The 142,091-nt window shown below is 40.5% G+C and overlaps 9 protein-coding genes across 15 annotated transcripts; 6 read left to right on the top strand and 3 right to left on the bottom strand.

Moving 5' to 3' along the window:
• The first annotated feature begins 1,599 nt into the window (after window positions 1–1,599).
• LOC121943140 (arrestin domain-containing protein 3-like) lies at window positions 1,600–5,952 on the top strand. Its single transcript, XM_042486574.1, has 6 exons — window positions 1,600–1,926; window positions 2,349–2,406; window positions 2,507–2,654; window positions 3,179–3,275; window positions 3,532–3,788; window positions 4,073–5,952. The coding sequence occupies exons 1-6, from the start codon at window positions 1,677–1,679 to the stop codon at window positions 4,511–4,513; spliced, it is 1,251 nt and encodes a 416-aa protein (XP_042342508.1). The 5' UTR covers window positions 1,600–1,676; the 3' UTR covers window positions 4,514–5,952.
• Window positions 5,953–14,632: 8,680 nt separating this feature from the next.
• On the top strand, window positions 14,633–19,032 carry LOC121942884. The gene is made up of 6 exons (XM_042486179.1): window positions 14,633–14,700; window positions 15,687–16,090; window positions 16,227–16,383; window positions 17,567–17,692; window positions 18,072–18,162; window positions 18,834–19,032. Exons 1-6 carry the CDS (start codon window positions 14,649–14,651, stop codon window positions 19,030–19,032), a joined length of 1,029 nt encoding a protein of 342 aa, XP_042342113.1. The 5' UTR covers window positions 14,633–14,648.
• Window positions 19,033–27,884: 8,852 nt separating this feature from the next.
• LOC121943144 (aquaporin-3-like) lies at window positions 27,885–34,047 on the bottom strand. The gene is made up of 6 exons (XM_042486578.1): window positions 33,840–34,047; window positions 30,144–30,270; window positions 29,809–29,946; window positions 29,565–29,680; window positions 29,226–29,443; window positions 27,885–29,095 (listed from the first exon to the last, which is right to left on the bottom strand). The coding sequence occupies exons 1-6, from the start codon at window positions 33,945–33,947 to the stop codon at window positions 28,894–28,896; spliced, it is 909 nt and encodes a 302-aa protein (XP_042342512.1). The 5' UTR covers window positions 33,948–34,047; the 3' UTR covers window positions 27,885–28,893.
• Window positions 34,048–43,315: 9,268 nt separating this feature from the next.
• On the bottom strand, window positions 43,316–60,334 carry LOC121943128 (nucleolar protein 6-like). Its single transcript, XM_042486548.1, has 26 exons — window positions 59,993–60,334; window positions 58,677–58,886; window positions 58,471–58,587; window positions 58,054–58,233; window positions 57,732–57,900; window positions 57,298–57,432; window positions 56,977–57,140; window positions 56,746–56,866; window positions 56,569–56,627; window positions 56,374–56,475; window positions 56,159–56,274; window positions 55,631–55,808; window positions 55,261–55,383; window positions 54,886–55,034; window positions 51,712–51,787; window positions 51,117–51,257; window positions 50,789–50,906; window positions 50,419–50,573; window positions 50,083–50,246; window positions 49,652–49,804; window positions 49,431–49,528; window positions 49,152–49,276; window positions 45,785–45,874; window positions 45,458–45,658; window positions 43,846–43,947; window positions 43,316–43,685 (listed from the first exon to the last, which is right to left on the bottom strand). Exons 1-26 carry the CDS (start codon window positions 60,029–60,031, stop codon window positions 43,536–43,538), a joined length of 3,435 nt encoding a protein of 1,144 aa, XP_042342482.1. The 5' UTR covers window positions 60,032–60,334; the 3' UTR covers window positions 43,316–43,535.
• LOC121943149 (cocaine- and amphetamine-regulated transcript protein-like) lies at window positions 48,331–49,036 on the top strand. Its single transcript, XM_042486583.1, has 3 exons — window positions 48,331–48,533; window positions 48,639–48,722; window positions 48,851–49,036. The coding sequence occupies exons 1-3, from the start codon at window positions 48,387–48,389 to the stop codon at window positions 48,956–48,958; spliced, it is 339 nt and encodes a 112-aa protein (XP_042342517.1). The 5' UTR covers window positions 48,331–48,386; the 3' UTR covers window positions 48,959–49,036.
• On the top strand, window positions 51,799–54,362 carry LOC121943134 (E3 SUMO-protein ligase ZBED1-like). The gene is made up of 2 exons (XM_042486562.1): window positions 51,799–53,518; window positions 53,645–54,362. Exons 1-2 carry the CDS (start codon window positions 52,019–52,021, stop codon window positions 54,191–54,193), a joined length of 2,049 nt encoding a protein of 682 aa, XP_042342496.1. The 5' UTR covers window positions 51,799–52,018; the 3' UTR covers window positions 54,194–54,362.
• Window positions 60,335–61,547: 1,213 nt separating the features above from the next.
• LOC121943138 lies at window positions 61,548–64,541 on the bottom strand. Of its 3 annotated transcripts, none has more exons than XM_042486569.1 (4): window positions 64,479–64,541; window positions 62,989–63,237; window positions 62,603–62,809; window positions 61,548–62,508 (listed from the first exon to the last, which is right to left on the bottom strand). In XM_042486569.1, the coding sequence occupies exons 2-4, from the start codon at window positions 63,211–63,213 to the stop codon at window positions 61,672–61,674; spliced, it is 1,269 nt and encodes a 422-aa protein (XP_042342503.1). In that variant the 5' UTR covers window positions 63,214–63,237; window positions 64,479–64,541; the 3' UTR covers window positions 61,548–61,671. The 3 variants fall into 3 exon arrangements, with proteins under 3 accessions (XP_042342503.1, XP_042342505.1, XP_042342506.1); XM_042486571.1 differs by lacking the exon at window positions 64,479–64,541 and adding an exon at window positions 63,869–63,886; XM_042486572.1 differs by lacking the exon at window positions 64,479–64,541 and adding an exon at window positions 63,869–63,886 and having other exon boundaries at window positions 61,548–62,505.
• Window positions 63,963–68,770, top strand: LOC121943143 (WD repeat-containing protein 54-like). The gene is made up of 10 exons (XM_042486577.1): window positions 63,963–63,986; window positions 64,334–64,608; window positions 65,246–65,308; window positions 65,502–65,568; window positions 66,830–66,886; window positions 66,971–67,098; window positions 67,344–67,444; window positions 67,738–67,900; window positions 68,130–68,204; window positions 68,312–68,770. Exons 2-10 carry the CDS (start codon window positions 64,384–64,386, stop codon window positions 68,441–68,443), a joined length of 1,011 nt encoding a protein of 336 aa, XP_042342511.1. The 5' UTR covers window positions 63,963–63,986; window positions 64,334–64,383; the 3' UTR covers window positions 68,444–68,770.
• Window positions 68,771–83,299: 14,529 nt separating this feature from the next.
• On the top strand, window positions 83,300–130,962 carry LOC121943130 (rho-related BTB domain-containing protein 2-like). Of its 5 annotated transcripts, XM_042486553.1 has the most exons (13): window positions 83,300–83,393; window positions 83,692–83,987; window positions 84,058–84,196; window positions 111,373–111,574; window positions 111,903–112,006; window positions 116,725–116,910; window positions 117,457–118,276; window positions 118,983–119,202; window positions 120,236–120,354; window positions 124,204–124,354; window positions 124,492–124,580; window positions 124,822–124,927; window positions 125,489–130,962. In XM_042486553.1, the coding sequence occupies exons 4-13, from the start codon at window positions 111,383–111,385 to the stop codon at window positions 125,665–125,667; spliced, it is 2,166 nt and encodes a 721-aa protein (XP_042342487.1). In that variant the 5' UTR covers window positions 83,300–83,393; window positions 83,692–83,987; window positions 84,058–84,196; window positions 111,373–111,382; the 3' UTR covers window positions 125,668–130,962. The 5 variants fall into 5 exon arrangements, with proteins under 5 accessions (XP_042342487.1, XP_042342486.1, XP_042342488.1 ...); XM_042486552.1 differs by lacking the exon at window positions 83,692–83,987; XM_042486554.1 differs by having other exon boundaries at window positions 83,300–83,987; window positions 84,058–84,179.
• The last annotated feature ends 11,129 nt before the right edge of the window (window positions 130,963–142,091 follow it).

The following is a 142,091-nucleotide window of genomic DNA, read 5'->3' as shown; positions in this document are numbered from 1 at the left end:
GTAACTTAAAAACTGAGACCTTACTTGACTTTCTTGGTTACAGATATAAGCCTGTGGACTGATTTATACAATGGTTGTGATGTTTATGCACACTGCCCAGTGCCTTCACTTGGCACTGAACACACTTGGCCTCATTATTCACACACGTATTTCCTTTGGTGTCTGCCAGCAGGTGAAAGCCAACTTCAGATTCAAACTAGTTTTGGAACAAACTTTGTCCACTTGGCGTTTTCACCTCATTGTATTTGTGTTTTTTCTGTGCTGTGTCTGCCATTTTTGTAGCTTTTCTCTTGGATGCATGCTTACAATCTGGCACCTAGGGGCCAGATGCATAAAAATCTGTGTAGATTCACGACTAAAACTGTGTGAACACACAAAGGCAAAAGTGTGCATCCGCATTTTTTTCATCAGATTTATAAAGACGTGTCTACGCCTGATTCTGTATTATTAATCTCAGTCATTGTGGTGCTGGGCGCATGAGCATGAGCCTTATTTCCACACCAACAGCTCACCATAAATAGGTATCTAAACACCCTTAAACATACATTTGTATATTGACACATGTGCACCTCCACCATTCAAATACAGATACACACTTCAGTGGGTCATAAGTGATGAATTAGAGGTGTTATTTTTGTATGAATCAATATGTTATTTTCAATCTCTCTGTGAAACATTCAGTTTAAACTATTTGTTAGAACTATTTAATTCTGTTTTCATTCCTAGCACTAGGCAAATAATTTTAACCACCCAATATCCTCCATTTTATCAAAGACATATTTGTATCTTTCTTTTGTCTTTATAGAAAATTATTTAATTTTCAACTGTAAAATGGCCTAATAATTGGTACATTGTGTATGCATATTCATGAGATACTGTTAGATAATCATCTTAAATTGTGTAAACCTAAATAATCTGTTGTGCATTATGCTGTTGTGATACCTGGATTGCTTAAATAAATGTTAATCTGCCAAACATGTAACATTTTGGGAGGTTTTCTTGTGGTCTCGTTTTACAGGGTGCACTGGACTTGACTTAATTGATGCACACAGATGAAGAAGAAGCAGGTTCCATTTGAAAGCAATTATTCCCTTTCTCTTCTGTAAGGTGCAGTTAAGTGGTTTCCCATCAACAACTTAATAAAGGTATAAACACAAATTAAATTATACTAGTCTCTTGATTCAGAAATCAATAAATATTTCTGAATATAAATCAGTACATTAGTACATCCCTATTCAATTAGATCGTAATAATATCAGAATTAAGTAGCAATATTAGATGTAGGTCTACAGCTACCCAAGCAAAGTAAACATGACTTAAACCACTCACTCAAGGCACTCAGAAACAATGGACAGTTAATCTGCTCAAAAGAGGTGGAGACAGTCTATGAACACGGGATAGTCAATGCATCCTACACAAGTAGCACACCTTTGCCTGCCTCAAAGCTATGATTTACTCCAGGCTCTCTGTTTTCTTTGGTCCCCTGTGCTCCCCGCCCCAACAGTTCACGTGACCTCGACTGACGGATTTCTTTAGAAAGAGGCAAACAACATTCACGAGCCAACCCACACCCACTTCCGGGAAGCGTCAGATGGCAATTTTCGTAACAATTCAGGCGATGACTCTGTGAGCCGCGTAGCAACAAGTGGGAGAAACATAGTTTATATACATCTAAAATGTCTCCGATAAAGGAGTTAAAAATCGTTTATGAATTTCTAAACGAGGATGGCAGTTTTTCAGAAGGAGATCCTATCGCAGGCACAGTCAGTTTTACTTTGACAGAAGACACAGAGGTGAAGGGGCTGCTCGTGAAAGCCAAGGGGGAGGCGCGCGTGCACTGGTCAGAGGGTACTGGAGAGAGAAGAAGATCGTATCATGCGTCCAGGAGATACTTCAAAGTCAAAGAGTACTTGATTCCAGAGACTGGTATGGCGAATAAATGTGTTGGACTTTATGTGCACGTGAGCACATAGATGTGGACATAATAGATGTTAGAGTAATGGACGTTAGTTTTACAGGATGGTTGCATAACACATGCACAGTAAAGCCTACTCCGAAAGTTTATAGCAATGTACACTTTGTCCAAATCCAATTTCTTTAGAGACACTGTTTAAAAAAATAAAAATCTGACAATAGTTTTTCCCTAGTTTTGAAAATGACAAATAAGTGCACTTTAAATACATCATGAACAAATTTTATTTATTTGTATGCCAGCCTATATAGTACATTTTGATCCATATTTTATCTCCAAACACCTTCTGAACTGCACTTTTACAAATGTTGTTTTGATAAAAGTAAATTGCCATTTGAGTCAGAGCATTAAGTGTAATGATCTCACTTATTTGCAGGCACTCAACTTCCCAAAGGAGTGCATCGCTTTAAGTTCAGGCTTCAAATCCCCCAGGGGTAAGTGGTAATCTTTAGCATCTAGCATTAGTTCTGTATTAATTCTGTATAGTTGTTTTCTTTCACAAATGAATGCATTTGTGGAATGGTTGTCTTACAGCAACATGCCATCATCGTTCAAGGGGATACATGGAAATATTCACTACTTGCTTGTAGCAAAGATGTCAAGGAGCTGGCGGTGGCCTGCTAAAGTACAACAAGAGCTTAAATTTGTTTCTAAGTCCATTTCCTACCCTGGCAAAGTAATGGTAAGTGGAATACTTTACACTGAAACCCTTAATGAATTGAATACACACTACACTTTCCAAATAAACTGAAATATTTGAAAGTCACGTGACTAAAGAGCCAGTTAGATCAAACTGAAAGAAAAGAATAAGAGTGATCGTGGGAAAGGCAGTCATAAAGAGTTAAGTGTGAAAACAAACTATGTACCTGAACATAGTCTAATGAAGTCTGCCATAGAGGAAATTCTAACACAACAGTTGTGCACTATGCGTAAATGTAACATGAAGGAGGCAGGCAGCAGGACCCTTTGTAACTGGAAATACCATACGATATTACATGGAATAAGTTGAGCAAACAGAATCATTCGGTTGTTTGGATAAACGGGATAAAGAATGGATTATGCCAAAAGGAGTCAAGAAAGGGCATACAGTTTTTCTCAATCCTATATTCAACCATTAAGATGACAGTATTTCCTTCTTGTATTTCAGCCATATGAGACATTGAATTAAAATGAAATAATGTTTGTGTGCATGAATTTTTTTTCTAGTGTCCCCAGTCTGGTTCAGTGGAAAAAGAGTTGGGGGTTTTCCATAAAGGAAAGGTCCAAATGTCTGCTACCCTGAACACTAAGTTCTGCTCTCCAGGTAAAGTCACAGGAACACAACCAAGTGTTGATGTGGACACAAAATGTTTGTAGCATTGTGTCATTACTCAGTCAACTTCCATTGTTCAGGTATTAATGTTAGCATGATTATCATATCTCAAAACAAGTTTAAGCTAGTTTCAGTATACGCACAGGCTTTAGTAAAACACATACATAGAGTCAGTAATGTGTGTTTAATTATTGTGTGGTAACATTCTTTCAACCCCCCCCCCCATGTTATTATCTATTTTTGATAGGTGACACTTTGTCTGCTGTTGCCAAAATCAGCAACAACTCCACCAAAAACATGAAGCCTAAATTCAGTATAGAGCAGAGAATTGCGTACCATGCCCAAGCTCGCTCCAAACACAGTGTCGAAAGTCTGTGGAAATCGGTTGGTGAGACTATCACGGGGAACTCAGAGGAAAATGTGTCCTGCCAAGTGCAAGTTCCTGCCAATATCATCTACACTGTTCAAAATTGTGACATCATCTCAGTTGAACATTACCTTAAGGTATGTAACAATGTAATTGTGATCTGACATCAACTCAGAAAGTAATTAGCAAATAATGAAGTATTTGTAGCACAGGCAGTTCTTGGCTCGTATCACACGCTTCAATGATCATAAACAATATAACAGTGTCTTATAAAATTACAGTATGAAGTGCTGTATAAATAGTGAATAACAATGATCAATCAGACTGCACCATCAAGGTAATTAACAGCTGCAATTATCATTTGCTTCAAACATCTTCGATGGTGACAGAGTTTACATTTGTACATGTTCATGTTCTCCAGGTGTATTTGGACATCAGTTTTGCCTTTGACCCAGAGGTGGTGTTTCCACTGGTCATCGTTCCTCCCGGCTTTGCTGCACTTCAGCCTGGGGAGGCTATGGGGCCTTATCCAGCTGGGGCTGCTGGGGCCCCAAGTTACAGCGACTTCCCTCCCCCTGCCTTCCCTGTTGGACCTTATCCTGCACCAGCAGGTTCAGGTGCTTATGGAAACCCAGCACTATATCCCACTCTGCCTGCAAACATGACAAGTGGCTATAATAATCCATGGCCACAACAGGCCGCTCCATACGGGTTTCCAACTGCAGCTTCATCTACAGCGCAGCATCAAACCCCGACTGCTCCACCTCTGTTTCAACAGGCAGATGCACCTCCATCTTACGCATCCATTTTCCCCCCTGCTCAGGACACCTTCAGTACAACAGGGTCAGATAAAAAAAGCTGAACTTTACAGAGAAGACAAATAACCATGACTTATACATGATACAGACAGATCATGTTTGGTACGTAAAGTTTGTGTTCTGATGTCAAACCAAAATAACTGCAGTGGTGAAAATAGACTGAGGGTTTTGCTAGCATATTATCCCAAGCTTAATCGCTTCATATTGTTGTTCTCTCACCTCCAGCTTCATGCATCCTGAACACACGATTCAATTTTTAACGCCTGTATGGTGTTGAAAGCAGCAACCAAACACTTGACATTATGTATAGCAAATGATTAATTTAAACAGTTTCAGTGGGCACATAAAAAACATTTCAAAAAATATTTTCTAAGACTGAAATTATGGATATGGAATACTAAACTGTTTAAGAGTAAATGTATTAAATAGTCTTTCAGATGAGAATTCCCCAAATTATGCAAAAGAACATTTTTGTTTACTAGTTTGCTTCTTTGAGCAAGCTTTAAGTCGTCTAAGTCTTTCAGTTTGAATAATCTACCCAGCCTGGCTACTCACTGCTCATTGCTGTAGGTATGCTGTGCTACAGGGTTAGCAACTAAACGAGTCCATTATTGCGCAACAGCCCCCTTGTTCTTTGACTCAGGGGTTTTCAGCTGTGCTACTGGGTTAGCTGCTGATGAGAGGCTGTCAGAGAGACTCTGAGTTGGAAGTAAACCTTGTGCACAATTGCACATGCACCATACAGAAGCAGGAATTTGTCTTCACTTTTGCTTGTGAATCCAGTTAACTCCATCCTCTTAATTAGCCCAAAACAGGTGCTGCTATGTTTGTTCTTGACTGTTTTGTTTGTCTTCTGACCTGTACATATGTACATTAGGTTACATATTTTATTAATTAATTTATTTTATGTATTTTATGTATATTTTATGCATTCTAGTATCCTTTTCATTTTGGCTACTGCTAGCAGTGCTAATTAGGCCCACTTAAGACCAAATGAGTGTCTGCAGTGTTAGCTTCCATCTGTATAGAGCCTTTGCTTAATATAACTCCATTCAATACGTCTCTGCTCTGCCATTTGTAAACTTGTATTGTTTTAATTCACATTTATTCTGCAAGTTTGGTTAGTTATAATAGTATATATTGTATTCATAGCCAGTCGTCATGGAATCAGTTGTAGGTTAAATAGCTTTAAATATCTTAACTGTTAATTGCTGCCTAGCTGTCAGCTGTTCCCTTCAGGGGATTATTCAATATTGGTGGCTGGCACCATTGTGGCCTCATGATTTCACCTTATGGAAGTGCTGTTCATAGCAGTGCATGCCATTCAGACTCACAATGACTGATTTAATGGTTTGTGTTATTATTATTATTATTATTATCATGTGTGTTATGGTTTTTATTCCTCTCTTATCAGAAAATGTATGTAAACAACAACAGTTACTCCGGTACACCCTGTCAGTAAATAAAGTTTTTTAACTGAAAATATTGTGGGACTACTTTGTGATTTAACCAGTCACTCGAGTGGTGGTTAGTTATTTTTCCATAAGTTTTTCAGAGGAGCCACAGTCAGCAAATCACTTTATTTTACAAAGCATACAGTTTTCAGTGGCTTCGGTGACTGCAATCATATCCACAAATGATTTATAACTGCACTGAATCTCAAACACAGAAGGATGTCAGATGTGCGATGAAGATTCCTCTTGACCTAATGCAAACAAACCAGAAATGTGACATCATCTCAGTGGAGTACCACTTAAAGGTGCGCATGAGCCCAAGCAACAGCGACAAGCAACATTATTTTATCCTGCATCCCCACACTCAGGCAGTTATGGATACCCAGGAGCCTAAAAGTATTCAGCACCACCACCTGTTTACCCATCCACTGGTGTGTGCTGGTCCCATTATCTGCTTTTGGCAAATCTGATGCAAAACACTAGAATGTATAGTTAATGACAAAATGAGTTTGTTAATTATGATGCAAAATACTAACACTTATATGGGCTATAAAAGCAATAGATTATTTATAAAAGCATTTAACAAAGTGACCAATTAAACATTTCTTAACATTTTCCAGTCTGTTGAGTTTAACAGGAGACAACTACTTCTGTCCATTTTATTGAACAATACTTTGCATATCTTATTTGTTATACTTATAAACTGCTGGTGTTTTCTCTGACTTGTTGATTTTAATAGGGTACCAAGTTTTTGTCAACCTACTACTACTACTACTTATTTACTTTTGTCCTTATAAATAAATGACTTAAAATTTCATTCATACCAGCAAAAAATCCAATTACATTAATAAATTAATTCATTCATGCATTGTCCGTAATCGCTTGTCCTCGTAAGGGTCGTGGGGGGCTGGAGCCTATCCCAGCTGTCATTGGGCGAGAGGTGGGGTACACCCTGGACAGGTCGCCAGACTTTCGCAGGGCTGACACATATAATCAGACAACAGTCACACTCACATGCCCCCCCTACGGCAATTTAGAGTCACCAATTAACCTGACATGCATGTCTTTGGACTTTGGGAGGAAGACCCCGGAGACTCCACATTAATAAATAATCATCTTAAATTGTGTAAAACCGAATAGCCTGTTGCACATTATGCTTTTGTAATATCTGAATTGTTTAAATAAATGTTGAATTGCCTCACATGAAACAATAGTGATGGTTCTCTCGCAGTCTCTGGGCAGAGCCACACCCAGCTGTAGGAGGCAGCTGACAGTTATCCTTCGTGCCGTGCAGCCACAAGTGGAAGAAACAGAGCACTGACAACACAGCTAAAATGTCTCCGATTAAGGACTTAAACCTCGTTTATGAATTTCTCAATGAAGAGGGCACTTTTTCTGAAGGAGATACCATCGCAGGCACAGTCAGCTTTACACTGACAGAAGACACAGAATTGAAAGGGCTTTTCGTGAAAGCCAAAGGGGACACGAACGTGAGCTGGACACGAGGCAGCGGAGATAACAAGAAATCATACAGCGCACACAGGAGATACTTCAAAGACAAAAAGTACCTGGTACCGGAGACTGGTATGGTGAATACATGTGTCGGAGTATGATTTACTTGCTCACTTGACCACTTGGACATAATGTTATTTTAGATAATGAGACATGTAGCCTGTTTTTAATAGGAGAAGCATAACAAAAGTTATTGCAAAAATCGAAATTACTACAGATTTAAAAAAATATATATATATCTGTATAATTTCACTTTTCACTTATACAGATACTGTATGTCCATGATTTATAGTTGCACAGGATAACTGTAATACAGACGCAATGTGCAGCATTTTTACTTTAATATATAGAAATATATAGTAAGTGAAAATTATAGCACGGCAGAACATTGCACAGGAATTTTACAACGATTAAATATAATGGTTATGTATGTATATATGCAAACATATTACTAATAAATAGTAAATATATATATAACCAGATTAAAAAACATAGTGAAAAGCAGTTAGCATGTTATAAGTGATGGCAGATGGAGACTGAGACAACACCAACATCAAAACTGTTTCCTTCAGTTTTTAAAACCACGACAACCACACCCCTGAAGTGCATCACAAATGAGTGTTATCTACTTGTATGTCATAGCTACATTATAGTCTGCAAGTTATGCTTCCTAGAACCATAAGAGTCTCAAAATCTCACTGACCCCATAGCACACAGTAAACCTACATGAATCAAGATCAGTAAATAGAGTCTTCTTCATTTGTAAAGTCTCTACAGAAAGTGTTAATCATCTCACATCTTTTGCAGGAACTCAACTTTCCGAAGGAATCCATCGCTTTAAATTCAGGCTTCAAATCCCACAGGGGTGAGTAGCAATTTCTAGCATCTAACATTTTATCCTATGTTGCCATCTTTTGATTTTATAAATAACTGCATATTTGGACTGGTTATATTTTACAGGGATATGCCATCATCCTTCAAGGGGATTCATGGAAGAACTGTCTATGTGCTTGAAGCAAAGATGTCCAGGAGCTGGCGGTGGCCTACCAAAGTACAACAGGAGTTCAGATTTGTTTCAAAGTCCCTTTCACACATTGGGCAGGTCATGGTATGTGGGTTACTACAATAAAAACATGTTATGAATTTCATACATTTTAATGAAAAATATTTTGGATAACAAGATACTAGACTTAAGCGTCAGGTGGCTTAAATTGAAATAAAAATTAAAGGGTTTAGCGGAAAGGCAGCAATAAAGAGTTAAGTGTGAAAACAATTTTATACAGAATGTGTCTGAACAATGATTAGTGAAGTCTGGCATGGAGAAATTTCAAACATAACGGCGATTTACTATACTTAAATAGTCTGTAAAATGGAGGAGGCAGGCAAAAGGATCTTCTGTAATCTGAGATATTATATTATGAAAATTGCAACATGTTGAGAAACAGAAGAAACCACAAACCAGTTGTTTGAATAAACAGGAAATGGATTGGGTTCCGCTAAAAGGAGTGGCGCTGGGAGTGAGGAGAGTGGTGCGGTGTATTGATTCCTTTGATTGTATGGCCCATTAGAGAAGACAGAGAGCATACAGTGCTGCTCATCATCATCTTAAAGCTAGCAAGATGCCAGTATTTCTTCTGAAGTTTGAATTTCAGCTGTATGAGGCACTGAGTTGATATGAAATGTTTGTTTTTATGATCTGTTCTAGTGTCCCCAGTCTGGTTCAGTGGAAAAAGAGATGGGGGTTTTCTCCAAAGGACAAGTTCAAATGTCTGCTACTGTTAACACAAAGGTGTGCTCTCCAGGTAAAGTCAGTCTTACAAGGAACACAACCAAGTGTCGATGTAAGACATAAAATACTATGTATTGTCAGTATATACTAGATACTGTACAGCTTTGTAGATTGTATATATGCATATGCTTTATTGACAAGTTTGCAAAACCTTCTTACTGTGAATATGTGTTAAATATATCTTTGTGTGTGGTGACATTTTTCCAGAAAAAAAGGGTGCATATTAAGATGTTATGATTTGTTTTTGATAGGTGACACTTTATCTGTTGTTGCCAAAATCTGCAACTCCTCTTCCAAAAAAATGAAGCCCAAATTCAGTTTACAGCAGAAAACAGTGTACCGTGCCAGTGGTTCCACTAACCCCAGTGAAAAAAGTCTTTGCAAAATGGTTGGGGAGACTATCGCCGTGAATTCAGAGGAAACTGTGTCCTGCCAACTGGAGATTCCTGATGATGTCACCCACAGTCTCCATAATTGTGAATTAATCTCAGTTGAACATTTCCTCAAGGTAAGTAGCAATGAAATAGTGATGTTACATCAACTCAGTAAGATTTTTGTTTGCAACTATTGGCATTTAAGAAGTTGTAACAGATGATTCTTTTGATAGATCACATGCTTCAATGATCATGAACAACATAACAGCACCAAAGCTTATAAAACTAAAGTATAACATGATGTATACACATATAATACCAGAAATAATCATGTTTATCAGACTGCATGGTTACAGAAAGCAACACTGAGTAGCTTTTCCACCTAAAGATAGCAGCTTTGAAGTCGATCTAATAGTAACTAACTTACATTTGGGACAATGGTCTCTTTTACATTCCCACACAGCACCCTGGGAACCTGCTTTCAGCAGTATATAACTTGGCCACAGAGCTGTGGTTTTCTTGCGAAGTGTGTGTGGTTCAACAGTACTTCTTCAAACACCAGCTGCCAGCTAAAAAGAAACCAGTTCGCTCTTTTTGCTATCTCTGTACATGTCGATTTACAAGTAAGCCTTGTTAGTTTAAAACCTTACAAACCTATCTCAGCTAGCATGTAATAAATTACCCTCCTCAATTTGGCCATTAAGCCACAGCTTATAAACACAATGGCAACAGTTAATTTAAATACACCCCTACTCCACATGCAAACAGGGCTGTAGATGCTAGAACATGCTAGTTATATTTGCTTAAAATCTAGCAATATTCCTGTACCTTGCCAGTCGACATCGCTCTTTGGCCTCTCACAAATGCAAGTTGCCTATTAAGGGGAAGGCATACCAGCACTATGTGTATTTTATAATAGTGGTGTTGCCCTTCAGTGGGCGCCAAAGTGCACCGAAGAAACTTGCTACATGATGTGGTTTTAGTAGTTCCATAAATGGCAGTTTGTTTTAAATCCTCTCTGTGTCCAGGTCTGCTGTTTAAGGTTATATATTTTCCTGATTAGTTGCACACATGCTTCACTATCCTTCCTTCCCTAGTGTAGTCTGTTTGTTCCCTTCTCTCACTACCAGTTCATCTTTCCTCCTTCAGTGAGTGTTCCAACCTTAAGTCCTTTTTTAATAGTGTTTATCAGACTATTCTTTTATTTCTTGACTGAGACCTTGCCTTAAGTTTTTAGATACTTTTGCCTGTGTTTGGACTGCTTTTCTGTCTGACGAACCTTTCCTGTAAGTAAAGACTTTTTATTCAAAACACTCTTGTATTAAGTCCTTTGACTAATGGTACCAGTGTCTTTGACACTCTGATGAAGACAGATTTTACTTCTTCATTTGTTTGTGTTTCCCAGGTGTATTTGGACATCAGTTTTGCTACTGACCCAGAGGTGGTGTTCCCACTGGTCATCGTTCCTCCTAGCTTTGTCCCCCCTCAGCCTGGGGAGGCTGTGGGGCCTTACTGTGCTGCAGGGGCCCCAATTAACAATGACTTCCCTCCCCCTGCCTTCCCTATGTGACCTTATCCTGTGTCCTCAGGTTTAGGCGCTTATGCTGTAGCATAAGGTGGTTACGATGAGCACCAATGCATGCTATTATGACAATGCCAGTAACTAGTTAGTACTTCTCACTCAGCTTACAGACACGCTCAGCATGTCAGAGTGTTGTACCGTCTATATTCACGCGTCTGTGCTCATTAATACCCAGCACTAGATCCAACTCAATACGCAAACATAAGACGGATAAATAGAGTTCTGTATTAATCCTGGTGGGAAATTTTACTGTTGTAGCAGTATTGAAGAAAAGATAAAAGCAACATAATATAGCCTACAACACTTAGCAACAATTATTATGGACCCATAACATGAATAACAAGTTTTACTGTACATAAAAAATGGCTGTGATAACCTGTGGCCACATCAGGCTGCTTCATATGCTTTTCCACTGCAGCTTTGTGCAGCTTTAAACCCAGATACTGCTCCATCTCTGCTTCAACAATAGTATTTGTAAAACATTTGGTGTTACAAATGTGTAACTGTGCTCTATATTTGTACTACTGTTTAACATTTTTACAGTTATGCTCTGGATAAAAATGACCTGTCTTATTAATTTCACTGTAAGTGAGAACATTTTCAGGTTTTATTAAACTTTTTTTTCATTTGGTTCCTTGCTTTTATTGCAGATGTTTATTTAATAATTGCAATGCCCTTTAACTGAACTATTTTTTTTCTATAAGCAAGCTTTAAGTTGCTCAAGGTGCAAACCAAAGGGTATGGTTGTCAGTTGTTCTTAAATGTTTTACAGAGAGCAAGTTACTTAAAGCATTGCATGCAAAAAGGGAACTGTGTTTAATATTACTGAAATAAAACTAAATTATGTTAGAAAATACAGTTTGCATAATGCTACGTCCACTGAATGTTTATTTTGATCAAAGCCTTTCACATGCTTTGTGTTGCATCATGATACTGAAAAACATCATGTGACCATGCAGGCCCCAAAAGCTGTCCCATTCCTCACAGTAACGATTGGACAATCCTATTCAGCTCAGAACACTGTTTTCTTCTTATAACAGATTTATGCTCTTTAAATCTAATTGGTAGTCCATGGAGTTGTGGCACAGGTTGTCAACACATTTTCTTGCCTGCATACCACAGGGATAAACAGAGTAATAAAAGACAGTAAAAGAAAACAGTAAACAAATGAGAGTAGAAGTAGCAATGGGAATGAGTGGAAGCATTCAAAGCAAGTTACTCTTAACATTTAAGGGACTGATTAAATCACTGAAGCATAACAGAACATGTCTACGGAAATCCACACTTGGGTAGTTACGCATGCCCTAAGGCACACATGTCCAAACTCTGGCCTAGGGGGCAATCATGGCACCTCGGACAGATTTGAAACGACCCTCAGCTTGTTGTTCAAAATGTCCTACATGTGGCTCCGCACATTATTGGCCAATAAAGCCAGATCATTTTAAAATTTTTCCTCAGGATGGCAGGATAATCGCGCTGTTAGTCGATGTCTATCCGGTAGGAACCACGCAGGCAGAACTAATGTGTTTTCATCAACAACACACAGACAACGCACAAGCAAACGAATGGTAACCTAACAGCATATATTTTCTGCTAGGTAGCAGCCATGGCCACAGCAGAGTAGGGGTATTTAAGCAATATGCCGAAGATAATCACAGCTGTGATTAAATAGAGTAGAGTACAACAGCGCTCCCTCTCTGTGATATTGCTTTTATACAGCGGCTCAACAAGTGTCATTTAGTAGTAAACAGTAATACGACAACAGATTATGATTTGTTTACTCAGTTAATTATTTTTTGGCTCCGCCGACACAAATACTTCCGCTCCCGCTTAAAGTGACAGCTGTTGCCTAGCAACACAAAACTTTTTCCTGCAAATTAGCTTGGAACTCAGTTAGGTCTACATGTTATGCGCAGGGCAGCTGCGTAGTATCATGTACATTTATCTGTGTGTTTCCAGTGAAACAGAGTCATTTAACTGTAGTAGACTGTTGTATGTGTGTTTCTCTTGACTTACTGCAGTGTCCGCCTTTCGAACTCGCGCTGACAGACACTTCCTGAGGAAATTGTGGCCCCTGTCGCCAGTGAACGGAGAGGGCAGGTGAGGGAGGTCTTGCCAGGCCAGTGTCTGTCTAACATCCCGTGTCCATTTTGAAAGGCTCATCATCTCCGCGCCACACTTTTACAACTTAATTGTGCAGTCTTGAAGCACCGCGCGCCGTTAGCCAGCTAGCTATACTGCGGCAGCTAAGCTAGAAACAATAGTGAGGGTAAGGGCCGCTCCACAGGTCCACAGAAAAGCCTTCTCAGCGGCTTGTTTAAGTACACCGCCAACACCAATGTAACCGAGCGTACTGGTTTCGCCTAACTGGATAACTAATAAAACAATAAACGGGACGAAAGAACCTGTAGCAGCCCCATCTGCAACTGCTGCCATTTTGTTTCACTTAACCAAAACTCCCGCACAACAAGCCCCGAAAAGAGTGGAAGTTTTCCCCATTACTTTTTTCCTGCCATACGGCAACTCCAGAGGGACACACTATAGGCCTCCAGAGCGTTAACGTAGGCCCAATTAACGGTTAAGAACAACCGTAAAGCGGAGTGATACATAAAGAGTTAGAAGTCTCAGTGCTATTGTACTGTAAATCAGCACTCTGGAATACCACTCCACCAATTGCTTGATGGGAACTAACTGTTGGTTAAACGAAAATACAAATACACTTTAGTAGGCTTATCACAACTTAATGTTTTTATGATAGTGTTTTTGAGAATCAATAAAGTTTAAACTGCTGACTTCCAGACAGCAGGCATATGTTGTCAGTCATATGACTGCCATTCCACCATAAGACACAATAGGCTAGGCCTTGCATGTTACAGGGGCTGCAATAAATGCAGATCCTGCTGTTCTGGTTGCAGTAAAAACAAGATAAACTTTTTTTACTCAAATTTTTATAAATATGGTGGAGTGGGCTTTAAGCCAGTTTTTCTTAAAATTAAATTAAAATGGGCTTCCACAATACATCACCTTCCTTGTAGTATTGAAATATGTCTTGATATATTGAATCGTAACCTGTGTGGTCTAATGTATCATATCGCTAGATTTTTGCCAATAAAGAGCCCTACAGCAAAAAAAAGTCTTCAGTTGGCAGCGAATTCTTCTTCACTGAAAGGTGAAACTGTTGTGTTTGTCTCATTTGTATTTTTTTAAGTAACCCGCATGATGCTCGAAGCAGCTGACCCCTAAAATATTTTCATTTTATCTTATCCAGACCCCATTCAAAAAGTTTGGACATGCCTGCCCTTAAGAGTTATGGGGAGGAATGTATGGGTCCTCCATTCATCTATCCAGCTCAGTGATGGATGCAAAGAGGGAGGTTGCAAGAAGTTTTGTTCCCACCCACTTGCACTTGCCTCTGTTGCTGAATAGATGTTTTGTCACAGGAGACTGTCTGTGCCTGTCATCGCCATCATGGGAATAAGACTGCCGTGTGTTTATTTTCTTGTCTTCGTCATTTTACAAGGTAAAAAAGTTATATTTGTTTGAGTTAGTGAGCAGACATAACTGCACTTTGTCACGCAGTCGATCGTTTGATTTCCAAATGGCTCAAATTGAGAACACGGTGATTTAAAGGCAAAGAAAACGGATACCAACGTTAACTTTTTCCACGTTTTCTGCGTTAGCTGTAACTTAACAAATTGTTGCGATAGACAGCTATTCTTCGTATCTCAAAGTTAGTGCAAAGACACTTTCCAAGTCTAAGCTAGCGTTAGGTAACTAGCGTTACACTGTTGACGCTAATTTAAGTTAAATAACACATTTAACTCGTTTTACCTAACTTTAACTTATGTCCCCTTAATTGTTTAACCAAAATAGTGTAGTTAGCTAACGTTATCTGCTGAAAGCGGAGTTTACGCTAACGTTACATAAACAGCGTAAATTACGTTGAGAAAAATGTGTTAAGAGATAGAAAAAAGGCGTCTTTTTCTGTGTCAGTTGTATGCCGAATAGAGCTAAGTATTACAAGACACCAACTTTTTAAACCATTGAGATAATATTTTGAAACACATGTTTGCCAGGAACAATTAAATATTAAATTGCCATCTCTTTAATGGGATTTGGGTTTACATGCTCTTCTTTTGGGATGATTTTCTCATTGCCTTTAGTTCACACTCGTTTAGTATTTGACAGCTGGCATTTTACATAGCCTACTTGATAAATTACCTCCGTGTTTTTTTGCCAGTCAACATCCCTAAGGTGACTTCCCTGGTTTGCAGAATATAACATCACATACATTTTGCCAAATGATAATATACATTAAACTCTGATCTTCTGACTTGCATGATTTTCTTCCCCCAAATTTACAAAAAAATTACAAAATAGTAATTGAAATAATTTTACAACTTTTGACTTAGCTCCCTCCCCAAATAACAGCAAATAATATATATATTTATGATTAAGAGTTAAAACTCAAGCTTGGACTATGCCTTTTTTCTGTCTCCATCACAGAGGTGCCTGGCATTAAGATTCAGAACAAGCTGCTGGGTAAATGTCTGCAGGCACAGGAAGGAACTACAGGAGGAAGAGTATCTCTGGGTGAATGCAGACCATATTCAGCTTTCCAAGAATGGCATTGGCTATCACACAGCCAGGCTCTGAGAAATCACCATACTGGGGAGTGTTTAACTGCACCAGGAGAGCAGTATGAAGGTGTCCACCTGCAGCCCTGCCTCTTTCGAGCTGAAAGTGATGAGACTGATGCTGAAGTGGCAGTGGTAAATATGGGCAGAGATACAGGCAGCCAGGTATGGTCCTGTTCCAAGAGAGGTCACCTGACTTTAGTAGGGAGGGGTCTGCACCTGAGTGCCACTCAAGAATCCACTTTGATCTTCCTTTCAAGGGAACATAAGCAGGTAAGAATATTTTAGAAAGGGAACAGGAAAGGTCCTTAATCAATTAAGTTCAAAACTATCTAAACATGAGGGAGGAAATGAATTTTGTAGACCTAGTAAGAGTTAGTCTATACCTTATCTTGTGTTTCTTTGCAAGCCTGGCAGCAGGTGGCGGACACTTGACAACCAGACACTGTGCAATGGGAGAGACAACAAACACAACCACCACCAACCTCACCACAATCTGGGGAAGTCGTTGGAACGTGGAATTTTTCCAAGTGCCATCTCTAATACACACAAACAGTCTGTACCACGTAAGGACCTAAAAGTACCTCACAAGCAGTAGTTAATGCTGTCTTCCTACAGTGTGTCTTATTAAAGAAAAATACACTTCCTTAAAAAGGCAGACAGTGACTTTGCCAGTTTAACGCCCCACAAATTTACAAATTTACAAATTTACTGGCAATTCCATATGTAAATACCTGACATCACTGCTGGCCATTTTTCAGTCATATCATGAGTTTTGAGATAATATGCTGACATTCCAGACAGCTAGTGGTGTCAGGTCATGCCACTGCAATATAAATGTTTATTTGCAGAAAATGCATCATGTTATTCTTTATTATTTATTCTAATATTACTGTAGATTATTTGGAGAGAAAAAAAAGTAGATTATTGCTTTATAGTACTGCCTTTTGCAAGCACTTGCCATTTTCGAAACTCTTCTGGGTGGTAGTCATGGAACAGGCCCATGGATCTAAACATTGACATAAAAAAAAAACATTACTTTGACAAGCTATGGTGTCAGAAAATCAAACTAAGAACATGATCAAGTGAGCATTGCCATCATAAAACAAATAAATTAGGTCATCTCTCTTTCATTGAAAAGGTTGCTATTCAGCAGCTGATCTTTTTTGAGTGCACTGATAAGAAGCTTTTACAGGATGTCACTCTTCCCATTCATTGTAATGGTTAACCTTGGTCAGCCACATTTCAGAGCCTTTATAATATGAATTTTGGACAATGATTGGGATTAAAATTAAATGTGTGCAAAGTATAGCCTGAGGGCTGAAACATGTAAAAGTAGGGAAAAAACCACATATTGTTAGCTCATTAGGATAGTTTTTGTGTTTCAAAAGTCCATAAGCTATATTTAATATTTGCTGGATCTTGATGTATTCTGCTGTGGGCTGCAGATTGTATTACAACATGCCTGCTTTTAGCCTGGTGATCCAATTTAGTCAAGTGCAGTTTCTAATCAATATTTTCCACATCCTGGAATGCAGCCAGCTACTCCATGAAACAGCATCATCACAATACTGATTCATGTTGTCTTTACACGGGGCTGGGCCTGCATGAAGTGATTTCTGTCTCACTGCTAGAGATGGACAAAAACAACTATTGTTTCCTTTATCAAAAGAGAGAAGAAATTAAACCTATGATCAGTTTTGGTCATAGTTCAGTTGTTGTTAACATGTTTCTTTTTTTCTCCCACAGCCTTCCCAGTTGAAGGTATAATGACCATCAATGTCACAGAAACATACACTGGAATGGATGGGCCTCTTTCCTTCCTGAACACCACCTCTGCAGACCCCACCATGGTTTTCTTCAGTATGGACTATGGTATGTTTGGTCAACTATCATCGCATTGAATGTATCCTTTATACGTCCAGTTTTATCAGTGGAAGTGTTTGACACCACAATACTTCATGTAGACTAACATCGATGCAGTGCGCAAATCTCCCTTATTCAGTATAGATGTAGTTAGTTTTCCACCACTAGGTGGAGATGGATGATTGTAAAACTGAGCAAAGTTTATGGTGGGTGTGTTGCAATGTTTGCAAAGGAGTTTCAGTGGGCTTTTATTTTCAGCTTCAGAGTCTGACAGAAATACAAATGCTTGAACAAGAATTGTAACTTAGAAAGAGGTAAATATGAGTTCAAATGCGGGTTGTCTAAAAAGAATCATGTGTTGCTTGTGTGTGTGTGCATGTGTATAAAGGGATGGGCTGGAAGATAACCATGCTTGTGCTGAGCTCTTTGGCCCTGGTCCTGGGGACTGTGATTCTTATTCTCCAAGTGTACTCCAATAGGTTAGTGATACACACACACACACACACACATACACACAAAATACACTACAGTACATATTTTGTTTATTTGGATTTACTATGGAAAAGATAAGTGGATTAATCAAGCAGGTGACCAACATAACATAAATATATTTGCATTTTGCTCATAAAATAATCATTTATATGTTAAAATACACGAAATTTTATTAGTAACAGCTTCTGTAAAACTAGTATTTGCTATTTCTGTCTGTTTGTCATTGTAAATTAGTGACATTGAGATTTTTGTCTGAAAAAAAGCAATCTTAAGACATCACTTTAGTCTCTGATAATGTAAGATGGGCATTTGACAACATTTTGCATTTCAGAGTAGTTCATTAATTTAAACACAAGAATGTGAATTAAAGCAGACAGTGGACAAGTGCATACTGAAAAGACAACAAGTCTACCTAACCTGATTTGTATACGTTGGAGACCCACATCCATTAACCACAGCCAATAGAAATCTGTTTAAATCAACAACAACAACAACAAGTTATTTAACCTTCATTAAAAAAAAAAAAAAAAAAAAAAAGCTGGATGAAGAGACAGTGCGATGTCACCAAACCATATTAGAGGAGAAGACTTCAAAAAGCTATGGTACAAAACAAAATGTAGTAACTTTTCCACCCACTTTTTCTCTCTTGCTTTGTCAGAAGGAAGAAGGTGGTGTGTGTGCTGAAGTCGTACACACCGAGGCCAGAGGTGAGTGTTCCTGGGTCCCCGGTGCCCAGCGAAAGGGCCCCGCTGACAGAGCATGCCATGCGCCTCCCACACTCCTCCCCAACTTTACAGCGAGGAGAAATCCTCATTCAGTGGAAAGATGGCACTGTTACTCCACTGTACGAGGCCTGAAGGTTGTACTGTTAAAGTATGTTTGGACATGGGTGTGTTTGTGCAAACACACATGGTTTCCTGTGCTGAGCTATGCATGTACGTTATCTTCTGAATATCTTCTGAAAGGGAGAAAAAAAAAAAGAAAAACAGAAGCGAAATAAGGTGAAGTTTCTGTTGTCTGTTTCAGGCAGTTGGTGCCAAAATGACATTAAGCAAACTGTTGGTGTACTGAATTGTGAGTTCATGGATCAATAACGGAGTAAGTTTTCAAAAAAATATTGAGTCCAGTTGACTTCTGGTATTTGAGGTTTTGGGTTGGCTTGATAGATGAAAGGACTGTAAAATGAATGTTTAAGTATTCAGCCATTGTTTGTAGGCTTACTTTAAGTACAATTCAAGGGCTTAACAAAGTAACCAATGGCTTAGGACTTCAGTTGAATAAAAGACTTACCTTAGTTTGCCTAGGCCTAAACTATATGGAGATATGATTATCTTATCCCAGTTTGATGTCAGACATTGTTTTGTTTTGCTCAGGTGTCCCTTTACATATTTTGATTTTGAAGAACTTAAAAGGTCGGCAGTTTTTTGACACAGTGTTTATCTGTCATTTAACATTGTGCCTAATAATATATCCAGACACACCTTGGCTCTTTAGGCTCACACCCTTGATATTGGGATTAATAGTGGGACTGTACTGAATAGTTTGAGGCTTTAGTCATAACATTGCAAAGAGATTCAAAAATAAGACACGCACATCCCGTAGTGGGTGATGGATCCAAGATAAACCAAAATGTGAAAAGATAGAGGTCTGCACACTGGGGAGCTCCCCTCAAAGGATTTTATTCTGCAAAATAAGTAATGTTTCGAGTCAAAACACTTTTCCTCCATAAATCTGAGGATGAGCGTTTTGGCTCCTTTAAGGGGAGCTTTTTTTGCATGGCTTTTAATTCTGTTTGCAGATAAAGATTAGGCTACACTAATAATATTAGTATTATACTATTTGTTAAATTAGAGTTCAGTTGTGGCTGCGTAACATTGTTTCGGACTCATGTGATCCAGATATCTCCAGTAAGTCCAGAGCATTGTCAAGTACAAAAGTTAAAACAATCACCAACTCTAGTGTGGTCGAAAATAAACCCTTATTCACTGAGTTATTATGTAAATTGTGCTGTTTTCCTCTGCAGTCTCTCTGCCATTGCAGCTCATTACAATCCTGTAAAGTCGGCTGTCTGTCAGCTCAGCTGCCTGTTCCACCAGCAGAGACTGACCTCTGGGTTGTGCTGCATTTTTTATGTCATTGAAAACCAAACTAGTTGGATAAGTCAATAACCTGGTATACATAATACCGTGATATCGCCCAAGCCTGCGTAGGACCTTTCACTTTTGGAGCCTCTCACTCTTAAAAGGTCTCTGTGAAATTTGTATAACATTGTTGAAAGTGACCAAACAAGTTTTTGATTTGAGATTGTTTTGTCAAATATAATTGACTTTTTGCATTTGTATGTGGCAATCTAATAGACCACTAACATACTGTAAATGTGTTAGTTTTTTAACAAAAAAGTATTTTTATACTGTGAACTAGATAATAAATCTGAATATACATACAAGTTACTTGCACTGTTTTTATGACTACATAGTGACATGTTGTATTATTCAAAGTTTCTTCAACCCTTTTTCATAGTTTAAAGTTGTCCCGAGTTAGGGAGAAATGTAATGGTTGCTGACAAAAGCACCATTTATACTTCAGACACTTTGCACTTAACAGATATGTTAAGTTGATGATGATGATGGTGATGAGGCTTTCAGGGAACATGGCATTCCCTGTGGCATGGAAACTTCCCAGCAGGAGGAGTCTGTTTACAACAGAAAACCAAAGGCTGTTTTACTGTTTTTTGGGAGAGGCCTGGGTGTTGTTGGGTAGGTTCATTTAATCTCTCCGTCATTTTAACAATAATGAGCAGATCTGTGTTTGGACAAAACATTGCCAGAAGGAAAAAACGTTAGCGTCGTACATGTAAACCTGCGGCTTTGTCAGAAGTACATTTGAGACCAGTACCTTTGCCTCTGTTATGTGTGCTCTCAATGGACATTTTTGTACATTGGTCCTAGAGCTGACACCCCGTCTCCTCTGCTGGTAGTGTTTATACTAATGAGAGGGCACTAAGTTTAATGGACAGCGCAGCACCCTGAAAATGACATGGCATCCCACACCCTTCCAAACCACATCCACATGCCTGAAGAAAAAACCCCAGGATATTTTATTTCGTTATTTTTGCTTTTGCAAAGGAATTATTGAGATTTCACAGTTATTGAAGAAAAAAAATGCGATGATCTGCAAACATTTTTCAACACATAGTATATATTCAATTGAATACAGTCTAAAGACAAGATATTTGATGTTCAAACAGATACACTTTTTTGTTTGTTTTTTTTGTAAATATACACATGTATACACAGGTTCCAAAAAAGCTGTGACAAGGACATGTTTAGCACTGTGGTGTATCACATTTTCTTTAGAGCTGCCACACAGACATGCAGTCCTTATTTGGTTTTCCTTTATGTTTTGGCTCTGCACTCCATTACATTGAATATGAGATAAATCTATGCCTATGATTGTGAAGTACTGATTTTAGCATTACTATAACTGAGTGTTGAGTGTTTACATACATATTGGGTGAACAGTGTATGAACTATAACCCTATTGTTATCCTCTTCCACTGCACTGGAAAATACAGTGCTTATTCAACGTGATACCCTTAAAGCTGAAAGTCAGCACTTTGACCTTGTCAATAGTTGGGTTTCCCTTCAAATGTAGTGAAATTTTAAACACATTTCAGAAAATTGGCAAAAGAGAATGTGAATTCTTGTACTTTTCAATCTATTGCTGTTATGTAAGTATTGGGAGTTGGTTCTTCGACATTAGAAAAGGTGGGGCTAATTCTTCAGTCAAGTGCTACTGCAGAAGAAGGTGCAACAGGATTAGAAGAGGAACAGGAAAACAATGGATGTATAATAACAAAGACCACACATAACAATGGAAAAAGGGAGTTTTCAACAACTAATATTACAGCTGTGTGCTGTCATGTGCTTATGACAGAGTTTGTAATGGCCTATAAAGTGACGATATGTCATGATTGTGCATCATCATTCATTGAATCTGTGTCTATTGCACAAGTTGGATTTAACTTCAATTGATACACCATGTTTTCTATCTGCCAAATGGTTTTTTTTGCAAAATGTTGTTGTTTCCACACAGGTTTTATGTTTTAGGATTGTCCATCCATTTGTTGGTACATCCGTTTGTCTATATGTCCGTACATCCATACTTCTATGTGTCTATGTGGGTACATATGTACATATACGTCCATAGGTCCTATTTTCATGAAGGACTAAAGACTGCCGTTAGGGAATTTCTTAAAATTTGGCACAAACATGTACTTGGACACAAAAATGAACTGATTAGAATTTGGTGATTGAAGGTTAAAGGTCAATGTCACTGTGACCTCACAAATCATGTATTTGACCATAACTCAAGAATTCATATGCTAATTATGGCAAAATTCACAGAAATGTCTTATATCATATATATTGATAAAATGCTGACATTTTATATTGAATAGGTCAAAAGTCAGCTTCACCATGACAATGTTCAGCAAAACAGTTTTCTGGCAATTACCCAACATCATAACTCATAAATAGGAGGCGAGACATTTCGTCAGATACTGAATTGTTGACAAATCTTGGGTGCCCGCTTTGAAACTGTGCTGACCATATAGATTTACTTGACTGGTGTGTGGAGGCACACACAATAGTTTGTAATTCTATGTCATTCTAGTTTTATGTGGAAATGAAAAATTTGCATAAAAAAAGTAGTTGAAAACACACCCAATCTTTCATTTGAAATCCAGTGCGCTGGAGCCAAGACAAAAGTAAATGTGTCATTGTCCAAATACTGAGAGGCTGCACTTTATGTGCACAGACGTGTCTTCCTGCAGGTGAGGCAGAGGAGGGTGGGAGTGACACTTGTATGAATAAGAGGTGTGTGTGAGAGCACTTGCTCAGCACTCTCAACAGCTGGCAGGTCCCATATCTGGTTTCACAATCTCCCTAAAATGGTTTCTTTACATCAGTCAATTTGTAAAACCATTATAATCACCTTTTCTTTAAAAAAAAAAAAAGAAGATGTTTGTACTTGTTCCTGTTTTTTGTTATGTTTTACTTATGAGGTGATCTCCTTATTGTTTTGGGACCTATAGAAAGTGGAAAAACTCTAGTGTATAGTCCTGTTAGGAGAACACAGTTTCTCAGAGCATGGACACTTAAAGTAACCACAGTTATTGTGGTGCTCATCCCTAAACATCACAGTTATACCACATGAAACAGTCCTTGGATGAAGCAGAATTCATGGGGCCTCCTTGACCTTCACATGACCTTTCGAAAAAGTAGATTTGTTTTTCTATTTAAATGTCTATCAGCTAGTGAGCGACAGTAAAAATCCTGTTGCATTGTGAAGTGGTGTGGGTGACATTTTAGCATGAGACTGGGATGAAAGGGAAAAGACAAGAGGAAGGAACAGAGGCAACAACAAACAGATGTGTTCTAAGGACCAAAGCTTTATAAGCATCCTCTATTTCCTCCTTAGCAATGAACAATGGATACTCTCCAATTTAATCCAAATTCCACAAAGAGACATGCTAACATCTTGTTAGCATGTGTCTGTTATTTTTGTTAAAACTGTCTTCATCACAGCCATTGACTGATACTCACTGTTTTCAATGTTGTCACTTTTTATTTTTTATTTTTCTTTAAATGTAACCAGTTGCTGTCTGACTGCAACTGACTCAGTGAATGTGACAAGGAAGCAGTCCATACAACAGATTTAGTAAAAGAAATTCAATTTTTTTTTTAATTAAGACATACAAAAAGAACAAACCAACCAAACCAAAATCACAATGCAGAGTGGATGTCTGCTGGAGAAAGGGAGAGAACGAGTCAACACCTGGGCTTATAGCCGGGAAGGCCCAGGTGAGCGTAATATTGCTAACGAGCTGTTTCCAGGCTGCCTGATGAGGCTGGCCTCCAACAGCCTCCAAGACTGTTGGAGGGGCGTAACAATAAGAAGAAAAAGCAAAGTCTGCACATTAGATTAGTGCGTTTCTTTTCATTTCTAAGATCTAGACTGAGTTGTGAACAGGCTTTGTTTTGAAGTGAAAGCAGTGGGCGAATGCCTCTTTTCTACATATGGAAAGGTTTGCAGAGTTGCTTGTGGCTGAAATATGCCTGCCTGATCTGACCCTGGCAGCAGTTGCATAATGCATTCAAGAATTATTGCAGCTTATATCAAGTACTGAAAATGTGATTAATATTGATACATTTTTGTGTGCTTCATTGGACCAAAGTTCACAAAACCATTTTTGTACCATCTTCAAAGCAAGTATGGTATGGAGGATTTATTCACTGCCCTACAGGTTGTAGTTTACTGTAAATCTGGCTATCATAGTCACTCTGTTGAATTTTCCAAGAGTGATAGTAACTGGATAGGAATCCCCGAGTTCTTCAAAATCGGTGTATTAAACGTGTTGATGTAGCTGTGTCTTTTTTGGAATTCCTGCTGCTTCACAGTAAAAACTGCTGTTATCACACATGGCCTGCATATGGTACCAACTCTCCCCTTAGGTGTTTCATACTATGTTTAACAAAACAGGCCATTAGTGTCCCAGCCTGAACCAGACACTCCATACAGCCGTATGAGATACATTTTATTGCTCTGTAAAATATACAGAAAAAGTTGTTTGAACTTATCAGGGCAATTTGCTGCTTAAACAAAATCTTATTTCATTCTTTTTTATAACAGACATTGTAATAAAAAGTTAAAGACTGCTGGTGTTTCCCACATATCCATCGACTTGTTTTTCCTGTGAAAGTGTGTTATACAACCCTAAAATATAGCCAGGCCCAAAAGCTTTGATGAGACTCTGGCATGAGCAACCAGGCCTTGGGGATATAATGGAGATTTTACAGGTATACCCGGGACCAGATCCCGTGAAAAGGAATATTCCTGGTATGTGAGTTACTATATTGAGGGTATAACACAGGTTTAGCATGAAAGCATTCTGTTTTGGGAAGGAGGGGTCTTTTCTTTATAGCATGCCTTGAAGGGATCCAGGCATGCTTCTTACTGCAAGATGTTATGTTAGAAGCTTTTGTGCTTTGCATCTGTGATTCCTATGAATTTTCGTGTCTTTGTTTTTGTGGTTAACCAGAGGACCTGCTGAAACAAGCAGCGCTTTCCTGTGTCATGGCTAGTTACACCTGGTTGGCTTATTTCTGGCAAATTTTTGGCAACATTTGACATCTACAGAAATTTCTTCACCAGTAACTGCTATGCAGTAGAAATAATCGGTATGCAAATCCCATTTTGTGTGGCTAATAAGACTTTATAAATATGGCAAAGACTAGCTGCAACATCTGGAGCCAGGTGAATCTGATGGACTTAAATATGATAATTCAAGAACATAAGGGGCAGAAAATTTGCTGCAACAATATCTCACTTATGAAGCCATAATACATCAGCCCTGATCTATAGAATTCCTTTAGAGCCTCGGGCAGCATACTGTATCTTTCAAGGCAGCTCAAGATAGAAAACACATGTCCCCATAAGGCTTTGGAGTGCTGCTTGGATCAGACCTTAACTGGCAGTTTTGCATGTTTTAGTCCATTAACTGCAGATTGTGTGTACCTTACATTACTACTGACAAGCTTCCAAAGGGCATCAAGGCATTTTGTTAATTTCATTACAATGGCTTTTAGTTTCACTGCCATCACCTTGCACAAACTTGAAACTCTTATTTCATTGCGTATTGTGAGGAATGGTTTCAAATAGTCTTATGTGTTAAAAGATGCTTTGGTGTTATCAGATGACAGAAATCTGGCCTTTATTACATCATGATGAATATAATGATGTTCTGCTGCTGACTTGCTTAAAGTTGCATTAGAGGAGTCATACCACTCTCTTATCTGTGCATTATGGAGCTAGTCAGCATTCAATTAGCTTAGCCTAACATAAAGACTGGAAGCAGGGGTAAGTAGATGGCTGACTTTCTTCAGATTTTGAAAATACACCAACACGTCAGCAAGAAATATCTACAGCGCGTAGCCCTCCTTTTGCCTCCTGGCTCCACCTCCATACTTAACGCACAGACAAGAGTGTGTCGCATCTCATCTAACTTAAACAAGAGCAGTTACGTGTATTCCCCAAAACATCAATATATTTTGTTTAATGTGGCAGCATTTATAAACGCATCACATAATTTAGCTGCAGACATGATGTGGGTCTGTTTAGATGTTGGTGTGGTCCTTTCTGTCTGGGCTGCATTGCATGTTACATCTTTCATTCTCCAGTGCTGCCAGCTGCCAACCTACATATAAAGTATCAAGTTGCTCACATAATAAGATGACTAATTCCAAATTTGGACTTAAAGGAACATACAAGTAAACTGCAAACTAAAACCTGCAACAACATTTTTTAGCCACTTGGGGGCAGCGGAACCAAGCTGTGAATACAACATTGACATATTATCACCTTTGTTGGCAATTTGGAGTCATGCTTTGGCGACATAGCAAATCTAACTCTAATGGTCACTCTCCTTCTAGTTCTATTTTTGGTGTCCACCTATTCCTGAGAAAAACATCTGGCTATTTAGTTACTAAATGGTGTACTTTGTTCACCAGCTTGTTGCTTACTTTATCTGCTGTGTCATGCTGGGCAGATAGTTAGACAATTTTTTGAGCAACAATTTTGCTTGTATTAATAACTGTAAGGTAGTTTTTGGTCTGTGTTTAAGGCCTAATCGTTTACTACAAGGAATGATTTATGCTTTGATCATTTCTGTAAATCATTTCCATAAATTTAGAGGCAAACTCTTGACGATAACACAACTTGTTTTTTGATTCAGTACAATTTACTTAGTCTCCATTTGTCATCAAGATGAAAGCTGTACAAACCTGTCTGTTTCAGCAACATGCCACATGAGTGTTTCACAGTGACGACAGTTGGTAATCTCTCCCACACATGCAAATTGACCTGCTAAGACCTGTTGGAAGTAGTTGTACAAAACTATTGATTCATAATGGCCTGCCAGAATCCAAACTGCAGGAACAGATTTGCCCTTGGTCTGACTCTCCTGAAATTCCCCCGAAGAGGAAGAAGAAAAAAAAAAAGAAAAAGAAAAAGAGTAAACGTATTAAGCTGAATAAAGACCAAGCGTGGTTCCATGTGTCCATATATATATATATTTTTATATAAATGACAAATAGGCAAGAGTTTCTACCAAAATGGTCCCTTGGCATGAAGGCCTAAGCCTGATATGATTTGATTTATGCGCTGAAGGACGGAGGCCCAGTTCTGGTCTGTGGATACTGAAGTATGCCTGGAAATAAAGTGAAGCCTTGAAATAGCAGTGTAAAATACTGCTTTGCACTGCATAATGACGGAGCAGGTCTTGTTTTGGGAGCATAAAATTGTTGTTGAACAAAAAAGCTGAGTGAATGGAGCGATCACGGTGTAGTCTTGTTTCCTGCTTAACATTGCTGGTACACTCTTTCAGCTTTCAACTGTATCGTAAAAACACTGTAAGTAGTTTGAATTAAAACTTTTAAGACTGCTGAGAAGAGAATTGGGGCACATCTTATCCCCCACACCCCATCTGACCCACTGTTGGCCTGAATATTTGTTTACAGTGTGGTTTAACTCTCTATATGGATTGTGTTGTGGTGTAATCTGATTACCCCCCGCCCCCGCTCTAAAACTGAGAAGCACTACTGACAGAAAACAATAATGAACAGGAAAAAGAATGTAACACAATCCACAGTTATGCATCAATCAAAACAGAACTTTATTGTATCAATACAAAAGCATTTGCCCTCAACCTACATACAATCCACCAAGGTGCTCAAAGTCCAGCACAAGACACAAAAACAATAATAGACATAAACTAAATAACAACTATAAGAGAGATAGTTAATATTGTGCTGTACATTGTCATTATTCAACATATATCTGATATTTTCAAGCATTAAACTAAACGGCTACAATGACTCTTCTGTTAATTTTTAGTTCATACAAAGGGTAAATGTTTAAGTTTGAGAGCTGATGACATATTACAAATTTTTTTACTGGTTAAGACTTTAGCAGGACAAAGAGAGTGTCTATAAAAAGACAGCAGCTTTAACATAGCTGCTTTTAGATAGCCATGGTAATGAGAGGAATGTTGTGGGAAGGATTTTGCTTCACCACCATGTGTCAGCTCTAAACAGAGTCGACGTAGTCTACATATATGGCATCATTTCACTCACTGTACTTAAAATGTACAATATTCTTAAATATTTGGTTTTTAGGTTGGAGTTTAAAATTTTAATTTCCCCAACAATTTCCCTGATTCAAATGTTAACAGTGAAAGGTTCTGGACTGCATAGTAATTGGCAGGGAAAGATGTACATTTGATTAAATACATCCACTATGTAAAATTATATAAAAAAGTTATATAAAACTACACTGGTGTTAAGCATACAATACTGTTCAAACTGGAGACACTAAAATCCAAACGTTGATCTCCTAAAAGAATTAATGTAATTCTGTGTTTCTGAAGTTGTGTTTCTCGCCTCCACGCTCACACACAATCGTTCCTCTAAAATATAATACAATTATATGATAATGTAAAGACAGTGACCCGTTTTTCACAAACACACAACTATCTTGGGAGATTCCTCAACAGCTGTAAAGATGGTTTGGAGAAAACAGTTGTGGCTGGAAGGAAAAATGCTGGTGTGTGTCGGTATTTACAGAGTGTGCACATATGTGTGTGTGGCTCTCTAACACACTCAGTGCATTTCTTTGGAAGTGTCTTTGGGTTTGTCGTTGGCGGCGACATTGGTGAGTCTGACATTCTCCTCCTCACTGCTTTTGTTGTCACGCACTTCTCCCTCCGTGTGGAAGCCAACCATCAGCTGGTAGATTATCACACCGATGAGGGCACCAAGGAATGGGGCAAAAACGGGCACCAGGAACCAGCCCTTTCTAACCCTGAGGAGTGACAAATAAAAAAAAATGTTTTTCTTTACAAGGTCAATAGTGAGCACTATGGGAGTGTTACAAAAGAGAACTCACATAAACTATTGAGAAAGAAAATGCTTTAAAAAATGTGTGTACTTACGTGAAAACGTCGCTGCCCCACCCAGCCATGGCAGTGAACAGACGGGGACCGAGGTCTCTGGCAGGATTGACAGCATAGCCAGAGTTAAAGCCCATGGACAGTCCAATGGCCAGAACCACAAATCCCACAGTGAAGGCCTCCAGCCCTTGGGGGATGGGGTTGTTGTATGGATCCACAATAGCCAGGATACACACAATCAGCGCTGCTGTGCCGATTATCTATGTTGGAGACAGGTACATTTGAGACAAAATTATGACTTGGATACCTGAGTTGTATCATCTGTTTATGTACAGTTAAAATATAGTGTACAATTGCTGTTTCTACATTTCAAATGGGTACCTGATCAAAGAAGCCATTGACTAGGGTGAGATGTTTTCCAGGGTAGGTAGCAAAGATGCCAGCTGTGGCTTTAGGCCCAGTCACATTGAAACATCCAGGATGGTCCCACAGGGCATCTAAAGAGATACAAAAAAAACAAAATATAGCATAAATTATCTTTTGTTTAGACATGTTTAAACGACTGGCAATATTAAATGAATCAAATCAAATCAAATTTGGTTCCACGCCTGGAGTCATCTCTTACCATAGTACATGCCGAAAATGATGGCGGCACCGAAAAAAGCACCAATCGTCTGAAAGAGGAAGTACATGGGGAACTTTCTCCAGCGCTCTCTTCCGAGCAAGCACAGGGCAAAGGTCACTGCAGGGTTCAGATGGCCACCTGATAATGTACATGAGGACAGTATGTCAGTACATGTTATGGACAGTGAAAAAATACCCTGACTCCAGATTTATCAATACAAGGTACAAAACTGCTAATGTGTTCCTGCAAATTGAATTTGTCTAAGCCATAATAAAAACCTACAATGAAACCAAACAGGTCAGATATTGTAATTCTCAATAAAATACTTTGCGTACCTGATATCTGGCCACAGATCAGGATGCCAAGCATGGCAGCGAAGCCGAAGGCAAAGTTGACTGTGAGGAACATGCCATGGGAACCACCGCTCAACACCAGCTGGGCCACAGCACCACAGCCAAACATCTGGGGAGAGAGAAGAAAAGCAAGTTTACACTGGGTCCTATTAACTTCTTGTGCATGTAACAACTTGAAATTTGTTTCTGTTGTAGAGACAACAATTAATCCAGCGATGATGCTGTGGTGTTTGCTGTGTGTGATATTCAAGTGTGATTACAAAAAGCAGAAAATACAGAAAATGCATATTTTTCAGGGCTTTTGAATAATCAAGTTTTGTGCATCAACTATATTCAGTATCTTTGTGCAAAAAACATGAACACTGTACTTTGTTAGCCAACCAAGGTCAAGGTTAAACTGAGGGGTGAAATGAGGCAGTGTGATCATTATCAGTGAAACCAGTGGAACAAAGACCCCTTTAATGAGCTCTATTGTGTTTGTAATGGCACACAGGAGAACAGATACTGTATGTAGAGGTCAAGGTTGACCATGATTGGGGCAGAACTGTCGCTGCTGCTGTCCAACTGATTTATCTAGGAAGGGAAAAAAACCGAGTTCTGTTTCCACTTTGGATGAAGAAAATGAGGAAAACATATGTGTTCATGGGCAACGTGACTGATTCTGTCAAAAGAAGAAGGATTTACAGAATGTGTTGCCTTTAGATGTAGGTGCACTACTGCTAAGCAGGTGCCTTACAGTTTATTCTGCATACTGTGTGGTTATGTGTGTGTATGCCCTCTTTATATGTGTTTGGTAAAAGGAATATGTGTGGTCCATGCCGAGGCTACTGCTCTTTAAGCCCCCTGATGAGGATGATTTTCAGTCCGACCACAGGACTCAGATGTTGAGGTTAGCTTGAGGGAACCACACTCAGAGGGACTGGCGCCTGAGGGGAGTTCATCATCACTGGGCTCAGTCTAAACTCTTTTCCACCCCTGATGAAGCCAGCCATTACTGGAAAAAAAACACTACATAAATTGGCCCCATGTTAGGATTGTGCTTAGTTTTGTTTTTGGAATGGGTATGAATTTCTCCTTGATGTTATGCCACAATGGACTTGTGAGATGTGACAATAAAAACTCAAAAGCTCAGGACTTCTCACTTCACTTCAGTTTTTCTTAATGTCAGAGGCATCCGATTGCAAATGATGGTCCATTAACTGGCGCCAACTTCCTCACATTCCACTAGAAAGGTCTTATTTAAATCCGACACTGAATCTGAGAGCAGTATTATTCCTCACTCTAAAGTTCTCATATTCACCAGTGACTGTGTGTTCACTCTGATAAAGCATTCCAGCAAGTTGCTCTGTTGTTGTCATATAGTTAACTTCATGCCACCACCTCCTTAACCAGCTGGCTGATTCAGCTGGCCATGCATCCATGCAGCTACTTACAGCTTTTAGCACAGTTGGGGAACTTATTAAATGAGAAAAAACAACGCAGCAGTCAGCCAACTGCAGCACATTTGGCAATTGTTTAGGAGCTGAAGGCGAAAAAAAATCTGATGGCCTGGAACCAGTAAATCACTACCTGTGTGATCTTTTCAAATCAGGATGGAGAACCTCAGAAGCCCCCCTGCAGCAACTCAGAGCAGGGAAAAGTATTTTAAAGTGAAGCCTGAAGTGCACGTTGTGAAAGTGCAGTGAGGGGTTAACAAAACAGTTACAGTAGGATGACCGAAGACAGTGGCTGCCTATGTGGACATCTTTCCAAAGCCACTTTAGATTGACTGACCTGATACTATACATCCCACTTTTGGAGTGTGAACAACAGACATCCAGACACATTACACTGACATCAGCCCATGGCCAGAAAGTACACTAAATCATCATTATTTTCCTCAGCATGAATCGAGTCCTGAAATATTCTGTTTAAGGATCCTAACAAGTTAGGAGCTGGTGACACATGCCAAGAGTGCCAAAATCAATGCATACAAAGAGTTCAACACACCCACGCACACCCTCACGTGTCGCCTATCCTGCCAGTTCATCCTAGGTCATTCCTTGAAAGAAGCGCTCTTTGTTTAATTTGCCACTTGTGGAAAGTGTGTTAACAGACTTACATCTAGAGAGAAGATGGCAAACAAAGATAACAGCACCAGAGAGAGAGACTCTGTGTTCGATGATAGCGGAAGGAATATAATGTCAGTCAAATGCATGATGCGATACCTATTGTTCTGTAAATGATCCTCCCATTGCTGCCATCGACATGTGTCACCTGTTAAAGGACTGTGCCACACCTTTCTGTCCCATCTGTAGTCACTTGCTTATTTCACTTAATGCACTTAATTATCTGACTAACAACTGATAATAAATATTTTCAGTCCCTGGCTATTATGTAAGTAGTAGATAGTAGTTTTCCACTGCATATTGGTCTTTATACATTTTTGGTGTTTATATGAGCTGCTTGAAATTCTGAAAAAAGTCTAACAGAGGAAAATATGAATTATTTTTTTCCTACACTGACTGGATTTTTGGATTAGAATAAAATGTTTACTTCAGTTAAAAGCAGCATGCTTCTAGGCTTTCATAAATGTTGCTATTAATCACTGGAAATGAGTCTGTAAACTCAGCACAGTCACACTGCAAATGTTAAACCATTACAAGTGCCTTTAAGTTGCTCACTAAGCTGGTTGTTATACTAGTATTAACTGTAAAACTTATTTTGCATCAAATGCCAACCATCTGCCAAGAAAGGGGTGATAAAAGAATACTTTTTATAGAAGTAGCCTTTGTTTGTTTATCAGCATAGATGGCCCAATGCCTTTTGTTCATTTTACTCAATGAACAAAAGAAGTGTCTGTTTTTCTGCTTTATGTTCATTTGAACCTGAGGCAGCTTTTATGACCAGGGCATAATTGGAAGACGAGCTACTTTTTCAGATTTCCTCTTTGTGTGTTGGAATGCATCAGTCTGTGGTAAAAGGCGACTAACATAAGACTGTTTAAATGTGTGTAGTTTGTGTGTTTAGTTTCATACCTTTTACACTGAGTTAGTGTTCAGCTCTGACATTACCATGCATGTTCTCATGCACACACACACCTAACACACTGCAAAGTGATAATAGGATGTCATGAGGTCGTGTCTCCGGGATCCTGGAGCTCAGCTTCCAAGCAAATATTGTTGTGTTATCTTAAACATGTGTTGTTCCACAGAACATGAAGTCCTGATCAACCTGTCGCTTACCTGTTTGTTCTGAACTCAGTTTATCAAATGCCTTCATCTAATACAAAGAGTGTCATTTTGCTAGCCTTGAAGTCTATTAATGGCTCATAAATTGCATGTAGTTTCTGTTGCAGTCATTCATCACGCTTTAAACATTGCAATACAGAAATGATAGCGCACAAATGCTGTCATATAGAGTGTCATTGATCATATTGCAACATCAAAAGAATATTAATATTGAATGGTGCGGGTACTTAGAGAAAAGAAAACACTGAAAGGGGACAGAGTTCAACTGCTCAATATAGAGCCTTTTTTACAGTATGAACGTTGTGACCTTTTCATTTAAAACTTGGCTGCTTTGTAAAGTTATTTTGAACATATTTAGTTGAGCATGAGATCATGCAATATAAGTTAAATGCACACACACAATTGTACACACACACACACACACACACACACACACGCACGCACTTACCACAAGGATGAGGGTGCCGAGACACTCTGCCAGGGCCTGGCGAAGCAGCAGGTTGCGGATCTGGAAGAACCTGGAGAGTTTGTTTAAGTACGCCTTCTGTCTGCCCATGTTTTCTTGCTGGAGGCTGATGAGACTGTGAGAAGAAAGGCACTAATGGGTAGGTAGGTTTTTCTGAGTGGCTGTGAGGCTAGGAGGACCAGGTTGCTCTTATAGAGCCAAGATGGGCTTGGACTGGGCTGGTGCCAAGCCTGAGCTCAGCCCCACCCTCTGCACCACGCCTCCCTGCATGTCATAGTGTGAATCACATTCTGGTTTTCTCACTCTTTCTCTCCCTCTCTCTCTCTCTCTCTTTGTCTAGTCTCTGTCTCACTCTCTCTCTCTCTCTCTCTCTCTCTCTCTCTCTCTCTCACACACACACACACACACACACACACACACACACACACACACACACTTAACATTGTTAAACCAGTGACTCCTTCATTGACCTCATTCATTACTGGAACAAGATACCTCGGCCTCCTCAACACAAGCCCATCCATAACCATATACCTTGCCTGAATATTATTCAGTTATCTGCACATTAAAAGTTCAGCTAAAAAAAACTTAAAAAAAACTTCCAGATACATAATCAAAATGGTCTTGAGATCAGGCAGCTACATAAACAGAGAAAGAGTTTACTTATGATGCCTCTTTAGTGATTTTTAATGATTTTCTTTAATGATGCTTCTTAAATTTGTAAAAGGCCACTTTATAAGAAGTGTGATTATATATCTTTGCATTTTGAGATTTGTATGTATCTTGTCCTTTGATTTTGATTATTTTAAATGAAAAGCAAAATTTACCTCTTCAGTTATTTTGTACACTTTCTATGCTAATACCTGATTTATGGTGTAACCTAAGTGTTGCCTGATCTGATGGTAATCTTGTTATTATTTCAGATATATTTATTGGCTTTGTAGATGCAAAAACATACATGGCATACAACTGACAAGACCACAAATGACATCCACAAGATACGAAGAAAATAAAAACGACAAAGAAACAGAGTTTTTACATACATCACATAGATTACAGAGAGTCTGTCTCTTTATAAATTTGCAGTCACCTGTCTTAGATTAGGCACCTGACTCACATATGGGAAAACATACCTTACAGAGAGAAAGGAGAAGTGCCTGCACTGAAAGATCCTGTTTTCACTTAAAGGAGCAGTGTGCAAGATTTAGGGGGATTTAGTGGCATCTTGCAGTGAGGATCGCACATTGCTATCAGCTGAACCTGCTTAGAATCCCTTAAGTGTTCATTGTTTAGGAGGTTTTCATTGGGAGCTGAATTATTCGCAGGAGTCTCTTCATTTGCAAGACACTGGGTGATTTCAAACCGATTAAAACAGAAAACGTCACAAATCAGTGTTTCTCCTAAGATGGTTGGCACGTCCCAGACAGGCTGTTAGCCCAGCACCTGCTAAGGTGCGCTCTCGTTTTTTCTCCTACAACTTCAGATCCAGACTTTCAAGAGGTTTTTACCAGAAGCCAAATTATCCGCAGAGGTTTCTTCCTTTCCAAGAGAAATGGACCTGGTGATTTAAGCTGGTAAAAATACTGAATAAAATAGTTTCAGGTTACAGTGTTATGGATTGAAGAGTTACTCTGATGTTGTTCAGCTCATCAAAAACTCAACCAGAATCTGTTAATGTGTGCTCACCTTTTCTTCTTATCCAAACGCTGAGGAGGTTTACAGCGGGACTTAAATGATCTCTCTCCAAACCAAACAGATCTGATGGTTTAAACCTGTAAAAACACAGAAAAACGCAGTTTCATATTTAAAAAATTGTGTTTTGAGACATTACTCGTCACAGAAGGGCAGCTAACTACAGTGACCAGAAAAATGCAAAAACCCAAATGGCCATATCTAGACCCATTGTTTGGTTCGTCTGTTCTGGTCTGCTGTAGAACACAGTGCAATTTGGCAACCACTGTAGATGAAGACCCACTCTTTTTGTAGATACAGAAATACAGCACGCCACACACACACACACACACACACACACACACACAACTGTAATGCATACTTGTTTGCAGCCCTTACTGGTTCATTCTCACCCGTTCACACACATTTTTCTCTTTTCCCTCTCTGTTCCTCACCTCGTTTCCTCTGACCTGTTCTTTTGTGCCCCGTCTGAAACTTCATCACCACATATTATACCGTCTTTGTCTGATTTCAATAGAGGTGTGAGAACATTGCCAGTTTTAAAAGCCCACAGACATGCCTCTATCAGTCGGAAATCAGTGTACCATTTCTTTACTCTGTTTGGAGCTCTTTTGTTCTCTTTGGGCTATATGCCTATTTTGTTGTGACAGGGGAACACATTATCAACTTCGGCGAACTGAACATTAAACTTTTGTGCACATCTGTATAGATGTAGAAAGATGTGAGTTAGAATAAAAAAAGTATCCCTTTTGTGAAAATCTTCCATTTCATTTGCACGCAGACTGTATCTCAATGAGAGCACGGGCAGAACAATGATACAGAAAATTATAGATAAGTGACATGTTACACCACTCAAGGACCCTGTGGCAATGTGAGTCATGTCAGTCACAGCGCCGGCGTCAAACCTACATGCGTCATGAATGTTGCACAATACTCGACAAGGAGCTGTATGAGTCCAGCCCCTGTGGAGGGGGGCGGGACAGAAGAATATGACAGGTTCACAAAAATATGAGCTTGCCAACCGTGTCATACGTTGCTGACATGTTAACGGGAATTTAGGTAAAGGGATTGGATGTGAGCCAAGTTTAAAAAGTAATGTGAACATGAAACATTTTCAAAAGGTTGAACTATGGTACTTTTGAGTTGCTGTGCATGACAGGAGTGATAACTGGCTCTCCCTGAGGTTCCTCTCACCATCCAGCTGCAAGTCAGATGGACTGAAGACGGGTAATACAATTATTTCCCACGAGTATGAATGACAATGAGTCATTTTGTGTTAGACTGTCTCTAATTTGTTAACCTGCTTACTACACATTATATATCTGGGCAATAATACTGCTAAAAATAAGAGATCACAAAAAAGTTTTAGCAAAAACGCAAAAAGGCAAGCATGCAAAAAAATGGAAATGTGAATAAGAGCTGGACTTGCATCTCAACAAACTGTGTTCAGCAACAATCTGGCAGGGAATGATTGTAGAGCTGGTTTGTAGATTGATGAGTGCCACCAGGTGTGTAGGGTGAAAGAGTGTAGGCAAGGGGTGGGGGGAGAACAAAAGACAGACAAAACTGAAACGCAACAGGCACACACCAAACACACAAAAGTGACTGTAAAAAATAAATAAAAATCACACTCCGGCAGACATACAGGAGTCACCTATGGGGCCTGTTGTGACACACCAACCAAAGAGGGTACAATTAAGAAATTATCAAAACTTTACATACAAGTGTGCAAGGTTGTACTTTTAAACACTTACAGGGAAATGTGAAAAAGAGGGTTTGGGGGTCCTCTGCCAGAAAATTTTGAGCATTACACACTTTCCTGCATTCTGGGGAATTTTTTTTTCTGCAGCAATTTTTGCCTTTTCTAAATCAATTTCTACCGTAAATGTCTTATTTTGACAAAATTAACGTCCTCTGCTACTTTTATGCTTTTATTGGATATTTAAATGAAATAAACAATATAAAGATAGAAAAGATAGAAAAGATAAATGCCCCCTACAGGTTATTATAATTTACACCTACAGGTGTGCCCTTGGGCATAATAAGTTTATTTGTATGGCACTTTTGTAAAAAAAAAAAAAAAAAGTGCTTTGCACACAATTAAACAGAAAATAGATAAAAATAAATAAATTATAGCTAACATGTGAGCTACACAGAGAAAACTCAAAGCACACCAGCAAAAAAGACTACAGTTAAGTTCACAAGTTCATGTAAAAGTTGTGTTACCCTTTACAAACAGAGGTAATGGGTGATAACAGAGAAATCAGGAAAACAAAATGATACCATAGGGATTGATCCACAAAAAAGTGTGTTTTACAAGTGTGTTTTTTAGGTTAAGCACCAGCATCCATAGAAGTGGTATGCATGCATAGAAAAGATATTCTTTTTAAAATAAAAGCATTATTGTACTTACTATAATAAATAGTTTACTCTTCATCTTGTGGTGCTTATTCATTCTTAAGTTTTGCTCCAAAGCCATCTTTTGACAAATCTGTTCTGGCATATATCAGTTATTTATTTTAACCTGACCAGTGCTGCCATCTTCTACAAAGATAGGTTAAGGAGTTTGGTTGCACATGTTTTTTGTTTTTGTTTTTTGTGTGCCTTTGTCTGTGTCTGATTCAGTTTACCTCTTCAGGCTGCCAGAAGGAATCCCATATAAAAAGCTAGAGGAGCTGCATTTTTGGGCCACATGGTTTTAAACAACTCTTCCTGGAATGGTTTGGCTCCCAGACAGGACAGTAAATCGGAAAAGGGAAAAGAATGGTGGTACCCACAAACATTAAGAGAAAGCTTTAAAACCAACATGTATTTCTGTCTACTTTCTCCAATAACAAGTTTTGACAATTAAGCTTTCCTGTTTTACACACACACACACACACACACACACACGCACGCACTGTTGTTTTATGTTTTTCCTTCATAACCCTGATATCCTTAGGAAATACGCTGATCACTGTTTTTAATGTCTGTGATTGATGGCCATATGTACCATGTGTCTACCAGATGTGTCTGTCTTTCAGTCGGACTGCCAGTGTGGCAGTTGTTTTCCATCAGGTGCTGGAAGACACGACACACAGACAGGTGATGAAAGATTGATATCCCTCAGAGAGACAGTTTGGCTCACTGCCTTCGGGGCATACAGAGATTACGTTTGCAACAACTAAACACTGAAATTAAAAGACCGATCCACTTCACTGCAGGTCAAGGGTCCTTGAAGTAGCACAGGAAACTCTTCAGTTCATTGTTTCAGATTTCCCCTTTTTGATTTGTTAAGAGCCCTGTGTGTAGGATTTAGGGGGATATATTGGCACAAATGGAATATAATACAAGTCATTTATATCTAGGGGGTGGGTCCTCGTCCCCACAGATCGCCATGTACCACCTTGTAGCCCAGAACAGACACACCAAACACTAGGTCTAGATAGGGACATTTGCGTTTTGACATTTTTTGTGTTTAACACGTCAACCACCACAGTTAGAAGCCCCTCCGCGAAGAACAGTGCCAGAAAAACACAGATTTTTTTTTTAAACTGCTTTATACTGTGTTTCTGCTAAATTAAATCATGTGGTCCATTTGTTTTGGGAAAGAAGAGACCTTAGTGGATAATTTGGCTGCTAAAAACTTCCCAGCTAGAAATTTTTGGTTTTAAAAACATTGTTAGAATGTTACAGTGCAAGTTCCCATAATGTTTTCAGCAGCAATTTTTTTTTTTTAGTTCCTTCAACATTCTTTCTAAAGGTAGGGTAACATTCTCTAAAAACATCCTAAAAATGTTTGCAGATAACCCTTGTTTATTTATTTTTAAACTATAAGGTAGGAACATTATGCCCTCCCATTCTCAAAATGTCTTTAGTAGCGAGGTATTTTCTGTGTCCCCAGAATGGCATTACTTAAGTGTAGGCTAATGTGCTTTAAAAACTTTATACAAATGTTTTGTGCTAACACAAGTAGTTTCATTTTAACATCATTAAAAACATACACACACAGTTGGCTTCACCACATCGCTCTTTCCTCCACTATTAAATAGCTTTACACATTCAATGCAACATATGACAATTGTGAGGGATACTTGGAGTATACATAACACGTGTGTCATTTAAAGTAGTTAAGAACGCAAAATGATAAATATTATATTCTTGTTATAAATCTGTTGTTAATGTTAATGTTAATATTAAGGTAAACGCTCTTTTCACCAGTGTAACTTAGCTAGATGACTGTTAAGATTAGCATTTCCCGGGATAAATTCACAGCATGCAGTCTTACATTAGTTGTGTAAACAAAGAAGACAGGCCAATGAAAGTAATAACTGCTGCTGAATCGGCATTATTTTCCAATGTTTGAATGCAGTGTTTTACATCATTATCCTGTGAGAGGGACAGTGAGCATGTATGCAGGATACAAGGACTCTGACATCAAATCAGCTGTCATTAATTTCATTATTTACGCCTGTGCTTTTCCTCAAAACATCTTCTGTAAAAGAAAGCCTGGGTTTGATTTTGATGAAGTCTGGCGCTATCAAAAACATTTTAAGAAGGTTATCACTCAACATGTTTGGGATTTTTTAAAATAGAATGTTATCCTGTCCTAAAGAACATCATTCTGGGGACTAAAAGAAAAATTGCCAGCGAGCATTATTAGAACATTGCATAGTATCATTCTCAGAACATTTTTAGAACCAAAAATTGCTAGCCGGGTTTGTGATTCATAGAAAAGTGCTATATTTTAGCTGTGAACTCAATTACACACATTTAACACATCATTCTCAATGGGGTAAGTGCAGTCTTCTGTCTGTTGTTCTGTTGTTATCAGGTAAAATTGCAGGAGTGTTTTATAAAACAACAATCTATTATATGTTATGCTGCAGCAAAATGCTCTACCTTTGTTAACATATCACATCACAGAAACATCCTAAACTAAAGGAATTCTTATTATGACAAGTTTCAGCTGGTTGTCAGTCCTCACTGCTAGATGACGACACTAAATCTCCCTAAATCTGACACACTGGACCTTTGAGACAGACAGCCTTGTTAAAAAAAAGAAAAATGTGTCAATCCACTCAATGAGTCTTCGCTCAACAGTTTTTAGCAGAACAAATAGCCCCGTGATATCAGTCTAAACTGTGTGAAAGAGAAATCAGCAGTCATGTCGCATCATGACAGAACTGACTAACTGACTAACTGACTAATAACAACCACCAAATTGCAGAGTCATTGTTAGCTCCTCTCAAGATCAGGTTGGCAGCGTCTTGTAATCGATGAATCACTCCAAAAGGGATTTGTAAAACGAACGTAGACTCACATTTGTTTGCAGCCAGACAAGAACTTACAGATAATTGTATAATATATATAAGAGGCATACGATTAAACATCAGTCAAATTGGATGATTTGATTTATATCACTGTCTAAATGTTGTACTGAGTCCTGCGTGTGGTGCATTTAGCTTGTCTCTGGTACATTTCCACTTTCTCCACTTTCTCTATAATTAAGCTGGACTGTAATCAAAACAACATGCTCCTCTGTCAACAGCTGCAGACACAAACACAGACACATCCTATGACACAGCCAAATGTGTCGTAAGAAGTTTTATATGCTGTGTTGTTCACGGCTAAGCTCACAATGATGTTACAAACACACTTGCAGACCTTTGCTATGCCGCAGACCATCGTATGGATTAGCTTTTGTTTCTGCAGTTGAATTTTGATGCCTCGGACTCAATAAATTGATCTCTGCTTTTGATTGAAGTGTCACATTTCTTTGAACAAATTCATAAAAATGGTAAATGGACTGTACTTGTATAGCGCCTTTCTAGTCTTATTGACCACTCAAAGTGCTTTCACACTACATTATCACATTAACCCATTCACACACTGGTAGCCGAGGCTACCTTACAAGGTGACACCTGCTACTCAGTAATTATTCACACGCACTCACACTCCATTGACATGGCATTGGGAGCCATTTGGGGTTCAGTATCTTGCCCAAGGATACTACGACATGTTGCCCAGAGGAGCCGGGGATTGAACCGCTGACCTTCCGATTAGAGGACGATCCACGACCCGCTTTACCTCTGAGCCACAGATGCCCACAGTTAACAAATGATGCAATAATTATATATAAATTAGAAACAGTATTACCATCTTGCATTTGTCCAGACGTTTTGCACACATTTTACTTGATTACATTAGGGACTATTGTGTTAAGAACATAATGTTACAGAGACAGGAATCTCATCACTCTTCGACTACAATTTATACTCACGCTAATCACAACCCTCACCTGCATCTCAGATTTTATTGCCCTTTCAGTCACCGCTGGAAGTACAAGTGAAATCTTAGACAAGCCTCAAAGACAGCCAGAGAGAGAGAGACTATCACGCAACTCCAAACACTGAACACCTTTAAGTACTATAAACCCTCCCTGAATCCAGGTTATTATAGATTATCACACACAGGTCCACTTACAATTTATTATCAAAGGACCACTGAAGACCAGCAGTTTTACTGTTTATGAACGAAACTGTCAGCCTGTATTTACATGTCGCAGATGGCAAGGAAACGTTTTATTGTTGCATCACCTGCTTGTTGATTGTCACCAAGGTTGTGAAAGCTCACATCCACCTTTCTTACGTAGGTTAATTTAGCAGAAATGACAAGTATAGGCAGAAACTGGAAACTGTGACCTCAAAGCCTCAGTGTATCAAGTAAAATTTCAACAGTACTCCACTTCCTGGTAAATCGGTGGAGTATGTTGATCCCCAGAGCTGCGTTTTGGAAGCAGTGGAGCAATAATGTCAGTAATTTATGAAGAATCTGTTTTTTTTGTTTTTTTTCTTTAACACCAATCTCGTATTTTAAACACATTTTCAGGGACTGTAGCGCCTGTCTGAAAGCAAATTAACTGGTACTCTTAAGGATTGTGACACAGCCATTATGCTGGAGTTTTCAACTAACCAGAAATTTAGAACAGACATAAAACACTTTTATATGTTTGTCAGATTCTTGATGTTCAGTTCCATTTAATATACTTCTGCTGAAACTGATTATGCTAGTTATTATCCCCTGTCTACTGCTTTCGTGATTATTATCTTGCTTATAGTAACAATGACTTTAAAGTTTTGGCTGTGAACCTCCATCACAGTTTTCCTAAAAAAATAAGGAGTGAGACAATCCCTATGCCTGAGTTTCTTAGAAGCAGTGAATATGTGTCTGAAAGTGTCAAATACTGTCAACAGGAGACTCATGGAAACCTGAGTCCTGTTTTTAATGTCTAACAACCAGTTTCATGATTTATTGATTTACGCAAAACTGCAACTCTGAGCTGCAAGCAACTGTCCCATTGATTATTAGTTAAACGTATTTTATATGGTCAATAATGTATCAGAAAATATTCAAAAAATGACCATTACCATTCCAGGATCTTCAACTGAAGCATTCAGATTGCACCGTTTGTCCAACCTACAGTCCAAACCTAAATGTATTCAATTTACTACCAAAGAAAACAACTAATCTTCACATTTTAGAAGTTTGTTGAAAACTGACTTACACAATAAATCTACTATCAAAATTATTGCTGATATTTTTATTTTTTTATTAATCAACGAATCATTTCAGCTCTATCGTAACAGCATAACTAAACTCCAAGTTCAATTAAGATTATTTGTAAATGAATGGTCCAAGTCTGTATTATTTTGCCATCCATAATGTAATCACCAATTATATACTCATCATTTTCTTTTCACAAAGGCAAAGGAATCAAACATAAATCATAAGACTAGAGATGCATTTATTAGACATGAAACAGCTTCACCAAAACAAACATGCTACTGATCTTTAACAGCAACATTAATATTAATATTAATTAATAATATTGTGAACAAGATGTCCGAAATGCATTGATGTTGACATTGATTTGTTGATAGGTCAGGCACGAACAAAACAACAGTAATGTAATACAGTGTAATGTACCTGGTAAAAACGGTGTGTCTAAAATGACCATTTTTCAGTCCTGGCTTCCACTGATTTAATCAAGCCCTTTCCCATAATCCGGAAGTCCTCCAGTATTGCTTCGACATTGGGAACTGTACTTGCCTCCTCCCCAGCCACCTGTACACTCCGAGCAGACAGCTGCGACGTCTGAAGAAGAAAAACATCAGTTCAGAATGGTGGATGCTGATGTTGGAGTAAAAAGAGGATGGCAAAGGTGAGGGAGACACATGGTGCAACAAAGCAAGCTGTTGGCAGTCAAAAAGGCTTGTTTACATATTGATGCTTTCAGATAGAGGAAATGACTCACCTTAAAGGGCAATGGTAAGAAGGCCTTTGGCTTCCATAAAACTGCGATCACTGTTCCACCATGAGGGTCAGAGAAGAAGAGGGCCAGGTCTCCGAAGGCCTCCTGAAAATCAGTTTGGTAAGAAGATGCAGTAGAAGTCCAGGACACTAGATAACAGACTCCATTTCGTTGCCAAACTGTCCTCCACAAGCTGTTAGATTGAACAAGCTCGGTTTGATGAGCCTGGTCTAGTCATCGGCTCTTAGTCTGTCTGCTTTGACTTTTCATTAATGTTCATGTGTAGACTTGTTCATACTGTGCACAACATTAGACATGTATTGACTGCTTATCGTAGCCCACATCGCACTAATAAGGGAAGGAGTAATAAAGGAGACAGAGAGAAAGGCCCTATGGCCAGACTGCCAAAAAACGCAAGACCTTGTCTGAGAAATGTTTTTAAAGGGGCTGTATACAACATTCAGAGCATTGATATAGCAGCAAAAATCAACAACAACAATTTGCCATGTAAAAATAAAGTGGAATAATGGTGGCGTAAGTCTTTGTTGTGGTAGACAGTCTGCCAGGGGTGGTTAGTAACAGATAACAAGCAATGCACATGATTAAAAAAGTAGTTTTTCAGGAACCTGTTTCTTTTTTTTTTTAAACTATACTATACTACTACTATTCTATTCCTTACACGAGGATACTTTTGAGCCAGTAATCCACTTTTTACTTCACTACATTTGCCATTTATATCTTTCACCTCTGGCTACAGTTTTTTAAACGAAAATCTAAAAAGGACAAGAGTTATGTGATGAAGAGCTTGCTGTGCTTCCTGAAAAACAGTGTGATCTCTGCTTGTAATCAACTCTTTGACTAACATATTGAAGTTAGTCGCAGAAATGGTTGAAAAATGTGAAAATGTAGTTGGTTTTCATGTGTAATGTTCATCTTTGATGTTGTTATATGGAAAAGAGATGTGGAGAGGAAAAGGTGGAAAGTAGTAGATTGTTCATATTTAAATAGTATAGTATATATTTGTTTTATTAGCCTACCTGCTCCACCTTATTGAAAAATGTTTCATCAGGTGCTGTTTTTTTTAGTTCCTCCAACCTTAACGCTATTAGCTCTGTCAGCACTGTTTCTGTTGCTAGCACTGTTTACACCATTAGCACCGTTGGCTGGTAGCGGCCAGGCTCAGCCACGTCCATGTTTTCTGATCCTGGCTCGGACTCTGAATCGCAGATATGATTTGAATGATGCATAAGCACCTTTAACCATAAGAGTTGTGAGCAAAACAGTGTATGGAGAAGGTGAGGACCAGGGTAAATAACTGCTGAACTAAAAAAGGTTAAAGAAATGTGATCATTGTTTCTAGGAAATCTACCTGTGTTGTGAACAATGCAAGTACAGCCTAGTGCCACTGGGTATTTCTCTTTGACAGTAATTAATTTTTATGGTCAGGAAGCCGCTGGAGGCCACATAGGATATTTTCTGGGGCTGATGAGCCTTGCGCCAACTTGCATGCGCAAATCCTGCTGTACAGCTTTCCTCGCATCCTGTGTCAACAAGGCGTTAGTAACACCACACCTTCCTTTTAATCTGAAGTTTATCCCTAACAGATAAGACTCACCCTGAGCTCTGCCAAGTAGAGGGCAACGGGGTTGTAGTCGACGACAGGCAGGGGCCCTCCAGACTGGGCCACACTGCCGGTCATGAGGCCCCTGCTGAAGTTAACAGTCGGAGGGTCCACTGCTTGAGCGAGTAGGGGAACCTGCTTGGGGTTCAGGTGAATCAACACATCGTAGGCATCCAGAGGAGGGCGCATGACCACCTGCAAAAACAAATGCATCAAAACGCTGAAACATTAAATCAGAATTCCTTCAGATTGTGGACCATTTATTAAGGCAAAAGTAAATAGGAGCTTTTAAGTTTGTTTTTTTTTTTTTTTTTTACTAACCCTGACATCTTGTATTTGGCTACCGTCCATTAGCTGATGTTCCAGTAACTTCAGACTCTCCGCAGCCACCATCACCACACGCTGCAGCATCTGAAGACACACGACCAAAACAGAATACCTAATGGTTAAACATGGTAGCTTTGGACATTTCTGAGCATTCCCACTGAAAATACTGTGACATATCATATAATATATAGACCACCATTGTGGTCGAACAGCTATCAGTGAGCACTGGGATTTCCATTTCCCAGTTTCTCAGAACACATACGACATGCCCAACAATTGCAGATGCAAAAAGGCAATAACAACATGGACAACATTATGTAAAGCAATATCCAGCAATTGTTGTGTTAAAAGGAGCCGCCTAATGTATTTGTTTCAACCCATCTGATCAAAGCACACCCATATGTTTTTTGCATTAGTGCAAATATAGCTGCAACACAACACAGGTAGCATGAGGACACGCGTTAGAGTTAACTTAACGTGTGTTCTGGGCTCAACTGTATACTGGCGACGCCAACTACACACACTCTGCTGTAAATTAGTTAATCATTTATTTGTCCCATGGAATTATAGAAGGTACAACTCCAGCAAAAAGGGATCGTATCAGCTCCTTAACTTGCGCTTTGCAATTTAGTCCTTTTTTGCATTTTCTTACATTCTTGGCTGCTGCTTTTATAATTCTCCACGTTTCTGGATGGTTCTGGAAATTTATGCTTTCTGGTTGTGGAATGATTTAACTGTTCACATATTCCAACCCCAAGAAGACAGTTGTATGGTTGCTTCTCCAGAATACAGCCCCTGAATGGCGTATAGCAGTGATCCACTGCAGGAAGGGGAGGTCGTCCAGTTTGTCATTTTGACAATTTAAAATTACATAAAGCTATACCAAAAATGTACTTGAAATTCCACCGTATTGTCATTATTATACTATTATGTGCTAATTTGTAGTCTTCTATCAATTTAGGATTTTATTTAAAGGTACTTAAGCCCATTTACATCAGCATGTAACCTACAGTAATGACAGGTACCATTTCCTTCAGGTAGAACTTGTACCTCTGCTACTACTACGTTGTTTTTTTTACTGCAGTTAGGCAGATGATGCAGATTATAACCCATGTTCACTCACCAGGGAAATATAAAACTTGTACTTTGATTCAAACTAACTTGAAATCTCTATCAGGTTCAGTTATAAATCATGACATGTGCAAAACCGATTAACATTTTTGAGGTTATGAAGGTATTTTGTTGATGGAAAGGATCTTGTGTGTTCTGAGAGAAACTCCAATACTCATTCTGTTAACAGTTTCATATAATCCCAATCTGCTCCCTAGTGGTCATTCTGAGGCATTGAGAACTACAACCAAGAGAGTGAATTGGGATCATTCTTTCACCTCAGCTATTTGATTTGAGAAAACTTTTCCATTTTTTCCCTTTTTTTTCTTTAAAGAAATTTCTCCTTGAAACACAGTTTTCATGGAGATTCTGACATCCATCTGTTTTTCTTATTTGGGATTTTTTTTCGTGGAAAAGAAAAGAATGTTACAAATGCTAACACATTTGTGCAAAAATAATTGGTAGATGTGTTTTTCTTTTTCTTTTCATTTCTACAGTTGTATAATATTTTAGGATTTAAATTGCAACTATAATTTCATAATAAATATTATTTTTTAATAATTACTTTACAAAGCATTATGGTTTTTTAAAACAAATAATCACTCCACTAACACTGTTATCCAACAAATAGTGACTGATCACACCATTTATAGGCCCAAACAAGCCTTTTGCTGCTCACAGGTGCTGCAGATGGTACCTTAAAGAGGACCACATAAATCTATTTGCAGCGAATGATTAAGGCAAGCCCCCTCCATGGTCAAAATCTATTCTGTGTTTGTCAATTTCTTTTTTGGCCTCAGATTTAAGATTAAACCCTTAAAAAAACTTAATGAACTATGCAGATACAGCATTCACTTGATACCCAATAGCATTCAATGCATTGTTTTTTTGTGATATTTTATATCACTTACTGATGTTACTACACATTACAGCTTGTTTAGTGTTCACTTCCTGTAGGAGTGCCTCTGTTCCAGAGCGACTGACATTTTTTTTTTAAAATGCTTGGAGTCTCGTGTTACACACCCTCTTCAGACTTTCATTTGGGCATTCTTGATTTCTTTCAACTTTTCTTTTCAATTTCTATGTGTGCAGATGGCTCTGCAGTCTCGTGTCTTTTTATGGCGATTGGCGGGGTGTTTACCCTGTATGCTAATTAAGATTAAATGACGGGCACTTTCAATTTACGAGGACAAGGGGATTCCTCTTATATTAAAACACAGATACGAAAAATTCTGCGGTTAAGAACACAACATGAATCTGATGTAGACTTTTCTTCGGATCTTTCTCAAGAACAAATTCAAGAAAAAACTTGTAGTGGTGAATTAGGCCTCATGACGTCTGTGTAAGGACGTCACAGAGCACAAAGTTCCTGTTCTCCCCCACTGTTATAAAGGAGGATGCTGGGAGAGGCTCACTTTTAATGTTGGGTTTGTAGGGAGAGTGAGGCCGGATAACACAGGAAGCTTATCTGGGTCAGCTACGCAGCATGGGAGGCTGGTGTGTTTATCATTTCTGTACACTACTGTGTGCCACTGGACTCCTCTACAGCTACGGTCAAGTCCAAACAGAGGAATACAAATCTAAATATTTAACTTATTTCACTACGACTGAGGACAGCAATGAAAAGCAACTGGTGAGCTACACCTGATGGTCTCCCAATACTATTGTTTATTTTTTTGATAATCTGGTGGTATTCTAATGTTAAGTAAAGTAATACATAACATTTCTTTGTTTCCAGATCAATGATTTACATGGTGTTTTGGAAAGACTTCAGAACAATCATATTCCATCTCTAAGAAAAAGGCAAGGATATCTGCCTGTGGTATGTAAACCAACATCTCAGCCCATCTTTAATTATTTCAATTCCTAAAATCAGTCAGGTCAATCTGTTAAGAGCAATATGTTTGTTATCTTTTCATCTTGATTTAATTTGGTGTCATATCTTTGCAGTGTGATCCAGGAGACCAGTGTGCACTAAGGAAAGGCTCCAGGATCGGGAAACTATGTGACTGCTTTCTGCCGCGAACATGCAACTCCTTTCTGCACCGCTGTTTGTGATTCTCTCTGTGTTAAAAAAGACTTATAAGCTTGTGATCCATTTGATTTCCCAGTTCCCAAGTATTCAAATTTGTGTTTTTTCCCCTGTTACTGACCATTTGTAATATTTAATAATTCTTCAATTCAGCATTGAGAGCTGATCTATTAAATGTGTTGTTGTGTGAGTTGTGTACTTGTGTTTGTGTCCACTGACCTGTACACTAGGTGCTCGCTTAGTCCACATAGATTGTTTTCTGTCCTTAGGCGTAGCTATAAACATGACGGGCAGAGACTCCCTGGAGGCCATGAAGTCATTCTTGATCTCTGTGTAGTCGGCAGCTGCACGTGACACAGAAATGAACAATTAAACTTGGTGTTGAAACAGCGACCAATACGAGCGGGTTCTTAAAGCATGTCCGGTTTGTATATAGAACGAGGCTGGGGGGGGGATTTGTTTGTGTGTGACAGACGGAAAAGGTGTGTGTGTGCTTGCCTGCAAGCTGGTTGTTGAGGTTAACTACCAGCGGGTTGTTCCTCCAGTCAAAGGAAGAAAGCAGATGAAGGAAACGAAGGAAGCCAGCCTGTGGAGAACTGAGGAAGACACAAAGTCATTCACATGACCTACTGAACGAAAAAAAGGAAGTAACAAAAAATAATTCCACAAATGAAACTGATGAGGAGGACAGATTATTAAAATATCGAAGCGGTAGTTACCCGGGAGGAGTAAAGGGTGCAGGCTGCAGGAAAAGCGACGCCACCAGCAGGTCTGCTGTGTCCTCTGTGATGTCTTCACTGAAGAGCTGAGCCCCAAGCCAGCGTTTGGCTAGGCGACACACTGCCCCAAAACATGGGTGCTGCTGCTGGAGCCTGCCAACAACAGGATGAGATGTATAAGATGGAGCCAATATGAGGAAATGGTGCATGCAGGGTAAACCAAATAATGAAGAATCGGGAAAGAAACAAAAATATGGGGACAGAAAGGAGGTAAACTAGGACAAGGTTAAAGAAAGTGAAAACATATAAGCAAAAATAACTGCTTTATTGTTTACAACAGCAACATGCAGGGTTGAAAAGACTGGGGGAACCAGAAGGAGCCCTACATCCCTAATTCCTGACCCTACCTTTTGTTATTGTTTTAATTTTACCCGTGCAATGTGCTGGTGAGTAGAGGCTTGTGAACGGTGGCCATCTCCAGAGCCTGAGCCTCCTCGTTGTCTCTTACGACCAGCAGACCCTCTGCATTAACACTCTCCCTCAGCACCTGAGGCTCACGATGGTATGCCACCTGGATGCGGAACAGCAAACCATCCTGGATGCATAAAAAAAGGGGGTAAAAAGCATAAATGAACAGAATACTGTGATTAAAGTAAAACACTGTGCCAAACTTGCTGGGACATACCACAAACTTATAATTAGATTCCACAGAAACCACATTCCAGTTTACAGACAAGTGTGGGACCTGTACAAACTCAAAAAAATACCTTCCAGACATCTAGGTGTGTGGGGCACGGCCTGCACGTATAATTATGGTGCTTCTTCAGTAACTCTCCCAGGCGGATGTGGAAGGCAGTTCGGATGTGGCGGATGGCGAGGCGGTCATGAGGCCATTTTCCGCTCCCCTCCATGTGACAGATCACTGTAAGATCAAGGTTACCAATTTGTTCGTTAAGAGTACGAACTGCTAAATGTCTGTGACTAACCAGGTACATTACAGAAACCAAGGAAGTTATGTTTCAGTCAAAAACATTTTCTCCTGCAGACGGTAAAGAAATTAAGTTTAGATGTAGTTTGCGACATATTTAACAAGAGTTAACAGCTTCTAAAGTAGCTGCTGGTGGATGAAACGCTGACCTGTGATAGGGGTGATATAAGCAGGGCAGGGTTTGTCCTGCTTTGGTACCAATGATCTTGAAGTCTTTTCTCTGTCAAAGAAGGAAAAGTCCAGCTTCAGTGGCGAAGGGGGAAAGACCTGCAAGACACAGATTACATGTTAGAAGTGTCATAAAGTCAAATTCACAATTTACAATAACCTCAGCTATTAACAACTTTGCAAAACTTCTCTGAACTTGAGTTGTATTTGCTGTGGTGTTTAAAATAATGCAAATTACTGACATATTATGACCACTACTTACCACTGCACTAACAAGAGCAGTTCCCTGTTAAGATCTAGATGTTTTACCTGTGTGTATCTGAGCGCAGGGTGGGCTCCTTGCACTGCTGTGATTGACAGAGGCAGACCCTCCAGCCTCCAAAGTTTTCTACTCAAGTCATCGTAGGACTGAACCACCAGTAAGCTCTCCTCCTCTCCAGTACTAGACAACTGAAGAGCAAAATACATGTCAAACAAATGCTGTACATACCATGGATGTATTATAGGTACATACACATAACCATATTTATTTAGTGATGAATCAGTAACACTGACTACCACCTCTGTCGGCCTGCATCATTTTTTTGATTGAACAGCAACCAATAATATAAACATTACAACATCTCAGGAAATAAACAACATAATAGAAAAGCATTGCACAGTTAACACAAGATATACTCCAACAGGAACACAAAAAAGCACAAGTTTAATAAAAAAAGCAACAACTTTACAATGTTAAATCAAAAGAGAGCAGGATTTTCATACAATATCCATCACATAAAACATAAAAAAGACGCTATTTTATTTGTTTTCAATGAATCTCATCGACTTTATTTTGATTTTTCTAAGATTTTTTGTTTAAAAAAGAAATTAAAAAATTCAATCTTAACGATTTGACATTTACCTCACTTCCCGTTTTAATGACGTCATCCACCATCGCCCCCACATATCGCATACAGGATTCGGGGATATCTGCATGCCTGATGGACAATAAATGCATTATTTTCTGTTTAAGAAAGAAGCATCAGCAGACTGATACCTACACCCACATCACTGTCGTATTCTGTAAGGGCATATGCACAAATGACGCGGCTCGCAAATCGGCTTTTTATGACCCATTTTAGCGATGGCACTTGACGCTAACCGCTAACATTAGCTAGCTCGCTAACGTAAATAACATTTCCAGACGCTAGTTAGCTCCACGAAACAAAATGAAGCGCACGGGGAGGAGACGAAGCTCTGTGTGGGACTGCTTTGAACAAGTGGGGAACTTCGTCCGCTGCATGAAATGTGACGCTACGTTGAAGTACTGCGGCGGAGCCACCAGCTCCATGATGAACCACATGAGCAGGCACCATCCGTCCACTGCGCCCATAGACGAGGATGAGAAACCGGTGATTTGCACCGTTCAGTGCATGGAGGAGGAGAGCGCCGCTAATTCAGACGTCATGCAGGTTGCCATCATGCCACCTAATTTAAATATGACTGCCAACCCCCCTGAGCGGGACTATGGAGAGAGGAAGCGCCTGAAGCGGAGCTCTGTGTGGGACATTTTCATCAAAGTGGACGACGAGGTGCACTGCACGATGTGCGACACAAAGCTGAAATACAGGAGCAGCACCACCAGCATGATGTACCACATCAAAAACAAGCACCCGGACACCATGCCCAATGATGGGGTGTCGCTGGCAACACATGCAGAGGTGACTGAGCTCATCTCCAGGATGATAGAGAAGGACATGCTTCCCATCAGCGTGGTGACTGGTGATGGTTTTCGTGAGCTGCTTACACACACTGTGCATAATTATAAAATGCCATCTCCTGGTGATATAGCACGCCTTGTTGAGGGCCATTTTCATGAGAAGGTGGAGGAGCTTGTGCTGCAGCTGAGCAGAGTGGAGAAAGTGGCTCTCACTGCTGACTTCTGGACAGCCCTCCCATACCAGAGGTACATCACAGTTTTCTGCTCATTCATAACAGAGGACTGGCAGGGGAGGTCAGCTGTGCTGCAGACACACAAGCTATCATCAGACGGCCACCTTACTACTGACAGTGTCACAGAGCGGCTTCTCAGCACTGTGCAGTCCTGGGGTATTGCTGGGAAAGTGACGGCATGTGTTCATAACAACACACAGAACATCCTGTCGACACATGCGTGTGCCCGTGTCACCTGGGACTATGCAACTTGCTTTGCCACCACATTGCAGCTAGCAGTGAGTGATGGGCTGAGTGAGGATCTAGTCCGCATCATCGTCGCTGCAGGGAAACTAGTTAAGCACTTCAATCACAACTTGCTGGCAAGTGAGGCCTTGGAGCAGAAGCAAGTTCAGATGTGCCTGCCACAGCACAAGCTCATCCAGTCGAGCAAAGCTAGATGGGACACAATCTGTGATATGTTTGAACGGTTACTTGAACAGCGGTGGGCAATTAAAGCGGTGCTCTCTGATCGCACAATCACCAACAGACAGGAGGCCCAGATCCTTGAGATCGAAGACGATTGCTGGCAAATCATTGAGAATTTCACACCTGTGCTGGCAACGCTGAAATGGGCAACGACGGTCATATCTGCGGAAACTGAAGTGTCCATTTCAAACATCTACCCAATCACGTTCAGCCTCATTCAGACCCACCTTGTGCCAAAGGAGAATGACGTTGAGCAAGTCTCTGAGTTCAAGCTGAAAGTTCAGAAATCACTTAGAAATCACATGGAGGTAGGCAAAAAGTAATCAATTTGCGCTTTCATGCAAATATATTTGTTACCTGCTGATGCTGATTGAGTTAAATAATCTGCATTCCCTTATCATGATTCTTTAAAAATGTATTTTCACTGTTCGCAGGTTGACTCTAATGATCTCGCCTCCAAACCAGCTCTTATTGCCTCGATGCTGGACCCTCGACACAAACACCTCAGCTTCCTGACCCCAACAGGGAGGCTGGCCGCAAAGGTTAAACTGCATGAACTGGTTTCAAAATTAGATGTGATCACAACTACTGTGGGCGCAAAGGATGAACAGCAGGAGATCCTGGTCACACCTGACATCAGCCAGGTGACTATGCCCTCACAACTGAGAAGCGACACCAAAAACACTATGATGCTGCTTCTAGGTGACAACTACAGCTCATCCTATGCCACGGACTCGGAAGCTCAGGTAGATTACTACTTGAGAGACATTGCTCCCTCACTGGACATAAACCCGCTTGACTGGTGGAGGGTAAATGGACCGAGATTTCCCAAACTGGCCACTCTGGCGAGACACTATTTATGTATACCTGGAGTATCACTACCGTCTTTATTGTCCGAGGCTGGACAAACTTTTGCAACGATGCGTACAAGACTGAACCCAGAGCATGTCGACATGATGATCTTCGTTAACAGAAATGCGTAACTTGCATGACCAAACATGATGGAGAAGTGCACTGATTTCCTATACCAATTATAAGGTTACTGTAAGGTGCTAGGGGGCAAGTTAGGTATAGACATTACAGGAGAGAAGATGGGGAAGATGGCAGGTACTCTTAACTGTTGGTATGTTGTAAATGCTGGTGCGAATAAGGCTACAAAATTCTTTTTTTTTTTTCTGTCAATGAAAACTTTTCCCTCAACAGTGACTGTGAGCTGCAGTCAAATACCTAACTATAACTTACCTATAAATTAAGTTCCCATCATTAAAACACAGTGATTTGTCTCATCACCTCTCTGGATGTGACCCTCCTGGCTTTAAAAAGGGGACACTTAGCCAATGGGGACATTAAGTCAGAAATATCTGAGTAAATGTCACTGCAAATCCTTCTCATTCTGCATCAAACATCAGACATACCCAACCATCTAATAGGCTGCTAACAGTTTAACCTTTACCTTAACACAGGTATTTCATCTACAAATCAGAGTTAAACTCACCAGTAAAATTTGAAACACTGAAGAAGTAATATCACTAGTCTGTTCTTTTGTTAGCATGACAGTATATTGGATATTTGTATTATCAACACAGCAAGAAATTTGCTGACCAAACTAATTAACTGTATTATTGTGATTGTCTGTTGTGTCTGTTAATGTGCTACGCAAAGATAAAATACATACAGCTGTAGCAGGTGTGCAATGATCTGTCTGGGGACCAGTCGTTTTTGGCACATGCTCTCTCCCTCCCACAGCACAGCCTCGGTGATGGCGCCGTCCTGGAAGCGACGCAGCTCGGAGCGAGAACCCCACAACTGACGAAACTCAGCTGTCTGGCAGAAGAACACTGCTGTGGTTAATATTGAATTGTAACGCAAGCATGGTAACATATACGATAAAAAAAAGTCTACAAAACAAACAGTTTAATAAAACAAGCATAAATTCTAAATTGTCATGCAACATGTTTGTGGCTTTGGCATGCAAGACAAAAAGCCTTTTAAAAGGTGCAAAAATAAAACACTACACACACGAGCAGAAAGGAGAGACAGGTGAGGTTACCTTGGGGCTGTCTGCAGGGGGGCCTCTTTCCAAGACAGACGCTGCAAGCTCCGGCCGTAGGAGCAAACCGAAGGAGAGAGGAGGTTGAGCTTTGTGTTTTGGGGCCTCGCTCTCTACAGACCACTGTGATGAAACAAACATGATTTAAAGGGATTTAAAGATTGCACATCAGTTTAGATGTGTGTTTATTTTTGACTCACTCCTTTGTAAGACACTTTTGAACTGTGCTGATTCAGAAACATGTACATCAGTAGTAGTATTAGTGCTGATTCAACCTGGGTTTAGACTTATTGTAAAGTTAGGCACAAAGTCAGTGTGTACCTTCTGCCAAAGACAGATCTTAAGCCAGATCGAACCAAATATGCCTCACCTCAGGGTCAGGAGAAAGGGAGTGGGTGAGGAGGTGGATCCTTTGGCCCAATCCTCGTTGAAGCAGCGTCAGAATAAAAGGGAGCGCAGTGTGGACGTAATTTCCACTGTGGTCCATCAGCTCACTGAGGAGATTCAGTTTCTTACAACTGGACTGAAGCTTCACCAGCTCACATAACCTGTGTTTAAAATGAAAAACAGAAGAGCTTATAGGAAGAAAAACGGGAAGACAACGTAAAAGAATTCTGCTCTGAAATGAAAACCAACTCTTTTGATGTAAAGTGAGGTGCAGGATGTCCGGACCAGCACCCTATTTACTGCCCGACCTTTAGGACTCTGACAATGACTTTGTATGAGAGGGTGTCTAAACTGTCTTTAGCCAGAACTTGTAAAGCAGAAGTTAACACATGCCTTAGACAAATGATATGTGCTGCAGAGGAGACGCAATACAAAGCTGCATATGAAGTACATAAAAGAGGGACTGGATGGAAATAGTTTGCACTGCATTAGCTGATAAATTGAACCATACTGGAATACGTGGTCGCTTGTCCTTATCATGGGTTTGGGGGTCATGAGGAGGCTGTGGAACCCATCCATCGTGGGGTCGTCCCAGAACTGCATCGACACAGATGCCTCGTGCTGCAGCTGAGAACCAATTAAAAAATTGTCAAAAATCTATTGCTTAATCTCACCAGTGTAAAAACGATCTAGTTTGAACACACATTTTGTTTTTGCAAAACCTACCTGTTTGTAGGTACAAGCAGTCATGTCAGCACACATGTTGAGATGTCCTGAAGGGTCGACAAATACCACTTGAAAAGCATCGTGGAACTCCGCAAGAGATGGCTGCAGGGTAAAGATCGAAAATAAAGTTGATTACAATTCTAATAACACAAAATGTGTGTGAATAAACTACGTGTACAGGTTTAGATGACTCACAGCTGTAGAGTCAGGCTCTTTGGCGAGGCTTATCCCATTCACTGTCAGGTCTGTAGATGCTGAGTGTGCAAGTTGCAAGATACTTAGAACAGAGATATGTACGACTACCTTATATCACATTGTGTTTCATGTTACCATTTATTCAAATCTGCTCTGATGGATTTTAAATGTTCTTACCAAGGAAGTTTAAGGTGTTTCGGAGCAGCTGATAGGCTGTCATGGAGTTACTGATTCTGTGAGTGGTCAGCAGGTAAGCCAACAGCATTGAAGCCAGGAATCCATTAAAACAGCCAGTGCCCTGTAAGACATGAAAGAAACCCAGATGGTGATGTGATAAACTGTGTCAGAAGATTAATAAATACAAAGATAGAAGTACAACAATTAAGAGAGCCATCTCAAGCCTCCTACCTGGTCGAGCTCTCTTTGACGAAGCCAGACTTTGAGCAGAGCCACCCCATCAGCAAAAGCCGAGCACTGGGAGCTGACAGCGGAGAGGAACTGGAGGTGAGCCCTAGGCAGTAAATCCCCCAGAACAGAGCTGTTGTAATGCGGAGTGGGAGGCTCACTGCTCTCTGCAACAAACAGACAAGAAAATAAATTGGTCTTGATTAAAGTGATGTTTCAATTGTACTGCGACTGAGAAACAATATGATCCCAAATATACATATTGATAGGATAACTGTGATGCACAATATTTGTAGAACCAGCCCTATAAATGAACAATCCTACCAGACTGGGAGGTCTGCAATCCGGTGTACCACTCTGTGCGGATATTATTCCTCTGTGGATGGAATCGGCTGGGCTTGAAGAATCCAGGAGGTGGACAGGCATGAACACGTATGGTGAAGTTGCAGGATTCTTTACCTGAAAGATGAGACGCAACAAATCACATATAACCCAAAACTAAAGCTAAGTTTTAAATATTATGGTGAAAATACATGTGTTCTGGAAGTACTGAGCATGCGACATACTGCAGATGTTTTGATGTAGTTAAAAGCATTCCCCTATGGCTTTAATTCATCAGGAATTTTCAGGTTTTTTGGGGGGATTTTTCATTCACCAAAGGCATGCAGAAAAACTTTTTTCCCTCCACAGCAAGTGTTGACTAATTGACATAGAAATAATCGTTTAGGGGGTAAAGTGTTCCTTTGAAAGTTCAATACCTGGAGGGGTCAGCAGCAGAACAGGTCGGAGTCTGTTGCCATGGAGACAGGAATAACGCATGGGTCCAATGTCAGAGCAGGATGCGAGATGTTGGGCCAGGCCAGCCAGGTAGAGAGCCCTTTTCCTCGGGTATCTCTGGTTCACGACGTCCTTTGGGTGGAGGACATTCTAACAAAGCAGGGATCAGCAGCCAGAAGTTACCAGTATTTCTTAGAATCGAATGACTATTGTGTTGTCATACTGCGTTCAGTACATGACTAAGCATATTGCTCTCAATGCTGCAATTAATGTATTGACATTAAAAAGAGGAGAGTGAGTTACAGCTGGAATTGTGACAGCCAGGTCCACCATGATGCGTGGTTTGGTGCAGGTGCCCAGGGGGTAGCTGCCAACCAGATCCACAGAAGCAGGAGGTGCCATGTGGAACTTGCCCTTTGTTGTTTTGGGTACCAGGAGGAAAGGGACTTTAACTGTACCAGACAGCCATGACAGGTCACTTGCCTGAACACAGAGAGAGATTGAGTAAAAAAAATATGGTTATAGGTTTATGTGTGTGAATTTTGAGCCTAATGAATGGAATTGAGTCTCTACGCCCAATCAAGAAGTGTGTCCTACTAAGGAAGTCTTGTTCGGATCGGAAGGATCAGTATTGAGCCTGATCAACAATTTTTTTTAATAGATCAGGACTGGTTATTTTGAGCATGAGCCCCTATTTCCTACAATTACAGTAGTACATACGTCGGCCTCTGGTGACTCAGGTACACTCTGGAGCAGCTTGGTGACTGTCTGAATGAAGGAATCGATTTGCCGTTTCCTCCGCTCACTCAGGACAACCTCTTTCAGCAGCTCCTCCATCTGTTATTGGTGATAAATTATGGACATTTATTCGGAGTGTGCAAAAGGTTGTGTGGTTATTGTTTACATTAGACAACAAGAGGTCTCACCTGCATTTTGAGCAGGCTGCAGTGAAACAGGCTTTCCGCTTCTTTCAGCTGGTTGAGCTCCTCTGCTGTAGGAGGTCTGTAAAGATCACTTCTGGACAGCTTCACTGGATGATAGACCACCTCCTCCCCTCCAGCCTCCTCAGGTTTGCTCCTTTTGGCTTTAACAGGAGCATCATTTTCCTCCTGCTCGTGGCTCTCTGAGAGAATCATCTGTGAAATAACAACACGTGTATTGGCAGCAATGTTTAGAAGCTCAGTTTGATTCAACTTTTTGTTGTTTTTTTTCCCCTCCAAATTATGTTCATCAGCTTTGTTGTTCATTTTGAACAAACAGAACAAACAACAAACCCCATCCCTTCGGTCCCATATAACAAATATTTCTTGGTATGAGGATAAACTTAGACTAACATGTTATCAAATATAATTAAGCAAATAGTTATGGGTAAACGTAAAAAATAAATTAAAAAAAAGTAAATAATTATAATGAATAAACATTAATAATACATTAATTTAAATAAATAATAACAAGATAACATAAAGATATATAAATAACTACTTGTACATCAGTGCCTACATACATACCATAATACATTAAAACCAAAAATCACACAAACATAATTCCTTGACTAATTAAAAATAAGGAAAGTGCAAAACAGTTATAATCCTGTTCTCTCTTCCTACTAGTAGCCATTTTTCTCCAGCTGTGTAAATTACAAGCTTCCTTTTGGGTGATGGTGGTTGAACCCATTTGTCTAAAAGCAGGCATATACACACGGCCATTCAGAAAATGTAAGAAAGGTGTCCGCATTTCATAAAAACCATCAGTTTTGCCTGTTACTATACAAGTCGTATTTTTCTAATGCCAGGCTGCAAGACATCAGGTTTGTGACGGCCTTTCCACCTTAACGCAATTACACGTTAGGATTGTAGCAGGCAAAATTGACTGATTTACTAAAAGATCTGTAGAATATATGTGTAAGAAAGACACTTTGACTTCGACCCTGTCATTCATTTCCACTGAGAAATCAGAATAATCAGGATATAATTTAAAAACTGAGCTAACTAAATAGCATTGTGTTATCGTGCCGTTAAATCTGGCGTTTGTCCAACGTTGGATAATAAGTATTACTGACCGTAGCCCAGCTGTTACACATTTAATTTATCTTAATCAGACACTGCACAAGAAGCAAAGTTGTAGTTGCCAAATTGTAGGCGAAGCATGCATGCAACAACGTTGAACCACATTACTGTCCCGTGTGTTAACGAAGCGGTAGCCTCCAATCAGCTAAAAACACGATAAATATCGTCAGTCTTACCTCTGTGGGGTCCTCAGACACCGTCTGCTTCTTCTTCATGTCTGATCTACCTTCCGCGTGATTGTAATCCCGATATTTTGAAAGTTTTAATCAACACTGCTTTCCCATTATTGCGCTTTCACATGTGCAAAGGGTCAGTTAAACTTGCTACCGACAAAACTTTTCCCGATTGGTGTAGAAGCGGCGGAGATGAATGGTGATTGGCTCGCTGCACGTCGAGCGTCCAGCCAGTTTTCAGCATGTTAGGTTGCATGAGCACGCTCCCGTGCGATTGCTGTTGGAGAGCCACTGCAGCGTCAGGGAAAAGGCTCTTACATTTTAATGCATTTAGTGGTTAAAAAAGAAAACTCATGCAGTGACTACACTTTAATATAGTCTGTGTGTATTATACACAGTGGTTCTTCTGCTATTTACATAAATTACACATTAAATAGGCCTTTACAAACTGTAATCACTGCTTGAAATGTTATTTTGCTGCATTACAATTGTTTTTACACTGCGTCCCACATAAACTATACGTGAATAAATGTCAGATTTAGATCTCTGTCATGTGACAATGTGACACTTTTATTTTGAAGGGTAAAATGGTCTGTTGCCTAAAAAAATGCAGTTAAACCACAAAACTTGAGTGAAAAACGCGAGCATCTATATCCCATATTGATTGACTTTGACCACAACACTGGATACCAGCTCAACAAAAGTCAGGTCATAACTATGCCACTTTACTTTTATCTACTTGCACAATTCTGACAACCCCTGACCCTGTCAGTGCTCCTTGCTGTTTTGTACTTCCCTCTTTGCAGGTGTCTTGCAGGAAGAGATGGTCATCAGCTTGATCAGTTCCACCTGGGCAAGCTGGGCTTAAGTTATTAAGACTGGCCCCTCATTCTGTCTCTCTCTCTGCATCACCATATACCATTTTGGTTTGGTTGCCTTATTTGTTTTGCATTTATAAAACCATACATACATTGCACATTACAAACACCACTGATATACAGACTGCAGATTCATTTACCATCCCTTTGTTGCTAAGTTTCAAACAAAAATATTGTCTAAATTGTTGTAATCTTGTGTGATCTCCTTCTTCGTCCAGCTCACTGAGCCTGGGCTGTGACACAGTATAGTGTGACCTTTTATTAAAAGTCACAGCTGTTTACTTCCTGTCAACGCTACAGTAACATTACCTTCCCCTCCAACGTTAGCGATATAGGTGCATTTTCACTTTTATGTTAGTAAATGCTACTTTACTTTCCCCAGTTAGCTCTGCGCACACTGTAATAACCTTTCATATTTGAATATTCTGTTACTGATCATTTTGATCATCACCTCAATCACAGGGAGCTGCTCCAGCTGCAACTGGCACATTCTGCAGCACACAGCATAATTCCATACACCAATTCAATTTCAGTAACCACTATTATTGGGATATATCATTTGCCTTTTCTTGTATTTTTGTCTCATGCTATTTTGGTGTGTCTGATAATTGGATACATTACAATTTTGTCAATTTTTTGTCTATACCACAAAAAGCACGATATAAACAGAAAGCACGGGGATCTGAAAGTGTTTTAATAGATTATGAGGCCCCATCTTGTAAAATGGCCATGTGTTAACATATAGCTCATTCTGCTCTAAATACAACCACAGACATGTGCGGTCCTTAAATTGTACAAACTCTTCTAGCTCTTGGATTGAAAGAATGGGGTGACCTGAGGTGGTGGACCTGCAGTAACTTGATCCACGGAGAACAGCGGCACAGCTGCATCACTTTGTATCTGCTTCAGATTGATAGATTTTGTTAGAGGGTTACATTTCAGAGGGCTCATTTCAACTGCCTGGGGATCCAGGAGAGACACACCCTTGGCCAACTCCATCGTGTCCAGCCTCAGAGGCCCAGAGGACACAATCCTTTCCTTGCTATGTCTAGGAGAAGACAATTTCTTCAGCCAGACATCTGCCTCATTTCTCCCCTGAAACTTTACCGGCTGATCTTTGGAGCTGGTTAGTTGCTTCAGTGAGGTTACTGTCCACTCAGCTTGCTGCTTGTTAAATTTATCTAGTTTGGAAAGTCCACTTGGTTTCTTGGAGTTGGGTTTTGCGTAGTTGTTATCCACAATGTCGTACTGAGGAAAGATGCAGTGTCGAGGCAGGCAGGAGTGATCAAGCTTTGGTAAGCCTTGGTAGTTCTCACGCTGATATGATGATCCTGCTTTATGGTTATAAACAGAATGTGTCCGATCTTTACCTTCCACCTCATTATTTTTTTCTTCTGAACAGGGCTGGGGAGGCAGTAATTTGCTTGGAACAGGCTTGAAATGTACATTAACGCGGCGCTTTTTCTTTAGATCAGTTTTTGGTAGTCGGGGAGGACTAGGAACTTGAAAGCACTGGTAACTGACAGGCCTCCTGGGACTTGTTCCCTTTTCAGATTGCTTTGGAGAGCTGTTTCTTTGGGCTATAACATGACATTGCTGGTTGACTTGTGGCTCTGTTTTCACTGGAACATCAGCCCCCTGCTGGGTAGAAATAGAATTTAGATTTAGCTGAGCTGTAGAAATGGATACAGATAATCTCTGGGTTGAAATTTGAAGAGAGTACTGTAGTGCGTACCTGTCTTGAGATGGAGTGAGGTCGAGGGGGAGCATTTACAACAGGTACACATCCTTGAACCCAGGGGTCAGAAATTGCTGGCAGAGGCTCAGAGTCTTCTGTTTTAGATATTTCATCTGTTGCTTCTCCTTCATCTGGGCACAAGATTTGCTGTTCTATAGTCTGTGTGAGGTAGCTCTTGGCCCAGGATGCAGAGAAAGGTGCTATCTTAAGGACAAACACAATCAACATGATGGATGTTATATGTACAAACACTATGTGTGGTTAAAATTGGTTACAGGAAGAAAAATAGATGCACTGGTCTCTCCATGAGTGTCAATCAGTAACATTATGTTCAAATTTCAGTGAAATCAAAACAGAAAGCTTATGTGCCTTTTTAGTTTTACCTGTCTTTCAATGTACACTTTAAAACAGCCCTCCATGACCATGCTCAGCAGGTCCTCCATGATCTCCCCCACTGCCTCATCTGCATCCTCTTGGATCAACATGTCCCTCCACTGGGCTTGAGTTAAGCGACCAGGTACAATATCTTCCACTTCCAGGTCCTGTGTTGGAGGTGTAGTCACTTGGACAGACGACGCACGTCTTTGCTTGGTTGCAGAGCGGGGCATCTTGGTTTAGAGGCAGATGTGAAGCTTGATAGAAAAAACAAAACATTTTGATTGTAAGATTATATATTATGATATATGATATATAAAATGAGAGAAAAATGTCCAGAAAACTATATTTAAAATAGACATTATAATAATAATGCATTTATATTTTATGTAGTCTTTTAATTGCGTATTTAAAATTATGATACAGAAAGAAAAGGGGCTACAGCTATTTTTCTCAGGTTTCAAAGGTTTGACTTAGTAATTTTAGTGCAGTGTATGCATAACATTTTCCACTTGACGTAACGTTAGGTTACTTATTTTTGTGAGATGTAAAATCCCAACCTTCCAGTTCATATCATCATTAAACAGCATTTTAATAAAATGTCATGTTAGACATGTCGACCATATTCATAGGATATTGTTTATTTTATTTTAATTAAAACGAGTCTTATAGTCTATTAACAAGCGAGCTAAAGTTAATTTTGTCAGTTAGTTAACGTTTGATAGATACACATTACTTGGTGTAACTGTGTATACATGTATATATCATTTCACTTTAGATAAGTTCATTGTAGGTAAACGGTTAACATTCGACAGCAACACTACCGTGTACAGGCTGCTTCTTAACAATAATCAATTATATAAGATATTTAACTGTTTACAACCTTACCACACACTCCTCTTTGTGCCCTTTTTTGTGTAGTCTATGGTTGCTCAGCAACCGAGGGCGCAATGATGACGTATTACGTAGAGGCGGCGTTGTCTCTATGGCTGCGGACGACGCGGAGGTAATCCTGTTGCTAACAAGAGCTAGAAAATGCTTATTTAACATTGACTTTATAAGTAATGATCGATTGTGACAGCGTCACTGGCTGCAGGACCTATCGTTGTGTAATCTGAAGCAATATTTCATGCGATTTGTCACAGAAAAGTAACGTCGGGCTCTTTTATTTACGCTGCAATTGGCTTCTCGCTAACATACCTGGGTTAGCTTGCTGCTAATGCTAAGCACCTAGCGTTGCCAATTGCTGTCAAATGATGGACGCCCATGCGATTTCTTAATGAAGTTGCCAGTCCTATTTATCCAGACTGTAATTGCTGTTAGTGATATCTTCTTCTTTTATATTGTTACCAGATAGCCCACCGTCGTTTAAACAAACTGCGCTGCAAACAGAAGACAGCTCGATGTATCACAAAGAGAAGAGCATCCAGATCAAAAACAGCGCCTCGGCGCTGTACAACAACCTCGGCGTGCTACGCATCGCCCCCCGGCGCCTCACCTACTTCACAGTGGTCCATGCTAACGTGGTCAACATGGTCAGCGCGTCCTGGGACGGTCTCAACTATTCCCACCGTCAGCTGCAGTCCAAGGAGCCCAATGTCGTCACAAGCACATCGTTAATCATGCAGGTCAGGCCACAGAGCGACTTGAGCGCCTTGTTCTTGACATCTCCCTTTGCTGTTGTACACAGTGAGCAGCAGGTGGGACAGTGAGTCAGTGTGGTTTTTGAGGAACTTATACACGTCTCAACTCCCAACATTGACTTTGATTTGAGAATGTATGTATTCAGATCAGATAAACACTGTAGGAATCGATGGTTCTACATAGCGTCCCAGTTTTAGGGGACAGAAAATACAAACGTATCAATTGTCTTTGTGCATTTAGTATCAGTGCCCTGCTGTAATATCAAAAATTTGGGGGACTATATGAATAAAAAATGCTGCAAATCCTGCTCTGTTCCCCAATATGGATGCAAACGCCCTCAAACACTTTTAATTCAATTTAATTCAGTTTAATTCAATTCAAAACTTTATTAAGGACTCAGCTCATAGAGAAATCCATAAAACAAGATAATATCAACACAGTAAAATGAAAAGGGGATATGTTGAATGCAAGCACATAGTCACTGTTTAATTTCCAGTCCGGTGCACTTGAGTGCATCTCTAAACAAAGAAAAAAAGACCACTATATGTATACTATATCATACTGCATATGCTTTTGGCTATGACATAAAAATAAACGAAATCCTGTGTTTTCTTGTAACAGGCTGCATTTTGTCCTCTGCCTTCTCGTGATCTGCTGGTGGTGACCTCACAGAAAGGCATCCAGGTGAGTTTTTGTGTGTTTCTGCTCTTCTCTGCTGTCATTGGGAGTCACTACATTTGGGTGAGGCACTGCTACTTGTGAACTTATAGTCGGTGGCGTTTTATATTTGTGTCATGTTTTTTATATATGACCCCAAACAAATGTATTAATGTGTGTTTTTGCAGCCTTTTACTTTCATATAAATCCATTGTTTTAGATGTATGAATCTGATGGCTCCATCATGGTGTACTGGCATGCACTGGATACTCCGGAAACAGCCACAGGTAAACTTACATATAAACTATAGATTTTCTATACCTATATTTGCCTCTGTGCACACTATTTTTTCTCGCTCTTAACAACGCTTTAATTATTGTAACTGCATGTTTCTTTGTTTTATTTTAATGCACTTTGTGAAGCTGCGGTATGAAGTGTGAATTGAAGGGGCGATGAGAATCATGGGCTATTGTTTGTCCGAGGAGTATGATTGTTCTGTGGTTCAAGTCTGAGAGGTTAGGTGTAGGGGAGTGGATGATTTTGGAGGCAGTGTGTGTAATCCAGTGACAGACTGTGCTGCTGCAACAGAGCATGCGCCATAAATGTTTATTATTATTATTATTAGTAGTAATAGTTATAATTAGTAGTAGTAGTAGTAGTAGTAGTAGTAGTAGTAGTATCAGTAGTTATAGTAGTAGTAGTAGTAGTAGTATCATTATTATCATAGGCACTAAAAGATTGACCTGTTAAGTTATTTGCATGAAAACCATAAAGATAGAGATTATATGATGCAATACAATAACATATAATTTGGTGAAATATGATACAATAGAATATGACACAAGTATACTTTGCTGTTCCTGGAAATGTTTCAGTGTAGTTTAATCCATCCTCATAATGCAAACATAATTAAGAACATCAGTAGGAGGACTTGATTATTATAATGAAATGAACAATTTTCAATGAATGAATGAATCAATCAATCAATCATTTATTTGTCATCCACACCTACACTGTTGTATCCACACAATCACAAATGGCAGTGAAGACACTGTACACATGAACAAGTTGTTTCTGCTTTGTTTGGTTTGCACTTAGGGACTTCAGCTTTTATACTGAGATGATTGATCAATCAACACCACTTTCAGGTTTATAACAAAAACAAGTCACACTGTGAGGTGAAGGCAACAATAAAACTTCAGCTACAATAGGTATCAGCTGTTGGCATGTGAGAGAGGGCCTATTTACAGGTCATTCCTCTGTCCTTCCCCTCTCTGCCTGAGACTTGCTGAGTTGATTGAAGATAAGCTTCAGCTGGTTCTCCCCATGATTGCTGCATGTGGCAGGGGACATACTGATCAGCCACCACAATCCCCCGCTGGCATCTGTTTCTACAGGGCTGTTGTTCCTTGCTCTGGCTCCATCTCCTGGTGTCTGTTGATCCAAGGGGTGGTGAAACACCACATGTTCTTATTATGTTTGTGCAGTCATACATGTCACCAAATGTATTTTTATACCAAATACCCACAAAACGTATCTGTGTCTCAGCTCAGGCCGTGTTTGCTCGTGGGATATCGGCAGTGATGGAGAGTTATATATGTGTGGGTAAGTGCTAAGTGAAATATCTATACTGGTATTCAAAAGACAGGACAAAACTTAATAGGCCACCATCTCTTTCCCTTTCTTTAGGCGTTTCATCTGGTGCAATTCTAGTGTTTGATGTTCCCAGTAAAGGCAGTAATATTACCCTGTCTGAGGTCCTGGAGGAACACAAGGAGTCCATCACTGACATTGCTTCAGAGTGCTCTGGCAGCCAGGTATAACGTTTGTGTGTGTGTGTGTGTGTGTGTGTGTGTGTGTGTGTGTGTGTGTGTTTGTGTGTTTGTGCTTGTTTATTGTCTGCATTCTGCCTATGTGAACCTTTGTTGATGTGAGATATTTGCTTTACCTTTTCCAATAATGACAGACATACATAAATAAATTACGACTTTATGCAATACTTCGAGGAACTAAAACCAGTTCCATAATCCCTTCCACTCTGTTGTGGTCTCTCTCCCTTCAGGAGTGCATAGCTGATCTGGTCAGTGCAGATGATGGGGGCAATCTGTGTGTGTGGAAGTCAGGGGAGGAATTTCAGCTACTCAACAACATCCCTGGCTTTGAGTAAGACGTTGATTGCATTTTAGTTTTGTCATGTTTGGTATGCAATGTGGTCTCAAATAAAGTGACCTGCACTAAAACTCCATCATCATCACTCCTCTTCTGCTCTTACTTTCCTCTCTATCTCTCTCCCTTTTCCAAGCATTGTTGCACTTATCGACATCTACATTATGTTCTTTTCCACTGTCCTTGTTTTTTTTCTTCCTTTTCCCTCATCGCTCTAATCTGATTCCCATTATCTTTTTTCCCTTAATTTCCCGATGGCAATCATCCTCCATCTTCCTCTCTGCCCTTAGTATGAGCTGCTCATCTGTCAAGCTGTGGAAAGGTACAGTGGTGGCAGGTTACGGCACAGGCCAGATTCGTCTTTATGAGGCAGTGACGGGAATCCTGCATGCTGAGGTTAACGCCCATGCTCGCTGGATATACTCACTAGACATTGCTCCTTTTTCTGGGCTGGTAAGCTGAGTAAACGTAATGAGTCAAAGAAAAAAAATTATTTTATTTGCATTTATTATTTAAAATGGCAAACAGAAAACAATAGGAATCGATTCATACATTTTCTACTTTAGCACAATAACTACTTAAATTGTTAAGTTTATTTAGCTCAAAGCATGTTTGAGAAGTTTTTGGTTATTTTTATTACATTTTACTTATGTCATGCGTCTTGATTTTACTTCTGCTTTAGCTTTTGTCTGCTGCTGAGGACTCTCTAGTCAGGGTGTGGCACCTGACGCTGACCCCAGAGACCAACACTGTTGAGGTAACTGGTCTTAAATCAGAACACAGCACAATGTACCCTTGGGTTTAATTCATATTAGGTAAGATTATATACGACCCTGATGGCATGTTTTCCTCATTTGCTTTTAGGTTGCCCATTTGCACAATGAGTGTGTGACAGATACACAGATCTGTGGCGCCAAGTTCTGTGACGGTGATGGTTATGCCTTTGCAGTGACAGGCTATGATCTGAGTGAGATTATCCGTTACACCCAAACGTAGGACTTCGCTCTAATTGAAGCTAAGGATATGAATATGAACTTGGCAAATTTGATTGTGGAAGGATAACAAGAGGGAACACAGAAAAGAGATTATTTAATATAATCTTGTGTCATGGCATTTCTGTCTCTATGTCTACAAGGGTAAAAGGAGATTAGCATATTACAAGATAATGCAAAAGTAATGTGTTAAAGTTTCTGTAAATATTTCAAGTACAACCCTTTACATGTATGTGAATGTAGCTTTAAAAAGTAATAAAATAGTCTATTATTGTTACAAAGATAATTATTGTTTGAAGCAACTGTACCAGTAAACATTTTTGTAGAGAAAGCTCTTGTGTGTGGATTTTAATTTTGCACTTTACAAATGGACCAATAGATGGAGCCGTGGGTCAAATGTTCTTGAACAGGACACTAACAGTGTAGTGCAAAGAGATTTCAGTGGAGGACAGGGTGAAGCTGCACAAAAGGTTACTAACTGAAGACTGACTATTTCAGAAACTCCACATTGTGATTGGATATGGTTTGCAGACCACAAGACACTCATGCCAACCAGTTATTATGATCTGAAAGGGAGTTCATAAACATGTTCTTTTCATTGTATTAGCTTATTTCTTGAAGTCCTCCTTTGCATCATCTTGCTCATGTCCACAAGTCTAACATTACAGACTTTAGTTTATAGTTAGATATTTATTTTTATGTATTTTGTTTTTATTACAATTGCTTTTATAGTTTAAGACATATACATCTGAGGTAAATGTGTTTTTTTCCCCAACTGTTTCTTTGATGTCTATGATGTACTTGTTATCCATGCTTATTGGTTATGCTTCTTTTCAGTTTAAAGGCATTTCAATGTGGTAAATAGAGCAGTTTGTTGTAGTTACAGTGAACTAAACTAGAAAATTACACAAAACAACAAAAAAGGCCTTTATTAAAACAAATGACGCCTTATATCATTGACCATTTTTTCAAAATTACTTTCCAAAATTAGCGCAAAACAAAACATTACAAAAGACGAAAGAGATTTTGAATCAACGATCTGTCAAGAGGAGCTGATGAAGCTCTGTCTGAAAACAAATCTTGCCAACTCAGCTGTAAATTTTTCTCCATGACAGGTCACATGATGTTTTTTTAAGGTCAGATCAGGCAACCAGGTATCATTGTAATCTCGCCCACTTTATCGTGCAAACATCAGAAGAATCAGGTCAGCGAGGAATTGTATGCTGTTTGTCAGTTTAGGGCTAAGCGTGTGTTAAATCCCATGAGTTCTAGTCTTTTCTGGTTTGCAGTCAACACTGGTCACATAACATCAACTGACAAGACTGTTTTGAACCCACACACAAGGCAGATTATGTAACACAAATTTAGTAGGTACCAATTTAAAAGTCATGTTAATGTTGATGGCTACCTCAATTGTTACGCACAAACATGCACCACAGTGACACGAACACATTTCTTCATGGAATCAATAATTTTCAGTATGTCATGTTGTGTCATGCTTCCCAGCTGCCTCGGGTGGGGTGGCTAACTACAGTTGGCTCAGTGGAGGACTAAGCTGTCAATATGAGGTCCAAAATGATATGGACACTGAGATTACATAACTTAACTGGAACAGTGTGGAGGGAGGGCAAGGTTGGTCAAAAGTGACACATGAAATAAGCAAAGGACTGAAAGAGCAGAGGAAGTGCAAAGTGGTGTAAAAGAGCTTGTTTAAGAGCAGAGAAGGGGAATATGACATCACTTTTCACAGAAAAACATGGAGAAAAACAAGTCATTTATTCCTTGTTAACAAAGTCAATAGTTCTGTGGGACACTCTCGTCCCGTACACAGCCTCAGGGCCACTCACGCTGTGTACTGCTACAATAGTTGTCAATAGTTGGCTCTTAGGTGTTACACACAGCTGAAAACACAATGTTTGGGAGATCGGACCTCAGTATGAACTGTTCTCAGATTTGGATGGGAATCTATTTGGACTGTACACATGTGTGTTATGTACTAAGGATAATAGAGCAACATTCTCCCTACTCATATATTCCTATAGCCCCAAACCATCCTAAAATAAAAGTAAAACTCAAATTTGTGATGTCCAAGCGTATAAACTCTGGAGCTGCTCCATAGATAATGAATTGGGAAAGATGTTATACTCAGGACATTTACATGCATAGCTCGACTTCCAATCAAATTACCTCGGTGTGTTAGTTACTTTGAGAAATTCGATTTAGTCCGATTTTAGTTGGACTAACATAATAATTTGACTTTTTCTAACATCATGTAAATGCATTGACTGAAACCATGCAGGGGAATGATTTGAATATAGACCTGATTGCTGTGATGTCAGGGTAACAACAACAATCACCTCTGGGGTAGTGAACTGGCAACTGATTCAGTTGTGCAGACAGGTGAAATCGGCAAACTTGCTTGTTTCTGTTGAAATTTTCAGCCGTAACTGTAATGTGTAAAGATATTAATCTAATTAAATATGTTGGTCTGTGTGACAACTCTCCCACTGTCTTGGAGGATGTCCTGGCCAGCCTCATCAGGCAGCACACCTGAAACACATGGCTTTCATTACTGACTTTGCTAAGTGACACTTCATTGGTCATTTAAGTATCTCTCTTAATTATGATTGGTTTTTACAACATCTCTTGTGTGGAGTCCCTCTTTGTCACATTCACTGAGCCAGTTTGTGACAGTCACATCTGACATTCCTGTTCTGCTTATTCTTAGACTGTGTTGCTTTGCCAGTTTTGATAAACTAAATCTGTCACAGAAACTATGTAAAGTACTGCTGCTGATGGGGGCTGCCGCAAAACATGTTTTAGCCACTTAAAAAAATATATCAGTATGAGTGTAGACTATATTTGAAATATTTATCTGCACTGACTTACACACCATCCAGTCAAGGCAGCATTAACTCCCATGTTCTTTGAAGTAAAATTATCTAACAGCAAGGTAAAGTGGTGAAAATATGGTGAATAAAGCGAACAATTAAACTGAATGAATGTTTCTTTTGGTGTTTTTCTTTTTAGGTGGCTAAAAATGAACCACTTGAGGCAGTGTTTGCTCCAATCATTTGATTTTCTGTACGTGATGCAAGGGAAGTTACTGTAAACAAACACTGTGATTTGGTCTATATGGGTACATTTTCTGTTTCATAAAGTGAGAACTCTACAATAGAATAAAGCCGATTTGAGTATAGAACAGAAAACAAACATATTGTAGGTCCACAAAATCATTCTCCCTGTAATTGTCTATGAAGCCGCACTAGACTGTTTATTTGGTGAAATCGCAAGTATGAGACTTCTCTGGTTGTTGGCTTTGAGAGAGAGAGTAGCATGTGTTCACAAACACTGACTGAACTCAGCCATGTAAAAAACTCATTGGATTTCTTAATTCAGGCAATTTTCCCTGAAAAAAAGACCAGTGCCTTTAAGGCACTGGTCTTTTTTTCAGCTGTTCAGCTATCAAGACATGAAGTCTCCCATTTTTATCATCTAAAGTTGATTGACCAACAAGACAAGTTTGGGAAGTGCAAAACCAAGCCATACATGGGTATCGACCAAGCCCGGGCTGTCAAATACCATACCAATCCTAGTTCATCCATCATATGACCTTAAGTGTTACTGGGTGTGGGAGGTATCTGTATGAGTGCACACCAAAGCATAAATATCCTTTTAGGCTGTTTGTTTGTGTGTTTCTTCATTATTCTGGTGGAGAAAAAGCAATTTATCCCATGCCCATCCAGCCTTGTGGCAGCTGCCTAGGCCTGGGTTGCTAAGCCTACTGGGATAGAGCCTCACCAGGGGGGATGAAGAGCCTAAAGCCCCTCCAGCCTGCTGCCACAGACAGACCAGCTCTCTGACGAAGCAACCAGGAAACCAGCTCCTGTATAAATAGATCTTCCTCTTTAAACACAGTGAAAGGGGAAGGGGGCGGGGGGTCCTACACACTGACAGACCTGAAAATCTGTCAATGCTGACAGACAGATGTGCAGACATAGAGGTGCAAACCAGAACTAGATCAAATAACATTTGCAAATAATAAGAAAATAGCTTTTGTCAGTTTGTTTTTGTAATTATATCACAAACTTTAATTAGTCTATGTGACTGACATAGTCAAACGATATGCAGCCCAATATGACAGGTGGAACAGGTTAACAAGAAGAGAAAGGGTGTGTAAATATCTGTGATCTCATCTTGGTGATTAAGCTAATTGGAATGTGGATAGACTGAAGTGGCTTGATGATTTGGAAAGGTCATCTAGTCTGTGAATATCCACTGATGACAGAAACGGGTTGATGGTACTGTAATGGTTCAGCTTTGTTTTACCAAACTATATTACAGTAAAGTCATGGCAACCAACCCACTGCCACAACCACAGTCTCGGGCATCATGTAACCACCATGGAAAACCACACCCACACGTCATGGCAGGACAATCCACTTCCTGTCTTTGTGGGCTTCTGATTTGGGGGAAATGGCTCAACGTACAAACTGACTCATTGTATCCCAGATCTTCCTTGGAAACTACAGCTCATGAGACTAAGACTAAGCTCAGAAGACAAGTCCCAACTCCACTGATAAACAAAATATAAGGGCACATTTAATATGTCTTCAGACCAGATTGGAATTATTCTGAATGAAAAGGCTGTTAAAAGTCTTGTTAAAAGATCCGACATTTCATGTATTTATGAATTTTAGGTTTCCAACAAGTTTGGGTATAATAGAACTTTGTTTTTGATGAGTCGTGTTATGCGATTGAAATTGTTAAAATCAGGAAGTTAATGCAGGGTTAAATGGACACTGACCTCTTGTCCTGACCTCTCTGCTCGCACACACATGCACAGCTTGAATATCCCCAGTAACGTCATTTCGAAGGCAGGCAAAGGGACTTAAGTGCATTAGATTAGAGTAAAATAAACATGATCAGACCCTGCCATCTGCACTGGGATGGCATGGTTGCCTAGCACTGGGCAGTGTTTGGATTGTCTGACGTTGATGTGCTGACGTTGGAGTGTGTGTTTGTGCACATCCTTATGTGTGTATGCGACAATATGTGCAGATGGCATCATTCAAACGATGATGGATTCATTTTCTAAACAGGCTTCCAAATAAAGTCAGCCTTGTCTCAGTTTTGAATCATTGTGTCTGTGTACAATTATGTATGTGTGTTTGTGCATGAGTATCTAGGTTTAGCTTGGGCGAATATTTATTCTAATAAAATGATCAGTGCTAATTCCTGTAAAAAAAGGATGACTTGTTTTCACACCCTTCTTTCAGTAGGAGATTTTATCTTAATAATAATATATTTAATTGTGAGAAAAAAAACTACCTGGCAGGCTTTGTGTTGTTTATTCCTCTCAGAAAAAATAACATAACAGTTCACTCTCATGGTCAATTTTTAGACATCTGCTTAGTGAAACTGAACAAGATTTGGTTGTTTTTAATTCCAACCACTCTTTTTCTCACACATAAATACCCCTCTCATTGCCTCTAGTGTTTGGGTGAGAGAGTTATTGAGTCTCAAAATAGAGTCACAGCAATAATAACTGCAATATCCTGGCAACCCATATCATCGTGCTCTATCAGTGAGACTGCTAATAGGGTTAATATGAAAGAGATGAATGGGCGTCTTCAGGGCACAACCTGAATTTGAAGTACATAAACATTTCCATCAAACATAGGGTTATGTGTGTTCTTTGTTTCTCTGCATGGGCACATTGTGAGAGTGTGTGTGTGTGTGTGTGTCAGACAGAGGAAGAGAGAGAGAGAGAGAGAGAGAGAGAGAGAGAAATGCAGGCTTTATGAGTGGACCAACTTGGCATTCACCTCAGTGCGCACAACCATTCCTAATTGGCATCCATAGATAAAGCCCAGGGACACAAACACTGCAGTAACATCATACAGGGAATTATCTGGTGCACCAGTGAAAAACAGATATAGAGAAATAGTCATTATAAGTGTAAGTGTCAAGATGCACCATGTTCAGCAGCAAAGAAACAAAAAAGTGCATCTATCAGTAGTAAAAAGTGTGGTGAGAGAAAAATGTGTAGGGTCACTTAATAACTGCACTCTTTGTCTTTTTTTTTTAATGTAGAAAGCGCAAAATGAAACTGATTCTTACGTTACCCTTTAGCAGCACCACAAAGAGGGCAGCTTCATACAGCACCTGCTGTGTTTCAACAGAGGGTCTTAAGTTCAGCTCTAGTGTGCATGTGTCACGTGCATGTGTGTGCATGTGTGTGTTAGTGGTTGAATTGGAGTTCATTAATCAAAGCAGCATTTGTTTGAACAAGTTAAGCAAAGCCCAGTCTATGAAAGTTAAAGTACAAAGACGAGGGATTTGAATTAAACAAAAAGTATCAACTTAAAATGTCAAAGTACTTCTTCAGAGACAGTATAATTTTTATTCTAATTATCATTGTGGAAGCTCTATTTTAAGTGCATGCTTTTCATCCGTCTATGTTTGAGTAGCCTTTTTCATGCCAGGGGTTTGGTAACTCAGCAGCTCATTTAAGGTGCTGCCACACATTGACAGTCTTGGCTGTATCCCTGTATAAGCATGGTGTGGTCTATTACTGTTGGACACTGTGTCTACAATCTGTAGTGATCATATTGTTTAAAATTTAGAATTTTTAACCATAAATTGGTAGTAATTTCTTTTGACTCAAACATTTTTCTTTAAATTTTAAACACAAGTTTTCATATCAGAAAAGATGAGCTGGAGTTGTGCCCTATTGACCCCCTTTTACGCAACCCATTCCCCAGCTGTTCTGTCACTCAAAATTACCACATGCACACATATTAACTGTGTGCCCACAAAAACAAACCCATACTCATAACTTTACATGGACGACGACTCACAGAAGTAGTGTTCGAGAGATTTAAACTTTAACTGACTGGCTCCAACTTAATTATTGCTAGATAATTTGTTTTCTTGCTCAACTCTCTCTACACAAACAAGCCTTCAATGACTGAGATATAAATGACTCCTTTGAAAAGAGTGTTGTAGTATCATGTAACAGTTCTCTCACATGGTGTATAGAAAGTGAGGCTAAGAAAGAGACAAGTTGTGTGTACATTTTGCCTTTCTGTCTGACTGTTATATATATTTTCCCATTACAGTAAGTAGTTTTAATAGATGAACTCAACTCTTCTGCAGTTAATGCAGTTAAGAACAGTACTTGTTATGCCAAATCTAACGGTATGACAGGAGGTTTTGCTCAAAATGTAAATATTAAATGATGAAATCATTGAAATCATGATGACAATGCTTAGCAAGAACATGAAAAGCTGAAGGAAGAGAAGGAGGATTATCAATTTATTGATATAAACCAGTCAACCTTTTAAAGCAGAGATCTGTGTCACACACTCACGCTCTCAGGAGATTAAAAAAACCCCTTCAAAACCACTGTACTGCAGCTGCAAAGTAACTCCTGTCTTTGTTTTTGTTTTATTAACTTAGTACCTGCCCCCTCCACCCATCTGACCATCTGCCTGCCAGCCAGGACACAGTAAATGATATGAAGGTAAATGGAGCAGAAGTACAAACATTGCAATCTGCTCATTTGTCCCGAGAAAGCTGTCGGACCTCTGTGAAAAATGCACTGACCCCAAACACCCTTCCATTAAGGCCAGTCACTCCCACACAGCATGCCTGTGTGGATGGAGGGAGGAAAAGAGAGAGAAGTTTGGCTATGAGAGACAGTCAGAGGAGACGAGAGACGTGACAGACCTCATGTACTTGGAAGACTTTAAGGAGCTCCTGCTTTTGCCATTGACTCACCGGTGGGGAAATTATTGCAAGACATACACACATTTACTCAGTATCCAAATGAGACATGAAGGCCCAGACCTTGCATCAATACAATATGATCACTTCATGGGTGTGTTCCTGTATTTTTAATTAGAACAATGAGAAAATGACAAAGAGCTCATAAATATAAAGCCCTCCGGATAGAATTGCAAACCTCCTGTTCCCTCCTAAATGTCAAAAGTCATGTAAACAAGAGGAGGAGAAATAAAAAAACAAGCAAGAGAGAGCAAGAAAGGAAGAAATATGAAAGAGAAGGGAAAAGATGGGGGAGAGAAAGACAGGAAGAAACAGAGAGAGACAAAGAGATCAGAGTTTGTCTGGAAAACACAACCAGTGGATGTCAGGGCAGAGGTAGCTGTGCTCATCCCTGTTTCCATGGCGACCCGAATGTGCTGTCAGTGCAGTGACGCCAGTCAGGAGCATTGCGTTGTGGCCGTGCTGACATGAGCCACACGTGCCAATGCCCAGCTGACAGCACTGAGCATACGCCAGTGTCTATTCATAGCACCTAAGTGACACCCGGGAGGGATGCTGACAGCCTGGAGTGTGGGCCAAGGAGGCCAGGTGCCCATAACTGGGTGGATGCTGGCCCAGGACTGGATTGCACCCCTTCATGGAGGTGGATAGATGTATAAAGAGAATGAGGGATGAACTCATGGTAGGGGTTATGTCATCCTTTCTCTGATCTCTGTCCATGCTGACAAAGTGACATCTGGCCCCTCAGTCACCACAAAGAATTACACAAATCCCGGCTTTTTCAAGGTAAACATATGCACATGCACAAGCCGTGCATGGTACAAACCTGGTGAGGTCATGAGAGGTCATGCAGCATTTCTTTGAATCAAACTGGTTCAGGGTTCAAGTGCAGCTTTATTTGGGCACAATGGCCAGGTCCAATAACTAAATGTAACATATAAATGCACATCATACTGTAAACTACAGACCAAATAAAAACAAGGTGCAGAAAATAAATGGTAAAAGCATGGGCAAATTATGAAACAATGGGTCCCTGGGCACCACTATGCAAAAGGACCCACTATCTCCAATTAGACAGACTTTGTGGTAGTTTCGTGTGTCTTTGTGGTTGTTATGTGTCATTTTTGGTTGTTTTATCACTTTATGGTCATTTTGTGTCTCCTTGTGGTATTTTTTTTGTTTCTGTTGGGGTTTTGTGTGGTTTTTTTTTTTTTTTGCTTGTTTTACATGTTTCCATAGTTATTTTGTGTGTCTTTACAGTTCCTTTGAATCTCTCTGTGGTCTTTTTGTGCCCCTCTGAGGTAAATTGTGAGTTTATTATTGGTAATTTTTTTTTTTAATGTGTTTTTTTGTGTCTTTTGCAATTGTTTGTTCCTTTGAGTTAGTTTTGTGTCTTATTGAAGTGATTTTATGTTGCTGAGGTAATTTTGTGTCTTTTTTATTGTTTTGTTTCACTTTGGTTGGTTTGAGTCTCTTTATGGTGTTTTTTGTTTCTGTGTGGTTGTGTTGTGTGTTTGTCAGCGTTTTGTGTCTTTCAGGTAATTTTGCATCTCCTTATGGATGTTTTTTTGTCCCTTTGTATTCATCATGTGTGACTTTTTGGTTGTTTTGCCATTTTTTTTTTTTTACATAATTATTTTATGTGCCTTTACAGTTCCTTTGCATCAATTTGTGGACTTCTGTGTCTCTTTGTGGTCATTTTGAGTCTCTTCCTGGTTGATGCGTATTAATTTGAGTTACATTTTAAAAACGAATACCAGGGGGGTCTGTGACACTTTAGTTTCACATTTCCTGGCACTTCAGGTCATCAGTCCATCGACAGGCATAAGAGGTTATAGCAGAAAAACACCCCCAAAATGCACAACACCAAGATAGGAAGTACTGCAGCAGATAGGATGGTGTTATGGTGTTTTGAGGGAGTGTTTTGCTCCACTATGCCAGTTCCTGGAAGAGCAGATTAGGGACCTGTAGTTGATTAATATGTAGGACTCTGGAGACCCATCACTTTCTGGCTCATCATGGGGTGAGAGAAGCTTGTGCTTTCTCTGTGTCTGACGCACAGTCATTACTTTTTAATTTCAGTCATGTTTCCTGTTTTCTTTCTGAGATGTTTATTTGGAAAAACAATGACAAATAATATGTCTTTCTGCATTTTCTTCTCTTCTGTTCTCTTCTGTTTTTTTATTGAATTAAATACATTTAATTTTGTGCAAGCATAAAAAATATGCAGCTCAACTTACATTTTAATGCCCCTTCATATATTAAAGCAGACTGTCACTGTACAAATAAAAACAGGGCATCTAAGAACTGATCAAGATGAAGATGGTAAAAAAAAATAATGCTATAATCACTTAAAATTGCATGCTTGCTGAGATCCCCTAAAATATATGTCTCCTTACTTGCACAAGCATTCTAAATGATATTGCATGTATTTTGAAGAAATAAGATTGAAATATATCTTGAGACAGTTCATATTTATGGTATTTGATATTATAAATATAATCTCAGTGTGGTTTATTAATTGGAAAATCTCATGAAAAAAATGTTTACAAATCAATAACTGTGCTACAAAGTCAAGTTGTAATCATCTTTCTGAGCATGGCTACGTACGATTGCCAATTTACCTTCACACTACACCGCTCGGCATGTGGTGCAGTTGGCAAAGAGGGCTGGAAACACCAAGTCAGTGCCTCCTTTGTGAGCGATTGTTCAAGCTCAATTGGTACTTCTGTAACACGGCTTTGTCCGTGAGATCAGGCAGAAGAATAGCAGAGGCTCTGAGGCGAAGAGAGGCCCATTGTGGTCAGTCGGCGGCCAAAGTTAGATGTCATTGTGGCCATTCGATGGCTGGTGTCAAAGGCCATTGTGGCTCTCCTAACATGCCACAGTGGAGGTACAGAGTTGCTGAGTGAAATCGATCTGAGCTGGGACAAAGATCACCGTTCTGTGTGTATGTGAGTGTGTGAGCTTTGTATTTTTTGTTTATAGGTGTGCATGCGCTTTTATGTGTATTTGTGTATGTGTGTGTCATGTGTTCTGTGTTTGTTTGTAGAAATTTAGCCGACGCAGGCCTTTCACACCCGTGGGATCAGCAGTTTGCCCCCTCAGGAGAGCGATAGACCGAGAGAGGGGTGAACCATGTGGACGCCCCCATTATGCCCCTATTGTGCCCATGGCTGCATCAATAGTCCTATAGCAGAGGCGCCTGGCATTGGAAAAATGCTGTATAAGACACTTTGAGATAAAGGTTGGGTACACCTGTGTGCAGCATGAAGAAGAGAGGGGACAAAGGGGCTTATGAGAGCAGACAAGTGGATATGACCTTTACTGTACCGTGCTGAATGTCAGCAGAACTTAGAAACATTGTACATAGAAAAGAAATTAGTTTTTTTTTCTTTTTTACCATTCACAGTAGCAGTTCATCCCAGTTGTATCTATGTCACGGCTACAGCATGATGTTCCACCACCTGGCGTCTATATTGGAGTGTGTGTCTGATGACTCCCATGTTTTGCTGGCCACAGCCAGAGGATGGTTGCCTAGGACTTGCATGCATGCTGAGATAGGAGCAAGCCTGGGCAGGTCGCTCAGTTCCCTTCACAGGACAATGGCTGTTTCAGATGCTTGGCTGAGCAGGAGTCTTAGAGAATCTATGAGAGACAGGGGGCCTCTCACAGCCCCGCAGCCTGACATTTATGCTTTTGCCAAGTTCAGGACAGAGTACATAGACAGAGAATGGCATTCTTTTTTAGAAAAAATATATAAATGCTGATGAAGGCTAATGCTGAAATGCTTTTTTGACAGCTCTAATAAATAAGTAGACACTGAAGACTGAATTAGAGTGATTTTTTTCCTGTCTTGTGACATTTTGTACATTGCTGTCCTTTCCCTGCTTGTTTATGAGTGGAAGTTTAATATTTTGTAATTTGATTTAGATCTTTATAACTGAGTTCAGCAAAGCCTTGAAAACACAGAGAGCCTCTAAGCTTTACTCGAGCTGTCTGGCTTCTGTCAGCTGGTGACAACTAAAGGAGTCTCTCCAGAGAAAGGGACCCAAAGGGACCCATACAGAAGGAAGTTGTGTGCTGCTGTCATGATGCCGGCAAGTGCATCGTCAAAGAGGATGTGCTGTGGTTTTACTGGGCATCTCCTCGGTATCAGTGTCAGAAGAATTTGGCCAGTGAATAATGTTCTCAAAAAATTAATTTACCTTGATTTTTTTTTTAAATGGCTACAAATTAACAATGTTGACAAAAACATGGCAGATGACTGACTAGTGATTAATAGTTTCTACTGTACACAGTATCTGCAATAAACAATGGCTATGAGCAGCATCCTCCCTAAGGGTGGCTCCCTACTGTACAACACAATAGTGTTTTGCTAGACTTAAAACATCCACCCATATACTTTCAAATTATTTGGATGAGTTGTTGTAAGGACAAACACAAAGGTGTAAAAATGCTGTTATGCAACCTTGCACACACAGGCAGGTTCAGCAAATGGACATGATGAAGTCAGCAGTGTGACCAACTGAGCAAGGAGGACTGGCTTTTCGAAGCAGTAAACTCTTGAGCAAGATCACAGGAACATGTTCCTGTGATTTTTCACAATGTATTAGCCTATGCAAATGTATGTATTGCTATCACAGTATATGAAACATCACATTGTGTTGTGATAAGGCAGCAACTGGTTAATTTTAAGTCATTTTCTTGACTAATCAATTAAGGATGTGATCCATAAACGGTGGCCATCATAGATTTCCAAAGCCTAAGGGGGTGTCTTTTTGTCTTTAAATGTCTTGTTTTGTCAAACCAATAGTCCAAAACCAGAGGATATCTTGTTTACCATCATAATGAGCTAAAAAGACATCTTAAATTGATGAATTATTTGCCATCTCCTAATACATCAATAGTTTCAGCTCCAATTGTCCACATGTGAAACCTAAAAATGTTGCCCAATACAACGCAATTTATTTATAATGACAAATGGTGCATTACATGATTTTGTTTAGCCTCACTGTGAGTTTACATGTATACAGCCTATACCAAAGGGTATAGTTCTTAACCAGTTAGACCAGTGGTGAAGGAAGTATTCGGTTCCTTAAGAAGGTTAAAAGTAAAAGTTCTGCATTGAAAATGTTACTTAAGTAAAATTAAGTAAGTATTATGAGGAAAATGTATTGAAAATATCAAAAGTAAAAGATCCCAAAGCATAGAAAAATCTTTAAAAAAAACAAAAAAAAAACAAAACAAAAAGAAAACAAACTGAAAAATAAAATAAAAAACATAAATAAATAAAACTGAAAATGGCTTAAATGTTTATTGAAATAGTTGCCAATAAATTTTCAGACAATAAGCTAAATGTAGTTATTATGAGGTTCAGGAACAAGACCAGCTTCTCTCTCCCACTGATTCATATCACCTGCACCCCCTTAAGTTAACCACCTGTGCCTCATTAATTCAGTCACTTGCCGTGACTTATATAGATGTGTCTGATGCTGTGTTCCATTCAAAGTTGGAGGACAGAATTTCCCAGTTGAAATTTCCAATTTTCCAAGAGTTCCAGGTGCGCAACACCAAACGTAACGAAAAAACATGACAGGCAGGTACAAACTGGTGTTTGTGTGGCTACTCTGTGGACAATTGGACACATATGAGCGAAACAGAGGATTAACAACGCACAAGGTATAAGACGCCATTATACATTTTCTTTTATGACATTTTTACACTTGGAAACATATCAAAACATGTCATTCACTAGCCTGTGTGCTAATAGCTAGGCTAATGTATTTTATTTCAGTATAGTCTGATATATTATGACACCAATTTATATGCAGAACAGGTTTTCCTTTATGAGAGTAGATGTATTATTTTAATTAAATACATGAAAATATACTTTACATTGCCTTTTGTTTGATTTCTTACCATTTACAATGTGCGCCTCTATGAATGCCGCCATTGTTGTGTGACATCAGACCGCTGAAGTTGGGGTACATGGATTTGCCCCAAGTTCACAAGTAGGAATTCTGACTTTGAGTGGTGTTTCACTGTACTTTTTCTAGTAAGAAGTCGGAACATCTCGACTAACGAGTTGTCTGGAACTGAGCATACCCCCTTGTCCCGTTTGTCTCAATTCTCACAACCTTTTCGTTTTGAGCACTCGTTTCCAAGTTAAGTTTATCGCTGAACATACACTTACCATGGACCACAAGCTTGTCATCAGTTCCTCTGACAATGCATTGTTTGATCATCCACCTTTGGTCTCTGAGTCTCCCGTCTGTTGTCCGGCCAGGCTACTAGGCATCTCACCTGTGGTCTGTCGTTTGCGTCCCTTGGAGTTTACATCATCCACCATCAAACTTGACCCTCTCCCCATCATCACTGATCCTCCATTTATACAAAAAACTACTTTTCTACCGTGGTGTTGTTAGTGGATTTTAAGCTATCGGATAGCCTAAAAGTAGGCAAGTGAAGTAAAAATGACAAAATTACCTTCTGAAATTTAGTGGAGTAAAAGTTTAAAGTGGCATTAAAAGAAAATTCTCAAGTACAAGTAAACTATCTCACATTTGTTCTTACAGTACTTGAGTAAATGTTAGTCACATTCCACCACTAAGTAGGACTTGCACAAGTAGGTCATATCTGACAAAAATCAAGGTATTCATGCTTGTGGTTCAAAGCTTCTATGCCTGTTGAAAATGACTACTGATGTTTTCTGAGAGAGTAAAACAAATCAAACATGGCAGTAAACCTGTCAGAGTAGCCCACTAAAAACATAATGTAAATTCCTTATTTAGAATATGAGACGCACAATATGAGGCATGTACAGGCCCTAACAGAACATCGTAATGTGCCAGTCCCAATAGAAACATAATGCATATTTGACTATCTCCTCCCAGTGCGCACTGTCCGGCGCGGAGGCTGGCACTCTCGCGTCTTTATGAATGGATGGGTGTGGCACTGGTGACTAGCAATGAGGCTGTCGTCACTGCGCCTCGTTGATAGGCGCTGGCGTGCCGTGGGTGAAGGCTGGTCTAGAGTGAAACATAACTGGGCTCTGCCACCGCTTGGGAGAGACAACGAGAGAAGGAAAGGGGAGGAGAGGAGAGAGACAGCAGCGTCAGCTCCACTCCCCAGCGAGGACTAAACTTCAGGCGAGAAATTTGGTGAGATAAGAGACTAGAATAAAAAACATGGGCGCGGTAGAAGGAAACGGACTATTATCATCAAAGAAAAATCAAAGAAAAATAAATCATTAGAGAGGAGATCATACAGATGCGTCGAGGATGAAATGCATGCGAGCTGATAAGAATCGTTGAATGCATCTGTGATGTAAAGCCGAATCAATAATTAAGAAAAAAGACTGTTCAGCCATGACGAGCAACGCTGCTGTGTAAAAACAAACAGACAGACAAAAGAAAGTCGATGTAAGGGTCCCCTCCTCCATGTGCTCCCTCCTTGTAGGTGTGACAGAAACAACAAAGGGACGTGGAAAAAACTCGCATCAGGACCACAGGCGGACAACAGCCCAGACATATCGCAGAGCACAATAGCAGGGGGGCGCCTGCAAACAAGAGCATGTCTGCTACTTTTGCAATATGCAGCAGTCTTCATGTAATTACATTCCTCCTGGCGTCTCTCGGCTGCAACAGTCGGGAGTATTTTTCAGTTCTGGCAGATCTTCAGCCGACATTTAGAAACGAAGCCGATCATTTGAGGACGCTCAAGTCCAGGCTGAGACGGAGCAAGTGTTAAAACCTGTGAGTTGTGATTAGATGTTGTCATCCAGAGGAATGCTCTGAAGTGATCGCATGTGTTTGTGCCTTGCAGTTTGATGGGGAGAAGCGGGAGAGGCGCGCGCTGCCCAGAATAAACTGAGGGGAAAAGCGCAGCGGAGAGGTGTGAAGTGAAAGTGGACGTCAAGGGTGGAGAGACCTGAGCTGATTCCAGAGGTGAATGTCTTTCAAAGGTAGGAGCCACGAAGATCATTACACGTAGCTGTGTCCTAACTCTTAAAAGTGTGTATGCTCGCAAAACAACGCTCTACAATACAGACCACATGTGGACAGATTGGGCTGAGGGTTGCATAACGGTTCAGTTAGTTTGGTTTGCTCACAGTTTTGCACTTAAAACCTAAGACTGATCTTCCCTGGTTTTTAAATTATGCCTGTACATCTGCTTATGCTTTAAAAATAGAAATTAAAAATAGAAATTTGAGTCAACCCAAGAAAAAATTACAACACTAATAAAAGTCATGTGGTTTCAGCCCCCAAGGGGTAGTTTATTTTATGGCAACTCCACTTTTATTGTCTGTTTTGCTTTTGTTCTCCTTAAAGTACTGATATATTAAGTTAAAATACACACACAAGAATATTAAAATGATATTATACAATATTAAAATGACAAATGGTTGCAGTTACATTCAAGAAAAAAAAAAACAGTAAAAATGACTTTTTATCAATAAAAGTGATCATAATTCCAAATACTCATATAATATAGTTGCATTCCATATTATAGTAATTCAGTGCTGCCAGATACTTTAATTGCAACAATTTTAGACTCATCTCACCATAAGTATCTCAGTCTCACTGTATTTCACTGTGGGAATATTTAAAAACGGCGGAATTATGTAACTTTATTTGGCTAAACCCAGGTCTGCTTTACTATCAGGTTTTCTTTGGCGATACAGCGATCAATTAGTGAGTCAGTACATTCTTTCTAAAAGTCTTTGTCAAATACAGAATATGATATCTCCACATACTGCAGCCTGGATGAGTGAGTCCAGCTTGAAGCCATAGTTGAACAGTAGAGTCACTCACTGTCCACAAAACCAAACAGTGGCTGCTGTAGATACTGTATATGTTAGAGCACACAAAATGCAAAAACATGGGAAGAAACTGTAGCAACAGCCAATCCAGCATCCAGATATCAGCTACACTAACAATGCCCACAAGAGTCAAATATTTCCTTTTTTTTTGTTCGTTCCTCTTTGTTTTTCCTCACTGTGAGCATAGAAGATGGTGTGTGTGTGTGTGTGTGTGTGTGTATATGTGTGTGTATGTGTGTGTATGTGTGTGTGTTGGGGGGTGGGGGTCCATATTGACACAAGCAAACACTCCGCTCCATCCCACTCCTCTGTGTTTTTCTATCAGCTGTGGAATTTGAACCATTCTTCCTTTGGGGTGAGGCCCGTCCCTCTGTCTGCCCCTGCTCAGAGGAGTGGGTTGTCTCCAGAGGAGGCTGAGTGTGTGTGAGTGTGTGTGTGTGTGTGTGTGTGGGGGGGGGATAACTGGGGCTTTCCAGTACAGTTGCGCACCAAACATTCCTGGCTGCTGGATAGCCGTCTAGTGGGCCAAGTCCACACAGCTGGGAGTCATATAAGAAGCTGTGTCTTTGTGTGAGTTAAGCAATACTGTGCGTACACACATATGGTCACATGCACACACATATTGACACAAGCAAACACACACACATATACAGTCTGTTCTGAGCCCACGTCTGTCCACAACTGGATCCAGAGTCACTTGAGGCTGTGAGATGTGTGCACATAGATTGCATTGTTTATATGTTTATGCATGCATGTATGCAGGGATAGAGAGTTGTCATGAACGCACACATCCTTGGCTTGCAACTCAGGAATTCACACAGAAAAGAAAAAACACTAACAGAGACTCAGTCAGCATACAACAGTGTCTTCGTCTCTTACCAGCACCACATGATGTTTGTCCTCTTAAGTAAGTTGTGGAGAGAGAGAAAACACGATGGGGGGGAGGGGAGGGAGAGAAGCAAGTGATTGTGCTGGTGATGGCAACTGTACAGTTTGTTTCTCTCTCATTGGCTGCCTCTTTGGTTGTTTTTTAAACAGGGTGTCAGTGAGCAAAGAATGTCAATGCAAGAGCAGAAAGCAGATTGAGGCAGCGAGGGGAACGTTAAGGAGCATAGGCCTTGTGTGCTTGGAGGAGAGAGGAGAAAAGAGGAGACGAAGATTGTTTGAAATTGAATAAGAGAGAAACTGAGCTGTGGAGAGTAAAGAGAATGAAGGAAAAAAGAGTGCAGATCCTGAGGAAGAGGGACGTGAAGGGGTTTTGGCTGAGGGGAAACTAGAGCAGAGCCGGGTGAGGGAGTGAGAGAGAGAGTTTGAGAAAGACAGTGAGTGAGGGAGAGGATGTCAGACTGCATATGACTGTAAACATGCTAAATCAGCCTTCCATATTTCCCACTTCCTCTTCTAAGTTTAAACTGGAAAACTGATAAAGAAATGATTTAAATAGAAAAAATTTAAATAGAAATAGCTAAGCTTCTTCCTTCTTGATGAAAGAGCTTTGTTAGCCTCTCAGAGCATAAAAAAACAGCCACAACTGATTTCACATGTAAGGCTGCTTTGAACATCTGTCTTAACTTCCTCTAATGTGGTAACCCACTGCACTGTGTCACTAGCACTCTCTCTGTTTTTACTGTATGTGTGTGAGAGTGAGTGTGATTAGCTCTCTGCAGCTGGTCTGAATTACAGTCAGCAAACAAATGTCATCATTAGTTTGGTCCATTAAACAATACAAAAATTATATTAATTCAAAATAAACACATAGTGTTTGTCTGCAACAGTTTTTTGTACACACTCCTAATTCCATGTATGCAGAAGGTACAACACCTTTACAAGACCATATTTAAAGGAACGAGCTGTTTATGTGTGGTGAGAGACTTGGATAAGAAGGTGTCAGTCATGACGCCAGCGAGGACAGGACAGCGCAGGGTCGGACCAAGAGGGCGAGAGGAGATAAGGGTTCATTTGAGGCGGGAAGTGTCTTCATCCAGTCGTGGCTGCTCAGACAGCTCTGAGCTGGGCTGAGGCCAGGGTTTGACAGGGGGTTGTGTTCAGAGATCCAGGACGGCTGCACTGATAGGGAGGCCTATTACACAATCTCACTGTTGACAGAATATGGGGAAAGAGTTCTGGGCCAGAGGTTTTTAGGCAGCAAGATCAGCTTCATTTTTGGTATGGACAGTGTTTTTAGATTGTAATTATTTAACAAAATCACTCAATTATGCTTCTTCATGGCAAAATAGTTTCTTATATGGGTTTTTTTGTCCCAAGACCAATACACCTCAATACATCAAACCACTTAGCCCTTACCCGTCTGTTTTGCACAGCTGTATTTTCTTTGTTAATAAGGATTTTAAAAATTATGATGACCATTGTCTTAGCTTATAATGTGTTGTGGGCATGACAGTCCTACATTTTGACATATTTCTATGCTGCATTCCCCCTCTTTGATGGCATACGATGCCCAAAATTTAACTTGAATCCAGCAGCCAACTTGCTGTACTTGTTACTGCATCTCTAATATCAGTGTAGACTAGCGGAGTAGGAACACAGGCTGCTAATGTTAGCCTACAGAGCACCTCAAGTAGTTTGGTTCTTTTTTAATTGATGACTTGTTTGATCGAATGATAGCATGAAACATAAGTTTTGAATGAAACACAAGCATACTAACAACTGCAAAAGGATGCCTACAGCCTACGTAAGAGAAATCGCAACAGCAGAAGACAGCATATCAGCAAAGTCCTGCAACACTTGCTTTCTCTGTTTACATAAACAGCAGCATTACCAGCTACCAGTGACGTATCAGGGTCTATACTTTTAGCAAGGTGGCAATCATTTTCTGTGTACCGGCACCTGTAAGAAACTCTCCCTGCTCACATGTTCAACATTTTGTGCCTTCAAAATGATTAATTACCACAGGCCTGAGATAGGACAGGATCAGGGTCACATAGCGTTCCAGCAGAGGAGGAACAAGACTGCATTTAAAGAAGATGGCTGGTGGGTTGACTGTAGCTCTGATGTTTATGGCAAGAAACTCAAATTGACCAACAGACAAACTTTCAATCATTAATGGCATATGGAGGTTGCTGCTTTTTCAGTATATAACAGACACACACACACACACACACACACACAAACAGTCATGATTACATTTAAATATGTATTCCTTCTGACTGATGTCTGATCCATTTCACCAAATCTATGTACCTTACTGGATTAATGTTGCATGCGTGTGGGTCTGCATATGTGTTTAGAAAGACACAGCATGTTATGCCACAGACACTAAGAGGCACAGCTTGGCTGCTTGGCTGTAGCTCAACTCTATTTATGTTCATGTTTGTGTTTGTGTGCTTTCTGCATATCATGGCGGTGTGGATGTATCACTGCAACAAATATATCTTCCTTTGCATCTGTGTGTCATTATGCATGCATATTTTTATATGTGTGCTTCTCTGTATGCAATTTGATCCCTGAGTGTCTCTTTCTTTAGCATCTGCTCCTCTCGTTTGTGGCGGAAAGCCGATCCCCTTGCGTGAATTGGCTCCAAAGTCATATGACTGAGGGTATGCCAACTAGGTATTTGAGTGTGTGTGTGTGTGTGTGTGTGTGTGTGTGTGTGTGTGTGTGTATGTGTGTGCTGCAATCGCAGATTGCATTTCACACCCAAGTTGTGTGTGTATTGTGAGCTACTAGCGGTTGGTTGGACGGGTGTGGTTGTCCTTGCATCTCCCACTGGACTAAGAAGGCTGACCCTTGCACTAACCACTTCCTATGTCTGTGTGGGACCAAACAGCCTGATATGTTTGGCTCTGTATTTATCACACGCAGTGGTAATCTCTAGCGTCTCTCATATTTAATGCCTGCAAGCGTTGGCTGTCTGTCTCTTTATCTTCCTGTTTGTTTTCACATCTTGTCTGTCTATCCACCTGCCTCCCTGTTATAACTCGTATCCCATTGCACACACTGTTCAGCGGCTGTGGCGTTCATTAATTGAGAATTAAGAAACCCCAATTAGCACCCTGAGCAACAGCAGTGATTGGCTGTTCTTGGGTGAGAGCGTTTGTTCACAGTTTCTCCTTTGTCCATGAGAGAGTGAGAGATTTGGGAGTTGCCACTGCATGTTTAACATCACATAGACATTTGCCTGCATGTTATTTTAACTCTGATTGCTTGTGTTAAAGGAACACATAAAAATGTGATGGAGAACAATGGTTAGGTGGTTTCTTTAGGATTTCCGTAATCTTGGCTGCTGCCGTGTTTTGGCAGTTATTTGCTTTCATTGTACCCAGAAAACTTCTAATTTCTCTGAATGTTCTCATACATTTTCCTTCTGCGCCACTCCCTACTCTGCCTTCCACACACCCAAAACCCAGCATCACAGGGAGGCATCCACACATCTTTACCCAAACTCATACATACAGACATAAACACACACAAACACAATGACTCACACAGAGAAGCAAGTGAACTCCCAAACCCTTATTCACAAATACTTTCATTTGAACATAAACACACTGACACATGCATGTGCTCTCCCTGTCAATGTGCCTCTGTCATTTCTCTAGTAAGAGCTAGAGGCTTTAAACTAATCTGTAGTGCGAGAGACGCCCAAGGGTGCCATTCCTGCTAATCAGGGTCAGACCAGTTTTAGTTGGCCAAGGCGCTCATGAAACCACAGGGTTGTGATCTGTAATTGTGTTAGTTTAGTGAGGTGTTTGTGATTGTGTGTCCATAGGTTAAGGTGTTTCCCTTCACGTCTATTTTTATACATACGCATTGTTGTCTTTGCACTCGTAATCGCCCACATGCCTTTCAACTGAGGGCTGCCTGATTTTTGCAGTTTCAGGAGGCTGATGCAACCTGACTGACACTCTCTGTCTCTCTCTCACATACACACACGCAACTATACACACACACACACACACACATACACACACACACACACACACACACACGAATGGATGAATCAGATTTGCTAACTGAGGGTAGCAGGATGCAGATGAGAGCTCTGTCATCATCCCAGACAGTGTTTGTCTGACTCCAGTCTCTGTGGTTTGCTCCCCGTGAAAATCTGAAATCGACTCACCCTGTATTATGTGGTTTGGTTAGCAAGTTTCAGCTTTGGTCTATTTTTAGTCATTATGTACTTCAGGAACCTCTCCCTTAATTTAAACAAATTGAACGAAAATGAAATTCAAGTTGGTTCTCTGCCCCCAATAAATCAGAGTACAATGGAATAAACTTCAGAGTAAGCCTCCTTATATGTAAATCTATCATATTTGTAACTGTAAATCAAAACCATTGTAGGGTAATAAACTGAAACATGGTTATTTTTTGTGAGTTGTAGCTTGTATATAGATAAAGTTTTGGTCATCTAAGGACAGATTATAACTAAACTGTCATATAGTCTGACAATAAAATCAGTTACCTCTTTGTTTCTCCCTCTGTCTCTTACTAAAATACATCACTCTCATTTCAACATGAATATTTAATCAATATCATCAATATCATTCCTATTTAATATCATGTGCTACTTAATACCGATGCATTTCTCAACAGAGGTAGTGCTTTGCAGGAATATTGACGTCCTGAGTGTTGTTGTGCTCCATTACGACTGTTATGGTTTTCTGTTAAATTGCTTTTTACTTCCCCCCTTGCCGCAGTGACCAATAATACAGTAGGGACATGCTGTTTATCCAAACTAAATAGTTAAAAAAACGCATAGAATTGTGCAGGACATTTTGATATATATTACATTTTGTGCACAAATTCTCATACTGAGTGTTTCATCTCAACATTTCTGTGGTCTGAATGACCTCTGTTCACAAGTGGTTTGGATTAGCTGGGATCAACAGTAATGCACCATCCAAAAGAGCTTCCACTCCGTTGCCCCCTGCCCTTATTCAAATGATTAAAGCCTGCATGGTGATGCTGCAGCTTGGCAAATGACTGACATGTGGTCACAATATGAGGTGACTATTGTATCCTTGTTGTATCACCAGGCCACGGCGCAGCAGCGCGGAAATAACTGGACACCAGTATAGATTTTTCCATCACACTATTTTAGGATGCTATAGTTGTGTGTGTGCATGCATGTACCATCTTCTTTAACAGTATTCCCGCAAATGGAGATGCATTTTGACTTTTGTCTGTCAGATTCAAGCAGTATATAGAGTATTACATTTCACTGCCATCAGGTGAAAATCTCTATATTTGCCGATTTTGTGGTCAGCCATAGGATTATATGGCTCCTCTGCTGCCTGAGAAAATGCTTTAACCATTCGAGGTTATAAAACCCACTCAATGCTCTATTGGATGAAATCAAAACTGCATTGCCATTGAGATAAATACATTGCTGTTTTGCTCCGTCTGTGAGATGCAAGGTTTTCACATCACAACAGGTTTGTTTTTGTTTGTGCAAGTGCGATACAATACGAGGAACTCTAACTAACAGAATGGATAAACAACATGCAAGCTATTTGAAGTAAACACAACAAAGGACCTTCCTGTTATGCCTCAGCTCTCTGTAATGTGGTTTATTTGTCTGTGTCTCAGTCTGTCTGTGATTTTTGCCTTTTGGACTCCTGCTCTTTCTCTCTCCTCCATTTACTCCTCTCTATTTCTGTATCTATGAGCAACAGCGTGTTTTAAATAGAGACGGACAGATACTGGTTTTCTTTGCCTTTTACCAGTATGGGTATTTCAGTTTAGTCGTGCTGAAAAATGATAACATATTAGATACAGAAATGTTGCATTAGCACAGAACCTTCTGATTTGAGCTTAGAGATTGTATAGTACAACCAAATATAAAAGTTTCACACTAGAGTTTGATTTTCCACATCTTGCAACATGTATGGCAATACTGATGTATTTGATTTTTGACAAGTACACAGTGTTGCGTTCAGGCTATAGTTTTTAAGACCTATAGAGCAGTGGTTCCCAAAGTTTGCAGGTCATATCAAAGGATTGTTATTGCCAAGATAGAACAACAGGAAAAAAATCTGCTACACAGAACTGTTAATTTTTTACAACTTTTCTCTAATTTCTGCTTTTTTTCTTATGAATTACTGGTTCCTTTTTTATCCCCTTAAGCCTTTCAAAGTTATTCAGATAAAACTAACTAATAAATTACTCTTAAGTTTAACTTGTCACTGCTGTTTGGCACATGCTTTGCCTCCTTTTAAGGGGTTACAGGCCAGAAAGGCTGGGGACCTCTGCTTTATGGTACGTTTCAGAGTGTGCTAGGTTGATGTACTGACTGTGTGCACTGTGATCTCTGCCTCTCTGTGCCAGACTGAAGTCCAGAGGTGTTTGGCTTGGCTTCACTCTCTGTTTGATCAGGCTGTTTCTGGAATACTGACTGACCTGTGCCGAGGCCAAATGCATCTCTTTCTGCCCAAGTTAGCATTTTGCTCCTGCCCCTCCTCCAGTTTACTGTCATATTGGTCAGAACTTTGCACAATTTGACTCAATTTTAAAGGAATACTAAATTACTAATTACTAAGAATACTAAATATGGCTGTCCCTGCATGTTAAGGTTTCACCAGACCACCTATATTTCAACTTAAACTGGCAAAGAAAATTGTTCTAGTTCTTCCAAAGGTTCAGAGAAATGAAGGCTCTATTTTTGCACTCCCTCACCTTTTCCTGTTTGTTATCTTTACTCAACCCCAGTCCAAAGTTTACTCTGGTACATCCTCACCAGAGTGTGAGAGTGTCTGCGGACCTGTCTGAGGTTCAGAGAGGTTACCTACACTCCCAACATCACCACAGGTAGCAGTGAGGTGTCAGCACTCAGCAATAGTTTGCACCTGTTTTTGGAAAAACCTCCTGGCAGATGACAAATTACAGTATTTTGTTGTTGACCACCCATTGATCTGCCATTAATGTGCTGGTCAGTAATGCTCTTAAAGGTACCTAACAGTTCGCAGTGCTCTGGAGCACGATGATAAGCATAATGGTAACTTATCTGCACTGAAACAGTATTAAGGCATCTGCTGCTTGGTGGGTCAGTTGAGTCTTAAAAAATAACAGTCTGGTCAGAGTGGTGATTAAGCCTATGGCCCACAGATGAAGTACTGCAAAATTTAAATATTTGCAGTATTATGAACTGGGTGTTGAAGGTGATATTCATGGAAAAAAATGTTGTATTATGTTACTGCCAAACATTTTTGTTGCAGCTACACAGTAAAAGCTTAACTGGTGAAACATGAACTGACTCTTATTTTTTAAGGAGTCAGTAGTCAATTAGTAGTTCTTTTGAATTGCAGTGTCTGTTTCAGTGAGCCTGGCACTTACTGTTTAACAGAGGATCAATTTGAGATATTGCGGGGAGCAATGGAACAAGAAGCAGCCACAGTGAGCTGTTGGATGAAGAGCTGCAGAAGAAAGGCTGCACACCTCTAACTTAATGAGGAAACCAACTCCTTTTACTGTGCTCTGTTGTAGTAGACAATAGACCGTGTAACTAATGGATGTAGCGAGTTACCATGAAGTCACCCAATGGTTTGTGGACTGCCGTTTTGAAGCCTTGAGATAGGCACCAAAAACAGTTTTTGTACCAGCCTGTAAACATGTTTATTTCTGGTCTAAATTTGGGCATTTTAACATGTTTATAGGGACTGACTCACTTCTGGTACCAGCCTCAAGTGGCCATTAAGTGAATTGCAGTTATTGGTATTTCCATGTTGGATAGAAAAAGGCCAATTATTGCCTGACTTCTTTAATAAAACAACAACATTTGGTTTCGCTGCCCCAGAGCGCTGTGTCATGTATTTTTAAACCACATTTGCTGTTACCACCAATAACTACAGGTGTCACCAAATCAATAATTTATTTAGGCAAAAGCAGACATATGCTATACAAAAGTAAAAGACGACAGTGTGCAAAAAATGTTTGACATCTTCACCACTTTGTTTATAGTTTAACATGTAGGGTTTCCTCATTTTGTAATACAATCCATTTACCTTCCTGTCGCTGTATTAACGGGCTCCAGGAACAAAACATCCCATTTAAGGCACTTAAACTCAGGTAGTCCACGATAAAATCCTCCTTTATCCCTACTGATGGATTTACTAAAGGACATATTAAAAAGTTACTGGAGAATATATCTGGCGGATTAAATCAATATCACCGGGGGTTCAACTGACATTGAACCCCCGGTGTATCTGGGGAGTAAGTGTTAGAAATCTAATCAGACGTGGCATAGTGAACATGTTCAATGGATTACACTTGTTAAACTTGTTAAAGGCGTGATGTAGCAGAGATGTTTGACATTGTTATGACCTTGGTGAGTCAGAATCCCACAGTCAAGTACCAATCCATGGTCTATTCTCTATTGTTCAGCTTTCATTGCTGTTTTTGGTGTTTCTGCCATTTAGGAAGTACCTAAACATCTTTAAAGGAAGTGTAGATGAATATTGACTGGATAACTTCAGTATACACAGCATTCCAGGTGCATTGTGACTATTGATTTTCAAAATTATAAATGTTGGACCAGACCGCAAGATCACATCAGACTTTTGCTATTTTCTTTTGATAGTTCTAGTCTTGAGCTGCCTCCATGTCTCTATGGACCAGTGACACTCAACTTAAGGCTGTAATTGGACCAAGTTTGGCATGATAGAGTGCTGGTTGTCCAGTTAACCATTTTCCACTTCACAAGGAAAATAAATTGATTCACACTGGGACATTTTAAGTACTTTGAATCGCTGCCAGAGGGCATAAAAAAGGATCGGAATACAGCTTGTTTATAAAAAGAAGTGCCAGTTAATGATCCCCTGGATACTCAAACAGTGTCCTAGGCCAATAAAATGTTAATGTTTGTTTATTATTATTGGTTTATAATGATAGACCAATAATAATTTGCAAAGGTGGCCCCTGTACAAATTAAGTTGAGTTTTCCTTGTTATAGACTACAACCTGCTTGTATTGGTTTCCTTGCTGACTTAGATTTTATCCTCAGCGTCCTAGCTTTACTCTAGCCCTGGTCCTATATCCACATCCTTCCTGATCTCCATCCAATTTCGATATGTCTCTGTCTAAATCCTCAACCTGATTCTCACATCTTACCTTGACATCATTTCCAGCCAGACTGTTGACCCTAGCTCATCTTCATCTATTTAATGGCCTTAGTCCCGCACAGCCAATGAATCCACCAAACCCCCTAACTGGCTCAGCCCTTACTTCCCAAGGTAATTAAAGCCATCATTCACTTTGCTGGAGTCAAAGGATCAACATTTGCCACCTTTTAAGTGAACCAGTGATATAGTGATCTATACAGAATCTATATGATCACTATATGGATATTTTAATTCTGACTCTCCACTTGTTTGCAATTTTTGAGAACCTATTCAAAGTAGCGTATACATTTAATACATAAAATACAGTATCCACTGTGCTTAAACAGGATACTACTTCCCTGAGCATAAAGGCAACACTTCTGGTTTTAAATACATGCTTAGATTCAAATGTGTTTCCCAGCAAAGTGAACTATCACTTTAAGAGTTTGGACCAGCAGCTGAAGAGAGCCTTAATAAGATTAGCCCTGCCACTTGACAGCCACAGCTTAAGAGGCACCTCCACTGACCTGTGTGTCTCTATCCAGCAGAGACAGTGCATGTGTATCTGTTTGTGCGTGTGTGTATTATAAAATTGTGTTTGTTAGTGGGAAAGCCTGTTTATTTGTGTCTGCATATCAACCTGTATGTTGGATTTGATGCAAAATCCAATTAGGTCAAGACTTTTGTGGTTTTGTCTGTATGTGTATGTACATGAACTAATGCATAGCAAGACATGCCTGTGCAACATTGGTCCCCTCAAGTCAGAATGCAGACCGTATATTATGACTGTGCTAGGTACACTTTGTCTTTATCACAGATGATTTGTGCCACTCAAGAATTTAAAGCATCCACTCAACCCTTACCTTCTTAAAACCTCCTGTCCACCTTGTCTATTACTCAGTATTATGTTGTCATAGGCTGTGATTTTGGGTGAAACAGGCTTAAAATTAGGACTTTCATAACTTTGAATAACTGGATTGCCTGCCTTTTACAAGCATTTGAACCTTTGACACTTGAGAAAACGGGTTTTATTTCTCTACAAAAACATAATAAGCAACTTGACAAGAAATGGCCTCGAAACTGCAAAAATCTGTAAAAGTTATTATTATTCTAGGTATTATCAAAATGAAGGGAACATGACCAGAAATCTGTTTATAATTCTTATTATTCAATATTTAAATTTATGTTACAGAACTATCTTTAGCTCATTTTCCTATTTGTTTTTTACTTTTCTTTTTGCCTATTTTCAGATAATTTTCTCAGAACTTTTTACTATTTTCCTGCTTTTTTGCTTATTTTTGGGTAATTTTCTCCTAACTTTTTGCTTATTTCGTCGTCAAAAATTATTTTTTTCTTCCATAAAACCTATTTACAGCTAATTTTTGTGATTTTTTTTTTTCCAAATTTCTTGCTTAAAAAGCAAGACTTAAACTTATTTTCACGTAATTAGCATTTAACGTTTTCTAAATCTATTGCTAATGTTTTTTCCATGCAACTTTGTTTTTACTAATTTCTTGCTAATTTTTGGGTCATTTCTTGTTGAGCTGTTCGCCTTCTTACCATGTTTTTTTTTAAAGAAAACCAGCCAACTTGAACCAACAAGAAAACAATCATCAAACAAAGAGCCACAGAATTTCTCACCATAGCTGCCCTGGTCACTGTATGGACTGATGGTGGCAGATGTACTGCTGGTGGTGTTGGCTGGGTGTGCCAGATGCCACATGACTCTAAATGGGCAGTCTGAGGGCAGTTAGTTATGAACAGTGACTAATATGAAGCACTGTGTTCTTGTCCACCCCATGCACCGCTTTGCAAAAGCCAGGCACCTCACTGGGAAACATTTAAGTTGGCATTAATATCATAATCAGAGGTCTGCTTATTCTCAGACAGACAGCAGGCAGTTAACCACAGAGAGCCCCCCGCCTACACCCCCCGTACACCGTCAGCTTTTCCGCCTTCTCATTCACTCATCCCACCCTCCATTCTCCCCTTCTGTTCGGCTGTTCCCACCTTTATCCAGCCTTTGCCCCAGGACCTCAAGCCACTTTACATTCCCAACATATTCCACCAGCATGGCCCATCAGCACCAGCACAGACTTGACCCGCTCATACATCAGTGTTGTTGTCAGTGAAGACTTATCTGCAGCCTGGGAGTTAGACTCTCAAACTCACATCATTCCACATTCAATAATACCTAATGACAAGTATGTCAGCACAAAGTGCTTTAACTTGGACACAGTGGAATAGCTCATAAATCTTACTCAGACCTTGTTCTGCTTCATGACTTTTTCTTATTTTATGATGGCAGCTTATCAATATGAATGGCACTAGATGACTGATGCTTTTAAAGTACACAATAAATGTCATATACGTTCAGAATCATGACTTTATGTAAGCCATTAGCATATTATTTAAACCTACAGGGGCACACCTCAAACACACCTCATTCACATTTTATCTCCTTTGAAAAGTATATATCTGTCCAGTTAAGTATTCCTTACCTAGAGCTAAGAATGGGTGTGCTTCATCACATTAAAATGACCCTTTAATATGTACATACCGTGTGGGTCCTCTTCCACAAAGTGCACCACATTGTCCTACAGTAGCCCAGAATGGACTAACCAAACTCTGGCTCTAGATAAGACCATTTGCGTTTTTGCATCAGCCACCTACATGCTTGGAAGTTTCAGTTTTGCAACCTCACCAGCTACTTAATCCTTCAAACTGGACCATTAATATGTCATTAGATAAAACATTTGTTAAGTGATTGGTTTTGAAATTTGACAGTTGAGTTTCAAGGTCTCACATTCTAAAAGAAAATGTAGAAATGAAAGCATACCAACAAAACATGGCAGTTAGTCACATGGCCTTGTTAAAAATGACCTGAAATAAATTAAGTGTACATAAAAGGACCTGTTTTTACAAGGCATAAAGGAAAAGAAAACACGTCTCCTTAAACCAGAATAGCATTTCAGAATTAATACATCCAAGAGCTTCTGACCAATGGGCTCAAGCCTTTTACCCCATAGTGTGTTTCTTTTTCTGTTGTGAGCACTGGAGTGATATGTCTTCATTACGATATAATGAGGCAACAACAGCTGGTCACTCACATGAAGTTCTCCAACTGACCGTAGATAAGACAATCTGCTGATAACTTTAGTAAGTAAACAATATCCTTGGCCTCTCGCTCTTTCTTGCACTTTGTCTGTCTCTACTTCTGTACTTTTTCTCAGGCCCTATCTAGTGTTGAATGTTTTTTACTTAAACTCACACTCTGTTAACATGCCCATCACCCATCTCCAAATAGGCCGGCTGTTACAAAACACTCTGTTTCATGCCAGGGTGCCGACTCTGGCAACACATCTCAGCCACCTCTCCATATCAAAGTGTGTGTGTTTGTGTGTGTGTGTGTGTGTGTGTGTGTGAGAGAGAGAGAGAGAGAGAGATTAAAAGTGGGAATGAAAAGGAGATTCAGAGTCAGAGATTGACATGGATGTGTGTGTGTGTGTGTGTGTGTTTGTTTGTTTCTGTGCATTTATCAGTTTTTCAAAGCTCTTCTACCTCTGATCCTTCAGGAATGCCACTTTTTCTCAGACTTATTTCACTTTAGCCTCCAGTCATTCCAATCTCAGCCCTTCACCTTCGACCTCTGAATTTTTTTTCCCCAGAGGAACAAATTGAAATTCTTGTGTTGGTTTTTCCTTGACCCTCTGCAAAACAAAAATGCATCATCTTGCCAGACAAACAAGCAAATGATCTCATACTGTAGATCTACATGTGTACATCTGCTATGTGATGTTTGCTCATGAGTGTCTGAAGGTAGAATTTAATCTTCGATACTGTTATCAGTTCCATGGTGCTGCAGGACTGTTTGGAAGACCCACTGCAGCTCTGACCTACTTGTGTCAGTGTACAGGGCTGCATGTCGACTTTTTTCATTGAGTGTGTGTCTTAAATCGTGCTCAGGACGGTGTGTGTTTGAGGCGAACTCTCTGTGGACGCAGGGAGTGTGAGAAGCTGGGTGTTTTGACAGCTTTAGAACAGTTCCAGTACAGTGCTGAGGCAGGGGGTGTGCAGGCCTGTTGGATATTTGGGCGAGCTGTAGGGGTGAGAATAGGGTCAGTGGAGGAATGGACAAGAGGGAATGAGATGAAGGGATGAGTTTCATTCCAAAATGCTCTATGGCCATTAAAATGATACATAATATCCATTGCTTAATATTGATGATCAACTATGGAGGATTTTCCTTAAAAACAATGCATAGACTTGTCGCAATTATTAGTTATGACCCATTAGAAGTGTGTGTATTTAACTGCAGAGACTCTGCCCTCTGTTGGTATCTTTTTTATTTTTTTTTCCTTATTTCTGTGCACAGGACTTTTATGGGTGTGTAATCCCACAGCACTAAGGTGAGGTTAGGGCTTTATAAAAAGGTATCGTTCAGATGCCATACCATAAACAGCATGCATCCAAGAGACAAAGTGCAGGAAAAAAAATCACACAAATATAGCAAGACATAAAACCACATGACAGTTAATCTGAGGTTGGGTTTTCCTTTCACTTTCACTGGTGAACATGTTTACAAAAATTTATCAAAAATCCTGCGTAATATACCTTTAAATAAAAACTCATGATGTCATCTGAATTCTATTAGTAATACTACTACTAATAATACCTTCTTTATATTGCACCTTTAACAACAGAGTTGCTTTTACAAACAAAGCAAAAGCAGAAATGAGATACATAGGAGATACAATAACAGAAATAAACAAGAGAACAAATAATGCAAAATGCAGAATGCAAAATTTCAATATAAAATAATAAAAACAAATATACATAAAAAACAACAAAGTCATAAAACCAAAAATCAAGGGAAATAAAATAAATAAAACATTAATTAAATAAGCAAAATAAATAAAAAGACGAGCCCAACAAGTACTCACTTCCACCATAATGGAAACATGTATGATTTTTAAATGAAACAACAGCACTTATTTTCTTATAACAGATGTCACATTTTCAAAATGGTGGATAGTTGATTGCAAAATGAAGCCCTTCAAGAACATTTGACGAAAGCATTGTATACGGGTAAAAAGGTATTCTAAGGACACCAAATTGTGATTTTTATTGATCTTGGATGAAATGTTTTCATCAATTGTTCAGTAAAACTTGAGGAAACTTGGATGGTGTTGAATATATGCTGCAGACTAAAGGTATTTGTCCAAGCAGCAGGACACTCCTTGCTGAGGTAGCTATGCCAAAGAATGATCTCAGCTCATTCTCCCAACTTTAATCTCACCAAAGTGTAAAAGCAATGGGAGTAGACTTCCCACACAGTTAATAAAAGAGCGATAAAGCTTGTAAACAAAGCCACACAGTCCTTTCTGTACTACTGTAGCTGAAAAGGCCAGACATAAGCTCAGCCTGTGCTGCTTGAGAGTTCTCTCACAAGTACACGTCTCCGACAAAGGGGCTGCCTCTCTACATTTCTGAGCCCTCTCAGTGCCAGTGCTGTTGAACCCCTGCTTTCTCCAGCAGCATTCCAGCCCATCTTTCATGCTGTTTCATTCTGGCCATGCCAGCCAGGTCAGGGGCCAGTGTTTTCTCAGGGCTTCAAGACAACACTGAACAAATAGATATAAAAAAGACATCTCCACTGGTTACACAGCGAACTCATGTAACTGTGATGTTGGTGCTGTGGTATTGCATGTGCGCTTTTTTGCATGTTATCACACATATCTATGGGTTTGTGGGGATGGACAGAAGCAGAAGGGTCAAGTCATAGATTTGTGCTTCATAAACACTTTCACTCCAGTCTTGCAGCCACTGCTGATTTACATGGTTACAGAGATGTTGGCACTCGGTGAAACAGAGAGCTTATGCCTCCTTTGTTTCAGAGTACCTCAGTACCAAATCCTACCAGTAGATGTCTGTCTTCAGTCTTCCACAGCCATGAAAGGAAGCTAGTAGATCAGACTGTCTAGGTCCCCACATGGCCAAATACTGCAAAATGTCCCAAAAGAATTGCAAGTTAAAATGTAACCTAATATAAATTCTACTCTCATGTCTTATCTGAAATTGCAGGTTATGAAAGCAGAGAGACTCAGGAGAAGCTCAAATACTGAAAGCATGTCTGGGCAAAGTCTTTAGCTGGATAACAACAGATTTACAAAGCAATTGAAGTTTAAAGTAAAAATAGTTATGCTGGCAGAATAGTGAGGTACTTTTACCTCCTGGCAACATGGCAGCATTTTTCTTCTCTGGTGCAGCTTCACATTCCTGGAATGAATTCCCAGACATCGAGATCTCAAAAAAATGTATAGAGTAAACAACTGAGTATTTTTCCACAGCAATCCATGATCTGCTGTCTTTTTTTCTTGGCTCCTGTATTGGCTTCTGTAGCAATACACAAGTGTTGCTATGTGGTAGCTAGTTGCTATGCCTGAACACCCAGAATAACCATAGAAGAAAATGTCTCTCCTTTGCCCATGAGTAATAACTACACCATTGCATCATTTAACCGGATATTATAGGAGAAAATTTGTATGTTAAAAAAGGACTGAATGAGAGATTGAGAAAATCAGACTTTTAAATTTGCATATTTAATAAACAATTAACAATAACAATTAATGTCTCGTTTTTGCGAGTAATAATGAAGGCTGAGCGTCACACAATGACAGAGAGTATAAAAGCAGCTCAGTGGTGGATGTTCAGCTCCCCCAACGAAAGGCAGCGTGCTTTGCGGCATGCATTGAGTTAACAGGATGGCAGGAGGACAGTTTCGGGGCGGGGATACTATCGGTTTTGCAGGATATGATTGGCTCTTGTGTCCTAATCTCATATGAGACCATTAAGTGTTCCTCTTCAGCTCCAACATCAGACTAATAAAGTCTTAAATGTATGATGTTTGGAGTGTTAATGCGCTTTTGCTGGCTGATATTTATGTTGAACAAAGCTTTTTTGATGACTGCTGTCTCGCGTCAATTCACACAGAAAAGCAGTAGTGAAAGTGAAAGAAAAATGCAAACGCCAGTGATTGAATTTGCTTTTTGAAATCATTTTGAAATCAACCGAATTGTTATACGTGATATACGTTATACGTATATCATGATTTTCTCACCATTTATTTATTCTATGCTTCCATTCTGGCCTCAAATTTGTAACAAGATTTGTATCGATTGTGGTGGAAGTGTCTTAGGGGCGCTACTACTCCCAAATGTCTTTTTTTCTGACGGCACCTGAACGCAGCACAAGATGAGTTTGGCAATTTGAGTCGTGACGCGCAGTCGTGGAGGCGTGTCTCTGATGAAATCAGCTGGGGAAACAACAACAGAAAAGGAGGTGGCTCAAAGCAGAAATATCTTTAGGCCAGTTATGTTTACGTTTTATTCTAAAAAGCGTCCGATAATCAAACCAGCATTAACATCAGGTCGGCAGCAGCGAGTCGATACTTGTTGAGGTCTGTGAGACGCTGGATTAAGAAGTCAGCGAGCGGGAAGTAAGAAGAAGAGGATGTGACAGGGCAGAGGTCCTGCAGTCATATGTGCTCTTTTACAAACAACGAGACCACCGCGACCACCTCTTCATTCTCCGCGCGTCTTTGTCCGGTTTGAGTGACCGGCTGAACCACCAGCAGAGTGGCATGTGGGTCAATTCCGGAACCGTCGGAAGGTAGGGACCCTCCAGCAGCAATACTAGGTCACATGCTCCCAATGCAATTCTTGTTGTGCACAAAGAAATCCACACACAGCTTGTAAAATCCTTAACTCAAAAGATTCACAAATCATCAGCAGCGTTTAATTCATGTCATGGTGACCTTATTGTGCGTAATGCGTAATGGGCTTTTAATCTCCCTCTTAAATCTCTATAATGTCCCTTAATGGTCTCAGAGTCTCTCATATTTAAGATTTACATTATTTTTGCATGGCATGTTAAAGTGGAAGATTATTGTTCTTAATCCCACGCGTGCTGCACAGACTGCTTTTCGATTCAGTGTTGTAGTGCAGTGGATGGGCTTGGCACATTACGCAAGACTTATCAGCGCATCATTTGGGATGTAGGCTGATATCCACCTGCCTTTTATCCTACAACATCAATATGTGAAAGACATCTTCTCACCACACTGAATGCGGTATCCAGCCTGCATTTTATTTCCCCACACAGGGATGCCAATAAAATAGATGGCAATGATTTGTTGAATCGGTTTCCCAAAAAAAAAAATATGAATGAGCCAGGTGGTTATGAATGGCTGCGGGGAGAGGGAGCGCACGAGGTGCTTTTCATTGATGAGCGTAGTGATGTTACAACACAGTATTTACTGACACAACATGCGGTTAAAACAGTGACAATAGATAAGGTGCAGAATCTCAGTTTGTAAGAATGCACACACACTGATGCATGCACGCCCATGGATGCACGCACACACACTGTAATGCTGATCCCATGGCTATGACGTCGTTCGAGGGATTGTGTTACGCAGGTAGCTGCATGGCTGCTGAGGAAGCTTCTCACTTGAATCTGCGAAAGAATAAATACAGACTATTACTCATGAGAACTTCTTATCTGACCATATTTCATTTCCACTCATCAGCAATTAATCATATCTGCAGGAAGTTGTTGCATAAACAATTTGGCACACTTCTCTTCCATATTGTGCAATCTTTGTCTTTTGGCCAATATAGTTTTCTCCTGAGAAGATGTCTATTAAGGGCCAGCCTGTGAGTGGCTTATCCTTTCGTGGAAACACCAACTGTTCTAAATTTTATCATTTATTTTATCATTACTTAATATTCTTTCCACATCCTGGGTATTTTTTATTTATTTATTTTGGTTTTAGACCTTCTGTCACTACTGCTGTTAATGAATCAGTGATCGGGCCTGTCATTATGTCTAGTGTTAGATGGATCTGGAACAGAGCTACTTATTGTTCTGGTCAGGCACAATGCCCAACGCTTTGACTGTGTCAACAGCTTTGAGATAACATAGTGCAGCACTGACAGACCCACATGGAAGAATCAGCCAGCATTATATGGCTGGCTTGAATGTTCTGACCCCTTTATCAGTCTGTGGTGGAAGGTAGACAGAGGTAACAGGCAATTTTGTGTATGTTTTATGCTTTATTTGTGTGTCTGAACCCAGTGTGTTACAACATGGACCGCAGAACTTTGGTGAGAAAGTATGTTGTACTTTCACTTATGCTCAGTTGTCTTGTAGGTATGTATGTATACTATTTATTGTATATTAGCTATATAATTAGTGTCTAGTCTATTTTTAAGATGAGAGGACCAGGGTTTTGTATTTTAGCCTATTTAAAGAAAAAAAAAGAAATGACATTATGTTTAAATCCCCTGTTACATTCCCAAAGGAGATAAGTGGCTTTGGATATATATCTTCCACACAAACTTAATCCACCTGCCCATTGTAAAAAAACACAAAACACATTATCAGGACATGATATATACTGTATGTTGAAAATGTCATCAGTGTTGTCTATAGATATTATATCAATATTGTGATATGAGACTACATATGATCTTGGATTTTAGATCATATCATAACATTGTAATTATTTTCTTTTCCTGCTTTTAAAAGCTGCATTACAGTCAAGTGATATAATTTTCTGAACTCAACAGACTTTTCTAGCTGTTCTATTATTTGATTTTCCTCACTTTGTCTTTATATTCACATTACTGATGAGTGTTTATCAGAAGAACAGGTGAGTTTTACACTCTGTATTTAAAGATGGCATTTTTTAAACTAAAGATAACAATTTGGCAATAACATTTTGATCTTGAATTAAGACTTGTTAGCTCTAAACAGTTACAAAGTGCTGTAAAGGTCAATGGCAAATGGCAAATTAAATGACAGACATACTGGGAGACACTGTACATTCTGCACTGGAGTGGAACGAACAAGGGCATGAAATAGAAACAAGATAAAGAAAAACAAGTTAAGACAGCAAGAGAGATGGAGAGTAGGTGGAAAATATGGACGAGGAGGAGGAGGAGAAAGATGGGGAGGGATAAAGGAAATTAGGGCATCATGCGGAGCCTTCCTGTGTTTACAAAGCATTATTGCAGCAGAGAGAAGAGAGCAGGGAGGCTTTCTCAAGCAGGCCAGCATGCTGCTCCCAAAGACCCTCTCATTCATTAGGATTGATTCGTACACATCGCCGTCTGCCAGGGGCTGCTCAGTAATACCAGTACGTACCATCTGCAGTGGGTGAGGCAAGTGCGTGCCAGCGTGCATGTGTATATGCATGTCTGTACTAGTGTGTATGAGTCTGAGGTCTACTGTCAGCCATCCAGGGAGCCAAGCAGAGGCTACAGACCAGGTTATGTAACCAGTCTGTGCCAGCTGTGCCTGTGGCAGTCACTGTCTCAAACACCCACATAACACCCCCCCCCCCCCCCCCCCCCCCCCCCACACACACACACACACACACACACACACCTGAAAATCATCCACAATGAGTAAACACAATGAGCAGGCTTTTGACAAAAAATCAGTTTAAATTAAGTTGCATACATGATTGCGCACACAGCCATCATTTCATCATCATTTAGTGTAAATCCCATAGCTCTGTGATGTGTAGTGCGCAAGTGATGACCCATGTATAAAGTTGGCAGTTATTGGGGTCATTTTTTTCTTTTTTGCAGGGCTGGGTGGAGGGAGCGGAGAGGCAGGCGGCTCAGTCAGGGTGTCGAGGGTGAACTCTAGCCCCAAGGAGGAGGACAGAAAAAGAAGCGGATGGGGGCTGTGGAGGGTTTTGGGATGAGTGGTTGCTGCCAGTGGATTGCTAAAGGTGTTACATAACAGAGAGAGGGAGACAGAGGGGGAAGCAAAGCAAGTGTGGGAGGGCTGTCTGCTTAATGCTGCTCCTTGATTGCTATCCAGAAAAGTGTGAGGTCATAGATGGCCTCTAAAAAAAAAAAGGGGGGGGGGGGGGGGGCATGGTGCTGGATGAGAGAGAAAGTCTGGGAGAGGATGAGAAAGAAGGGTGGTGGGGAGAGAGGTTACTAAAAGAAGGATGGAATAACTGTGAGCTGGAGCATTACATTTGAATGAATACAGAATAGGAAGGAGAGCGGGGGGAGTCTGTGAGCAGTTCAGAAGGTGTGGTTGAGTGGGCAAAGCTGGGTATAAAAACCAGACATACAGAAGGATAAATGAATGGATTAGGGAAGTGTATAAAAAATCAATCCGGGCCCTTGCGGTGTTCCCCGGTTGCGACCTTGCTGCTGCTGCTCGCTCTGTAGCGCCCTCCGCTGCCCCCAGGGGCGGAGGCGGAAACGGCGCACGGGGAGACAATGCGCCGTACATGGGGGGGGCGGCAGGGCGCCAGGGGTGGCAGCGGCGGGGCCCGGCCAGGGGACGTCAGGGCGGTGCTTTGCCTGCCGCCGTGCACGTGGCGGGCGTGGTCTAGTCGGTCGGCCCTGTCTTTCCCCCCTTGCTGCATTCTCTGGTCTCTGCTTGTGTTGCTGGGTTCTTCTTGATTCTGGGCTGCTGCCACCCTTCGCTTGCCATTGGCTACGCGGCACCACCCGGTCTTGCCCTTCTGCCCTCTCTGCCTCCTTTCTGCTGCTTGATGCTGTGGGCCCTGCACTGCGACGGACGGGAGCCCGCCCTGCGGCCGCGCGGCCGGGGGGGGCCGGGCGGGCGGCCTAGGGCCGGGCCCCGCCCCCCGGCCGCCGGGGGGGGGGGCGGTCCCCGCCCAGGCTCCGCAAAAGCCGGCGCCCGCCGGCGCGGCGGAAAGAAGGGAACGCCGGGGGGGACAACCCCTGTGGCAACAGGGCCCCCGCCAACAAGATCCCCCCCTAAGGGGGGCGCGAGTCAGGTGCAAGGCCCGTGGCCAGGGTCGCCCTGAGGGAGGGCGCCGTGGTGGCGGGCCCGCCCCTGTGGGGGGGGGGCGCCCTGGCTGCCCGGCCAGGTGCCCGACGTGGTCTGGAGGGGCAACACGGGCAACCCCTCCTCCTAGTTGGGATAGCACAAATAAGACACACAAAGTTGGGCCGGACCTGGCCCCCTGGTTGAACCCCGCCCCCCCCCCCCGACCACCCCAACGGTCGGGTCCCGCTACGCAATGGCCCCCGGCCTTGGTCCCGAGTCAGCCCCCGGGATGAGCCCCCCCCCCCCGTCCCTTCCTGTCCTCCCTCGGCTAGCGACGGCAGCGGCTGGCCGGGTTGGGCGCCCGAGCAGGGGGGGGCTGGTTTATTAGGCTGAGCAGGGCCCGGGGGAAGGCCGCCCCAGTGTCGACGGCCCCGGGGACTCCTGGTTTCTGAAGCGGGGGAGAGGAGTGTTAAAAGCGACGTGTGTGAATGGGTCGTTCAAATACCAGCTCCAACCAGGAGGGAGAGCTCTGAATATGGATATAAACACTCACACACACTTTGGTCCCCTCTTGGCAAAATCTGAAAAATTTCACCAGAGGCCATAACACATGATTTTATGATGATTTAGAGCATGTCCAAGTGGGGACTTAAAAAATGTCCCCTGTTAGTTTTGCCGTTCCCTGTTGGTGACTGTGTAACGATGAGTATGTTCCCTGTTATATATATGCGCGAGTGCACACACACACACACACACACACACACACACACCTGAAAATCATCCACAATGAGTAAACACAATGAGCAGGCTTTTGACAAAAAATCTGTTTAAATTAAGTTGCATACATGATTGCGCACACAGCCATCATTTCTTCCAACAATTACACAGGGACACTTTTACTATGCAGTCAAGCCTGTGATAGTGTAAATCCCATAGCTCTGTGTGAGTGCGCAAGTGATGACCCATGTATAAAGTTGGCAGTTATTGGGGTCATTTTTTTCTTTTTTGCAGGGCTGGGTGGAGGGAGCGGAGAGGCAGGCGGCTCAGTCAGGGTGTCGAGGGTGAACTCTAGCCCCAAGGAGGAGGACAGAAAAAGAAGCGGATGGGGGCTGTGGAGGGTTTTGGGATGAGTGGTTGCTGCCAGTGGATTGCTAAAGGTGTTACATAACAGAGAGAGGGAGACAGAGGGGGAAGCAAAGCAAGTGTGGGAGGGCTGTCTGCTTAATGCTGCTCCTTGATTGCTATCCAGAAAAGTGTGAGGTCATAGATGGCCTCTAAAAAAAAAAAGGGGGGGGGGGGGGGGGGATGGTGCTGGATGAGAGAGAAAGTCTGGGAGAGGATGAGAAAGAAGGGTGGTGGGGAGAGAGGTTACTAAAAGAAGGATGGAATAACTGTGAGCTGGAGCATTACATTTGAATGAATACAGAATAGGAAGGAGAGCGGGGGGAGTCTGTGAGCAGTTCAGAAGGTGTGGTTGAGTGGGCAAAGCTGGGTATAAAAACCAGACATACAGAAGGATAAATGAATGGATTAGGGAAGTGTATAAAAAATCAAGAGGTAAAGATGCCAGGAACTGTGCATGAGGTAGAGCTGTAAGCCATCTCCTTATGAAACCCCCACTGGTCTTAAAGCAAAGCCATACTGAGACACACACTATCCAAATTATGCATGAGCTTCTTTGTCTGTCTGGTCCTCCTGCACCACACACACACACACACACACACACACACACACACACACACACACACACACACACACACACTGAGTCAATCTGTGACATTCCAGAGTAAAACAGAAGGTCAGTGTTTGTGTGTGTTGAGTGGGCGTCTGAGTTCCTGTCACAGTGATCCTATCACTGTGGCTTTGCCTGCACCCGTCAATATGTCACTGTAAGAGTCAGAAATACATGCACAAAAAGTGGGTCAGTATCTTATTCTCTCTTTCATACACACATTTTATTGTGACATTCAGACACCTCTTTGCCCTTGTAGCCTCCTTCACTGCATGTTGGGGGGAGATGACACTGAAGTCTAGACGTCTGTGCACAGTTCACTATAGGTCGTTGGCTTAAAATGAAACCTGAGCTTTGCAGCTTTTCTTTCCGCTCCTCTGAGCTGCACTGTTCTGCTCTCACAGCCTCCAGCTTCTGCTCATCCTCCAGTCGTGCAATTAAAAATAATTGTTGAAGTTTGCGAAAGCTCGTACAGTTTAAATATAAACCTGAGAGCAGGTGCGTATTTGTGTAGTGCAGTAGTGTGCGTGTAAACAATTGTGTGTTGACCGACGCATGACCGTACTCTCGCTCGGAGCCGGATGCAGAGCCTCAGATGGAGGATGATATCCGGGGGCTGGGTACTCTTGATCCCCCTGAGAAACTCTCCACACCACCACCAACACCGCCTCCTGGTTACATCACTGCTCGCATCACTCCATGCCTCACAGACTGGCCCTAAGCTCATTACCACATGCACACGCATGCACGCACGCTCACATGCACATATGCACACTAACTTCCAGACTCCCACGGGTCAATAGTTAAGGACCTTCAACTGTACTCTCACTTGTACTTGCTCTTTTTCTCTACCTGTCTTTCTCCCAAAGACAGCCACACGTTTAAAGAGAAACATCGGCTGGAAAAGCTGTGATATGTTCCCCTGAGCGGTCTTAGTTATTGTCGGTCATGCCCTTTTGATCCCAGTGGCATGACTGACTGATTCCAATGCTGGCTTCACAGTCCCCCTCTCTCTCTCTCTAAGACTCTAATAATCCCCTCCTGCCTTGTCTCTCCGACAATCCCTTTTTCTTATCGACTGCTGCATTGGAAACGCTCAGGATTAACAATAGTACGCATCCTCTTTCCCTCTTAAACACATATTGTGGATGTTACAGAACCACTTGTGTAGTATGTCAGGCTTCATACTTGGCCCTTCATCCCCTTTTTTTCCTAAAAATTCACTGAGAGGACTACTGCTTTGGCAGCTGCTATAACCATTAGGGAGATAGTTTTATCTCCTCTACCTGTGGTACGTGTCTCTGCAGATGTTGCAGCCAGACAGGGCAAGGGAACAGGGTATTTATAACTCTGAAAGTCACAGCTCTATCTGTTCCATATGGACAATTCAGGACACACTTTTCCTGTGTTCAGATAGACAAAGGTAGGCCCTCTGTGCTGTACTTCCTGGCTGACGTAATTGGGACTCCTTCTGACAGGAAAAATGTTTTTGTTGTTGTTGACAAGTAGAATCAATGTCTGTGGTCTTTGGGGGAGAAATAAGTTCTGTATAGCTGCAGTGATATTATGATCAGACCGGTGGTGTGTGACGACATGGAGAGCGTGTCACAGCTTATTAGCAGGGTGCAGACATGGCTCATGTGTCCAATGAATAGATGCCATTTTTAGCTGCCGTTGTCTGATGGTGCTGGACTGAAGTGTTTCACCAGCATCAGCGTCAATGTAATAGCAAGTAAAGGCCTTTATGAATGTTTCAGATGCTCTATTTATGGGACCTTGGGGTGGGTCTTTGAACTAGTTGCAAGGACGGATGGACTGATTAGCTGACTAGAGGTCTAACTGTGTGTGTGTGTGTGTGTGTGGGCTGGTTATGCAATCCAGCAGATTCTTCCAGGAATGTTTTTTTTTTTTTTTTTAATGGGTATTAACATGTGTTTTGACATGTCAGAAATGTTTGTAAGCAGTTTATAGAAAGGGGATTTTGATAAGCTTTGCACAGTGATGTGTGGCTTTAAAAGAGGAAGTCCGCTGAGCTGTGTACATAACCACATAACCGCCTCTGTCTTGTGCTATAAGGTCAAGTCAGGAGTTGACTGGTGATCGAACATGCAACAGCGCTTTTTCTGCATTTTTCTTCCCTCTCTGTGTAAGCCTAGAATGAATATGTTTGACCACAGCTTCCCCAGGGCTCCCAAATGACCCCAAAAAGTTAATTACAAATGCCTTTATGAGGGATTTTAGTGCTGCTAGATGTTTCTTCACTTGCATTGTGTTTTCTCTGAAACTTGGTTGCATCTAAAGGGGGACAGATACGGGGAAAGACAAACAAGGAGAGAAAAGGACAGTGAGCTCAAGGGAAGTCTCTCTTTTTGTCTCTCTGTCTTTCTCTCTCTCTGTGCTGTTACAGAAATAGCTCTGCGGTCCCTCCATTCCTCAGCCTGCGAACCATGTGCTCAGTTGAGGAGTTTGGCAGAAGCCTCTGTACACTGGTCAGTACAGCTACGGAGGCTTAGAGCCTTAACAAAGCTTCCCTAGGCTGAACTGGGCGAGAGTTAGAAGCGAACTGCGCCTGGTGCCAGTTTGCTTCCATTGTCGAAATGCAGTGTCATTTCTCCTGGGATGCTTTATCAATGTGATTTTAATTTCCCATGAATATTAAATTAACCTCTTTTCTCTCTCTCGCTCTTTCTTCTACTCTCCAGGGCCCTCTCCATGGATATAGACACAGACTATGAGCGGCCCAATGTGGAAACCATTAAATGTGTGGTGGTAGGGGATAATGCAGTAGGCAAGACCAGGCTAATCTGTGCCCGGGCCTGCAATGCCACCCTCACACAGTATCAGCTGCTTGCCACCCACGTGCCAACCGTCTGGGCCATCGACCAGTACCGTGTATGCCAGGAGGTGGGCACACACATACACATAAACACACAGCCAAACACAGTGTGGAAAGAGCCACATATAGGCAAACTCTTGTACACTTTTGTAGATGTTACTGAGGCTAATTCTGTTTATTATGCATATGAATCACAGGTAAAAAACATATTTTTTCAGGCCTGTGAAATACAACTTCATTCTAAAAATGTTGACCGTGCAGTTTGACATTCCACTTAGTTTTTTTTCCCCCTAAGCCTAGTGATTACATAATCCTTCAATTCCTCTAAAAACATAAACGTCACAATGAAGTTAAGACCTTTCGGCCTGATTACAGGGATGTGTGTCTGTGTTGCAGGTGTTAGAGAGATCTCGCGATGTAGTGGATGAGGTCAGTGTGTCCCTGAGGCTGTGGGACACATTCGGGGATCATCACAAAGACAGACGATTTGCCTATGGCAGGTGAGCAGATACAGAAACAGGCACAAACGGTTTCAGACATTCCAGCAACCAGAAAATAGTTACTGACCCAATAACACAATTGCTGGCTGACCACAAGGTTAACTACCTTGCACCATGTTCCATTTTCACAATTGGTGCAGCCAAGAGACTGCTTTGTGACTGTAGAATTTCTTAAAACCTTGACACAATTTCCTAGGGCTAATATGTGACCAAATTCATTGTTGGCCGGTTCAGGAGAAAGTAATTTACAATGAGAGTATAACTAATCTGTCACCCCCACATGAACATGCCTACATAACATTTACTTACCCAAAAGTTTTTTGTGTGTGTGTGTAATCCAGCTGACACGCTTTTTAGTTGAACTCTACCCTCAAGCTGTTACATCCTTCCTCCACCAGACATGATTGGATCATCGCTCTATCCTCTTACTCCCCGTCCCTTTATCAAAGCTGCTTTATTGGCATGAAATGCAAAAGTACTTATTGCCAAAGCAAAATCAGCAAATACCAATTCCACCAAACCTGACCACGTAACAGTAACACAGAAAAGAGAAAATCCACATTTCGTACGTCATCAAATGACGTAAAGATGGTACATTTTTGTAACTGTAATTATGTTTCTCGTCACTCTTTCAGCATTTATTGTGTCTCTGACATAGCCCCAAGCCATAATAAGGCACTGAGGATGCTTTCACACCTGCAGTTTGGTTCATTTAGTCCACACCCCGAGAAAAAATGAAACATTGTTGCATTTTAGCGCAGGTTTGGTTCCTGTTTAAACTGACTTCTTTAAAATGAACCAAAACAAGAAAACAGGGGATTACACACTGAAAGGTAACTTTTTGATTCAACAGTTTTGGCAACTGTCATCCTGGATCATCAGGACCCACATGAGGGAATCAAATTTCAGTGACTGACAGAAGTTTATGCAGCACTTTATTGTAATAAAAACAAAATTGATTATAAGCATTATAAGTAGCTATTATTAGACTGCATGTCACGAATAATGATTAACAGGTAGACACAAGACGAAAAGGAGGTGTCTTGTACAGTAATGATTCAGGGCTTAGTACTGTCAGATTCCTTTCACACATTTTTAATATATTTAATGAACTGACGAAGCGTACAGAGTCTAATACAATCACAACAGTTTTAACAGCTTTTGTCTTATTAATGATGGAAAACACCTGCACTGACTTGCATATGTGCTACATTGTTATTATATTATTTGCATATTATAGGTTGTATACATGGCTATATACAGATCATAAGATCGTGGACAGATTTCACGAACAGCAGATGGATATATTAGTCGTTTAGCTTTTTAAATTACACTAAAATTATATATGTGCTATCATAAAATTTCTGTGGTTAGCTTGTTTTGCTTTGAAACAAACCACATCAGAGTCTGTTTTGAAGTGCCCTGATACCCACCTGTTCAAGCGGACTCAGTTTTGTTGTTTGATCCACAGTAGGGTTCATTTGACAGCTTTCACACCATCCTAAATGAACCGTAGTAACCAGGCAAACAGACCCGAGTTTCTTTTTAACTGAACCAAACAGGTTAGGTGTGAAGGCACCCTGAGTCTGCACAAACATCCACACATCCATGTACACAACACACTGCAATCTTTGAGTTCTCCTAAAGCTAAGTGAATACCCTTTGTGTAACATGTCACCCTGTCACCTTTTTGTAAGCGTATCTGCATGACAGATATGTATTTGTAGGTTGCGTGTAGTTCATTTTGTGGCTGAAATTCCCTTCTGTTTGTTGTGTCCTTCCACTCTTCATGCCTGTGCATTTTCACAGTGATCTGCCTCTGTTTGTGTGTGTTTTGGTGTGCGAGTGTGCATGTCTGTCTGTATGTCCTGTATGCTTTGTCAGCCTGCAGTCAGCTGATAAAGACACAGTGCCAGCTCAGCTGTTTTCTGCCTGCCTACCTCCCTGGCGTCTGCAGCTCCAGGCATCAACCTCCTCCTCTTCCTCCTCCACCACCTCCTCTTCCAGCACTGTTCATCCACACGTTCATCTGGGCTATGCCCTCTCCTACAACCTGCCCTCAGATGCCTCTCCACCTCTCCCCCATCTCTCTCATTACCCCGTAACTCAACTCCCATCATTAGCCTCCTCTGTTCCCCCTCTCTGCACCTTCCTCCACTCTGCAGCCTTTTGTTGATGTCAAAACCCAAAACATCACATTGTTAGACAATACCCAGACTGTCACATGCTTTGTCAGGAGAGGGACATTCTGGTTGGGAAAACAATCTCAGCCTGAAAATAGGCTAAGCCAAACTTAACCTGAGCCAACCTCAATTTAAGTTTTTTTTTTTTCAGTCAGCAGAAATTCATTTAGCAGAAATCTAATTTGGCATTTTGACTGAAAACGCAAAACACATCACATTGCTCTCGTAAGCATGGTTCTTGAAATTAGTTTCAGTAGCATGTTATTAACTTTTAGAATACTGTTGTGACAGACTTAATGGCTGATGAGGGGTGTCGTGGCAGGCTGTGTGATTGCAGAGTGATACATAAGTCTGCATGAGACCCATTAAGTTTTTTATTACAACATGATTATGTGGAACATCTCCGCTGTGTTTACGTGCGTGCCTGTGTCAATAAATGCACCTCTTCTTACATAATCTGGCAGCTGATGACCTTTGTATCCAACACACACACACACACAGACAGCAGTCACAAACTTGTGGAGTTATATATTATGCATTAGTGCTCGTGGTAATTTATTAGTGTTAAATCAGTGGACTTCTTTTGTTTGCCTTATCATTTGACGCAACCTGTATGCACATATACATACACTGGCTGACACACTAATCATCACATGACGTTAAGCAACTCACATGATGTTTTTAGTGTTTCAGTGCTTGCTAGTCAAAACACATTATCCTATAAAACAGAACAAAGGGATATACATGAAAACAAAATGTAGGTCATTTGGGTTGAACTGTGGGTTGAACCTTGAAATAGCTCAGCAGTGCAAAGCAGCAGTACTAAAGGATTATTCTGGTACAAATTTTTTATTGCCTCACCATCAAGACTGTCAAATAACTGCTTTTGAAAGATTAAGACTGGAAAGGTTCAAAACTTATGAGGCTCATACATCAGTACATTGTTATGCTAACATTAAGGTACAGACTCTAGCAGTAAAGCCTAGGTGGTAGAAAAAAAAATCCTTTACCCACTAGAACAAAGGCACGTACACATAACATGACCTCAAACAGACTAAGCCATGGTAATGATCCTTTGACAAAGTGTTAATGGGCATTCCTGTGTGTGTGAGAGAGCTGTGATGTAATGCTTAGTAGTGTATATTCTGTCCTTTGGAGCAGGAGCTTTTCAGAGATTACACTGGATAGACTAAAATTGGACTATGGAACCTGTGTCTACACTGTAAAAAAATGTCCTTTGTTGAGAGCGATTTGATTTTGTGCTGTCTACCATCATAAGTAAATCAATTTGTCACTCAGGTGCATGTTTGTAATGCAAATGAAGTTGTTTTATAAAATACCTTCAATGATGGTTCCCTTTTTTTTATGGTTTTCCAACATTTGAAGCTGCTGGCATTTCTTTAACAACAGGTGGAATTACCTGTCTTTGTCAGCTTTTTTATCAGATCTACTCAAAGTAAAGTGAAATAGATAAAACAAGTGATTTTCTTTTACAGTGTAGCCTTTGTCTGCTCACTAAATAGGCCATGTTCGTTGTAGTGCAGGTATTTTGCCCACCCAAGGGAAAAAAGAGAAATATTTCAGTGGTGTGAAATGCTGCTGTCAAGTTCAGGATGCGGTTTAGCACCCCACATCCTCTGACGTATACCACATGCCTGAGAGACATCCAAAACAGGAATATATATTTCATAATCTGCAGGCAATCAATGATAGTTAATGCACCACAACAGTTACATAAGTGATGCTAATGTAAAATCGACCCGGTCTTGTGCTGCTGGGGTCAAAAGCCCTCTGTGGTTGTGCTGTTTTAAGAAGTAGATCATTTAGGAATTACAGATTCTTGCACTGTCAGCATTGTCTTAGTACCAAATGAGCTGTCTCACTGACACAGATCTTGGTTTAATATTACCTAAAAACAGACACGCATGCACAAACATACTGCAGAAATATCACCAGAGTACAGCTCTAAGTACCTCTGTCTGCTTGTTAAAACACATGGGTTGAGGAAATGAATTAGTGTGTGTGTATCCTGAGCTATTCTTAGCTTTCTCTTTGTGGTCCATGTAGCCTTGGAGGGCTAAGGGATATTTACGTAAGAGAGAGAGAGAGAGAGATGGGCCACACAGATCACCAGCCCAGAGGCCCAGACACACACATACACACAGACAGACCTACAGACCCACCCACCCACACACACGCGTCTTGTGACCCTGGCTTTCTCGATGGCACTGTCCATGCTCCCACAATGCCTTGCAGAAGCCGAACAAGCTTCTTCCATACACATATCACACATGTTTTAACGTAAACTGACAAGATGTTCAGTGACTCAGTGCTGACCCCTTTTTTCTTCCTCTATTTTCGGTCCCCTTTACTCCATCAAAGACCACTTGTCTTCCCTCTGCCGACGTCTCTTGCTCATGACACAGCAGAACCCCCCCTTTTGCCATCTTCTTCCTATCTTATCTGTGATCTCTGGTTAGGTTGTAAGTACATGAAATGAAGACTTTTTTTTCCCTCCCTCTCATCTCCCTGTAGGTCTGACGTAGTGGTGCTTTGCTTCTCTCTGGCTAATCCCAATTCCCTGCGCCACGTACGCACCATGTGGTTCCCAGAGATCAAGCACTTTTGTCCCCGGACACCCATCATTCTAGTTGGCTGCCAGCTGGATCTGCGCTATGCCGACCTGGATGCAGTAAACCGAGCAAGACGACCCCTAGCCAAGTGAGTCGCCTTCCTCACAATTCATTAACAGACATATTCAGAAAAACATGTGACTTGGTGGCTTTCAGGGAGGGTTTGCTCGTTGGGTTGCTCCAGTTAATCCTTAGAAACCTGGAGCAGCATTACTTTTCTTTTGCTGTTTTGTGACGCCTTTTACAAGTATTTAAACCTTTGAATCCCAAAACACATTAGTGAAATTCCTTTTAAAAATGTGAAAAGGGCAACGAGCAAGTTGGCAATAAATGTTTCACACATTGTAAGAAATTAGTAGATTTATTTTAAATATCTAGGGAAAATGTCAAGGGAAAAAAGAAAACAATGAGGGAAAAAACTATATGTATAATAATCATAATTACACATTTAAAATTATGTTGCAAAAATTATAACTTTTAATGAACTTTTTGCAGGCTATGTCCTTGTTTTTTTAATTTATTTAAAAAAAAAAACTATTTTCAGGTAATTTTCTTGTACTTTTCATTAATTTTTTGCAAATCTTTGGGTAATTTCTTCTTGAGGGTAACATCATTATCTCTTCTTGTCCCACAGACCCATCAAACCTACTGATATCCTTCCACCTGAGAGAGGCCATGAGGTGGCCAAGGAACTTGGGATCCCCTACTATGAGACCAGCATTGTCGCCCAGTTTGGAGTCAAAGATGTTTTTGACAATGCCATCCGAGCCGCCCTCATCTCCCGCCGTCACCTCCAGTTCTGGAAGTCCCATTTGAAAAAGGTCCAAAGGCCCCTTCTCCAGGCACCTTTCCTGCCTCCTCGCCCACCTCGCCCCATAGTGGGCATCCCAGACCCCCCTCCAACAGACGGCGAGGGCCCTGATTCTCTTTTCTGCCATCCACTGTGCGCAGATGTTCTTTTCCTCCTTCAGGGTGGTGCCACTCGTGTCTTTGCACACAAAGTGTATCTGGCTACTTCCTGCTCCAAGTTCTATGATCTCTTTACCCTTGATATTGGTGGATCATGCATGGGGCCGAAAAAGGAGGAACAGGAGAGCAAGGAAAACTTGGAGAGTGCGGAGGAAGATGAGCAGAGCAGAAGAGGAGCAAAGGAGCAAGCTGGGCGCACTAAGAGCCTGGACATTGATAAAGACGGGGTTGAAGGAGGAGTGCGGGGCCTGAATCGACCCCAGCTGCTCCAGCAGGGCTCTTTGAGGACTTCCCAGAGTGATAATGCACTCCCCTCTCGAGCCCACTACTCCCTGGGAGTACTAGGGACTGGTCGAGCACTTTCAGGATGGGGAAGGGGGTTCCTGAGTGTGTGTCTGGAGCATGTTGATGATCCCATGACTGGACACCCACGACTCATGACTGTGGTAGTGATGGATGCACTTATACAGGAAGAACCATTTAAGGTGATAGACCTCAAAGCAACAAGATTAGCAAAAATGAATGCTGTCACACAATTTACTTTTTTAATCACCATAAGTCGCATAATTTTAACAGTTAATTGCAATTAATCACATTTTTTATTGCATGTTTTCAATTCCTTTATTTTGCATTTCAAAACAATTTCAAAGTCCATATTGACAAGGTATTTCTAACCAGATTGTCTTGTTTAGGAATCAAATGAAAATCTGCATGGGTCTAGCATGAAGTGGGCATGTTTGTAAAGGGGAGACTCATGAGTGCCCATAGAACTCATTTGCATTGAGATATCTTGAGGTCAGAGTTCAAGGGACCTAATTTTGGAGCATTATTTAGCCCCCTCTCTAAGAAGTTAGCAAGACATGGTTGGTACCACTGGATTCCTTAAGTCTCCCAGTTTCATATGATACCAGTATTATCACTCTAGCTTTAAAACTCAATCTGTCCTTTGAAGACAGGAATGTTGGCCAGTAATTAGCAGGGGTTTTAAAAAATTCTATGATATATATAGACTTAAATTGCATCATGATTAACACAGTAAATGCCAGCCCTAATGAACATATGTTCACACATTATTTGGTAAAATAATGAATAATTTTAATGTGAATAAAATGTTCTGCATCATTACTAGAGAGCTTTTGGGTGTTTTCATAGCAGCAGTATATTTGAGCTCTCAGTTTGTTTCGGTTTCAGGCGGTGCTTCAGTACCTGTACACAGGCAGTCTGGATGAGGGCAGAGGGGATCTGATGCAGGTGGCCACTATCGCAGAGCTGCTCGAGGTGTTTGACCTGCGGATGATGGTGGCCAACGTTCCCAACAGAGAGAGCTTCATGAACCAAGAGATCACCAAGGCTTTCCACGTCCGCAGAGCCAACCGCATCAAGGAGTGTCTCAATAAGGGGACCTTTGCTGGTAAACCACTGTGCCAACCATTCAGTGCCTCGACACTTTCAGTAGCCTTGGTGTCATCGTAGATGTTTTCCATTTATGCATCAGTAGGTGTTTGTCTGTAGGTGTGTGCATGCATGTGTGTGCGTATGTGAGAGTAATTGAGGGTGATGAAAAGCTGATGAGGAGAATGTGCGAGAAAGATTTAGCTAATTTCCAACATTGTCTTTTAGTCTCTGGAAATGTACACTTGGTGTACATTTGATCATATATTTTCCATTGAATATTTGCTATAAAATATGCATTTTTGTTGTTGTTGTGGGCTACCTGTTTTCTGATGTTCTTTTAGAGTCATCAAGTGATTTGATGACTGTCAAGTCAGTGTGCGTGGTTGTCCTGTGTTCGCCCTCGTGTGCTTCCTGTGTCTTGTGTTTGTGATGTTGTCTGTCCCCCAAAGCTGTTATGTATGCATGTTGTCACAGGATTTACAGCCAGTGCCAGACATCTGCCGTCTCTGAGCAAAGCCTATCTCACATTCGCTTCTTTCTATACTCTCTCTGTTGTCTTCATGATCACAACAATGAGAATATTCTTTTAAAATGCTGAAAAGAGATTCTGTTGATAAACAGAGCTTTTGGAACAATTGTATAAATAGATCTGCTGTATCCCAGGTATTATTTAAGGGCTGAATTAAAGATAGATTAAATCCTTTAGCCCATTACATTATCACTCTAACATAGCTGCTGTGTTCCCTTTTGGTACTTTGAGTCCACACAGGCTTTACTCCATGACCTACCACCCAGTGTCCGCTTTTCTTCCCTCACTCTGTGTCAAAACTTGTTCTGTCCTTCTGTCAATTTATCTTTCTGTGTGTCTACCTGTGTCTATGTCTTTGTGTGTGTCTGTCTGTCTGGCCTTCTGCCTACCTGTGTGTGTGTGTGTGTGTGTGTGTGTGTGTGTGTGTCTGGACGTCTGCCTTGTCTGTCTTTCCCCCTCTGTAGCTTGGGCTTCTGTGGCACTCCCCGAGATGAATGCTCTTTTCCCACCCCGGTTTTAGATGTGGTGTTCAGACTGGATGATGGCTGCCTCCCGGCCCATAAGCCCCTGCTCATCTCCAGCTGCAACTGGATGGCCGCCATGTTCCGTGGCTCTTTCATGGAAAGCTACATTGAGGAGGTGAGTTGAGATATACAGGGAAGAGCTTAAGGATGGAGTTACCTTTAAGGTTTGAGCAGGGATTAAGTTTCTGTGTCCTGAATCCTTGGAAGTTAACTCAGGTCAGCCTTTAGGGGCAACCTTATCACGCACCTGTACTCCAAATAACAGTGGCATCTAATAAAAGAAGAGATTAGGCAAAGGTGAATGAGGTTTATTACTTTGGAGATGTGTTACCTTGTTGTACATTGTACATTGTACAACCTGCACGTATGTGTCTTTCTGTGTGCTTCTAGTATGTGAAAGTTTGCAGCTCAGGATGCCTGCTGCCTGTCATCAGATTGACCTAGAAACCGTAGTTTCACCTCCAGTGGTTAAACCTCTGCAGCTACCAGACCCCTGGAGGCCTTGCTGTCATGATGAGCACATATAGATTTTACCTACATTTAAAATCTAAATGTGCAAATACACATACTTTCTTCACACATCATGTGAGGAGAGGGATGTTTCACTAACCTGTCTCGGTACTCAAAGTTAGCCTAGAATAGTTCTTTTTTCTGGGTCAGCATCCTGCAAGTGGCGTGTGTGGTTACTTTAGGTTGCGCTCTCACCTAAGGTTCAACTTCTGGTCGCTTGGTGCTCCTGCGGGGCCAGCGCCTGTGCACCACACCTGACCTACTAAGAGAGGAAGTTCACATCTCCGTCTGTCTTTAAGTAGCTGCTCCCCGGGCTGTGTTGCAGAACCAGATCCCCTGGGGTATGGTTACTTTCAAGGTCAGCAGGGTTAGGTTACGTAGATTCAGGCCCTCAGAAGGATTGGAAGTAATCAGAGATAGACCGACAAGGGATACATATGTTTCATATTCAGTTAAGGTGTAAGTTGTAAGCTATAGTAGGCATGTTAGAAGAAAACTAAACCATTTTATTTTTTAAGTCTACACATGGATGGCCTGAAATTTTATTCCAGAACACACCATGTGAGTGGATGCGAGAAAAAGCCATTGCAGCTATTGTGGCCGGTGGTGAAAGCAGGACATCAGCATCACTGAGGGGGCACAGTGTTTGCTGCTGGTGGGCTGCCGGTGTCTATGGTTACTCTAAATGGTTCATGTTAGTGACTATTGTTGCATTGTTTATGGCATGAAGCTGGCTCAGCATAGACAGCAGGTGCCCCGGAGACAAAGACTCAAAGACGGACCACACAATGAAGCTGTCAGCACTTGTGTTTGTGAGCAAGAGTGTATTCATATTCGCATGTAAATGTGTCTGCAATTTAGCTTGCTTGAAAAGCTTTGCCATCCCTATTAGTGAATGCGATTTTATATGTCAATGAAAACTGCAGCTTGTCTGCTGACTCTGAAAGTTACTTTATCCATGTTGATAATGTACACGTAGGATTTTCAGGATTTCCATGCTATTGGCTGTCTATGTCTCGTATTCACTTTGAGTCACTTATCTTCAAAGATAATTGCTAGTTTGAAAAGCAGTGTCAGAGCATAAATGCTACTAAAACACCGGCATTTTATAGAAGCAGAGCTTTTAGATGACATAACAGTTCTAACACAACAGATGGTCTAGTTATATTCAGTTACTCTAAAAGAAAATTAGTACTGAAGATATTATTAAGAGATGCTGATGTTAGAGATTTACAAAAAGAAGTATAAATCATTAATGCTAAAGCGAGTTTTTAAATGGAAACAAATGTAATTTGATTTATAAAGGGCAATAATTTTAGACATTTAAAAAAATTTTAACGAAAATTAAATGAGTCGGTTTTGGACATTTCAGGGCACAACATGTACAGTGGACAAAATGGTTAATGGGTCATATATCAGACTATCTCATCATACTACATTACAACAATTTTCTTAGATTTTTTAGGATTATTATTTAAATCTTCTATATGAAAATAAATAGAACCTGTAACTAAAATTGTGAGAGCAGCATGTGATCAGCCGTTCTATTTCCATGCTCATGTCACACTTCCTTCTCTGTATTTTTAGGCTCATACATTTCAGTGTTCATGCTGTTGTGCAATAACATGGCTATTCTTGTTTTGTGCAGAACAGAAAGGTGTCATTTCAAAGCCATATTATTTGTAGATTTATTGGTATTAGCAACATTAAAGACAGTGAATAAAATGAGCAATCATCAGTCATAGTTAAAAAGCTTTTATCCGTGGGGTTATGTGTCAGAAACCATGAGTCGAAGACATGTATTGAGATTTGTGGTCTGTGCAGGCCATTATGCAGACTTACCGCTGAGTCTGTCATGGTACACTCCTGGATTATTTTCGATGTGTGTTTTTGTGTTCACCGTGTGGGTGTGCATCCATTTAACAGGAACTATTGACAGAAGACAAACCTTTTTTCACCTTAGAGGAAGAATGATGTCAAGTGTATCACTCTTTCCCTTAAACATTGCATGCAGAAGATTAAAACCTCAAATGTCATTTACACCCTTGAATAATTGCAGCTCTTTTCCATTTAATCATTCAATTTGATAATTGTTTTCCACTCTGAGCTCAATATTTATAGTTTGCACTAAACTACTAATGGAGCTCTGGGACGGCAGACTGAGGGGGCAAAAGAACACCTGTCAACACAGCTGATGGGTCTCATCCATAAATGTCCTGTTACTGTCAATGTGTCCACTCATTAATGCTTCCTGGCCTCAGCTGGGGCTTCAAGCTCTAGAGACCACCCTTGTCTAAGTGTTGCGACTTTTTAGTCGTAACGAGAGGTCGCGCCAAGCTGACATTCTCCTAATTGGCTATGGTGGTGGTGGTTGAAGAGCGTCTCAGTGGGTACACTCAGAGAGCTCCCGGAGGGGTCAGGTCATCACTGTTATCATAATTTACCTTCCTTCCGTCCTTCCTGGGCGACGGCTGCGTTACCTGCCGCTGAATTGCTGTTTGTCCGATTATCAGTAATTAGACCATAAAAAGGTCGTGCTCATTGTGCATGTATATTGCATGTACAATGCAACTGCTCAAAGTGGAATTGTAGGTTTCACCGGAAAGAAGCGTGATCAGTGGCTGTAGTGGCTTTGGTCTAATTGATGGTATGGTGACATCTAGAGGTCAATACTGGTGATTGTTTCTTTATTTAATTAGTCTTTTGTCTTTTATTTTTGGACTATTTAAAAATACACAAAATGAGAAAAAATAAAGCATACAGTCTAGGAAGAGGCAAAAAAAAATCCACATAGGGTTATCTAAAGCCTCTACCCAAAAAAAGGTTAAAATTTCACAAATGAATATGAATCAAATTGATTTACTCTGCTGTGGTGGTTTTGCGCCACTATAAAATATTGCCAGTATGGTTCAAAAGTTGTTTACCCAATATGTTCAACATGTTTGACTGTGCATGGCTAGAGTTGTCCAGTCCTCACTTATAATCACCTATAATCACCTTTTTGACATCTATGAGTATGCCCTATTTTCCTAAATTAACACAATGTGCATGATGCGATGCACTGTTTTGGTAGAACTTTGATAGACTTGAGTCTTGAGTGTCTCATTTGTGAAAAGGGTCTGATTGCAGGGTTGCCTGTGTGTGCCTTGCAGTCTTTAGCATTAGCCACATTGCTCACATCACTAGCCCCCAGACAGTGCTTTCATCTGAGCCTAGATCAAAGAGAATGTAACCAGAAGAGCATGTCCTCTGCCCTTTACCTCCGAATACACTGCACAACTTTCACTGATATTATGTCTTTCTCCCATTTCTAGCCGTTACACTTGATATAACATGTGTGAATCTTTAGTATCTAAATTTCATGAAATGAATGCATATATTGTCTCTGCATTGACTTTTAGCCCTTTATTTCTCATGGTTTTTTTTGTTTCCTCTTGATCTGATCATTTTCCAGGTGTCCATTCCTAACACCAGCACAGCCTGTATGCGCGGGGTGTTGGAGTTCCTGTACTGTGGTCTGCTGACGCCTTGTCCTGGTCTGGAGCCCATGGAACTAATTGTTCTCGCCAACCGCCTGTGTTTGCCGCGCCTTGTCGCCCTCACAGGTAAAAACACTCTGCAGTGTGAGAAATGTTATGTTCAATGCAGACAGACTTAACAATTTATGACTGGCAGACAAAAATGTCAGTAGTCATGCAAACAGTAATATTGACACAATTTTGTTTGTTTTGTGCACCTTCAGAGCAGCATGCTGTGGATGAGCTTCTCCAGTTGGCAGTCAAAGGAGGTGACATTGATGGACAAGTGCTGGCTTACCTTGAGCTTGCACAGGTCTGTGCTCGACAAACTGACCTTTAAATAATCAATTCATAATTCATTAATTTCATTCATTCATTCCATTCATTCTTAGTAGTAGTTCAGAAAAAAAAGATGAATAGTAACTTAACATAGATTCATTTGATAGACGATCTTAATCTGACCACGTTTTGTCTCTGATCTCACCTTAAAACTTTCACCTCGCTTCCTTTTTCACAGCTGTAATAACTCATTTCTCCTGTTTTTCCTTTTGCAGTTCCACAATGCCAAGCAGCTATCAGCTTGGTGTCTCCATCACATCTGCACTAATTATAACAGCATCTGCCGCAAGTTTCCCAAAGACATGAAGGCCATGTCTCCAGGTAAAGACACATTTTCTCTCTTAGTCCAGATTATCTGTCTCTCCCAAATCCCTTTCACACATGCAGCCCTCCCCAAGTAAACCTTTAACAAAGGTTGCTATGCAGTGCTAGTTTGGACAAAAATTCACAGTTTTGGGCTAAGCTAAGGAATTACAGCATGCTGTGACTTGCTCATAGCAAGCACTTGGTTGGGAGTGATCTTTTTTTTTGTCCAGAAAAACACTGATGCAAGGAAGCAGGAAGTGAGAAACACATGAACTCCTCATGGGCTGTTTTTGTAATAGAAAGATTAAAAAACCTGTCTTGCATCGGGTGCATTCCATGCAACATTCATCCCCACATTTCATGAACTTGTCTTTATTGCTGTGGGTTGTTTCCTTGTGTCACCTTTTTAATGACATCATTATTTAACCATCTCTCGCTGGTCAACAGTTATTGTCTTTGTTTGTTCCTCTTTTTTAACGTGTATCTGAAATGACACCTGAAATCTTTCACCTCTGACATTTGAAATGTGTCATCTATTTAATTCCCCCTTTTCTGTGTGTATCTTTGTCTCTGTAGAGAACCAGAGGCACTTTGAGAAGCAGCGCTGGCCTCCTGTGTGGTTCTTGAAGGAGGAGGATCGCTATCTGCGATCTCAGAAGGAGCGTGAGCGTGAGGAGGAGATCTTGCGCAAGCAACACACCAAACGGGGCTGGTGTTTCTGGAGACACCCATCTTCCTCTCCGCACATCTCCTAAAGGGTTTCCTCTTCTGACTTCTTCATCCTGATCTGGGTCATCCCACCCAGGATAACTAACCCCCCTGTTACGCGTATAGAGGAGGTTGTCCTTGAACCCTCTATCAGAGGAGAAATGACTCAGTGCGATTACGCCTGAATGGCAGCATGTTTGGGGGAATGTATGTGCCTCTTTATAATTGTGGGTGACTTCATGAGTGCATTTTGGTATGCTCGTGTGAAAAGTGTGGACTTAATTGAAGGGTATGTGCGTGGATGTGTGAGCGTATGTTTGCGGTTGGTTGGCATGATTAAGTGATGCTTCCGAGTTGAGTGCTTCCCAGACGCCCTGATCTATGAGGGCCTGCAGCATTGCAGTGCGGTCCTGTGTCCCCTCCACACGAGCTCTGTCCCTCCACCAGCACTCACAGTGTCCCAGCCTTTGAGTGATTGGACTGGGAGCAAGGGCTCTCTATTTCTCTCAGTCTCCTTCCTTCACATTGACCTTAATGACTATTACACATTGACCACTGCAGCTCCCCTCAAGGAGCTTACCTCTGCCTTCACTTCTACACAGACTGTTAGCTTGCACATACAGACCCGTGCAAAAGATCCACACCTCTAAAACCAGCACTGGATTCCCAGGAACTGACAATTAACAATGTAATTATTATTTTTATATTATTGGACCTTTTTATTTAATTTTATTTTTTTTGCACCTTCTAGGACACTCTTATCAGGGGGAATGGCACACATGACTCCTAGGAAGTGTTGAGGATTTTGCTTGCCATTGCAACGATGGGACTGTTAGTGTAGAGTGCAAGTTTGGCTGTCAGGGCAACTTAAAAACCATTAGCAACTTGGGATGCTCCTGTCAAGAGGCTGTATAAAAACCAATAGCCTCCAGTCTGATGTGGTCCTTGGTGTCCATCCCCCCCCTTCACCTCCCACTCCGTCCTCCTGCACACCACACGTGTGATAAAAAGCAAAACATGAGCTCTCCTTCATGGATTCACCAATCTGCTCTTCAGAGACATTCAAAGTGACCACTCTATAGCAATGAAGGGGGTAAAGAGGGCTAGCCTTACTTCATACCTCTGCCATTGAGAAACTATGGATGCAGTATTAAAAAGAAATGCGCTTGTAACGTCCATGACCACTTGGTTGCATCGAAGCACCTCAGCCAGCCTGCCTTTACACCCCTACACCACAAAGGGGCAGCACTGCTCAGGACCCCGGCACTAACCTTCACACGAACTAACAGGAGTTTTTGTGCCTGTGATTGCTTCACTCTAGTTTCAATTATTAACATCAGTGTAACTTTATTCCTTGAAGAGTGTTAGGAAAAGCTAAAGCACAGTATTATTAGTGCATTTAAAACAAGGACTGTACCTAGGACTATGGATCAGCTGGGAATTCTGAATACCAAAGCTGTGATTCTTTTGATCTCTTTCTTCCTCGTTTTCTTCATTTTTGCATCCCTGCTTCCTGTATTGGAAAGAAGGGAAAGAGGAGAAAGAAAGAAAGTGGTTTGTGGGAGAAGGAGGCAGTTTGATGTAATATTTGAATCCCTCCCCTGTGGTGTTGTTTTTAGTCTGTGGTGTCGGGAGAACTACTGGACATTGCCTTCCATTCCTCTTGCTGGAATTGAAAATGGTGCTTAAGACACAATAAGACAGTGTCCACATGAACACACAGACACACATTGTGATTTTTATGTTTGCAGTTTTAGCGTTTGTCTAGTTGTTTAGTCTTTATCTGCAGAATATTAATGATGGTATTCAACTTAGACACATTTTTTGAACCTTAATTTTCCATATGCTAACAGTCTGTAAGAAGTTGTAATAGGTCACTGATTTTAGAATGTGTAGATTTCTAATTTTACATACAGTGGTCACAACTTTGTAATGTAAGTCAAAAACAGTATGATCTGTTATGCTTCCTTGACACCCAGGAAAATAGTATTGCATAAATTTAATTTGAGTGTTGTCTCAAAGGATTTGATGTATAACTGCGTATGAGGGCAAATCTGATATTCTCGTCAAGGGTGCTAATTTCTTTGGGCTTTAGCACCGAATGTGAAAATGAGACTTTGTGGTGATGAGTTTCTATTAGCACGTTTGTTCTATTTGTGGGTTTGCGCCCCTTAGCTTTACCCAGGCAACTGTAGGAGATAGATGGATTGTGTGAGACATGTGGTGCGTTCTGCCGTTCTCCATAGGAGGCGTGTTAAAGTCATTGTCAGCTACCGAAATAGACATCAGATAGGATCTCACGAGACCCAAGTGAGAATTGAGCCGATTCCTCTCTGAGAAGAGTAAAAGTGGAGTAAAAGTGAACTCAGCATTACATGCAACCTACATATTTTGGAATTACTCCATGGATGTTTCAAAGTCATCCCAGTGCGGGGCTTTGGGAATTAAGAAATGAGACCTAAAGAGGAGAAAGTTGGGGGACAGTTTTTGATGGACTTCCATGGCCTCCTTTTTGTTCCCCATTGAAGGGATGGCTGATAAGATTTGTCTTATTGATGGTTGGTGTGACCCATTAAGCCTCTTCTTTTGGTCCATGTGCCTTATAGTTGGACAAAACTAAAAACTAGGGATTTTAGCAAACCTTCAGACATGTTCTACAGTGTTTGACATGATGGATACAGCAAATAATGGCCATGACAGTGATAGAACTGTAAAATAGATTATGGTGTTGCTTTATGCACTCTCGACCATTTTGAGTCAATCAGGGCCATGCGTGTGGAGAAGTTTTAGGCCTGCTGTTTGTTTTTATGCAAACAGCCTTGAATAAAACCCTTCATAGAGTATAGTGCAGTAGGTCGATCTAATCACATGATCTTGGGTTAGTGTTTTCTAGATTGGATATTATTTGGATATAATAGGACTCACACCATGGTTGGAAATCTCCACTGACCAGGTGACTTAGAAGTAGCGTTAAAAATGACTAAAAGGTTGATTCCTGTACTGCAACTTCAAAACCACTGATTTTTGGAAAGCAAAGCTTTTTAATAAGCACTGGCTGGCCTGTGTGCTGGGAGAGTGCAGACACTTTTGGAATGTGGTTTATTTGCATGGTGGCCTAACTTCGTCATTATAATGACACTTGATGTTGGAATGCACTTTCTTCTTTTTTTGTCTATGTTTTTACCTTTCCGTGCTTAGCATGAATTGTTCCTCTGTGAGATTGTTTTTAAACCTGATGATTGTAGCACATATTTCCACATAAGTCTTTTAAAAATGTCATACAACTTGCTCATTGAGGAGCTGAATAACATGACTTATCCAGCTTGTTTAAGGTCGAGTTGACACTGAACCCCACAGTAGCTCTCTTCTTGCTATAAGGCTTTATGCACAACTCAGTTTTACTAAATAAACTCAGCACAGCTTAAGGTAGCATCACTAATTTTACAACTTTAAACAATATACTGGGACATTTGACAGACATTTACTTGGAAGACTCATGCAGATAACCTGTTGCTGTTGCAGCTGTCCTCCTTTGTGCTGTTACTGTAGTTACTATGAACAATCAAGCTTATTCTTGTGATTTTTAAGATATTGGTTACTGGCCATTAAAACTGAAAATCAAAAAAGGATACATTTCCATTGAAATCAAGTATGGCAATGCACATATTTTAAGAATGTCCTAAATGGCTGATAGCCAAGTATAATGTTTGGGTTCAGCCTGTATGTAATGAGAAACTGGGTAAAGCATGATGCATGTTTTTAGGGTTTGACAGAAGAGTCTGTATATACAGCAGTGTTTCTTAACGATGGGGTCGGTTTCCGACCTGATCTGGGGTCACTTGGTATTGGGTAGTGGGAAATTTCTAAAACTGACATAAAATGTTTAATAATAAATTAAATACTGTAGGTTTGAAATATGTCATAATTACTGTATTTCTTTGTATATTTGAACAAACAACTAGCTCTCTAAATTAAGTAATGGGAATGAATTTTGTGGAAAAAAGAAATGGAGTCATGGGCCAGATAAGGTTGAGAAACCCTGATATACAGAGAGGTAGAGATGGAGATGCAAAATATTAAACTTTAGCTTTATTCAGCCCTCAATATTCGCTCCACACTGACCCCTACAGGCCAAAGTCACATCCTGACGTAGGATGTACAGTAGGGTTGTGTTATTCACCTGGACTGTCTTGTTTCATCGTATCACATCCGTTTTAGTGTGACGCTCTTCTGGTTTATTTTACGGGGCGCTTTTCTTCCTTCTTAGCAGGCCTGACCTTCATTTTTAAATGTGAGGCCTAGCGACTGAGAGAACACCTTGTTTTTAGTCTTTGGTGTCTCCTTTCCTGTGCCTTCAGTGAAATGTCACTCTTCTGGCTCCATACAGGCTGGTGGCACTGCACCTGCAGCCTTGTGGGCTCAAAAAATAAAGTCGATTAAGCCAAGAAATACACACGTGAGCACAGAAATAAAAGTAGGCAGCTTTCTTTCTTGTACAATATCTTAGCATAGTTACTGGGTCATAGTGATAGCTTCCAATGATAACAGATATGGAGCTTTACAAGTTCAGTATGTAAAATATCATCTATGCTACTTAAATTATTTAATGACCAAGAAACCCAGCAAACCAGCAGTTTTTAAACAATGTTTTCGCACTCTTTCAGGTGCCTGCACTTTCTATTATGTAGCCTAATACAGCTGTTTTGATAAGTACACTAAGACTTTATATTTACCACTTTTCTTTATCAAAATTGAAATAACTTATTACTTTTCACTTTCTCTTTCTCTCTAAGCCAAATTCAATAGTGTACCCAATTGCTTCCACTATTTAGCTGCAATGTACTTTTGCAATCATGCATAAAGTCAGTGTATTCTCGGTTGGGGAACAGCATCTTTGGATTACTGGTTGGATTAAAGGCAGATATTAGCTGTGACAACTATATATTATGCTTTAATGAAGATAGTTGTTATCCAAAGTACAGTGCAGTGTTGTAAATTTGAGCCCCAGTTGGTTTTAACCTCTCACCTTATAACTGCTCACCTCGCTGTATTTACTGAGCTGGTGTATACATACTGTATGCACAGAGAGGTCCAGGACAAGAACAGTGTTTATATAGACACACATGGTGTGATTAACCCCTGGTCTATACTGTCATTTTTAAGTGGATCGTATATACTGCACTGTATAGTATTGTCATGCACTTTTGTTTCCATTGACTCGTAGGAGTTTTATTAACATTTACTGCTCGTGTTATCATGTGTATTACAATAAACAGCAAAAGAAAGAGCACACACACTCACAAAACTATTAAGGGCTTTCAAGAAAATAAACAACAATCAGAATGTTTTGCTGCTGTTGCAAAAAATGTTTTGAAACTAAAACTTTGTAATATTTTTGAACCACTGTGATTTGTACAAAATTTAAAAGAAAAAAAAAACAAAAGTAGAAAAAAAAGTTTTTTTCTCTTTTTGCCATTTCAGTATTTTGATGTTTGACATGGATTTTATTAAAACTGTTAATCTTTTGAACTCGTCTCACATGTTTGTTTGTGTGTTTTTCTGTGTAATCCACAGACTTTCCTGATTTGAGTATGTTCTTTGTTCCACTTAATGTTCCTCAGTTAATTCAAGATGCAGTTGAATTGCAAAGACATGTTCATCTAGGTTTAAATGTTTAAGGAGAAAATATAAAATACCCCTGACAGTTCTGCATGAAAAAACAGAAGAAAAAAGGAATCGATCAGATTTGAAAAAGGGTGGCATAATGGTGTATTTGTTATAGCTGTTGCCTCACAGCCAGGGAACCCACCTCTCAGCTCAGTTCTTCCTGTGTGGAGGAGGATGTGAATGTGCATGTTCTCCCCATGTCAGTGAGTTTTCTCTGGGTTCTCCGAAAAAATCTCTATATTCCATATGAATGTAAACTGAGACCAGTTACAGTGCATCAATACCCTCCATCCAATAGGTGATCCACTAAATTATAGAAAACGTGGCTTTTAACAAGTCACCATACTAAAGTCTAAAAGAGGGGGAGATTAAACTTGTACTTTGCTTAGTGAACAATAAGTCAGAACCAAAAAATACCAAGGCGCACTGCTTTGCAAAAATAGCTTCTTCTGGTCATATATTCCCTTGGATCTAAATAGCACCTGATACTTGCACTAAATGTAAAGTGGCACTCATCTTTTTTATATACTAAAGTCCTAAATGATGAAAGGTGAATAAATGATGAAAGGTGAACAAAAAACAACAACAGTCAATTCTACTTTTTTTTTCTTTTGTCTTTCTCAGCCCTTTGTCTCACACAATACACCCAAACATACACTCACTGCAAGTCTGATGCAGCTGTGACACCTAGTGGAAAAAAACAACTCTGCAGTTTGAATGAAAGCCTTTGTGACCTACACGCACAAACAATATCATTATAGTTTTTTGTGAGTAAAATACAAAACAAAACATGTATCAGACAAAACTGAAGATGCAACCCTGGGCCCAGCAGTGCTGTTTTTCTGGCAGGCTCTCGTGTAGTGGGGGATTGTTTCAATGATTCACAAGACCCAGAGTTATGGGGCCCGAGGACATGCCAGGATCATAGATGTTTACTGCTTCAGGGCTACAACTGAGCTGCTGTCAGGAGGCCCCTGCATTGCCTCAAGTTGAGCACTGCACTAAAATACACATGTGCATCATTATCCTTTAATGGTCTGGATTGGAATTCAATTGAAATTGAGATAAACACCTTCAACACCCTTTCAACTTATTCTAAACACAATGAGTCTCTGAATTATCATTAATGCTTTATTTTTTCACTTTCAATATTAAAAGCTGTCTTCAAAATCACCAGCAGTTGTCTTCTTATACACACACACACACACACATATATATTCTTTCTACATTTCTTCAAACTTCAAACTGAAAGACAGACTGAATCAGCAGCTCTCGCTCAGTGGCTCCCTGAACACACGCATCATCAAGAACATGCTGAGGCTTTTAATAGAGTAAGTATGGTAAGGGATCCCAGTAAGCCACAGAAACATGGGGTGGGGTGGGGGTGGTGTTGCCATGGTGATGTTTAGTGATGTGGCTACTGTTGAGAAACTTTAGAAGAGTGACGAGGGAAGGTGGCAGTTGCGGGTAGTTGAATATGTGTGTCCATATGCCATCTTGACGTGTGAGTGCGTGTGTCTTACAATAAGACTCTTCTTGGAAAATACACCAGTAAAGTCATATCATGAAACTCTTAACAACCAAATGACGTACGCCAGTTTTCTTCTCATTCTCTAGTAAATGGAGGAATTTACTAGCATGCATTTTGCAGCAGAGACCTCAGCGTCATCCACGGTCACGAGCATGGGTTTCAACACTGATTACAGACCTTTGCGCTGCGTCAGCTGTTTGATCTGTGGGCTGTGCTCAAGTTTCCCACCAACCTTGCCCCTGCTCTTGCACCACAGCCTCACAGAACACAACGTGAGAATCACAGACACGCGCTGACATCACCACATCTGGCTCTCATTTTTCAGGGTACCCTTGGGAGCAGATAAGGAGATCTGAATTTGAGCGCAAAACACAAAACACTTGTATAGTTGAGAATGGCACAATATGAATGAGTGGGGCTTTCTATAAGTATGTTAGAAGTATGATCGGATACTGTATATGAATCTTTGCTGATGCTTTAGGCCTCAAAGAATATGATGGAGGAGTGGGAAGAATCCTTGAATCTCAGAGAAGGTGTACAACTTGTTTAAACCTGGGACAGCAAGCTTCAGCTTTCAAGGATACAAAAACACTCACACAAGTGGACCAACAAGTAAGTAACAAGTCCATTGCTTGAGGAGTGACAGCACATTTCTCTGCATATTTCACCCTCCTCCGAGTGTGTGTCATTTACATGTTGTTGGTCCAGCCCTCCCCAAGGTCTGCTCCATAAACAAAACTGTCTGCCTCCCCACATGCACACACGCATACACCTCTAAATCAGGGCCTCTCAAAGCAAGGTTTATGAATCCTTTATCATCCTGACACCACAATCTAATTTAAGGCCTGTTTTGTGTGGGAAAACAGACATGGAGCTCCCTTTTTTAACAGAGATTTGTGGCCGCTTTTTTTATTTCTAAATAACCCTACCATTTGTTTATTCTTGTCATATTGTTACCAAAGTGAGGCAACCTTTGAAAACCATGAGGAAGTCAAAAGCGTATGTTTATACCGTTTGAATGCTTAAATGAGAAAAAAAAACCCTGTTTTTCAGTACTTGTGTTTGTATTTACTGAGGTAAGAATGTGGTTTAAAACTGCACACAGCACTTGCATGCACACATATATAGACACACACTTATGCACACACCGTGGCTCAAGGGGAAGATATCTCAAGGCTGTTTTGAAGGCGAATAGCTGAGCAGTGACCTCACCTGGAAGCCCAGTGAGAAGACACCCTGATCCATGGAGAATGTGTCTGGCTCACGCTCTCTCACACGCACAAGCACAAACATACAAAGACAAAGGGTATGCACATGTGTCGACTCCGTGTTTCTCTTTTTCTTTGCAACTAGTGTTTTTTCTTTCTAACTCCGCTTCGTATCTCTAATGTTTCCTTCTGTTATCATGCCTGTCTGGCACCTGAATTGACCTCAATTGTCTCTCAAGGCTATGCAAGGTATTGTTGACCTTCAGCTGCTGGTGAGTTTGTTAGTTCAGCTGTCAGATAAAATGTGTGTACACCACATCGTATCACTAGTGACTAACTTCTGCTCAGTTGTATCATTGCCACTCGGAGCCTCTCCCACATCCACCTCATTATCCATGTCCGGGAAAGCAATAACAGTACTCCTCCACTGATCTCAGACAGGAGGAGGTAAGACCGAGAAGCCAAAGTGTCTTCAATCTAAAGTAAAAACAAAAAAGTAGTGTTTCATTTTATTAGACACCTAAAAAACCACTGTAGTTTTAAAATATTTGTCAGACAAGAGCTTCTTTTATAATAACATTACATTGCAAGCACGGAGCTTCTGTCCCAACGTTGACAGATAAAATCTGCCAAAGAAATGATCATCTTCTGAAGCTCTTATTTTAACCTTTCACCCAGAAAAACAGAAAGGAAAGAAAATTAAAGGACCGGTGTGTATGATTTAGAGGAATCTATCGACAGAAATGCAAAATAATAATATAAGTATGTTTTCTTTAGTGTGCAATTACCTGAAAATAAGAATTTGTGTGTTTTTGTTTCCTTAAAATAAGCCGTTTATATCTACATCGAACATGGTTCCTCGTTCACAGAGTCCACCAAAAACAGTGGAACCAAACAGATAGATAGATGAACCTATTTGTGTTTTTCTGTCAGCCAGTGTTTTTAAAAAACATTAAACATGAAATTACTTTATTCAGTGTTTTTAACAACTGTAATCACCTGGTCTGCTTGTTTCAGAGAGAAAGTGATCTCTGCAGATAATTAAGCTTCTAGTTAAAAAACAAAAACCTGAACAATGAATGCTGAAGAAATTCTAACCGGGCGCAGTTTCAGCTCATTGCAATCTGCAATCCTCACTGCTGCATGCCATGTTATCCCCCTAACCCTTAAACACTGGACCTTTATGTGTAGCCTTAAAATGATAATATAATAAGCAATAAAACACTGTTGTTTCTCCTTGTGACTGTTGGTTTGCACAAGCTGCAGTGATTGATGGTTTCCATGGGATGAATAAATAGCTGACCTTGCTGCAGCATGTAGAGCAAGGTCTGACTTGTTTGAAATACACAAATGGCACTGAAAAGATTGAACACATTCCAGCGGTTCATACTGTAAAACAGTACATTCACAAGACAATGGGATGATGCCATAGGAAAGGCTATATTTATGACAACTCGAACAGAAGATTACAACCATTGCAGCTGTTCATACACACGCAAATATGACAGCATGTGTTCATACATATGGAGGAAGGGACATCCTGGCCTCGCACAGCATGCAGAGAGGAGCAGTGGAAAATATATTATTGGTGCAGTGTAGGACAACAGCAGGACAAAGCTCAAGCTGTGACCCCTGAACCCAAACACATCTCTGACCTTTTGACCCCACCCATCAGGTTTGAGCACACTAAACCTGCCACACAAGCCTCACCCCTGGAAAAAAGGATTTGGACAAATCCAGGCCTACGAGGAAGCTATTTGTTTAGTGGCAAAAGTTTATTTTGTCAATTCAAAGGGAGATTATGTTTTGTATGTTATGCAATGCCGCCCATCATTAGATGTTGGAACAGTCACAAGAGCTTACTGGAAGTCAATGACGAGACTTGTTCAATGGATTTGGGATTTAAGAGTGCTTTGAGAGACCTTGAGAGGATGTTGTGTGCGACTGGACCACTCAACACTCTGTCACCCACACTCTGTTAGTTTAGACTACGTCAGGGAGGCAGGAAGCTGAACATAAAGCCTGTGACAATTAGAGGAGTTTTAGTAAATCAGACGAAAACCCCGGTTAGCACACACATACATACACACACACACACACACACACATCCCCAAATCCCCACTGGACATACAATCATTCCCACATTTAGACCCCATCTCTAACAACAGCTGCCACCACACCCCAGCAAAGGAAATGCCAAAGTCCTCTGAAGTGGAGCATAACAGCACCGCCGTTCACATCCACAGAGAAGCACTGAGAGGCTGGAAGGGCAGGAGAGCCTCTAATAGCAGGAAGTTGTAAGAATAATAGCGGCATGGGGATGTCATGCCCCCTGTCCCTCTGGCATGCAGGTTTTGGCCCAAAGTCTGTGTTTGCTGCATATTTGCTTAAACAAGTAATGCAACATTCTTCACACAATTTACAGTAAAAGCTTACAAGATGTGGGCTTTTAGTGGAGAAATATACTTTTCCAAATAAAAACTGATACAGTGGAGTCTAAAATTTGCAAAGTATCATGCTGGATTTGTTTTCAGTATCTTTAATACTTTTTGGAATTATGGTAAAGTTTTATAAACATCAGAAATGTTTGTTATTTCATAGTGGGTCACTGTGCTCAAATGTTTAAATTATTAAGAAACTGCTTTATATTTGTGGTACAGGCTTATTAATCATTTCCCTGACTCACTGAACAACAGTTGAAACCCAAACAGTGAAAAATGTACCCAAGAAAGAGGACTACAAAGATGGAAATTGAAACTCTTTGTCTTAAAGGGAAGTGTTTCTCTGCACGTGTGATTGTGTCGGGTAACTGTGTCAATCCAGTATTCACCAGAGGATTACACATAAACCACTGTGAACTGGTACCAGTTCACAGTGGTTTATGTGTAATCCTCTGGTGAATACTGGATTGACACAGTTACCCGACACAATCACACGTGCAGAGAAACACTTCCCTTTAAGACAAAGAGTTTCAATTTCCATCTTTGTAGTCCTCTTTCTTGGGTACATTTTTCACTGTTTGGGTTTCAACTGTTGTTCAGTGAGTCAGGGAAATGATTAATAAGCCTGTACCACAAATATAAAGCAGTTTCTTAATAATTTAAACATTTGAGCACAGTGACCCACTATGAAATAACAAACATTTCTGATGTTTATAAAACTTTACCATAATTCCAAAAAGTATTAAAGATACTGAAAACAAATCCAGCATGATACTTTGCAAATTTTAGACTCCACTGTATCAGTTTTTATTTGGAAAAGTATATTTCTCCACTAAAAGCCCACATCTTGTAAGCTTTTACTGTAAATTGTGTGAAGAATGTTGCATTACTTGTTTAAGCAAATATGCAGCAAACACAGACTTTGGGCCAAAACCTGCATGCCAGAGGGACAGGGGGCATGACATCCCCATGCCGCTATTATTCTTACAACTTCCTGCTATTAGAGGCTCTCCTGCCCTTCCAGCCTCTCAGTGCTTCTCTGTGGATGTGAACGGCGGTGCTGTTATGCTCCACTTCAGAGGACTTTGGCATTTCCTTTGCTGGGGTGTGGTGGCAGCTGTTGTTAGAGATGGGGTCTAAATGTGGGAATGATTGTATGTCCAGTGGGGATTTGGGGATGTGTGTGTGTGTGTGTGTGTGTATGTATGTGTGTGCTAACCGGGGTTTTCGTCTGATTTACTAAAACTCCTCTAATTGTCACAGGCTTTATGTTCAGCTTCCTGCCTCCCTGACGTAGTCTAAACTAACAGAGTGTGGGTGACAGAGTGTTGAGTGGTCCAGTCGCACACAACATCCTCTCAAGGTCTCTCAAAGCACTCTTAAATCCCAAATCCATTGAACAAGTCTCGTCATTGACTTCCAGTAAGCTCTTGTGACTGTTCCAACATCTAATGATGGGCGGCATTGCATAACATACAAAACATAATCTCCCTTTGAATTGACAAAATAAACTTTTGCCACTAAACAAATAGCTTCCTCGTAGGCCTGGATTTGTCCAAATCCTTTTTTCCAGGGGTGAGGCTTGTGTGGCAGGTTTAGTGTGCTCAAACCTGATGGGTGGGGTCAAAAGGTCAGAGATGTGTTTGGGTTCAGGGGTCACAGCTTGAGCTTTGTCCTGCTGTTGTCCTACACTGCACCAATAATATATTTTCCACTGCTCCTCTCTGCATGCTGTGCGAGGCCAGGATGTCCCTTCCTCCATATGTATGAACACATGCTGTCATATTTGCGTGTGTATGAACAGCTGCAATGGTTGTAATCTTCTGTTCGAGTTGTCATAAATATAGCCTTTCCTATGGCATCATCCCATTGTCTTGTGAATGTACTGTTTTACAGTATGAACCGCTGGAATGTGTTCAATCTTTTCAGTGCCATTTGTGTATTTCAAACAAGTCAGACCTTGCTCTACATGCTGCAGCAAGGTCAGCTATTTATTCATCCCATGGAAACCATCAATCACTGCAGCTTGTGCAAACCAACAGTCACAAGGAGAAACAACAGTGTTTTATTGCTTATTATATTATCATTTTAAGGCTACACATAAAGGTCCAGTGTTTAAGGGTTAGGGGGATAACATGGCATGCAGCAGTGAGGATTGCAGATTGCAATGAGCTGAAACTGCGCCCGGTTAGAATTTCTTCAGCATTCATTGTTCAGGTTTTTGTTTTTTAACTAGAAGCTTAATTATCTGCAGAGATCACTTTCTCTCTGAAACAAGCAGACCAGGTGATTACAGTTGTTAAAAACACTGAATAAAGTAATTTCATGTTTAATGTTTTTTAAAAACACTGGCTGACAGAAAAACACAAATAGGTTCATCTATCTATCTGTTTGGTTCCACTGTTTTTGGTGGACTCTGTGAACGAGGAACCATGTTCGATGTAGATATAAACGGCTTATTTTAAGGAAACAAAAACACACAAATTCTTATTTTCAGGTAATTGCACACTAAAGAAAACATACTTATATTATTATTTTGCATTTCTGTCGATAGATTCCTCTAAATCATACACACCGGTCCTTTAATTTTCTTTCCTTTCTGTTTTTCTGGGTGAAAGGTTAAAATAAGAGCTTCAGAAGATGATCATTTCTTTGGCAGATTTTATCTGTCAACGTTGGGACAGAAGCTCCGTGCTTGCAATGTAATGTTATTATAAAAGAAGCTCTTGTCTGACAAATATTTTAAAACTACAGTGGTTTTTTAGGTGTCTAATAAAATGAAACACTACTTTTTTGTTTTTACTTTAGATTGAAGACACTTTGGCTTCTCGGTCTTACCTCCTCCTGTCTGAGATCAGTGGAGGAGTACTGTTATTGCTTTCCCGGACATGGATAATGAGGTGGATGTGGGAGAGGCTCCGAGTGGCAATGATACAACTGAGCAGAAGTTAGTCACTAGTGATACGATGTGGTGTACACACATTTTATCTGACAGCTGAACTAACAAACTCACCAGCAGCTGAAGGTCAACAATACCTTGCATAGCCTTGAGAGACAATTGAGGTCAATTCAGGTGCCAGACAGGCATGATAACAGAAGGAAACATTAGAGATACGAAGCGGAGTTAGAAAGAAAAAACACTAGTTGCAAAGAAAAAGAGAAACACGGAGTCGACACATGTGCATACCCTTTGTCTTTGTATGTTTGTGCTTGTGCGTGTGAGAGAGCGTGAGCCAGACACATTCTCCATGGATCAGGGTGTCTTCTCACTGGGCTTCCAGGTGAGGTCACTGCTCAGCTATTCGCCTTCAAAACAGCCTTGAGATATCTTCCCCTTGAGCCACGGTGTGTGCATAAGTGTGTGTCTATATATGTGTGCATGCAAGTGCTGTGTGCAGTTTTAAACCACATTCTTACCTCAGTAAATACAAACACAAGTACTGAAAAACAGGGTTTTTTTTTCTCATTTAAGCATTCAAACGGTATAAACATACGCTTTTGACTTCCTCATGGTTTTCAAAGGTTGCCTCACTTTGGTAACAATATGACAAGAATAAACAAATGGTAGGGTTATTTAGAAATAAAAAAAGCGGCCACAAATCTCTGTTAAAAAAGGGAGCTCCATGTCTGTTTTCCCACACAAAACAGGCCTTAAATTAGATTGTGGTGTCAGGATGATAAAGGATTCATAAACCTTGCTTTGAGAGGCCCTGATTTAGAGGTGTATGCGTGTGTGCATGTGGGGAGGCAGACAGTTTTGTTTATGGAGCAGACCTTGGGGAGGGCTGGACCAACAACATGTAAATGACACACACTCGGAGGAGGGTGAAATATGCAGAGAAATGTGCTGTCACTCCTCAAGCAATGGACTTGTTACTTACTTGTTGGTCCACTTGTGTGAGTGTTTTTGTATCCTTGAAAGCTGAAGCTTGCTGTCCCAGGTTTAAACAAGTTGTACACCTTCTCTGAGATTCAAGGATTCTTCCCACTCCTCCATCATATTCTTTGAGGCCTAAAGCATCAGCAAAGATTCATATACAGTATCCGATCATACTTCTAACATACTTATAGAAAGCCCCACTCATTCATATTGTGCCATTCTCAACTATACAAGTGTTTTGTGTTTTGCGCTCAAATTCAGATCTCCTTATCTGCTCCCAAGGGTACCCTGAAAAATGAGAGCCAGATGTGGTGATGTCAGCGCGTGTCTGTGATTCTCACGTTGTGTTCTGTGAGGCTGTGGTGCAAGAGCAGGGGCAAGGTTGGTGGGAAACTTGAGCACAGCCCACAGATCAAACAGCTGACGCAGCGCAAAGGTCTGTAATCAGTGTTGAAACCCATGCTCGTGACCGTGGATGACGCTGAGGTCTCTGCTGCAAAATGCATGCTAGTAAATTCCTCCATTTACTAGAGAATGAGAAGAAAACTGGCGTACGTCATTTGGTTGTTAAGAGTTTCATGATATGACTTTACTGGTGTATTTTCCAAGAAGAGTCTTATTGTAAGACACACGCACTCACACGTCAAGATGGCATATGGACACACATATTCAACTACCCGCAACTGCCACCTTCCCTCGTCACTCTTCTAAAGTTTCTCAACAGTAGCCACATCACTAAACATCACCATGGCAACACCACCCCCACCCCACCCCATGTTTCTGTGGCTTACTGGGATCCCTTACCATACTTACTCTATTAAAAGCCTCAGCATGTTCTTGATGATGCGTGTGTTCAGGGAGCCACTGAGCGAGAGCTGCTGATTCAGTCTGTCTTTCAGTTTGAAGTTTGAAGAAATGTAGAAAGAATATATATGTGTGTGTGTGTGTGTGTATAAGAAGACAACTGCTGGTGATTTTGAAGACAGCTTTTAATATTGAAAGTGAAAAAATAAAGCATTAATGATAATTCAGAGACTCATTGTGTTTAGAATAAGTTGAAAGGGTGTTGAAGGTGTTTATCTCAATTTCAATTGAATTCCAATCCAGACCATTAAAGGATAATGATGCACATGTGTATTTTAGTGCAGTGCTCAACTTGAGGCAATGCAGGGGCCTCCTGACAGCAGCTCAGTTGTAGCCCTGAAGCAGTAAACATCTATGATCCTGGCATGTCCTCGGGCCCCATAACTCTGGGTCTTGTGAATCATTGAAACAATCCCCCACTACACGAGAGCCTGCCAGAAAAACAGCACTGCTGGGCCCAGGGTTGCATCTTCAGTTTTGTCTGATACATGTTTTGTTTTGTATTTTACTCACAAAAAACTATAATGATATTGTTTGTGCGTGTAGGTCACAAAGGCTTTCATTCAAACTGCAGAGTTGTTTTTTTCCACTAGGTGTCACAGCTGCATCAGACTTGCAGTGAGTGTATGTTTGGGTGTATTGTGTGAGACAAAGGGCTGAGAAAGACAAAAGAAAAAAAAAGTAGAATTGACTGTTGTTGTTTTTTGTTCACCTTTCATCATTTATTCACCTTTCATCATTTAGGACTTTAGTATATAAAAAAGATGAGTGCCACTTTACATTTAGTGCAAGTATCAGGTGCTATTTAGATCCAAGGGAATATATGACCAGAAGAAGCTATTTTTGCAAAGCAGTGCGCCTTGGTATTTTTTGGTTCTGA

This window comes from Plectropomus leopardus, chromosome 5 (assembly GCF_008729295.1).
Source record: "Plectropomus leopardus isolate mb chromosome 5, YSFRI_Pleo_2.0, whole genome shotgun sequence".
Taxonomy (NCBI): Eukaryota; Metazoa; Chordata; class Actinopteri; order Perciformes; family Serranidae; genus Plectropomus; species Plectropomus leopardus.
The sequence above is the reverse complement of the archived record's forward strand: the minus strand, read 5'-3'. Positions and strand labels throughout refer to the sequence as shown.

What these genes read in the sequence shown, in the direction of transcription:
- LOC121943140 (XM_042486574.1), top strand. Translation starts at nt 1,677, where the DNA reads ATGTCTCCGATAAAGGAGTTAAAAATCGTTTATGAATTTCTAAACGAG. An exon ending in GTACTTGATTCCAGAGACTG is followed by an intron (nt 1,927 to 2,348) that starts GTATGGCGAATA and finishes ACTTATTTGCAG; the next exon opens with GCACTCAACTTCCCAAAGGA. An exon ending in CCTACCCTGGCAAAGTAATG is followed by an intron (nt 2,655 to 3,178) that starts GTAAGTGGAATA and finishes TTTTTTTTCTAG; the next exon opens with TGTCCCCAGTCTGGTTCAGT.
- LOC121942884 (XM_042486179.1), top strand. Translation starts at nt 14,649, where the DNA reads ATGGGAATAAGACTGCCGTGTGTTTATTTTCTTGTCTTCGTCATTTTA. An exon ending in TGTCTTCGTCATTTTACAAG is followed by an intron (nt 14,701 to 15,686) that starts GTAAAAAAGTTA and finishes TCTCCATCACAG; the next exon opens with AGGTGCCTGGCATTAAGATT. An exon ending in TTTCTTCAGTATGGACTATG is followed by an intron (nt 17,693 to 18,071) that starts GTATGTTTGGTC and finishes ATGTGTATAAAG; the next exon opens with GGATGGGCTGGAAGATAACC.
- LOC121943144 (XM_042486578.1), bottom strand. Translation starts at nt 33,947, where the DNA reads ATGGGCAGACAGAAGGCGTACTTAAACAAACTCTCCAGGTTCTTCCAG. An exon ending in TCGGCACCCTCATCCTTGTG is followed by an intron (nt 30,271 to 33,839) that starts GTAAGTGCGTGC and finishes CTCTCTCCCCAG; the next exon opens with ATGTTTGGCTGTGGTGCTGT. An exon ending in GATCTGTGGCCAGATATCAG is followed by an intron (nt 29,947 to 30,143) that starts GTACGCAAAGTA and finishes GTACATTATCAG; the next exon opens with GTGGCCATCTGAACCCTGCA.
- LOC121943149 (XM_042486583.1), top strand. Translation starts at nt 48,387, where the DNA reads ATGGGAGGCTGGTGTGTTTATCATTTCTGTACACTACTGTGTGCCACT. An exon ending in ACAGCAATGAAAAGCAACTG is followed by an intron (nt 48,534 to 48,638) that starts GTGAGCTACACC and finishes CTTTGTTTCCAG; the next exon opens with ATCAATGATTTACATGGTGT. An exon ending in GGCAAGGATATCTGCCTGTG is followed by an intron (nt 48,723 to 48,850) that starts GTATGTAAACCA and finishes ATATCTTTGCAG; the next exon opens with TGTGATCCAGGAGACCAGTG.
- LOC121943134 (XM_042486562.1), top strand. Translation starts at nt 52,019, where the DNA reads ATGAAGCGCACGGGGAGGAGACGAAGCTCTGTGTGGGACTGCTTTGAA. An exon ending in CACTTAGAAATCACATGGAG is followed by an intron (nt 53,519 to 53,644) that starts GTAGGCAAAAAG and finishes CACTGTTCGCAG; the next exon opens with GTTGACTCTAATGATCTCGC.
- LOC121943128 (XM_042486548.1), bottom strand. Translation starts at nt 60,031, where the DNA reads ATGAAGAAGAAGCAGACGGTGTCTGAGGACCCCACAGAG. An exon ending in ATTGCAGACCTCCCAGTCTG is followed by an intron (nt 57,141 to 57,297) that starts GTAGGATTGTTC and finishes TGTTTGTTGCAG; the next exon opens with AGAGCAGTGAGCCTCCCACT. An exon ending in TCATTAAAACGGGAAGTGAG is followed by an intron (nt 51,258 to 51,711) that starts GTAAATGTCAAA and finishes TTTGCTCTTCAG; the next exon opens with TTGTCTAGTACTGGAGAGGA.
- LOC121943138 (XM_042486569.1), bottom strand. Translation starts at nt 63,213, where the DNA reads ATGCCCCGCTCTGCAACCAAGCAAAGACGTGCGTCGTCTGTCCAAGTG. An exon ending in AAGTGTACATTGAAAGACAG is followed by an intron (nt 62,810 to 62,988) that starts GTAAAACTAAAA and finishes TTTGTCCTTAAG; the next exon opens with ATAGCACCTTTCTCTGCATC. An exon ending in CTCACTCCATCTCAAGACAG is followed by an intron (nt 62,509 to 62,602) that starts GTACGCACTACA and finishes ATTTCTACCCAG; the next exon opens with CAGGGGGCTGATGTTCCAGT.
- LOC121943143 (XM_042486577.1), top strand. Translation starts at nt 64,384, where the DNA reads ATGTATCACAAAGAGAAGAGCATCCAGATCAAAAACAGCGCCTCGGCG. An exon ending in GGAGAGTTATATATGTGTGG is followed by an intron (nt 66,887 to 66,970) that starts GTAAGTGCTAAG and finishes CCCTTTCTTTAG; the next exon opens with GCGTTTCATCTGGTGCAATT. An exon ending in TTGCTCCTTTTTCTGGGCTG is followed by an intron (nt 67,901 to 68,129) that starts GTAAGCTGAGTA and finishes CTTCTGCTTTAG; the next exon opens with CTTTTGTCTGCTGCTGAGGA.
- LOC121943130 (XM_042486550.1), top strand. Translation starts at nt 102,752, where the DNA reads ATGTGGGTCAATTCCGGAACCGTCGGAAG. An exon ending in AATTCCGGAACCGTCGGAAG is followed by an intron (nt 102,781 to 111,372) that starts GTAGGGACCCTC and finishes TCTACTCTCCAG; the next exon opens with GGCCCTCTCCATGGATATAG. An exon ending in GCGCCTTGTCGCCCTCACAG is followed by an intron (nt 124,355 to 124,491) that starts GTAAAAACACTC and finishes GTGCACCTTCAG; the next exon opens with AGCAGCATGCTGTGGATGAG.